Consider the following 144179-nt stretch of genomic DNA (forward strand, 5'->3'; position numbering starts at 1 on the left):
GATGATGCTCCCGTGTTGTATCACCCTCAGGAGGCTGCAGAGTGGGTGGAATCACAGGGTGATTTGAGTCGGTGGGGACCTCGAGGGTCAGATGTAGTTAAGCAAAAATCCTTTGCGTCTGTTGTGGACTTTCTGACAGTGACTGCACGATGTTTTTATTTTTGCGATGTCTGCTCTCTACTTCAGTTTCAGCAAAAGTTACCTGCTTCTCTGTCATAAATACACTGCACCTCTTTGTAGATCTATAATTGAGTTAGGAAGGTTACCATAGCAACCACTGCGATTAATTAAAGTACTTGGGCATGGTAAGTTTGTAGATGCAGAAAACATTTCCATGTATAAATAGTGCAATCTGTTTATGCTCGAAGGATTTGCCCCTTCCCTCTTTTTCTCTTCTAATCTCAGCTGAGAAATTGGGCTTTTTTTTCTTCTTTTGGGGATTGATAAATCATTGTATTATTTCCCATAAACTGTGTAAATAAGTCTTTGCTGTTAACGTCCACTGAAGACCTAATGAATGCTGAGTGAGAAGCAAAGCGTCGTGCTCCCCATGGGAGCGAGTGTTCCCAGGGCTGTGGGGACAGCAGACTGGGCCACCATCCATGTGTATCTTCCCTCACCCTGTGGTACCTCTCTAAGATTCAAAAGAAAGAGAAGGAGGGGGCATTCTAACAAACAAGGGCTGCCAGTGAGTCATCTCTTTGGATCTCTGTGTTTTGGAGGGAGGGGGGCTTTTCCTCCTCCTGACTTTCCTGGAAGCAGTTACTTTTCGTCAGCTGTAAGCATTAGACAGAATGCCATGTGTGCACAGTGGGTTGAGTCCAGCAGGGACTGTGGACATGGTGGAGGTGATGCTTCCAAGGAGAATCACCGGTCAGACATGGAGAGCTGCACGTTCCGTGTGTGATAAGGAAAGGAAATTGGAAGACCAGAAAATACAAGGCGTTTTTTTGGAACTTGTTAAATTGCTTGTTCCTGCACAAGGTTTTTTCTGTATTCTTGCCCCCAGGTGTATCAACAGGAGAGCTGATGATTGGCTTGCTCTGTAGGATGATGTTGTTAATAATTATTAATCCCCCTCCCCCAACAAAATTTGCATATGGTAACTGTTTGTACAGAAGCACTGCTTCTGTTTAATGCAGGATCACATTCTTTACTGTCCAACAGCTTATGCTGGTGTAGACAGCTGGACAGTGTTAGGTGTAAGTCACTGCCTAATGAGAAAAGGGCTTGAGTCTTTTTTATTTTCACTCTGCATTACTGTCAAAGTTTAAAAGGCACCAGGCATCAGGAATTAATTCTCTGCTGCTGTATTTTTTATGTAAAGGAGCATCTGAAATCTGAAGGCAGTAGCACCGATAATGGAAGTAACATAAGCACACGACCTTGTCTGGGCAGATACCCTGCTTTTAGATATTTATTGTGTAGTCCATTTTACAAAGGAGGGAAATTACATACAGCAAGACAAGGCATTTCCCCTGTAACTTGCACTTAGAGCTGAAAATGAAATTTGTGAGTCTTAGTAGTATCCCTCTCAAACCACTGAAATCAGAAAAAACACTGAAATTGTTTTGCTTTCAATTACAATATTGCCCGTCCTGTTTTGTACTCTGAATGACAATCGTTGGCTCTGTTGGACTGAGGAGAAACTTTCCTGGGTACGTTATTTCTGGTCTGGTATGTGTATTCCTTTGCACTAGCAACTGAGAGATATTTTTGAGAACTTGCTTGTACCTTCTTTCTTTGAAGTACTTGGAACCAGTCGACATGAGAGACAAGATGGATGGTAAACAAGATAGAGAAGGAATTGGTCTGTATTTCAGTTACTAAGATGAATCTGTACTATCTGACTGAGATGGAGGAACCCTATAGGTGAAGGATGGTGTAAATGAGAGTCCCACAGAACATTTTAATACAGTAGTTTAAAGAAAATCTGCCTGGTCAATACAACTGCCTTTGTCAACTGTTTGCAAAATCAAAGGAACAAAGGCAGAACTGCTACTGAAAGGTTGAGCTTTGTGCAGTCAGCATTGCAATTATGTTCAAACACCATCAACTTCCATTTTCTCTCTCTGCTCCTGGAATTTTGTTCATCAGAGTCATTATCAAAGCGCTGAGCATAAATAAGCTCCTTAGTAAAATGCTTTCAGAATCTAATGTAACAAATTGTTCAGTATCACACAAACAGATGCTCATTTGCAGGCTGAAAGCTTCCCCAACGAGGATGAGAGGTGGTGATGGCTGCAAATGTAGATGGAAGGGTGTGAGGAACACCAGGCGGAGTGGCAATCACTGGGGAGTCAGGTTGGCCCCACCCAACTGGCACATACAAATTGTGCAGGATGTGCAGAATCAAACCCAGACCCTACAGCAACAGTTAAATGGAAACTCTCGCTGCCTGCAGTCGTTGCCAGCAGAGTTCTCTGAGTTACCAGCAGAGATCATGAGATATCAGCATTCAGTACTTCATGGAAAGGTTGAAACGGACACATGAACATGCAACACATCAGCTATTTCCATTGCATTTCTGCTCGGGGTCTGTTGTGTTGCAAAGAACTGTGTGCAGAACCGAGATGGTGTAATGATGGAATGACAGATCTCTTAAATACGGGGGCACTTTGTGGTTTTACGATGTAGTAAAACCATCTCTAGGCATGATAAGCACAGACTGACAATGGACAGTTTTATCTGTACCTCATTAAAGGGCAAGTGCCATGTTGGACAAGCATAAGAGAAGAAACAATAATCTCCAGGAAGACAAAAGAGCCCCAGAACCAAGAGGAGAATAAGAGAGAGGTGTTAGTTAATGGCAGAGGAATAGATTCAGGCTGGTCTAATATCTAAGAGAGGAATGATTTTTGAGTGTGTTTTGTGTTTCTTCAGATTGTTTGTCACTCTCTTATGCTGGAATCTTTAGGTATGACTTGGATGAAGCTCTTAGGGTTGTCCCTAATAGTGACAATTTCTCATTTTCCTATTAGAAATTCCTGAATTAAACCTGCTGCCATATATGTCATGTGTTCTTAGTGTAATATTTTGCATGCCTGTCCCTGTGCATTTTCATATTTCAAGAGAAGTGCAGATTTCACTTTCTAAGCGCTATTCAATTGCTTCCTATTATTTAGCCATTTTGTCATCTTGTAGTCAAATGCACTGGGGATTTCTAAATGGTGTGTAAAATGAACATCTGTCCATTGGCAGGATTGGCACATCTGGATCCATTAATTTTTCTCTATTTTCCAGCGTTGGAGGTCAGATGTTCATAATGTGGTAACATACAAGAGTTTCTACTGGTGGATTTAATGTCTTGAAAGCAAATAAGTCTTATTTACAGAAGTATTTTAAAGCCCCAAACAAACTGTGAGAGCTTACTTTAAAGGTTTATTTTTCTAATGATCTTTATTTTTTAAAAATCAAGAATCCTGCAGAATTTATCCAAATAGCAGCCCATTTTAAGATTTGTAACAATTTTGGCAACTGGATTCTTTATAATTATTATCTCTACTGGTTCATAGATGGGTTTACTGGGGTTTGCTGTACCAGTCTCCTCTGCTTGTGTATTTCCCCTCTTCGATGTTCTAAGCAGGAGGAGTCACTTTGTTGTGAGCATTAAGACTGGTTTGGAAGTAGAACAGCAAGGTATAAGTTAAGTATATTCAATATGCAAAGCTAGTAGCCTGTAAGGTTAACTTTCTCTTTCTCTTTTTGTCAATTGTGCTGCAGTTGTTATCTTTATTTGGTGTAACAACTGGTAGGTGCCCTGATACCATAAATACAGGGACTTTGAGGAGTTCTCTCAGGGTGGAATTATGCTCATGTAGTAACGAATGATCAATAAACCTTGTTGTGCACCTCTCCTCTCAGTTTCAGTGCTGTGATTTGAGGAGCCTCCCAATACCACAAGAATTAGCACTCCTCACAGCAGACTTTATCATTCTCTGCCATGGTGCTCCCTTATGGAGTTGTTAAGGGGTGGATTGGTCTCTCCTGGTGCACATATGTAAAGAAAATGTCACACAAAGGTCACTCAGCATCAGAGTGCTTCACTAAAATGGATATTGAATTTCAATGGGGTACCTTGTTGAAAAAAAAAAAATTAAGGAAGAAAGGAGAAAAAAAAAGTTCATATTAATTTTCTTGGCATTTGCTGCCTGTTGAGCAGCATTGCCTCAGGCTGGCCCCAGTGTCTGGACTGTGAATAGGAAGACAGGCTCTAGATTGTTTACTGGTTTCACCTAGAAGGAAATTCAAGGACAGGGAAGAAACAGAGATATAGGGGACCCATCTGACACTCTGTAGGACAGTGGATAAAATTTTTGCCCGAATTCCATGGGGAACACACACACGTAGGATCTCTAAAATGCAGGGGAAGTCCTTTGTGTGTTCAGTTCCCGGTGCTACCCCCTTTAGCTGGCTAAATCAATTGTGAATTTTCTTTTATAATTTTCTTTTTCCGATTTAAAGCCAAAAGGATTGATCTAGGACTGATTTGGGGCAGGCTTTAGATTTGGATCCTTCATACCCAAATCAGGAATGCCCGATTTGGCATCTAAAGCCTGGTATTGCTTAGTTTCATGTGTTAGATACTGCACTATTTTGGCTCATTCTTGTCAAAATGCAAACTGATATTTCCAGCTCTGTTATGCCTAGATGCTTTGGGTAGCAGCAATGTGTGATTATCTGCAAGTCCACTGTCAGTCCAACTCCATACTGGAACCAGAGCAAAAATACTTTGCCATTTAGAAGCAGTGTTTCTGGGGGAGGATTTTCACCATATATTGCTAAGAGCCTAGAGGTTGAAACAGAGATTTGGTCCCCTGCAGCTGTTAATCTAGCACTTGACATTTAATGACAAGCTTGGTCGTGTGTCAGAGAAATGAATTTATTACGTCTTTTTGGCAACTTCTCACTCAGCTCTTCTCCATTTCCCCTTTATTCCAGTCTCTCTGCCAGATGTCAGCCTAATGCAGCAATAACAATCCCTGCTGGTGAGACTTGAAGTGATAAACGTTTCTAAGAGCAGAAATAGTGCTTTCCTGTACTGGTGTATAAACAGGACCACTGTTTCTTGTTCTGGATCCTGGAGAGTTCTTTGGCATTTGGAATCGTTAAAGAAGGAGCTCTCCCACCTTCTGCCCCACACCTCAGTCCAACTTTTGGTTGCAAGTGTAATGTAATGGGTATTCTTAGGGTATTTCTTAGCTGTAAGGTGCAGAATTTAGGAAATGAGAGAGCAAGTGCGCAGCCATTAAGATTTTGATGTCTGCAAAAGCATGGAAGCAACAGCCATTTGGAAAAATGAGGAGGCTGTGCATTGCTGACTGTGTTCAGGTTTCAGTTTTTTGTGAACAGCAGGAGGAAGTTTGCTTATCACAAATGTTCAGTTCACACCAGACTTGTGTTATTTCTGCTGGGAAATCTAAGAGGTGAACTGAGCCAGTGTTTCCACGGTGTAGCAACGTGATGAGACTAAACAGCAGAACACTTGCACTGTTGAATATTTAAATGAGTGTCAACTACTTGTTACTTTAGGAAAGGGAAAAAAAAAATCCCTCAACATGTTTTATGTTGCTTTTCCTCATGCCTGTGAAACAAGCTCATCAGTGGGCAACGTACAGCAACCCAGAGCAGAAAGATGATTTGGTCAGAGGGTCTTTGTAGGGTTATTTTGCCTGTTAGTCACCAGCTCAGATCTTGCCCAGTTGCAGATGTGTATAACCTGTCATTGGTGATTCGTGGCTTGTGGTAAATTAATTTGTGGAGAAATGAATCTTAGTGCAGAATCTTGGAACAGATCTGTCCATTTCATTGGTAGTCACTGTAACAAGGCTCTCGGACAGTCAGGAGTTTATCGCCTTTTCTTTAACTTGACCGAAGTCCATCTCCCCCAGGATCAGGAGTTTAGCACATGCCACCTAAGTTACTCCAATTTTCTGCCATTCCTAGTCCTTGACTGTTCTTTCTGGGTTCTCTTAACGTGTAGCCTTCTCAATGACAGAGTAAAAGTGTATTATAGTGTTCTTGTTCTCTTCCATTTAAAATGTAGCCTATGAACTTGAGCTGAAAGTCGTGTCTTTGAGTGAAGCCACTTTCCTATTTAGTAGGAGAGGCAGTGATTTTAATAGCCACTGAATGAATTCATTAAAATAAAAAATTTAAATAAACTTTGCGTGTTTTAAACTTTACACATTTAAAGTCACAAAGGAAAATGCAGCAAGCTTTGAGACTAGAAATGATGACATCTGCTCAACAGTTGCTAGTTGTCTTCATAGGTGGCTTGAGGGGATCCTGCTTGATTTGTCATGGCATCTGTAATATGTTTTACAGTGCCAGAGGTCCTTGCAAATTCAGACCCAAAGCGTGCATGGATGTGCTTAAATGTACTTGCAGGGAGATTTCAGGTTTAAACAATAATCTGCAGCCACCTTAAAGATAAGAGCAGCAATAAGCAGCTGCAATTTGTTACTCTTGCACTGCTGACGAGGTGACTGTGGAATGCTGTGGGCAAAGACAGCAGCGAGCTCACTTCTGCCAGCTGTTCTGGGTCTTGAGGGAATGTGTTGATTCACAGAGTTGACTCAGCTTAAGCCATTTCACAGCTCATATGATTCTTTCGCCAGATCCAGGCACTTAATGGCCATGCTGGGGCTTATGTTCTTGGTGGTGTGCTCGTTCAGTAGCATCGTAGCACTTTCCGAGGCAGGGAAATAACTGAATCTTCACCCACACCAATATCCTTCCACGTGTTCAGCCACCACACAATTTAGAAACTAAGGGAGGAGCTGTGAGCAGCAGCGACATTTGGAGAATGCCAACAGGCAAAGGGGAGGTGCTGGAACATGAGAACACGGGTAAATTAAGATTGAAAGAACATTTTTAACTCATGGATAGTTGACGTTTGTACAAGAGGAGACAGGGCTTGACTTCTCAGGTTCTAGGTGCTGAGTCAGTCACACAGGGTAATGTATGTAGTATATTCATCTAGATATCAAGATCAACCAGCTGGAAGAAAGTAATAATCTGTAACCTCTGCTGTCGACTTGAAGGTTCTTTATATCAGTGCTCTCTTCCTGTTCTCAATCTGTGATCTGTCTACTGCTAGTCCTGGTAGCTCAGCCTGAGTGTGATATTCCTTCTTGAAATTGCTCCAAGTCAGCAAAAAAAGATCTACTCATATTTAGATACCATTGCGAGGGTTATTTCCTTAGCTAAACTTAGCTTTCCTAGTTACAAAACCCTGTAGGTCCTAGAGGTTAAGCTCTAACAATAGAGATTATTTGCTATCCATAGTCTTATTTCAGCAAAGGTACTTAATGCTCAGTATTCTGTCTGAAAAAAGGGTTGCAGGAGAGGGTGACTGTGCACAGCCGTTATGGCATTATAGTTTGCACATGCAATAGACAGAAGTTGTCTTCAAATGATACTTTTCAAGTTTTTGTCATTTCTGTTAAAAATACCCTCTTTAACTTCTGAATATCTGTTTGCTAAAGCTCTACTGCTTTTTTCACCTCTTCCAAAAGGAGGTAGACTGGTATGTAGTTGAGAAGAATAATTGTATATATGTCTGAGGGGGAAGCATACAGGTAGGCATCTGACTTTGAATTTCTCATATTTTTCAGGATTATGCTGTTGATCGTAGAATGAAAGACTTTTCGTTGTGTGTAGGGTACTATTAAATAGTGTGCACACTAATCACTGCAAATATGGTGGTGCGAACACATGGACATTGTTAAAGTTAATGACCCAAGTCACTACCATTTAACATACCTTTTGAAGTTCACTCAGTTGAATTAATTGCAATATGGGAAAATGCTGAGTGCATTGGTTCCAGAGGTCTTGCAGCAGAGTCTTAACTGGGACCGAAATGAGGAAACAGCACCTGCTGAGAACACTGGAATTTTCCAAGGGGTTATCTGATTTTCTTCTTTGTCTTTTGTAGTTTGCAGCTATGCTATGTAATTAAGAGACGCTTCTAAAAATGATGAGACATAAGATACCATGTGGGTTTTTTGCCATAAAGTCAGTGGCTTTTTGGTTTGTGATTTTTTTTTTTTTTTTTCCTAGAGAAGCATACATACTTCCCCCCCTCCAAAATGCGTGCTATTTTATTTGGCTTTGCAAAGAGATGGGACTGGAGAGAAGGATGTTCTGTTGCTAGGTATAGCAGGTACTTCCTGTGTGACCTTTGGCAAATAATTTTAGTATCTTCCTATTTTAGATGCACCGAAGAGGCAAAGGCTACTTTGTCTTTCTTAATCTGAGAAAAAAAATGATGAGTAAAGGCCATGGTGCAGATAACAATGCTAACATATTGTAAAGCTCTCTTTTTTTAAAAAAGAAAATCTTGTCCTAAATTTCTTCCTGTGGTACTCGTTGTTCAGGTTCAGTAATCAGAGGACCAGCTTCCTCTACAGGACTTCTGAAGACTGAAAGTACAACTCAGATGTATCTTCACGGTGCAATCTTTTCCCCTGAGATGAGCCACATACTAAATAATGCCAGGCTGTGCAGTTTATTTATATTCTTTCAGTGAAATCAGAACTTCACCATAATCAGGACTTTCAAGTGTCAATTTGCTTCTCATCATAAAAGCTCAGGACTTCACGGTTCCTCTGGAAATGAAATTTTTATGCATGAATAGTTGAGAGGTGGGAAGTGCCCTTGTTTGCTTATCCACCTGAAAGGAAACTTCTGGTCCAGGCTGAAAAGTTAGAATGTATGATTTAAAACATAAAGGAAGAAAAGAAATGTAGTCTGTTTGCATTCATCTAGATTTCAGAAAGCCAAAGCTGACAGGTTCACTCCAGTATGTAGCTTAACCCTCTCTCCAAACCTGAAGATTTTTATTGATGAAATTAGTACACACGAATCAATATGTTGAATATAGTTTTATTTCTTGCACAAAGTTAAACATGTGTATTGCAAGTAAATTCAGAGTATTATAAAGTCTATGTTCCATCAACATCCTTGGTTAATTGCTGCGAGGGTTTGGTGTGGGGATTTTTGTGGTGTTTTTTTTTTCTTTTTTTCTTTTTTTTCACCATGTTGAACGAAACATTGGAATTATACCTGTAGGGATATGGTGCACTTTAGGTTTTGAATGTTAATGGTCTGTCTGCAGGGAAAATCTGAGTATGAGCAGAAGATAGTATTGTCTCAAGGTCAAGATCATCTATGCTCCCAGGAACTGCAGAGAGCTCAGGAGTTGCTAAAAGCAGCCACTGATAAATAGACCCTTTTCCCTATCCCTAATAAGTGATGTTTTGCACGTCCTTAGTGTGCAAAGCTTTTCCAATGACTGTTGCCCTCACTGTGTCCCATAGCTCAGAGAGAAGTGGGTAAGAGGAGGAAAACAGACAAGAACTAGGACTTAGGAGAGCATCACCTTGGTCCTCTGTTATTAATTGGTGTGTGTGCTCTTATCAAGTCCACATCATATCCTCGATTCCCGTCTCCCTCCGTTTCAGTGGGTACAGGAAAGCTTGTTTTCTCTCCTCTCTGGGTTCAGTGTTGGTTTGGACCCTGAGATTAAATGTGGAGGGTGGCAATTTCCACTGAGACTGAGCATCCTTCCCCCTCACCGTACAGGGAGGCAGAGCTGTTTGTGTGGAGGTTGGTGCAGAATTGTGAGCTTTGGGGGCTGTAGTAATGTAAAATTGTTCTTTGACAGGACCAGTTATGCAGTCTCAAATGAGATATAACTGATCTTTAATGGGGGGGGGGGGGGGGGGAAGGGAGAGGGGGAAGTGACACACAGGCTGGAGAGAGTTAAGATGAAAAAAGACAACTAGAAATGTGATAAGACATTTTAATTTTTCTGCCATAGGATAGATTGGAGTTAGAGCAGAAGCCCAATTACTTGCCCACCATTCTTCATGTGATTTATGAACTTATCTACTTGCTGACAGGGAAGCACCTGTGGTCCAAGTGCAAAGCACCTGGAAGCTCCTTCCCCAAGTCCTTCAGCATCCTGCCTCGAATTGGGTGGTTGATGCTCAACTCTTTTTAAAGGTGAAAGTGGGCAGAAAATTCTCACCCCTGCTGTCTTTAGTTCCTGCAGGTGAGCACACTGGCATGCAAAGCTTCCCAAATGCCTGTCAAGCCATCTGGCATGTCTGTAGTAGATAAGTCCAAGTACAAGGACAGGTCTGCGTTCTTGACAGAATTGCATTAAAGTATGACTTTAAGTAAATAAAAGACATTTAAACTGGTAATGATGTCCTTGTCTCTCTCTAACCCCACTTAAGAATGAAGGATTGCAAGTAATTGGTTATTTGGAGTTAGGGTCTCGATAGCATTTTTATGTAAATCAGCAATTGCCCCTACAATAATGAAATATGATGTCTAGGAACAGAGTAATAGATTAATTTGTAGTTTATGAATCCTTGGATGTGGCACACAAATTACAAATGCAACACTAAATGCCCTTAGTAAAGCTCCTAGTTGTGTTTAGTGGTACGAAATAAAAAGCAGGATCAGCTGATGATCATAAACATCTCCCAATAGATGAGAAATATAACCAAAAGAAGATAAATTTAAGTCACTACATTGCTGAGACTTGTCCTTGAGGTATTCTTAGGATGATAGCAGAGGTTTTCTTGGAAAAGGAAAATGTCTTGGAGAAATAGAGCCGAGATGTTATTAAGTGAAGGAAAGAGGCAGACCTTTGCTGTTGTAGTGCTTTTGATCAGCGAAATGATCTGTTATTTATGTGGAGTCACCTGTATGCATAATGCAGTTGGGAAGACAAGAGCCCTGGGTCTGAGGTGCTTACAGACTTGAGAGCTTCCTATTGGTCTTTCTTTTCCCTTCCTTTTCCTTTTTTTTATGTTTTCTCTCTGTAGTAAATTTACCTCTGGAATTAATTTCACCCATGCTCCCTCGGTCAAGTTGCAGCTGCTTAAAATGCTGAAATACGTGAGCCACCAGATAAGAACAGAAACCTGGATCCGTTAACAGCTGTCAAAGTCAGATGTTAAGGAGGATCTACCTGCACTGCTTGCAGGTTCTAATGGTGTGCCCTTGGCCGAGGCAGAGGCAGAGGTGCTGTTTTCTGGCAGCGTGGTTGACTGGGGTGTCTGGACAACACAGCAGGCAGCAGCTCACGACTCCGCAAATGCCCCGGGTGCCCAGAGGTCTAATGCTTGCTGTTCAGTTCTCCAAACGAAATTTGGACAAGAGGCCTCCGAAGCACTCAACCTGCCTGATTTAATTTGAAGTCCATTAAAGACCTCAGTTTGGTTCTAAACAGAGAATTAACATATTTAAACTCTGTTGATTGCTGTTAATTCCTACAATGATGTATCACTTTGAGCTGGCAGTGGATCTCGTTTCCTTGAGGACTCTGTGTTTAGTAGCCTGTAATATTAACAATTAATGCTCAGATTTCTAGGATGGGTTCACTCTAATTTTAATAAAAGGCCTCGAAGGAAGGGTCAGTGAACTGTAAGAAATCAATCTTTCATAAGCAGTCTTTGGTTCTCGTTGAAATATTTATGAATGATAAAGCTATCTTGACAAGGCAAAGTTCAGCACAGAGGCCACTTGTGACAACACAACAAGGTTTCCTAACAGACAAGGTGTGTAATTAGAGCGAGAACGTTGAGTGAAAGCAGAAGGAAGATGTGTCTGTTTTGTGAGCCTTCGAAGAGGAGTAATCTGATGTGCCTGTGTGTGGCCAAGATGCTGTTCTTGAGTTGAATAGAGGCTTCCCAGAGAACGTAACTATGAGCAAGTGAATAAAAATTACTCATGTAAACTTTTCTCTAGTGTTTCTTAGCTGGATGGATGAGCAGAAAAGCTCTGAAGTAATAAATGCATTTAAGCTAATTTAAGCTTTGCATGAAAGGAGGGATGTATCGTTATTTGTGTATATATATGACATGAGGTGAAATAACTGTCTTGGTTTGTTAAACTTTTGTGATATAAGAAGGTGTTTCCTCTTTTAGAAGAAAGTTGCTGAAGTCACTCATGTTCTGTAGCTGAACTGAGATTAGAAATAATGTATTTTGAGTCCCAGTTCCTGCGAATTTTCTTCATGAGGCTCTTACAGATTTGTCCAGCTGCGTAAATGTGCATAATGAGACAGGCCAACAGTTCTCCCCATTCCAGCCCACAATCACTTAGGCTGTGAAGTGTGACATTAAATGTATTTTTTTCTTGTAAAGAGAAGGAAAAATATGGTTAATAGCTTTAAAATCTCCTCTCAATTTAAAAATCTGTTTTTCATCTGCTGAGTTGCACAGACTAAATGCAGACTGTATAAGGTTCAGCTTAAACATTGGAAAATGTTTGCAAGGCAAGGAAATACGTAAAAGTCAGCTACACTTAACCACTTCCTGGGAAAAGCAATATGATTCTGTAGTGTGATTACTTTACTTGGAGCTTCCTGAAAATCTCTTTTCTTGTTTGACGTTTTACACAGGGTTCTCTTCCTTTTCCTGTGAAATTCTGCTCAATTTAAGCTGAGATGTTAGATTGTCAGAGTAGCCATCTCTGAGCTCCAGAATTTTCACTGCTCGCACTTGCAGCAGGAATTAACAGGTCTGGCTGACATCAGGGTGCCACTCTTGGAGGTCAGGGAAAGAAGGAAAGTTTGAGAAACTGTCTGTGTATGTACCTGGAGTTGCCCCAGTTGTGATCTTGAGTCGTTAACAGCAGAGAGGTGGCCAGAGTGTTTGCGTTGCCTACTGCATCTATTTTGGTGCATTAATTTTTATTTGTGATGGGATTTTACATGTAATTTATGAGTAAAATTCTTGGGAAAGTACTTGCCATTCTGAAAAAAGGCAATCTCATGCCTTCGTCGACTCATGCAGTAGATGGTAGGTTGAAGCAGGAGGGTTTTTCCTCTTTATTAGGCAATTGAGGGAAATGGTGCTATGAAAATACTTCAGATATTACTGTTTCTGTTATGATAAAGGACATCAACAGTGCACCTCAGGCATTTGCGGGTGTTTGTCAGGGAAGACAGAGAGAACTGACAAGAGTGGGTATCATATAAAGGCAAGTTCCAACCCTGTGTTTTGTCTTTAGGTTCACATCTCTTCCACTGGCAGGGCACTGCTTTATCTTTTAACTCCTTTAAGGTGTTGCTACAGCCTTTTGCTTTGTGTTTTCCTGGTTCAATCCTGTCCTTTAGCCATGAGGAAGCCCCTCCTCTACTTTCTCAGCTCCGTTCCCCGACACATCTTCACCTGCTCCGACATTCCGCGCAGCTCGGTTGCTCTCCCTGTTCTCTCCCATCAGCGCTGCACCCAGCTGCATGGATTGTACCTTCCAAGCATTGTGGGAAGTGTGGCTGTGATCCAGGTATAAACTGTAGTACTATTGATCAGAGCAATTGTCTTGGCAACTAAAAAACTTCCCTTAAGTGAGCTTGCTTATTGTGTAGTGTTTTTATTCCAGCCCAAGATCCATCTGTTCATCACGAGTTAATAATAAAAATACAGATTATTTTTACTTTTTTATTTTACCACTGAGTTTATATAAACTAGCATTTCCAAAGCAGCTTTTACATTACAAAAGGGATGTGTGATTGCACTTCGAATTTCTTAAGTTTCCCCCTACCTTTTCTCCTTCCTTCACTCCCTGTTAATAATATGCTCTGGGGGCCGGAATTACCACCTAGTCGTGCTCTCAGGAAGGACCGTTCCAAGCCATGACGTTGCAACGGCTTCCCAAGTTACCACTTGCACACTGGCTGACAACGAAGCACAGTTGTGTTCCACAAATGAGGAATGTGAGGTGAAAACACGTCAGTGTGGAGCACCACCGGAGTGGGACTGAACGGTGCATTTGGAGTGGGGTCACTGCTCGGTAAGACTTCTGCTGGGAAGTCGTTTGGTTGGTATAATGTATATTTTCTGGAGCTAGAAGACAGAAACTGGTTCTGCACTTCCTTCCACTGTAGATTTCAGTTCATGTTAGCAAGGTTTTAAAATCCTTACTAGTAGATGGACTCTCCTGGTTTCCTCTGTGTCTCCAACACCAGCCAGCCAGTGTTTGCAGCTGCTCTGCATCAGTGTAAAACCAAAAAGGTGTTAGGTCTGCAGAACAGAACTCCATATTTAAGCTTTTTTACTTACTTGAGTGACATTATCCACAAAGGCTGTTGAAATCATTGTGTAACAGAGAAGGAGAAAGCTAGCTAAATGGCATTGTAAAACACCATCTACATCACAACAGGAATACATTAATTGGGAGTAAAATTAGCAACCTTCTGCTAACAGAATAATGAATATTTGTAAAGGTTTATTGTACTAAGAAAAGAATAAAGGAAGGAGAAGCCCTAATTGTTTGTTAATTCACAACCTCACCACTATTGTAAGAAAAACTAAATGTGAACAAAACAGTAATCTGCCTTGTATTCTTGGAAACTGGCACAAATGCTGGTTATCCATTGCCATTATTTCAGCAGATCCCATCTTAATTACAATGAGAAACACAGCAAATAAAAGAGCCATTTCAGATTAGACAAAGCTATTGCTTCCTTCCCTAAGCTCCTTACCATTTGTTCTTTCTGGGGCTTTTGTTCTTTTCTGTCCTCTTCCCCTTCACATGAGGGTGAACATGCTGCTGGGCATCTCGGTGCTGAGCAGTGCCTCACACCTGACCTGCCTGCAAGGTTTCTCCAAATCTAATATTTAGTCCAACTCATGCTATCACGTGCTTCATCTTTTTTTTTTTAAATGGTAACATGTAGTTGTAGTGCAGAGTTTATCTATAAAGTATTTATCTCATTTTTTTTAGAAAAGACAAGTGTCTTCCTTTACTGATGAGTTCCAGGCAGTGGGTGTCTCCAAACGTCTGCCCAGGATTCTGTCCTTACTGTAATATGTAACGTAATGACCCAAAGAACAAGGGAATGCCACATCCTGGCAGAAATGCTAACACTGCTTTTGATGATAGCAAAATGATAATTCGGGGTAAATCAGGGATCGCAGTCCCTGGTCCAGCCAGCTGCAGGTCGTGTCGTGCAGTGATGCCACCAGTGACCAAAGAAGCTTCTGGAAGTTCTCTGTCTGTTTTCAGACCAGTGTGCCTGTGTAATGCATTGCCACTGCCATGCCCCAAGGCATGATGCACATGGCCAGAGGCCGAATGCTGCCCACTCCTACCACTGCTGCAACAAGACACTATCTCTCAACACTAAGGAAGAAAGAACCATTGCAGAACATTCCTGATACACCATCTCACCATCAGAAATGGATCACCTGAGTTGTTCTGCCTTTCATTCTGCTCATCTGAAGGAACTGTGTTCCTCACTTAACCAGATAGACGCTGCTATAGTCCTCATACCACTGGGCTGCACGCCAGTACGTTTTTAAAGTGTATTGCTCCTAAGTTGTGTGTTCATCTTACTTGTAACATGATTGATTTCAGTCATCGGGCCAGAAATGCCCTTCCAAATTGTCACTGCTTAAGGGCACTGCTCAGGGAAAATACAGACACAAATCATCCCCCAAAATAAAAAGGTCAACTGGTATTGAATTAGTTCATTTACAGAACTCTGTGGAATTAGCAATGTACTCTTAAATTGCTTCTTGATTGAGGGCTTTTGCCTCATTAATCCTAAACAACCTATGAACACCGTTAAAGTCTAATAGAATAATGAGTGAGTCTGCAGAGACCGTGCACACGCTCTGTCCTACAGAAGGCACCAGGCTGCTTTGTGATACTGAAATACACAACAGCGGCGTGTCCGCGAAGCAGCAAGCTTCTGCTTTCTGCTGGCTTTGGTGAGAACGTGTCCCCTGCTTCTGCCACCATGGAGACTCAGAGGCTCAAGTTGTAAGTTACTTCCAAATACCCACAGCCCAGGTTCTTGCGAGCGTAATGCAGGCAGTTCTAAGGGACAGTCGTGTAGAAATAGGGTGTGTTAGTGCAGACATGGCCATGCACACCCTTGGGACCAGTCTGACCAACACAAGACAAGGTAGATACGTCCACGGATTTCTTCCAAAAGAAAATTAATAGGATGCAATACACCTTCTCCCAGTGACTGTCTCCTCCTGTCACTCAGCAGTAGCTTCTCATCTAGTTTTCTTGTGGCTTCTTGCATTTGCTCCAGTAGATGGATCTTTAGCTATATCATGGTCTTCTGCAATTCACTGAGTGTTATTTTAATATTCTCTTTGTTTCTTATTTTCCTTTCTTTCTTTTAATAATTAAAAAATAAAGCCTGTTTCAGTTCTGCTTCTATTTATCAGAAGTCCATCCTTGCTGATGTCTGTGTGCTGTCTTGTTTGAGCTCTCGCACTGGACAGAGGCGTCTGGGAAAACCTACAGATTTTTCAAGTGTTGGCCAGTTCAGAATAGCTGCCAGCTTAATATCGTGGTATTCTTTGATTTCTCCGTGTTGTGTATTGATATATTCCTCCTCTCCCTTCCCTTCCACTTCCCTTCCTCATCTCTTTCAGACAAGAGAGGTCTGTCTTGGGTGTCAAGATATCACCAGTTCATGCACCTAGCTTTGCACATAGAAACAGCAAATTAAATGTGTGATGTTTTTACTCTAATCCTTGTCTTTCCTCACCCATCTTCGTAGATGCTGTTTGTGCCTCTGACCTAGAGCTGCATGTGTAAATTAGACTGTAAACTCTTCAGCTCTGGGAGCAGGGCTTTTTTTAAACTGCTCTTTAAAATACCTCGGAAATTTTCTGGTGCCATTATGAATAATAATGAGGATAATGAGGTGATTTCCCTTGTTAGTGATAAAAAAAAAAGTCATTAAAGTATTGGGAAGGATGGAGGGAGTTGTTAGCTTCCTCCTGCAACTTATCCTCAGTCAACAGGAGCATTCACTTGGCTTGTCAAGTAGTCAAGGGTGGGCACTGTCCTATTCCACTTGTTTCCCACCTCCCACATTTCTGTGGCATCAGCACAGCTGAGTGGATTGCTTCTCTCTGTCTTCACAGGTAACACCCTCTCCCTTATTTTATTAATGTCAAAAGACATTTTCAGCCCTGCAGGGGACAGACAGCATTACCGTCTGGTCTCATGTTGAGTTATTAATTTAACCAAAAATTTCAATTTCAGATAGCCTGAGGTTAGTCTTCTGCATTGGCAGCCCCTCATCATTCCAGTGCTGTCCCTAGTAATAACCTTTGCCTGCCTCATTACCTTTTTGCATGCATAATAGCACAGTGTACTGAGGGATTAAAATAAGCATGGATAAAACTGGTGCATGGTTGTCTAGGATATTTTATAATGGTTCCCTCACCTGTTCAGCAAAATGACAGTCTGTTCAGCGTGTATCTTATTCTTCAAGTATCGAGGGGAAAATGCACTTTTTAAAGACCAACATCCATTTTTTGTGTACACATCTGTAACCTCTGTAAACTGCATGGCAGTGTTTTAATGAGGCTGCTCTTTGCAAAGATCTTTCTCCAAGTGTATGAGATGGTGGAGAGTATAAAAAGAAAAAAGTAATTAGTGAAGGGCAAAATGCAAGGAACAAAATCATAGCACCTTTTCCCAAGTCAAATTTTAATTGAATTTGTATGCAGCCAAATTAAGTTCTTCTTCCTCATAAGTGTTAAGTACAGAAGTTTCACCACTCTATTACAGCCCCATCGATTAGTTTGATCATAACACATCCTTTAAAGAACAACTGTTGAACTTGAAAAGTTTGTAAATCAAGCCTGAGCTTGATGTACTTTTTCTTCCCTTGAATTTTAATACTATTGGTGATTTCATAAAACCAGGATCTCTGTAGCTTGTTACCTACTCAGTCCCAGTTCCCTGCATCTGGCGCTTCTGTAGATGGCTGTGATGAGCAGAAGATGGTGATGAGTAGTAAATAATTGCTAGACACAGGCAAGCTTCTAAGAAGCAAACCCAAATGTTTCCAGGTAATGAGAGGGAAAGTATATCTGTATATGTATGAAATGGGGATAAAGAAATTGAGGGTCCTACTTGCAGAAGTGTTCATCACCCACAAATGATATGACATTTCTCAGAAGACCTCAGCTTCTAATTAGCACCTTTAAAAAGTCAGATTTTTTCTAAAGATGTGTGCAGCCCAGCAACTCCCATTACTCACAGGAGCGATAATAATTGTTCGTATGTGTGTGTTATGTGTGTCTCATGGGGGAAGACTTGGATGCCGTGCTTCTGGAAGGGATGTAATAGGTACCTCATGGGGTGCTGGGCTGTTTCATGCAGGAGGGAAGAGTGAGTCTGGTTTTAAGGTGTGTTTGTATCTTTCTCGACGTGAGTGGCTTCAGGAGCTGTACATAGCTTTGATGACACGATAGGATAAAATAAAGGGAGTAACAGCAGTCTGGTTGTGACTGCTTTGACGAGAAAAATATTCCCTTCATGGGGAAGGGAACGCTGGGGAAAAAGCAAAAAATATTTGTTGTTTTTACACGGTTTTAAGGGAGTGTGACCACTCTGGATGCATCAACAGGAAAGAGAAAAGAGTGAGCGTTTGCAGTTCGTGAAAGAAGTTTGCTTTGGGGGAAAAGGTGAAGTCAGAGCAGAGCTGGTCGAGAAAGATAAAGCCTGAATGGTCAAGGAAATACAGATGACAGGAGCAGGGAAATAATGGTGTGATTGAGGAGGAAAATGCCATGTTTCTCAAAGCTTCTCTTTCTAGGATGTCTCTGTCCACATTAGGGACATATTGTAGTCTTTTATGTAAAAGATAAGAAAGACAGTGCAAGGAAACTGACTATTCTGAGTGTCGTAGATTTGAGAATTGATTTGATCTTCATATTTCCAGGTCTGTAACTTCAGTATAAAACGGTCCTTCTCTCTATGGGAGTCATGTAGGTTATGTAATGCATGTCCATCTTCATGTGCTGTTATATAGAATAATGATTTTTCCATTTATATTTTATTTAAATGATCATTTTCTTTTTGTATTTTTGCTTCATTACAAGAAGCATGATATAAAATGACATTTTCATTTTTACTTCTTTCAATAATGGTGTCCTTACTTTTCTAGCAACAGACCCCAATCTTTATGCAAATATTACTCAGAAATAGTAACAATAGTGAGGGCAGAAGAAGCAACAGCCCTGAAATACACACAAAGGAGAAATGTGTCTAAATAAAATGGTGTCTTATTAGGTAATAATTTTAAAATGTTATCATCAACTCATTCAACTATCAAAGAAGTGAAAGTGGTTTCCTTAGTTTTAAAGGTTAGTTCTTTAGTATCAGTGGACTGTCAGAGCTGAGCAGCATAGGGTATCTTCTTCCTATCCATAGCAAAGTATTGAGGAGTTTGAACTGGTTTTGCCAGTAGGGTGTTGGATCTCCTTTTCCCTTTGAGAAGAGCAACTGCTTCAGTCCTTCTTGCAAAATACAGCAGAGAAGAGAGCATCGGGTATCTGCTGAGTCCTTCCAAATGACTGAAGCTTTATAAAGTCATATGGCTGGAGTCAGAATCAAACGACAACATGAGGACAAGGTGCTGCGGGTGCAAGAGTCACGGCTGTGGACAGTGTAAACACCAGCTGCTGGATAATAGTGCAGCAGGACTGGGGGGAAAGGGCTGAGCAACACCACACAACACACACAGAGGACTTCGGATGGAGGTGACAAGCGTGGGCAGCAGAGGAAGCTGAAGAGCTGGCAGGAAAGGTAGTAGTGAACAATAATAGATCTAGATGTCTCTGCTTAAGAATTTCTGTGTGTCTGTCGAGTCCTTCAGCTGCTTTTCCACTCTGGCTATGAAACTTGCACTCCAGTCTCGCAACCTCCAGCACTGGTACATGGAAGTCTTTGAGGGAACTGGGTTATTGAGGTGGAAATGAGTGAAAGGAGAAATCCCCTTAAGTATCTTCCTTTTTCTAATTATTTTTGTTTTACCCTAGTGTTGATTTAGGCATCCGCATTGGAAACCTGCCGTAAACCAACAATCAATAGTCAGTACTCAGCACTTTAAAGCAGATGCACATCATGTTTTATCGAAATATTTGGTTTTGCTACATTAATTACATTCAAAACTAGACTAGTTGCAAAGACTTAGTATTCTTACTACTTTAGAGTATGATTCAAGTTCTTGAAATCACCAGAGGGTGCTCGGTGGCACAGGGAACGATGGCTTTAACGCTACCAAAGATACTTACTTTTGCTGTTGTGATGGTAGAGTTGCTCCCAGCCCTGCTGCTTACACAAGTTTGCTGGGAAGTGTTGAATAATCAAATGGATCATTTCTGCTCAATCGTTGTAATTTACTGTCCCACTGAATCCAGATTTTCTGAATGTTAATGAAAAAAAATACCTATCACACCAGCTCATGCCATTCTGTTTTATGACCTTATTAAATCTTACACTTTCTTATCATGCAGTGACAATTACTAGAGTATAGGACAGGACTCCTTCTCTGCATCAACAGTGGCATGTACATTTTCTGTTGTCACCAGTACAGGCTGAATGATTTAGACCAAATGAGAAGCCCTGAGAGATATTTTTACACTCTTGACAGGATTATATAACAAGAGAAAGGCCATTAAGAAATACAAAGGAATAAGCAGAAGGGAGAAGGCAGGTGAAGAATGGGGAAGTAAATCTTTAGATCTGTCACTTCATAATAAAATAACCTTCATGTTAAGATTTAATGAGCTGGTTATCCCACTAAAGAGGAAGGAAAATACTGTCATCCTACATATCCCAGGGACTTTTGGCACAAGACATATCTGCGTTCCAAGGCAGGACTGGAGGGGTGGTGTGTGTGTGTACACATATATACCCAATGTACAGTCTCTCTCCTTATTAGTGTGATGTTTCTGCCTCCAAAATCAACCCAGTACAAAAATGTGTCTGCAGGCAGAACAAAACTTATGTTCTCTCTCCAATGGCACAGTGAGACTAAAAGACTTCAGTAAATGACAATGTTTTATTTTTATACACTCCCAGAAAGCCAGTGTTACTTATTTCTGTGAGAATTTCTTAGCTCTTGCATTGATTTCAGTAGTTACTCTGCAGCTACCCTTCTCATTAATTGTGTAGAAAAATTATCCTTGTAGCAGTCATGATTAAGAACTAAGAGCCCTCATTCACAGCGAAGTGTGCTTTACTACTAGACAATTCAAAACAAAACACTTTTAATATTTCTGATGTAAGGAACCAAACTTTTTAAAGGGCCTGCTTTGAAGCTTATTTTGAACTCTGGATTCATTGGAAGACATTTTTTAAGAGCTAATGATTTATTTATATGTAAAATGGCCATGCTGGTAATGTGTGTTGCCTACTATAATGCATAACTCGCTGCCACACTGTAGAGGCAGTTGTCACGTGTTCCTGTCTTATAAATGCAATCATACAACAGTGTCTTAGCCATGTTGTGTTTTTCAGCCCCCTTAGCCCTCTAAGAAAAGCAGTGCATAGTTTTTACAGTGTGCCTGCCATAGGAGTGTTGGTTAATAATATCTTAATAATTATATTACAGTTACAGATCCAACCCCTGAGGTACTAGCCACTTACAAGAAAGGTTGTCCGTGCTCTAAAGAATTAAAATACTAAGAGAGAATGCAGAGATAATGCTGCTGGTTTTTGCTTTTTTTTCTTTTGGGGGGTACAGGAGTTGGAATTATTGCTGTACCAGTTTAAAGAGAGAAATCTGAGGACCGCAAAATCAGATAACTGATGTCACACACAAAACGTAGCACAGGATTGCACCCAGCTTGTCCTGAGTTCCAGTTGTGAGCGTGTTTGTGTTGGTTTTGCCTTACTCTCAATTTGCAGTAGATTTTACTCCCTTCAGCAAGGTCATCGTGCGTGCCCAGGCTGGCAGTGTAGCACCATTCCTCTGGGGAGTTAAACATTGCACAGTTTGGCACAGTGAAGCATCGTATTCGGTACAGATGTGTCTCAGCACGGCTTCACCAAAGCCAACAGCAGAGGATGCAGCAGTTGCAGGCGCTGGAGATGCGCTGTCTGATCAGCCCGCTGGGTCCCTCCTCTTTGATCCGTGAGATATTGCACCGTGTGCTTTGAAGTGGGGTGGGCAGACCGTAGACAAGGAGTGCTGTTTTCTTTATATTATCAGTCATGGATTTTGAAATCAAGGATAGGAGTCAAACAACAAATCGTAGCAGAGTTCATCCTTCACCATCTTGTACTTTTTCCTTTGAGAATATAATGATCAAACACTCACCAATACACTGCGTATTTTCAGCACAGCTTTTGGTGTCAAAGTGGGACTTGCTGATGTGGTAGTGGTGGGGCTGCATCTTTCATAAAGCCCATCTGGTTTTCTAACACTCGTGGGACGTTCTCCCACACTGCAGAAACACAACAAAGTTTCTTCAGGGCAGGTAGTTTCGATGCCATGTTAAGGGTGAAGTTGATGGCAGCAATTCCTGGCCAGCAGATCTTTTCTGTAGAGGTGGAGCACAGTGACAGCTCTCCTGGGTTTCTGGGAGACTGTTTCTTCCAAGTGCATCATGAAAGTTTTAATTAAAATGGATGAAAGTCTATACTAATATTTCCTTTCCTTTTGAGGGAAGAAACATAACATCACAAAAGCTTCAACCACGGGAAATGCTGGGATGTGGAATTGCTGGGAAATTGCAGTGTCCAGCGTTGGCAACCTCTGCAGGGATTGGGCTTGCTTAGGCTTGGGTTGGGTTGTTGTGGTGTGTTGTTTTTTTTGTTTTTTTAACTTTCTGTAGGACTTTAGGCATTGACCGCTCCTTGAGGTTTGAATTTGCTAGTGGCTGCTGTTATTTAGTAAATAAAGCTGACAGGGGAAAAAAGAGCAAACAAACAAAAACAAAATAAGGGAAAATAGCCTTGAAGCTGTGGTAAATATTGCAAAACTAACTACATAAAATCAAACCAATATCTCACAAGCAGAAGAGGAAAAAAAAATGCAAAAAACCACAAAGCACTTTGCAGAGGACAGATTGGGATTTAATCAGTTTAGTTTAAATTAGTCTGTGGTGTTTGTAACCAGGAGTAGTTCTCTCCAGTGTTGCCTCCTGTCACAACAGAAGGGTTCGAGGATTTGAGTAAGCAACCAAATGGCCTTAAAACAAAACAGAAAATAAACACATGCAGGGAGAAAATCCATTTCTCTCCCTCTCTTTTCTCTATCTACCCATGGAAGCCATCCCTCCTACCACGCAGTCTGCATTAGCTCCATCAGCAGCTGTTGGGAACACACTGTGACAAAATCTTCTGGTCTGTAATCAGGGCCCTGGGGAAATTTGATGTCACTGAACAAGTCTGTGATCCGTTCAAGTGACCAGCCACGACTGCAGCTCTGAAGGCAGCTCACTGCTTCGGTACTCCTCACAGATCCTGTAATTATTCCTTCTGAATTCTGTGAAGATGGAACAGGACTGAAATGAGACGATGGTCTACGTCGGACGTTGAGCTGGAGCACGTTAGCACTCTTAGATGAGCTGTCCTACATGAACTGACCATATGCTTATTTTACTAGATTTTTTTTTTTTTTACAAATGCCTTCAGTCTGTAGGAGGATGTTCAAAGTTACAGGAAATGATGTAATTTTGCAATTACATTAAACTTTAATAATACTACAATAATTTAGTTGCAGATGAATTTTTGGGACTGAATAGCTGCTTGCTTTTTTTCAAGGTCTCGTTTAGTGGTGTCAGTTGTTCAACTGTTGCTGGTGTATTTATGCTTGAAGTAGAAGGAAAGTCTTTTTTAAATGCAGTCCTTCCGAATTGTTTGAAAATGGAATCCATTTTACGGAAGAATTTCTGATATGCTTGACAATAGGTGAGTTTTGGTCCTTCCTTCGTGTTGTGAATATTACCTTAATTTTGTGTGTTTTCAGAATGGCTCTCCTTCCTGCAATGTCTTGCACGCTGGTCATTAGCAGAAACGAGGGCATTAGGCTGGTAAAACAACATTGGTTCGTGACTGGTGCTCTCTGCAGAAGGAAGTGGCATTTACTGGTTTTGCTTTTCTCAGTAGACAAAGGAATGCAGTGAAAGGACAGTAAGGTTAAGCAGTAGTTCTTCATGGAGTGTGAGGACCTGCTTTGTGGGCTTGGAGAAGCAGTTCTTACAAGATAAGGTTTTAGACCAATCCAATAGTTTGTCTAAATCTCACCTGTTGGGTAGTTTCAGAATAAGGAAAAACTTTTTTATTTACAGTGGCTACATAAATTCCTCTCTTCACCCTGGTCTTCCCCGTTTAAACTCGAGCGCTCCGTGGTTTTGCCCAGATGTCCTCAAAGCCCATCTCTGCAGTGCATTATGAAACTCATTCTAAGCTGATAAGACTATTTGATTTCAAAGACCGAAATGACTTAGTAAAGTACTCAGAGCAGATGGGACCCTCACTGTATTAAACAACATTTATCAGTTGTTTGTGTTACAGCTTAGGTCTCCACCTTCTTTCAGTTGTAGGTTTTATCTCCTTCCAGCAGTGTCACCCAGCTTTCACCACCTGCAAAGGCAGATCAGTGCTTTATTGTGCTTGAGACTGAGCTGACAGTCTACCTGTGCTCGAAACAGGTATCTACGAACAGCACATTTTAATCAGCCTGAACTCTTAAAAAAATATGATATGCTTAAGATGAGTGGAATGAGAGTAATTATAATTTTAATTGTGTCAGTAAAGATTATCTCCTGACTGTGGCAGGGGGAAGACACTGAATCTGATAGTGGGTGAGGTAGCAGTTTGAAAGAAAGCAATTAGTCTCAGTATGGTGACAGTAATATTGAGGTTCTTTGCTAATCTCAGAGCTCATCAAGAGGCTGTGGTGGGGCAGGAGTGGGGCAGGGGAGGACTTGCAGTTGCACAGTGTCCCAAGCAGTTATTTGTTGTAATGCAAAGGTGTATTTATTAAAGATTAAGGGCTGTGTCAGGCTCGGTGCTCCCTCTGCTTTGTGCTGTAGCCCTATGCAGACACAATGGGTGACGTGGAGGAGAAGCTGAGCAGACAGAAGCTCCTCCAGGTGCTGTGCAGCTGAGTGCAGAGGTGAACAGAAGCTGTGCTGGAACACCAGTAGCCTCCAGTCACTTTAATCAAGGCTGTAGTTTAAACGGTGCTATAAATAAAGGGTAAAATGAAAAGCGTGTGTGTTTTTCAGAGCTAAGGAAGGGAGCAGTTGTTTAATTTTAGCCACACCTTTTTCTGAATTCTCAGGTGCTCATGCTTGTGGTTTCACTGACAAGTTACAGTCCACGAGCAATGTGGACCAAGAACGGTGAAACCCGCGTTCCGGTGTGTGGGGTTTGATATTCGTGTGTGTCAGAAGACACGTACTGAGGCATTTCATGAAAGGTTTTTATTGACGTGTGCTGCTGATGCCAGTCTGGCTGGCAAGAGGGGAGCAGGGGCCTTTTACAAAGTGATGCTCTGGTTCTCAAATAATCAGCCTTTGTGAAGGGAGGAAAGCAATTTAGTTTGTCCATCAAGAACAAAGGAGCCATATCTTCCTACACCAATTCTGTAATCAGCAAACTCATTTTATTAAGGCAAAATGCCCTTGTATTTTTGTGTACTGCCTCCATCTCTGGTGCACTGGAGTGGGAGTGTAGCATGTACATAACCAGAACGCCACCCTGCTCCTGCGTTTCATGGAGACCATCACTCTGGTTTGAAATAACCTGACAGCAGCCTCTACTTGCAGTGTAATTTCTAAGTGGCTGTTCATTAAATCACACTGCAATGAACTTCTTACAATAACATACGTTATTTCTCTGCAAACATAATTAATCAATGAATAATTTTACAATGACTGTCAAAGGCAGTTAACATGATAGTCCTATTTATTATAAAGAGTGGCCATTACATTATATGGTGTATGATATCTTGGATGATAACAACTTAAATGCATGTAATAAAATGTTTGAAGGACATCTTGATTTATAACTGCTTGTCCTGGCATCCCCTGCTATGTATGTATTAATAATACATTTTATAACATCTCACTTGAAGTGAGTGCCATATCCAGAGTCTTGTTTTGTCAGGCTAATTTGTAGGTGATGCTTAATTGTATGTGCTAATGTGACACCGGGGTGTCGGGACTGTAGAGCAAATCCATCCAGAAAAGGGCCATGTGCTATGTGTGGCAGAAAGATGAAGGTTTTGGCTCACCTTTTAGTGTTTGCTTATGTGAAGATACCATCTGGCCAGGATGGCTATGGTAAGGATCTTAAGGGGGCACGTATCATTTTTCCTGAGACAGTGAAGTAAGGCTGACAGTAGCTAAATTATTAAAAACCACAAAAAACTCCAAACCTAAACCCGCAGTGTTGTACGTGCTTAATCCAAGGGGCCCATCATTCCCAGCGTCTTCTGCCCACACCAGTGGCAGGCAGCTGTCTGTGCCTATGGAGAAGGTGAGCACGGGTGGTTCTTGTATTCACTGGCCACCTTCCTTGTCAGGTTGCAGTGACTGGTGATAGTACTTAGTAATCAGAGGGTTTCTGATTGCAGGACTGAGTGCTCTACTTGCTGGCAGGATATGTCTGTTCTTTTAAGTGGGATCTCAGATCATGAGCTCATCTGTATGGGGAGTTAATCAAGACAATGAGTTCTTATCTGGTGTGTCTCAGCAAAGGGTATTACAAATCAAAAGGTGACATTTACATGGTAAATGGAACAGAACTTACAGTTTCCAGTGATGCAGGATTCAAGGTACAAACACTTGTTCAATGGAGCAATCTGTGTTTTAGAGGGAAGAGTTGTCAGTGTATATACATAGCAGAGGGGTTTCACATCTTCTGTCTTGCAAAAAGCAGAATAATGTATGTTGAGTTTGCAGTGCAAAGGACAGAGACGTCCTAGTCCTGGAGCAGCGCTTGTACGTATGTTCAGACAAATAAATAAGGCATTTTAGTGAAAATACCTTAAATCACATTTTAAGACAGATGGTAATTGGCATTCTTTGGGTGGTAGCTCAGACTAGGGTGAAGGCAGGATGATATTCTTGAATTGTTTCAGTGTTGTCAGTAAAGGGTGAACTTCCCTTCTGGTCCTAGTCCTGTAGGTTTTGCAGGTTTTCTGGCAAAAGGTGCCCAGTACACAGTTTTCCAGCATAACCTCCTATACAAGGCTCACTAGAAAACCAGTGAAGCCTCCCAAAGCACTCAGCTCAGATCATCTTGTTTTATCACAGAAATTAATGTGCCACTCATGCAGTAATCTAAGATGTCAGTAAAAGACTCTTTATTCATAAATAACTGATATGCAGGAATTTACGTCTGTACATTTATCTTCAAAAGGCTCTAGCCATACAATTTTTGCAAACTCTACATAAAACATCCAAACTGTCCATTATTACTTCTTCAGTACAATATAACACAGCTGTTTGGCATTACCAAATATATATATATGTATATATACTTATATATGTACATGTGCTGAAAAAAGAAGCCAGTGCAGCCTTTTCCAAGGAGTCTTTCCCAAGTATTTTACTGTACAACATTCAGAATTTACATTGATAGAACAAGGCACAGAAAGTGTGGTATGAAGCCAAGGCCATGCTTTTTATTTAATGTTCTTCTGTCTCTCTTCCCTACTCCTTCAGCTTCATACTAAGAAAGCATTCAAACCTCTGCTCTTTTTTCAGTTCTAAACACACTGAAACTGGGGGGAGGGAAGAATGCTCGGTCAGATGAGCGAGAACCAACATTTTCAGAACCTATTCATTGCAAAAATAAAGGAGCAGAAGAGAAAACAGGTCTCTCTAGAGGAATACTTGTGGGTTTTTCTCTTAAAAAAAAAAAAAATTATTCATTTTATATTTGATTAGGTTGATGTTTCCCCTCCCCTTTCAATCAAAAGGCTGGTCAAAAGTTTTGGAAGTTGAAAATGCAATGGAAATTTTTCAGTTAGCTCTGGTCATGCATAATACTGTTCTAAGTCTCGCCAGACTGACGAGCATCACATTTGACCTCATCCAAATTACCAACAGGTGTTATACAGGTGCATAAACTGGGATTGGCAGAGTCACAGTGGGCATGAATTTGATTAAGAAGTGGAAGGAGGTAGCTGCATCTCCCAAGTCACAAATTATATGATGTCAATTTGTTGTTCCCAAATATATAGCACAAGTGTATATATATGCCACATCGCCAGTGAGGCGTGTGTGTACTGCTTACTGGTGCATCAGGGAACTTGGTGAGGTTCAGTACTGGTATCTAGTTTTCAGACTGAAAGTTGAAAGAATGCAAAAGTCTACAGCTTCAGGTAAAAATATTCCTCCCTCCCCCTCCAACTTCAGTGCACAAATGGGGGAAAACTGAAGGAATTGCTTAAAAGATATCATCACCGTAAAATTAATAATCCCAATTTTCAATATGGGCAATACCAAGTCTTACATTTTTTAAACTGCAAAAACAAAGCTTCAGTCATTTCTAAGTGAGGATCTGTTAGAAAACATTGTTCTTCTCTGTAGCAAATACACTTGCTGTTAGATCCATGTCTTCCCCTTCCTGCTGTATCAGAAAAACCTTCAACCAGGCTTGGTGCAGAACACCCTTAACTTCAATTTTGTGCTACACGTTTCCTTTTGGGATTAGACAACAAGATTTATATACAGAGACCAGAAAACACAGGGGTTTGACATCATCTTAAATGTGCAGAAGTACATTCTGAACCAAGGTCATCACACCGGGGCAGACAAACTAAGCAGCTGCTGACGACACCACGGCTCTACAGTAGGTGAGTGTCTAATCTCCTTAGATTACAGCACACCACAGCACAGACCAGGGATGGGCCGTCTACTCTCCCCATCCCTTTGCTAAATTTTCACAAGTGACTCCAGCTCTAGGTACCCTGTGACAGCAAGGCAGGGAGGCTGCCCATCAAACCCAGTTCCCCGTAAAGCACAAACCAGTTATTCAATACGACTGAACAGCTTATTTAAAAGCAGCTTTTGCAACAGCTCGAAAATTACAACACACCCCTACCCACCCGAGCCCCAGACAAGAAACACTAGTAGAATCTGTACTATTCACCTCTAATACAAAAAAATATAGTGGCAAATTCCTAGACATTTATTTTATTTTTGGACGGAACAGTGAACATGGATACTGACGGATTTTTCTTTTACTTGCGGCAACGAGCAGAACATCAGTTCTGTTTCCTGCACTGCGGACGCTGTTGCTATCACACGATTCTCTAAGTGATTCTTTGATCTTAGAGTGATTTATTTATTTTTGTCCGTGTTGGAAAGACATTTTTGCTACTATTCATGCTAGTATTGGCAATGAGAAAAGAGCTAGACTGTGCGTTACTAGAAAACTATTCATGATCTTTTGCCAGCATATTGAGTTTTATTTGTTGCTACAGGTAGTGTGTGTTAAACACCTAGTATTTTTAGTTACTGTATTTGCTCAGCAATCCTTTAAGTAATTTTAAGTAGACAGTTTTAACTAGTTTTAACTCATTATATATCCAAGAAAGGATATGTGTGCCATTTCACATGCTTCAGTGGAAAAACCACCAGCCTCTTGTGAAGCAGGAATAGTGTCAAGGGAGTAATTTTACCAAAGCACACACCACAAATGAACAACCCCTAGCAAACACTCTTCAGCAGGTTTGACACGAAAGAGGTTCTTAGTGAATAACATAAACCTTCTCTACCACTGTGTAAAAAGTGGCAGAACTTCCTAGGTATCATTTGAATTAGTAAAAGAAAGGCTGGAAAGACAAATCTTCAGATCATTCAGAGTTGTTAAGGACTTAGAAATAATTTCCTGTTTTCTACTCAGTTAATCATCATCCGAGAACTAATGCAGCCCTTTGCTTATATCAATATTTTATAGGCAGAATCAGACTGAAAAAAAAAATGCAAATCATGAACAGAAGTCCAGACCAGTTCCTCACTTGTTTCAGCTGCACTGTATACAGAAGCTACATTTTTTGTAGTGGAAAAAGTATTATCTGGAACTGATCAGTTACTAAATGTTTTAAAACTCTCGTATAGCACTATCTTTCAAGTGAAGAAAAAAGGGTAGACCTTTAGTATGATGTTAATGCCATGCAGTCCTACAAGATCCCTGTTCTAGTGATTTATGCTGAATAAGCCTCTCTCTTAACCTGCTGAAAGCAAGCTGTGCACAGGCCCATAGAGGAGGAGACCAGCTGTTGCCAGAGATAAAAATAATAACAAAAATAGTTCCCTGTATTTTAAGAGAATTGTGGCGACGTCTTTTCATCTATTACAAAAAGGCCAATAAAATTTTTGTGGGAGTACATCTTGGTTTTATGGGACTTGCACTGGTAAATGAAGTTTGAATTTAAATCTAGAGAGCAAGGTTCCTTTCCTTGTGGCTTAACGGATTTTAATGTAACTAGTAAGACTGCAAAAGCAGTGTTGTAAAAACTGTAAATTAGCTTTATGAGGCTGCAGTCTGGCGGAGCTGTGAAGTGCACCATTTTGGTGACAAAATTGTAAGTCATTTTTAAAACGCAACTATTAGTCTTAAATGACTCACAGCACAGAAATACCTGGGAAAAGCGCTTAGGAAGATGAAAATATACTAGAACAGATTCTTTGGTGATGTAAAATCAAATGGCTATTTCACCATATCAGACTCAGGTGTGTAACATTCCATTTCTCTTTCTGTTACTTTCCAGTTTGTGAAAAGATTGTTAGAATTATTCTTCTAAAGTCATGATTTATAAAATAGAGGAAAGGAATAAATTTTTAATTTCTGGCCTCTAATCCTGCTTCAGACGCTCCTTTACATTTATGTTTTGGATCAATTCATTCATATATATATATATACACACACACACACAGATTTTAAAAAAAAACTTTTTAACATAAATGTTAAAAACGTGCTCCTGGAATTTTAAGATTGCTGATAATGTTCCACATATCTATATAGCATTTGCCTACAAATTCTAAATTACCATTCTGAGAGAATACTGTATTGCAAAAGGTACTTGCAGCAGGCTTGGGGGAGCTGCCACGGGTCAGCTGCTTGCTACTGTGGAAAATAGGAAGCAAACGTTTAGCATCTTTTACTTGTATTGTCTAGCTGTTTGTTGATGTAAGAAAATCCATCATTTATATGGTAGCAGAGGCATTTACCTAAAAAAGGTGTTAATTTCTCCACCTCTAAGACCAAAACTTACATAAAAAGGGAGAACTGGCATAAGCCTCTCTAAGGAAACAGTGCAAAGCGCTATTAATATCACCCCATGATGCTCACACAAACGACAGAAAGAGAGCACCTGAAAACAGGCACGTCTGTACCAGGTGGATCAGGTCATCAACAGATGCAGTGGGGAGGGAAAGGAATAGAAAAAAAATTTAGCCTATTTTTCCACTCCAAAGTCTAACCTAATTCTTACTGTCCAGCTTCTGCCTACTATTATCCATCGTTATCATGGAGAACAAATAATTTCCTTTTTATGATTTTTTTTTAAATGATTTTGATATCTTCTCTGTCACCTCAGCCTTTTTTTTTTGTTTTTAGCTACACAGATTTTCCTCACAGGTTTTATTTTCTGGATGTTCCGGATGTATTAGCTTGAGTAATTTCTATGGTAAAGTCAGTTACTGTATTCTCAGGCATTTTCTTGTGGCTGTATGCTATAGCAGGATCTTAATCCTCTGTGATTGATCCTGAACGTGGGAACAGCAAGAAATTGAGGAAGTGGAGGAACTGAGTGATTGAGCCTGTGTTCCTGCTAAAAAGCAGGTTATTGCTCACTCCCTTTCCAAAAAGATACAGAACTAGAGATTATACAGAGAATAACAGGAAGGATGTTCAAAGAAGCAGAATAAAGCAGAGTTTTCCAGTCTAGACAAAAGAGTGAGCAGAAATGAAATGTGAGAGAATAAAAGAATGCATAAGGTGGGCAAGGTGATTTGTCAGTGTTCCTCAGTACGAGGGGAACCCAGTGCAATTGTTAGGCAGCATGTGTTAAAAGGAAAGCTTGGAAAGGAAGGGCTGTTTCAAAAATGCAAAAGATCATTGTGACAGTTGTTTCTCCTGGATATTGTTCATGAAGGCCAAGTGTTTCAGTGGGTTCAAATCCCCATTCCAATGGGAGAAAGGTAAATAAGTAGCATCATGGCATTTCTAGTCCCCTTAAACAATACAAGAGCAGCAGAACAACAATGGGTTAGAAAAAGTCAGAGTTCTTGATTCACATTTGGAAAAGAAAGACCAGTAACAAAGAAGCTGCTTTGGCAAAAGTGACCAAAAACCGAAACAAAAACTACCAGGAAACAACAAGTGAGCAATGTAAAATTAAAATCTTACCTCAGACCCAAATCTGAACGGTTTCTTTTCTGGCATTTATTCCTTTGGGCACGTTAACTCAGACACTAGACTGGACTGGCTTTTGGAGCTAACCTGGCTGCTGGTGCACAACCCAGATCCCTTTAGATGTACTTTGGCGAGGTCAATCCGGACAGCTGCTGCTCTCCCTCTCCCACTGTACCTACTGAGCATCAGGAGGCAGCTGGGTGTTGCTGTACAGAGAGGCTTTTCAAAGCTACTCAAGTCTTGAAAGTAAACACTGTGCATGTCCTCAGCAAAAGCTTTAAGGTCCGAGCTCCTATAGCAGCTCTTTCTGACCCCACGTGCTCTGTGCAGCTCACATGTATTTGGAAAACAAGAGGAGAAAATACAGAAAATGAAATTCAGAATGACACGGATATGTTACAGCACCTGCAGGGCAGCACTTGGGTCTGTGTTGTGGTGGTGAACCTAAGCTGGCTGGAAAATTAAAACTGCATCTGAGGAGAAGCTGGGAACGAATTAACTGCTGGAGAGTGACTGCTGGTTTCCCAGACAACGACAGCTCACTAAACTCCACTGCTTTTCAGTGGATGCCATTCCCTATTTTTTTTAATTCATGACATTTTGTCCAATGAAGAACAGGTTTCTGAGGAGGAGGACTGGAAGTCACTAGAAATATAATTCAAACACAGATAGAACCATGTGCTCCTGAAAACAGTGACAGCTTGCTGCCAAAGAAGCTGGTATTTTTGTCTCAGTCTTAAATATGCTGCAGCCAGTATGATTTCCCAGTGCCAACAGGAACTCTCATGTCAGGCTGCATGAAATACTAAAGTGCAGAAAATGTTTGAGGAAGTCTTAAGTATTTGTAAGTCTAAGGCTATTCCAGCCTGCCGAGCTGGGAAAGCAATGGAATTTGCAATTTCAGATCAGCGACAACAAGCGAAGTCTTATTCGGGAGTTGTTCATCATACTTTTAAGAACTGGAATCCTGGGTAAAGAAAAAGTTTCAGATTATGATAGATTTGCACACTAAGTACCTACCCTGTGGCCTATCATGCTGCTTTCAGCCAAACTGGGGGGTAAAAAAATCCCTAGAACGCTTGTTTGCAATTTCTTGCATTTCCATAAAGCTCCTAAAGCTCGCTCACAGTGACAGCTCTCTTTTTGGTTCAGTTGAAGTGAGAAATTATCTTTGTATGAAATGGATAAAAAAGGAGGTGAATTCTCTAGTTAGGTTCTGGGTTTGGTGGTAAAGGCAATATGCTTGTAACTAACCCAGGTGTAACGCAGCCAGCTTTATATCCCGTGAAATTTCCAAATTGTACAATGGAATCAAGCCAATTTTTGGCAGTACCACGTGGAGTTTATTGTTTCAATTTGAAACTAAACCAAAATTAAGCTGTGCTGGTTGACTTCACCTTTACTTTTTAGTTTAGCCTCAGAACATGAAGTAATTAAAAAAAAAAAAGTGTAAACTTGCTAAAATAGAGCTGGCAGTTTCCTGCGTTTTATTTGGTTATTTAAATCCACCCCGAAGAAACATTTCTTTGACTAAGTGAAAGTTTGCAGACTGAGAACTTTAGAAAATTTCTCGTGCACACGCTAATTTCACAGAGAAGGGTTTTGTTCTGTTAGTTTGGTAACAGAAGAGGCAGGAAAGCTCTGCAGCAAACGTACACTCATTAAGTGACTGAATTTTTAGAATAAACTGGTTGGAATACACGTGATATCCATTAGTTCGGTATGAGATCTACTGATTCCTCAAACATCTGAGCAGGATAAGGCCAGATTTTCAGTTTTTCTGTAGCACGAAGTGATAACGTGATGCTATCAAAGGACATTTTAAACCCACTCTGTAAGCACGAGCTGCAGGACAACCTGCAAGCTGACGAACCTTTAAACAAGGATTAACCTCCAGTGGCTCTAAAAAATATTCAATATCGTATTTGCTGATTTTCTCTAGGCATTATATTAGCAGTACTGTTTCCTAAATACATTATGTCATAATATTTACCTTCTATGGCTCTGTATCTCCCTCCTTCCTGCCCCAGGGATGACAGACACGTAGTTTTGGTTTTGACATTGAAACATGAATGAGAGAGGACAGGGAGAAGCTTGTGGTTTCCTTATTACTGAGATTATTTTAAATAGGGTTTCTTCTGCTCCTCCAACTGAAAACTGCATTGTGGAAATGAGTGTCCGTTTCCATACCCACAGTGTGCAGAAACCCAGATTTCCTCCCTGCCAGAGAGGTTCTCTAGTGTAAGTCAAAGCTGGCCGTCGGTTCCGGAGTGGAAAAAAGCGACTAAAGTCCGTTCTGTCTGCTGTAGTTGAAGTCAGGCTCCTCAACCTCAGTCTCTGCTACGTCTGAGATTTTGGAGTGTGTCCTTCCTATCTCCTCCAGGGCACAGGCCAGGGAGTCCAGGTCACCGTCGTGTTGATGTTGGGCTTCCCAGAGGTCCAGAATGACGGCGGAGGGGCTGCTTTGTGTAGCAAAATAGGAGAGATTCCTACAAGGAGGGAGAAAAAGGTGAAACAAAAAGGATGAGGAACAGTATCTACTGTAGTTACCGTGGATGTGAAAGTGCACTACAGATGGGGTTAAAAAAACCAAAAAACCTTCAGCAAGACCTAGATGAGATGAGTGGATTTTGCTGATGTAAGTATTCCTCTCCCCCCTTGGGAACATATTTATGGTGTTTGTGACTATCAGAAAATATTTCTGTGAGTGAACTGCCTCCACCAATTTTATTTAGCCAAACAGAAAAAGCAAAATAAGCAGTAAACTAGTTTTTACAGCATCTTTCAGTTTTAATAATCATAATATCGTTACTCCTAACAGCACAGTATTTCTTTCTTAAATATGCCTTTTCTTAAAAAAAAAATCTGTAAAATGTAATTTTAAATAGTAATATCTGTAATTTAGTTTGGAATACAAAATACATAGATACAAGTCAAGACAACAGGCCATGTGTGGGGGTTTTTTTGAGAGAACATGCAACCTCCTAGGTTCTTTAAACCACACCTCTATAGTACACAACACTGCCCAAATCCTTCTACAGCCTTGTACTTTACCAAGATGCCACTCTTGTGAGTGTACAAAGAAAAGGTCCAGTCCAGAACAAAGACTCTGACCTTCGGGGCAAACCCCAGGCAGGACAGGGCACAGGGCTGTGCAGAGGAGAAAGCAGTTCCTCTTCTCAGCAGCCGGTGGGACACAAGAGTGCATGAGCGAGAGTTTATCCTTGAGAGTGAGTATGGCAATTACTATGCACGCATCTCTAACACCAGCAAACAAACAAAAAAAACCCCATAACAGCAGCAAATTATTCTCATTGCATATGTAAATGTTCACCTTTCAAAACTGCCTTCCATTACCTGTTAATGCTGTTTTTTTGTGCTAACATCTGCCAGTCTTTGCCTTTGGCGTTGGGTGTGTCAAACGTTGCACAAATTCGTTGTCGGATAGAGTAGGGGATTTTGAATGCCTTTGGACCCATCTGTGCGGGGAAGTTGCTGTCCTCATGTGCAAAGAAAGTGATGGTTTCTCTCTCGTTCTACGCAGAACACAAAAGCAAAGCAGTTAGGGTCTGTCCTGGGTCTCGTTAGCGCCGTAACGGGGGAACACCACGAGTCTCCTGCTCAGAACTGGGAACCCAGACAGGGTTTCTGCACAGGCTCTTCAGAACGAGAAGAGCTGTGAGCGCAGACAATTCCCTGTTCCTTTTGCTGCCTTGTTACACAGGGACCTACCTGCAGTGAGCCTGTCTGCGTACACCTGCCGGTGTATCCTGTCTGCTTTTGGGGGAAGAAGCAACCCTGAGCCTGAGATCCCAGCCACACCTTGTAGAATTAACCACAGAAAATTAAGTAGCTAAGAGATATTTTTTGAAATTGTGAAGGAACTTCTAGAACATCAGAAGGACTTACGCATAAAAACATTTAAAATAGTGTCGTTTTCCTTCTACAATTTTCTTCTTTTTGTTCGTTTTTGTGTTACAGATGAAGTCTAACAGAGCAGTGTTTGGTAGATGGAATGCTACACAAGCATATGGCTTTCTAAATCCTTAAATATGGACGCACAAATCTCTCATTTGTGATTTTTTAAAAAACACCTATTCCATAAGTACCTCAGTTTTTCCATATTAAAAATCTCTTTGGAATCCAGGTCCTTTTGTAGATCTGGCCCATTCTTTTCCTATGAAATTACAGCAGTTGTGTAATAGAGTCACATTTCCACGCGTTACTCGTTTCAGTGCAGCGTAAATCTGAAGTAACAACGATGCTACAGTCTCTTCAGATAACATTTATGACACATCCCCAAAGCCATCCATGCACAGTAATAGGGGGGCTGTGGATATATTGTGTGGTCTGACTGCTTAAATTAAATATGCAGAACAATAGGAGATTTTTATACCCTGCACATGTAAGATAAGCTGCTGCTACCTGGTTAGTTCAGGGAATTGTAAAGCAATGAGCAATTCGAGTATTCAGTTGTTAGTTATATATTTATTTTACAGTCAAATTATCCTCACTCTTGAGTCACTTTTTGAGATAGGTGTGAGAAAGCCTTGCATACTAGCAACTCCACGTGAAGGCAGAATTGTAACGTGCTCTGGGGACTTGTGGACAGATAGATCCCTTTAAAAAAATAAAAGAGGGGGAAAAAAATGCTGCAGCAACTTTGTATTGAGATATATAGAGAACGACAGAAGTTTTTTATGAAATAACAGTAAAGAAATGGAAAAACGCTTGGCCCCATTCTGAGGATGTTTTCTACAGAATGATGTTTGTGGTTTTCTTATTGAGCTGCTGCATTCTCTGCGCAGTGCATTTAGCAGTGGGCATGCATCTTTCATCTGGAAATATTAAGGTGGATTAATCAACAAAACCACTCAATAATCTCAAAATAGCAGCTGAAGTTTTCACTGCTGTAGGACACATCTCCAGCTTGCTTGGCTACGTGTCTGATCTCCCTCACCTGTGAGCAAAGCTACAGTCTTTGCCGTACATCGTGTGTACCACAACGCTCCGGCAGGGCTTAGCCCGTGGCCTCACGGCATGCAGGCAACCCCTCCCTTTCCAACTGTCAGTGCTCTGCAGGCTACTGAAAACTTTTTGGAAGAAAACTATTACCACCAACTCAGATATAAATTATTTTTAGTGTTGTAGAATCCCTGATTTATGCTGGAAATGGAACCTGTAAGGCTTTATGTACTCGGTTCCGTTTTGAACAGGTCGTAAGAAACCACCCGGAGACAGAAAGCACAAAACTGGAAGGGATCATGTCACAGCAGCGTCACGAAACAAGTTTACCTCGAGGATGGACGTCTGGATCTGCAGGATTTGCTCGTGGCCCTTGACCTGCCGGACGCAGACCTTGCAGGACAGCTGTGTGGTGGCCGGGGTGTAGCGCTCCAGCGCAAAGGCGCAGTGCAGCGGCTTCGCGCCGCTGCGCCACACGCGGGAGAAGGGCACTTCCTGGGGGGGACGTGTCCCACGGGCACGGGAAACAGGAGCCAGAAAGAGAGAGAGAAGTTGCAGAAATCACCAAATAGGAAAAAAAGATCTCCATGATTTTTCTCTGCAGTTGCCTTTTGACTAACATCTCTGCAAACTCGAAGCAGGACAGAACTAATAAGTGATGATTCAGTGGACAAACAGTGAGATGTTTGCTGAAAGCTTGGATTGCATTCCGTGGCATCACGGAATCATCATCATCTCAAATGAAACCTCCGAAAGTTGCACTTCACTTCCTCCTCCTGGGCAGGGATCAGGACCCTAATCTGTGCCTCCTTGCCATCACCTTGCGCTACAGAATCCACAGAAAGGAACTTCCCAGCACTTCCTCTGTGAGCTAACGCAGCACGGAGCATGACGGTGTATTTTCTGGATTTGTTTTCCATCCAAACTGAGGAGCACCCACCTGCCCGGGCAGTGATGTGCAGCCCAGGGCACACCCGTGGTCAGTCTCCGTCTCACTTCTTCGTTTCATCCTGTTACATGCTGTGACTACTCCTCTGCTTCAGCCAGGGACAGTTTATGGGATGGATGCCCTCAGCAAACACTATATAGACAACTGCAGCAATTAATCAGAGATTTCTGGCATCTCTGGTTGCTTTGAGTTCCTAAAAATGTATGGAAATAGACAGGAGAAGTATATAGGGGGCAGCTAACTTCTGTTTTATGGTTACTTTCTAAATACCAAAGTTCTGTTACTGGTATCCCCTCTTTACTTTTTCAGAACATGTTATTTTTTTTTTATTTCCAAACTAACATCAGCTATAAACCCACTACGATGTTCTACATTGCAGCCATGAAGGCATATAAATAGCAAAACCAATAAAACCAAAGATGTTCTCTATTAATTTCAAAACATTGGAAAATACTGTAGAATTGGCAACCTGGAGAATAATGTAAAAGGGAAAAACAGGCTGATATTAATATTGCATTCTATTAAATTTAGCATCCATGTGATTATGGGACAGCATTAAACAGCTTCAATGAGCAATTATTCTAACAAAAGAAAACTAGTTTAAAGTAAAGATTTTTACATTAGTTTTTCTAGAAGAGGATTATGAGTTTTCAGATTACTCTGTCCCTTTTTCACGCACTATTTTTCAATTTTAGAACTGATTTGAATGGCATGCAAAGCTGATCCTTCAAAGAAAATACAATAATTACTATATTCAAATTCAAGCTGGGCCTGCATTCTGCTTGCATTTTTCAGAGCTTTATAAAGGGTTAAAAAACAAGAGACAAGGACACAGAACGTGTTGCCTATAGGCAGCTACAATTGCTTCATTATTTAATACTGCTGTTTATAACGAGTGACCTACCAAGCAGGCACTTGTCAGCAGGAGCTGTTCAAATGAGGCCAACCATGAGCTCCCCGCCCAGGTGCTGTATGGAAGCTCACCTGTGAGCATATAGCTCAGAAAACGCGCATCGCTTCACTCTTGCCTTCCTATAAGCAATTTTTATTGGACTGAGGTTGTGATCTTTGCCACGTCCCTGAAGAAATTATCTTTGCACTGGGAATCTGAGAACGTACAGCTTGAGAGATCTGCCTCATGCTGTACTTCCAAGTACAGTCAAGACTAAACTAAGGAGAATATTGTTGTACTCACAGCTGACATCCTGTTTGCTGCCTCTTAGGAGTGTCCCGGGCTACCTGTAATGATGCACTAAGTGATGACGACAAGCTCTGCCTTTAGATCCTGAGTTGGCAGCAGCAGTGAGATACCAACAGTGATAAAGAAAACATTGGCAAAATATTAGAAGTGGAGCAACTGTAATTAGATTTTTCCAGAGTAATCATCTCCGCATTCATTCAGAGTGGAAGAATCACTCAGCTGAACAGAATTAAATGAAACATAATATAGGGGGGCAAAGCGTGGTGGAAAGATGAGTGTTTAAAGTATTCCAGAAATGCTTTTGGTTTTATCCTCCCTTTATAATTAAGTTTGCAGCAGACAGAGGGAACGTAAATCTCCTCGTAGCGACAGACAGGCACTGGATCCTCCAAGGGACACAAGGCGTTAGGAAAACAGCTGCTTTTAAGCCCCAAAGGTGCCTGTCTGGCTTCTGAACATGCTTGTCACAGCCTCTTCCTGCTCTAACACCCAACCAGTTCCGAAGGGTTCCCCTGGTTCCGTGGGAGCGCGGTGGGAAGGATGCCAAGCACAGGCACTCGGCATCTGCTCCTGCGGGACGGCCAGCACCAACAAACGCAGAGTCAGAGAAATTCTGACTGCCACCTGCCATCAGCTGCCTTTACACGATGATTGATTCATCTCTTCAAGACTTGAAGCAGGAGCTTTACTTATCTGATAAATCATTAACATAAATCTTTCCTTATGGGACTATCTGATAACGGTTTTATTTCATGGACCAAACAGGCAATTATGGAACAGGCTCTTTTCAGTTCTTAACAAGCAGAACAGCCAGCTTGTTTTTAAAGTGTGGGATGTAGGAGAGAAAACAAATAAACACTGGAAGAAACTCCACATGAAAAAATAGATTCTTTTCTATATAAAGAGGCTGGAACGGAATCAGAGCTGTCAGCAGAGCTGGGCCATTCCACGGGGGGAAGCAGAAAGCCAGAGGAAGCTGTGCTGCAGTTTCTGTCGGAAACAGTTGCTCTCTCTCTCAGCTGTCCAAGTCACCCAAACTAGACTCAATTATAAAATGTAAATATAGTTATTTGGCTTCAGTATCAGCACTGCGTCAGACCCTTCTGCCAGCAGAGGTTTTGCCTCTTTTCAACCCAAAGTGGCTGCCGAGAGAGCGGCTGACGTCCCGCTCCGCTCCCACCTGCAGCTCCTGCTTCCTCGGAGCAAGCACGGCCCTTCGGGTTCTGCTGGGGGCTGTGGCTCCCTCATCTGACTTTTTAATTTGTTTCTGTCTTGCAGCAATAAATTTAATAGCTACTTTGGACCGTGGCACTTGCATTAGATTCAGCAAGGCGAGGTCCTTGCAACACGTGAAGATTAATACAGAGGAATTTGCGTCGGCTTCATGTCTTGTTGAACAGCAGCACCCTGCAGTTCGGTTTGGACTGGGAACTCTAGACTGTGACTTGCCAACAGAGAACAAAATACCAGATTTAACATCCCATAAGCAACGCATTTATTCATGGAGGCTGCACACAGCACTAAGGAAAAATGCTGAACCACACACAAACCCCTCAGAGTTCTGAGCCGCTCTCCGAACTCCACAGGCACTCACAACCAGCGAAGGAGGTGATGGCCCAAAGAAATAACAACTTTTCAGAAACTATCAGGCAGGAACTCTCATAATTTTTTTTTTTTACGGCTGAGGAAGGTCCTAGTTTTGATAGACATTTAATAGAGTAGTGGGGCATCCTGATACTGATCGGTTTGTCTTTTAAAAGTCAATTGAGTAAGTAGAATAAACAAAACAAAAGCAAGGTGTTCTTCATATGAAGCTGAAAATGATGCAGTTCCTTTAACTTCTTAAGTTGTAGCATAAATTATCCTTATATTCTTAATGATAGAAGAATTTATCTGGATATAAATCAGCATTTTTAATTTTAAGAGCCTATTGCACTCCTGCTTTGGAGAACAGGCCAATACATTTAAAAATTTATTTTTGCCAAAATACTGAATGATAGATAGCTCTCTGACTGTACCCTTCTGGGAAAAGGGAGATTACATAGTCTAATTAAGCTTTGTATTTTAAAAGACCAGCCCACTCTATGTGCCAGCACATTACTTACAATTTCCAGTAACCAATATACTTAGAAATTCTTCTTTTGTTTTGACTTTTACTTTCCTGTCTTCAACAGCCTCTAATTAATGTGATACAGAAAAAATAATTTGCTCTTCCTTACTTCTAATTCTTAGTATATATGTGCTTTAATTTGAACTGATGACATTTAAGTGCTTACATTTAAATGTCATTTTCAGCCATATACTCATGGTTATATCGAAATTGGAATGACAAAGATATCAAAAACATCTTCCTGAGTGGTACATTTTTAACAAGAATATAGGCCTTCCCTTGGAGGCAACCAAAATGATGGGAAGTACAAACTTGCATTTTTATAAAAATAAAAATTTAAAGCATTCTGTTATATATGAAATCTCTATTTGTCAAAATCATAAGGCAATGCATTTTTGTTGCATACTTAAGAGATTAAAACCACACCTTTCAAAAATAAAAGGGTCTTATTTGAGTTATGCCTATGCCACTGAAAGCTCTTACTTTCTCTGAATTCAAACGTAAACAAGTAAAATTGACAAGTACCTGACATGCAGTAAATGGTTTAATTCTCCAAAGGAAAGGAGGGATATCAAGGACAGATATCTGAAGACTGAAGGTATTCCCTTTGAAATACAAAAGTTTTGGTTCCTCCAGTAATTGTCCTCCTTGGAGTCTTTCATCCGAAACCACTTCCTGCAATGGCAGAGGAAAAAAATAATGTTTTCAGTATTAGAAGCAAATACCAAACGTAATGAAAATTCATCTTTATGAAAGGTGCCAAGTTCACCCACAGCACATCAGGGCGCTTCTCTCGTGGGCCAGCCGATGGGCACTGGCAGTTCCAAGGATGTCTGGGCGTTCCCAGCCCTCTTTCCGTGTGCGTAGCGATGGTGCTACTGGTGACCCTGACTCTCCTCCTTGGCTGCCGCAGCATCAGACCCCACGAAACTTCCAACCAGGAGAAGGGCACAGTACTCAAGAAGGAAGCTTCAAGGGTCAAGGGTACTGCTGCACACTAGTGGCTGTCTTCACATTTTGGGGGTTCGGGTCGAAGCCAGACAGTTCTCTCTTTTATCGAAAGTTACTCATGTTTGATTGTTACTGTTTTATTGCATCCCACAGGGTCACTATGACAGAGAAGTTTAGCAGCAGTTGGTTATCTGAGTGCTCTCCAACGTCAGCGTGAAGAGGGAAGCAAGACTGTGCCAGCCCATTTCCAGGTACAGGCAAACCAGGCTGCTCCGGGTGAGGGCTCTGGTGGGTTTTTGAAATTTAATATACTGAAGGTAAACTGCAGCGTGAATGAACTGCTGGAACACTGCACCCTCATTTCCCTCCTGTGGGCCTCTTTCATAGTTGTGTTGCACAATTTTAGGGAAGTTTTGTTCTGTATATTTAAAAGTTTCAAAGATTCTTGCACGTTTTATCACCCTGTTGCACAACACAACGCATGGAGGGAGGGCAGAACCGATGCGGAGTCGTTAAAGGCATCAGACAGCACAGGTCTGAGGTTTGTACTGATGGGTCTGTCACTCAAAGCTACTTGTGTGTGTTCACAAACACCTGAGAAGGAATTTGGGCCTCTGAATTTCAGGCAGACTCATCCAGGAACGTACTGGCAACCCACGCATTGTGTACGTGTTACAAAGGGTATAATTACAAAGCTATTGTAAGTCTTTAGCAATCCTCTCAGTGACTCTGCTGTTATTAGAAGCACGTAGACATTAGTGTGTGCTTCAGTAAGATTCATGTTTGCATTCTGTATGATAGGAAAAGGAAGCAAAAATTCATCTGTCACAACTGTCTTCATTTCGGTTCCCAAAAGAAAACCATTTTGTTAAAGCTTCTGCATTTACTAAGGCTGCAAAAGCCAGTGAATTTCCTTGTTCTGTCTTGGAATGCCATGTAGAAAAATCGTGCTAATTTTAATCGCCACTTGGGGATTGCTTTGTGGTTTTGTGTTGGGTTTTTTTTTAAAGAGGAAATGCATAATTATAATTTAATTTTTGTTTAAAAAGATGGTGAGGCAATCTCTCTCTTCTTGCTCAAATCGTAAAAAGGAGAGAAAATCCTGAACTAATGACAGTGCAAGGGTAATGAGCGTGATAAATACATCAAGTGATGATGACTTAGATTCCTGCTTGCAGTGGAGTAGCACTCAGCTCCCATGCAGACGGAGCTCTGCGCTGTGTTAACCATGGCTAGTCCAGAACGTGGGCACAGGGCGTTTCCCTCTGCCTGGCAAAATCAAAAGACAGTTTGGCTGTCCTAAAACTCCTGCAGTGTAAATCCAGAAGTGAAACAACAGTGCAGAGACATTAAGGGATTGACTTAAAATAAGTCATGCAGCAGTGGCATAAAAAGAATCCAGTATTCTCATGCGTTTGAGTTCTGCACTATTGCTCTTGCCCAGGGACTGTCTCCAGGACTAAAGGAACATTAGCATTCTACTGAAAAATTACTAAAACCAAATTAAGGAAGTGAAACAATTTACCTGAAACGCACAAGGTGTGTTATCCATACAATATACTCTCAGATTGTAATCCAGAGAATTGCAAGACAGGCAGCCAAAAACCGCTACTTTCAGCTGTCGAACGGCACAGTCAGAGATGGGTTCTCCAATAAGAGCATAAGTTCCAAAGCTGTTTAAGAGAATGTGACAGGCATAAGGATCCAACAGGCAGTAGCAAGAAGTAGTTTCCTCTTCCACAGACATCACTTCCTGCAAAATGAAATTCGGGTTAAAAAAAAAAATAAAAAAATAAAATCAATAGGCCTTGACAATAGGAGTCATGACATTATTTGTTTCTTTTTATTCAACTGGAATGTAAAGTATTTCTGAAAGCCAGTCTGCACACTCTTTACTCATGTTGACCTCAGGGAAGGGGAGAAGGCAGACTACCTACGTGAGTAAATACTCCCAGTTTAGCCCCGAGTCAGCAATAGGATTTATGGCAATATTTTGGGCAGAGTTCAACGTGTACAGCATACAATAATGATGATGATGCGTAAGCAATTTTAGCATCTTTTTTCAAGAGCTCTTGACTTTCTAGCTAATTTTTTTTCCCAATGTCAAGTTAAGAAATTACCTTGAAGATTAAAGTCAATAAGCAAACCTTGAACAACACTTGGTATTTGACTTCCTTTCAGAATATCCATTACAGTTATGTTTACCTTCATCAAAAAACTACCTATCCCACTCTTTTGCCTTTCGTGCTCAGTTCTGCATTGCAGCAGCACTAGATGAGGTACCTGAGCAGCCTACAACCTGGTGTGACACACCTCATTAACTCCAGGGGGTTCGTAACCAACGCTGATGGGGCTGACTGAGCATTGAGTGCAGCTGAAGTAGGAAAGCTGAGCTGAACTTGAAATGGTTTAAACGAGAGCAACAACCAACATCGTGGTTCAGAGGAGGAAAAAGGATGAGTGAGTTATGGCATCCATCAATGTTTTAACTACTGGTTTTTTCCCCTTGCAATGCAACGAACCAAATAGCCGACAACAGTGCAATAAAATCTGATTGACTGTGGATTTGTGTCTAGTTACCAGGTTCTGTGGTTCTAATAACATGTACACTGAACATTTCTGTTTGGGAAATTCAGCACCTTTCTATGCCATGTAGATTTCTGTAATGTTGAGTAACAGCTCAGTTCATGCTTTAGCCATCCCTCCAGGAGCATTATTAGTAGGCTGTCTCCCCAAATGATGCAGAAAGTTTAATATGTGGGAGACTGCTGCCTACCGAGCAGTTTGAGTTGAAGATGGCCAGTGAGCTTAAAAAATGCAGGTGGACAGACACAAATGATCAAATGCCCATGTCGTGAATGCACAAAATTTACCCAGTAAATCAGGATTAGAAAATACACGTTCCACTAAAAAAGCTAAATATTTCATTTGATACACACTAATCCTTCAGAGGATATGAGCACAGGGTGATCACTGACTGCTCATTAAAATGACACGTACGAAGAAACAAGATTTAAAAATCAGGAGGATCCTTCTAGGTTAAAAAAAAAATTAAACTTGAAGTATATGTTTTTAACCAGTTCCATAACTTTATGACCCGATAAATTCTTGCATGGATATAATGATCTGTTCTGTTGGGAGTCTCTTTGGGAGCTATGACAGATCAAAACAATGTTTTTAAAAATAAATAGCTACTGGCTTCATTATTAAGTAATCTGGGAAAATGAATACTTTCTCATGTCACATAGGATATATCATAAAGTTGACCCTTTTTTGCCTATCTTGGTAAAACAGCTGAAAATAGTTTAGCTGCTGCTTAAAAAAAAAAAAAAATTTTTTTTTTTTTAATTATTTAAGATGTCTGTTTCTATCACTTACCTAACATTTGACCCCCACCTGCATGAATAAGAGCAATCATGTTTCCATTGATAGTACAACCTTTCAAGTGGGAGCCAAAGTCTACACTTACCTCCCACTTTCCTTGCTGTGTCCTTTTCTTCAAGTGAATATTCCAGTGCTCTGAATTTACTTCTGCGCAGTGCGGTATGGTCAGGGCGAAGGGGGTGCTGACGGACAAATCCGAGGGGCCACAAGTTACTTCTGGTCCAAGAAGAACATCTGTGCCTTCTGGCTGCAGGCTTGGCGTGGGGGCAAAGACAATAGAGTCTGTCAGGCCCTTTTTAATAAGGAGTGAAAGCTTACTTTAACTGCAAATTTTAAAATATTTTAGTTAAAATCCATGTACCTCACTCATCTGTTACAGAAAAGGGTAAGCAAGCCAGTTATGGTGCTAATTTTCATGTAGAACCAGTAGCTGGAGAGGAAACAAAACTACTATGCCACATCTACTCTCATCATGGGCTGGTCAGTTTAGGATTCTGGTCTTTAAAATACATTTCAATTTGCTAAACCAAATAAAAGACTGAAATTACTCCGTACAAGGAAGCCTTGCTTTATGCACCAGCTGGTAGTATTACCATCTAATTCTGCCTTCAAAGACTGTCATCGACAATATTTTCACAGTAGTGAAGATAAAACAAATTATGGTTTAAAAACACAGTCTCTCAAATTTCTCCAGATTGAGTGTGATCTCCCTGGTTTGAAACCACATTTGTATTCTGCAGAATGAACAAGGCAGGTGACTTAGAGCAGACGCCAGGACAGAACTTCTCTGCTTAAATTTAGAACTCTGCAAAGCAGACACGTGCACGTGGGCTCCATTACAGCCAGCAGAGATCCCATCAGCACAACTGAAGTCTAGGGATTCAGCTAACCTGAACGTAACCACCTGTGTTTGCTTAGATTGACTGCTTGCTAAGTTATAAAGATGAAGTATCCCACAAGAATCTCCTTCTCTTCTCATGCATTAAAACCTAAATCTAACCCTGTCCACATAAATGTGTTTTCCCTACCTCATACAATAAACACCTGTGCAGAATCAGTGACAAAGTGGATGAGACTCACTTCTTAGACTTGCACTTCTTAGCAACTGAAACATCTTGCCCTGGTTTTTTTTTTTTTTAATTATTTTTATTTTCTTTTCACTGTAGTCCTTTATGGAGGTTGTATGATCCCAAGTTTGGGCTTCTAAACGACTGGACATGTCGTTCACTCTTAAAATAAAGCAAATGGTGTTTCCAAGATCAAAATAAGGGGAAGAACCTCAACCAAGATGTACAATAAGCCATGGCAGTCGTCTTACCAGGGTTGGAGACACGTGAGACTGCCTGTTTTGTGGAACTGATAGCAGAATGACTATTCTAAGCAAACAGTTCAAGCAAAACTACTTGCTTCTGCTTATGCCTGTGAATAACAATTTTTTACAACTCCTGCATCGCTGGGAAAACACTGTTTTTGCACAAAATACCATCACACCTACCACTGCTGCCCTTCACAAAAGGTATTTGATTTCCTTAAAAATAAAACCTTCCATCAGCTACCCCAAATTACCTCTTTCCAGCTAATTTAAAAAGTCATCCAGTTACTTACAAATACAAAGAAAAACGTCTCAGAATTATTAGAAACCCTCAAGCCAACTTTTATACCTATTTGTTTCTCAGTAAGTTTTTCAGTCCATGTGATTCCTCCCTGGTGTACCTCGGAACAGGCCGTTGTGTTCTACTTCCTTCACTCTGTTTTGCTGCAGGATGAGGGTAACAGCAGCATATTTCCAGGGTGAGAGTCAAACCAGTTATTTCCCTTGCTTGGTGCATCTCTATCCTATCTCTCTCCCAACATACACGTCCTTTGCCAAGTGGCTGCTGCTGGCAAGTGCATGAAATGCAGGGAGGGTGGGGAGGTGGTGGTGGAATTTTGCTAAAGTTACCTCCAGTACAAAGCTTGACAAGTCATCTTCAATAATGGGAGCAAAATAAAGGTTATTTTGCTTTCAGCACAACACCCTTAGGAGACGTGAATCCAGAGTTTTAGTGAGGATTCTCATCAGAAATAGCTCAATTTTTTTCAAGCGTCAGGAACGAAACGAAACACAAATATACAAGATACAAAAAGAAATAATGTCAATAGTGGTAGGAGAGCCCTGGCAGCAGCCTTGCAAAGTTGATATGAAAGACAACTGGGAGACTGGGATTATAAGTCTACCAAGTGCCCTCCCACCCACCTCATTAAAAAAAAATAATAAAAATTTTAAAAAAACAATGAAAAAGCCAGAGTCACTGAAACGGTGTAGGCTCTGTTACAGTCACGGGCAGATTTCCAGGGCAAACATATGGGAGTTCTGGGAATTATTTAATGCCAAATGAACTGAAATCAGTTAATTAGATGAACTCTCACACTTGTTGCAAGCAGCAAGACTCTTCTGTGTAATAACTGACGTGGTATTAAGTCTCTCACGCAGTTCTGAGCCTTGTATGAGGCCAGGTGGGAAAGGGAAACGTTCCTGAATGCAAGTACTGAATATTCCCATTGTTGCAAGGTAAAACAAACCAGCAACCAGATCTGTCCCCTCAAACCCATCAAAAGCAAAGCTCTAAGTTTTCCAGTAAAATAAAGACAAAAGGTCACTATTGGCGAGGAAAAATTAAAACATGTTTTTTTCTAAAAATACCACACTGGAAAGACAGACCAGGAATTTCATCTCAATATTCCGCCCTCTGCAAAGCACTACTAAAGAGGTTTCTTGCATTTGGAGTTGCATTTTCAGTTTAGAAATTGCTGCTAAAGGGACATTTGTACCTGAGGCCACAGAGCTGAGAAAATTGTACGGGGAGGATCACAGTCCCTCAAGGAGGGCTCTGGTGCCACTGGGAGCCCCGTTTGTGCCAGCTGCCGAAGCAGCTGTGCGTCTGGCAGCCTGGCCTGCAGCAGCAGCAAGAGGTGCTACAAATGCCAGATGTTCTGGTCCCTTTTTGCTGTGCAGAGGCCCCGAGCTGCAGGTGTGATGCTACTGAGGCGTCTGTTCCATCCCAAAGCACTGCTCTGCTAAAATTCCATGTTGGAATATTGCAGAGGTTAACTGGAGAAGCAAGGAAGTGAAGAGGAATCAATACTGAGTGTCTGTGTTTTTCTGGACGCACTGAATTTCAGAGAAGAAGGTAATATTTGCCTTTCAATATTTACTCTCCCAGTGGCTCATCATAAGCATCCGCAACAGAGAACCCAGTGGCATAACAGGCTCCCAAATGAAACGTGATGCCTGGGAAGTGAAGGCTGGCTGATAATGAACACATCTGTGCCTCCAGTCTGGATGGCTCGCTGCACTTCCCTCCTTGGATGGCAAAAATATTGGCTTTCAGACTGCTACAGACACAGAAATACTGTTTTTCCCCCTCCCCTTTGCACTGACACTCATACAAATGCACGTGATGGAAAAACAGCAAAATAGATTCATGCCTTAAAAAAATCAATTTAAAAAAAGAACAGCACGATATTTAAACTGTATACCCATCAAGCCTGCAGTTAACAGCTGAAATGGAGTCTATTGCTGTGGGTTGCTTTTGTGAGATGAGAAAATTTTGCCTTTGGAAAATAAAGGTACATTATTTGTCACATTCATATACCATACTGTGTGTAAATGCCTATGTTTATGAAGCTTTGATTTTTCAAATTATATAATTACAATTTTTTTTTTCACTATAAAGTGACACTGAATTCAGCATAGCTCCATCAGATCCCGTATCATCTCTGTTCCTCTGTGTCTCTTGTGATGTCTATCTCATACCAACCTACCTCAATGTCTAAATGAAGATTAGAATGGAAGTGACAGCTAACCCACTAGCCCTAAGTAGTCTAAACCTGAACAATATGATCCCTGTTCTCCCACACACGTTTTAGATGCATAAGGTGCCTCTTCTGGTGAGTTCAGATCTCTGCAAGAACAACACAGGGCTTGGTATGCATCTATTGATCTGGTTAACTTCTGTATTAAATTAAATTCCACTGGCTACCACATGATGTGGACAAGCTTTCATTCAGAAATTACAATTTGAGCTACTTTGTTTTTAATGGATCTACATCTTCAACTTGTTAAGTAAAGAAAAATCTATCCTCTTTCTCTATTCTGCTATAGTACCCTTCCTCCACATCCAAGCATTGTGCTTGTCCAGATGAACAGTCGTCTGTATTTTAGGGATATCTGCAAGACTTGAATAGCAGTTCTGCAGAGTGGTTGAGTGGTACTTCTCTCTATCATCTTCCATAAAATCAGATACTAATTCTGCACCTGGCATTTCCTCCTACCCCCAGAACATGGAAGGCTGTGGGCAACAAAAGAGAAGGCTCCCTGCACATCCGTGCAATCTGCAGCTGCTAGAAAAGTCTCTTTTTTTCCACCCAGTTCAGAAGGGTGAAAGATACATCAAATCTTGCCTCAACTGTCTGAAGAAAAACACAGTATTTCGATGGAGAAAAATAAATGAATGTTTGCTTTTGTCTCACTTTAGAGTTTCACTTTAAAGAAGAAGGAAGGAAAAACCTCCCTGTGATAATCTTTGGTTTGGTTTGGTTTGCTACCTCTGCTTCTGCCCACAAAAGAGGAAAACAGTAGGCAAAATTTGCTGCTTGTTTTTAATTAACCTATTTTAATTCATTTCTGCAGAACCCTTGCAGATAAAACAGCTGGAGTTCTTTTTTCTTCCTTCCTTTTACATATCTTAATCTTTCATTGAAAATGATCAAAACCCTATGGCAGCAGATGGGGATGGAACATGAAAGTTTTCACAAAGGAGTTCAGATATCAGAGGAGAAAAAAAAGTAGATTTCACTTTAAGTTTTGAAAACCATTTCTAGGCTTTAAAATTTATAGGCAGCTTTGTATCTCCCAGTTCTTAAAGGAAAATTCCCGCAATCAGTTGGCTATAAGTTATTGTAAGTAAATATTTACTGTATTTGCAGTTATTTTCTTCTTTTCACGTCTCCTCAGATATACCCACCAATTTTTCTGTGCTTTTAGCTGAATGTATATTTAGGGTGAGGGAGATAAGAGAAATAACTGCTGTAACAGAACTACAACCAACTCTCCTGTCTCCAGTTGCACAAACGTGCCCTTGATTTTTACTTCTACAAAGTGTCCTTCTCACCAGGACTCCAAATGAGGCTGAATCAGTGATCCAGCCTTCACCTGGCACCAAAGGCTCCTGAAATTATCCTTAAATTAATCAAAGTATACACTACAGATTATTCACTTTGCTCCATTTGGAATGTAAATTGTGAAAGGGTAGTTTGAGAAAGCTAAGAAAGTTATTTAAGAACTTTTTTTTTTTTTTTTTCCCCCAAAAATATTGTCTGGAGTGCCTCACTGCAACTCGTAAGACTGGATGTGAAGGTAGAAGTAATAAATTCTGTCAGTGCACTTACTGAACTGCAATTTGCCAGTCTCTTGCAGAATTGGAAGCAGCAGAAAGACTCGATATCAAAAATAGAATAAATGAATTCAAGAGAAGTATAGGGTAGAAAATGTAACTGCAAAGCCTCCGTGGAACAAAGCCCCATTACAGAATTAACGAGCCCTGTTACAGAATCTGCACAAACCAGCTCCTCAGCGAAGTTAAAGTGTCACTGACACTTTTCACTGGATGAAGACATGGTCTGGTACTGGCAGAGATGCACACAAGATGCAGCAGCTGAATTCTGGCAACATCTCAAAAAGGGGACCAGGTATATGAGCCACAATGACAGTGGCAGCCTTTCCTGAGTGATACTTCCCCAAGAAGCTTAGAGACAGGGTATATTTCCCTGTATTTTACCTGTAAAAGGACACAGATTCCTGGAAAACACAGGCAGGAAATGGGGAAAAAAAAAAAATGATAGAAGAATTTGTTTCGTGTTGTTCAAACTCAAATGTTTCCATGGGGAGAGGAACTGGGAAAAGAATTTACAATAGGTGGAGGTTTGATGCTGAGAGTAGATACAACTAGTCATTAATAACACTAAAAGGTGTAGTAATTTGAGAGGGATCTTAAGTATTGCTTAGTGTCTAGACAGTAACTTGAGATCAAATTCCTGTTTTTCTCTCCCATGCTTCTACTACTGAAATTTCAGACAAGATGTTTAAGACTTAACTTCAAACACATTTTAGATCTTCATGTGCAACTTGAGGCATCCCGGCCCAGTATCAGCACTGTGGGCCACTCCGTATCTCATCTGGCAACTAGACACGTTATTTAGTTAAGGAATAGTTGCACCTTTTACCCCAAGCTCTTCTAGCACGTTTCACCTCAGCTCTTAAGTGCAAACTCTCGTATCTCTCAGGTCTGTTAAATTCACAGAGAACTTGCCAAGAACCAAATGTAACAGTTCTCTAAAGTTTTTGTCTTAGAATAAACTTACCTTAGAAATGAAATAATGCAAACTTTTACCTAATAAAAAAAACCCATCCCAACCAAAAAAAAATTATCTTAGGGAAGAAAAAAAACCAACCGTAGGTCTAAAAATTCATAATATGTTGTACCAACAGCATCTGCAATAATTCCATGTGATTTCACAGAAGCATCACACAAAGATCCCTTCTGCTGTCGTTTATACAGATACAGCACGGTCACACCAGCAACAGGGACAATGGAGTGACTCTGGCACGTTCCCTTCCTTTAGACAGTGTCACCAAGAAATCCATGTAATGAGACAGTGCCACAGACTCCGGATGTCTGTGTCCTTTTTTTATGCACTTCTTACCTGGAGTCCTTTTGAGTGATGGCAAGAGAGATTTCCCATGAACTCTCTTCAGGAATAGCTCCATGTGGTATCAACAAACTGACTCCTACAAAAGAGCAAAGGCAAAACTTACCTTTGGGAAAAGCACTGGATGTAAAGAACAACGCACAAGTGGCCTCTGATTTACAAGCCCTAGGAAGGCCATCACTAGAGCAGAAGAATGCTCCTCTGAAATAGTGGTTCTGACTACAACGTTATCAGATGAAAGGAAAACACATCAGAAATATGATCCACATAGTAATATTTAACTGCCTTGCAGCCTGGAAGTATGTAGACTCATGTGCCTAAAAACTTCCTGCTCCAACAGCGCTCTTAAATAGTTGACTTCCTATTGTTTTGTGTCACTAAATGACACTGGATTCATAGTCTGGGTGTGACTGAAGACTCCTCTTCATCTTTGGGTACAAGCAGAGTCTTTGTCTACTTCACCACTTACACAAAAAGGAACAATTTATGGAAACAAAAGGTACCATCAGCTGTTTCTTCAGGGCTTCCAGGAAGTGGCTTGTAATCCCAGTCACTTTGATCATCTTCATACCCTGACAGGCTGATACAGCAACAGAACAATCTCTTGGAGTTCCCTATTTAATCGTTATTTTCCTTTTTTTTTTTTTTTAATAATAAATATAGTTAAAAGCACATGTGCCTTTGGTAACTTTGAAGTTAGCCTTTGCCAGTTTCTGGAAGCTGGTTAGGGCAAGCCAGTTATGAAATATTTTAATAATTTGTTCACTCTTTCACTCTGATTTGCCAAAATGCCTCTTAGTAGTATCTATCTTGTCATCTACATAGCTCCATGTTCTACAAGACATGGTCATCGCTTTAACTTTTCTTGAAATCTCTTTGCCTCTTTCTAACTCTGAAATCAAATCTGATGATTCTAGGATCACAGAGAACCTCACAATGGAGAGACCACCTAACCAAGTTACTCTGAATTTGCACGGAAACCATCATACCTTTCTGTTCATGCACATAAGAACCAGTGAATCCAAGCGATACGATTTTCCTTTTACCCCACTAGTATAACTTGGAAGTTAACAAGGATGCTTTCCACCGGGTACCAGTTAAACTAAACTGTTGTATAGTGCCCTTCATACAGGAAGACTACATTTTACTTTGCATATGTCACACAACGCAGGAGCTCAGCTAAGTAGTAACATGATTGCACTATAATTTACAATTGGCTAGCAAGTTTGATCTCACATAAATAGGCAGAAGGAAGCACACAGATTGCATGCAGACCAAATATGTATTTAAATAATCTAATTGATGGGACTATCATTATATAAAGTAGCTAAATATATAGTATGAGGGACTTCATCATCATTTATGACTTAACTGACTTAGTGCTTCTGCCTTTGTAATATTAATTTCTGAACATAAAAACAATCTGTAAAGAAATGAATACATTCCCTGTGTTGTGCATGAATGTACACTAAATATTGTATCCCTGAATTATAGACTGTTATCAATCCTCTCTAAATACAGACCACGTTTTATGGTAACCTTTAAAGTACCCATTTTATGAAACGTGAAGGATAAAGCTCTAAGTCATTCAGTTCAACTAGATACTGAGAGATGAGCCTGGACACACTAGTCAAATGAAAGCAAAGTTGAATTTAAAGTGAATAAAGATCACCAGAGTTTGAAAGATTCTCTCTTAGCTGGCAAGGGCGGTAGCTGTTTCTGCTACGTTGGCCGTTTTGAAGAAGAAAGTATCCAAGATAAGGAGTTTTATCCAGCATGATAGGACCGTAGTGATGTAGTGCAACACTGCAGGAATATGATTTTAACATCCTTCATTTGATTCTAATTGGTGCCATATGTTTTCAGCTAATTTAACAAACAATTTTTTAAGTCTGAAGTATCTCTCTCAAAACTCTGAAGTCACAAAACAAACTCTACTTCTTAAACAATACAAATTGAGCATCTCTGCTGCGACGTTTGAGTGCACAGCCCAATCTCGAGATGCCAGTTGACTTTGAAGTGCCCCACTATGAAAATCTGTCAGGCTATTAAGCTAAAAGAAAGAGAAAAGCAGAAAGCCAGGAGTAAATGCTAATGAAAGGCGCTCCAGAGTTTCCATCGAGAGTGGAAGCTGTTCTCCAGAGACGTCTGCTCGTTACGTGCTGCAGACTTCAAGAACAGGATGAGTCTGACAGTGGTAACGCAGTCAGATGTTGCTGCGTGTCGATTCTGCTTTGAATATGACCCCGTTATACGAGATGCTGATCCAGTATCGACCTCCTTCCTGGGGAGCCCTTCTTTTGGATCAGGATCCAAGTAAGCAACAGCTTTGATTAATACGACTTTCATGCTGAAGACATCAAGAGAGGCAGTGATTTATAACAGCTCAAATGGGCATAATGCCTCTTTACTACTCATCCCAAGCTTTGTTCTGATCAGTCATCTCCTGTGTGAGCAACATGTTCTGCTTCCCAAAATTTGCATTAAGGGAGCCCCTACTTTTTCTTTTCTTTCCATTTTTTTTTTTAATTTCTTTATAGAACACACCAGACAAAATAATTTTAATCTAAAATTATTTTATATGCTTTTAATGACAAAGGGTCTACCCACCTGTGTTGGGAATGACTAAACGGCCACCAAGGTGTCCAAAAACGGCAGTTGTCTTCTGCTCACTTCTTGTTGAAATAGAAGACAGGTTCTGAATATACGTAGCCTTATTTCTAGCCTGCATTGTACCAAAGGCTCTGTTATTCCCATGAGGAAAAGTTCCAGAATGTGCCTTTCCATGATACTCAGCCCTCTCTGTCACGCCCAGGGACACCATGAATGAGCTCTGGACTTTGACTTTGATGTCTGACAGCGGGTTGAACAGCGAAGACTCCGTCATCAGCTCCTTGTCCATGGGGTCCTGCAGGCAGATGGGTCCACTGTACGTTCTGCTCACTGTCAAGTCCGGCTGCATGGATGAGTTTAAAAGCAGGGAGTTACCTGGGGGAGTGAAGCGGATCAGGGAGTGAGTTTCTGTATGAAGATGCCAAATCAGGAATCTCTGACCCCTCCACCGTTCCCTTTTGGACTTGCTCTTCCTGCCTGATACTTCGGAGCTCAAAAATCACATAAGGTAACGTTAAAAACCAAAATAAATGATGCAATAGATCTAACAGGTACTTGATCACTATGTTTTCTGCACTTCAGGCAACTCCAGAGTGCATGAATCCAAGAAGGAACTTCCTTTTTGTTGTGGATTCAGGCTTGTGTGTATGCCTTTTTTTTTTTAAAAAAAACATTAAAACCCATCGAATTAGGCAGACCTTTTCCATCAGCTTACACAAAACGATAGCTTCATGCCTGAGGGAAACTGGGTTGAAAAGAAAGTGGAACAAGAGTAAAATAGGGAAAAACACCACAGTTATGCATTTAGGAGCATTTTAGCTCAGAAAACACTCTAAAAAAAGAGAAGGAATGGATAGATTTAGGGCCTGACTCTTTCAGATGGTTTGCTCTTTTCTTGGTTTTATGGGGTTTTTTTGTTGTTGTAGTTTGGTTGGTTGGTTTTTAGTAAATAAAGGTTTTCCAAAGTAACTAATTTTCTGGAAATTATCTGTACTGCATCCTTGAAAATTTGATCACTTTAAGAAACTGCATGTGAGGTTGCTAACATTACAAATACATTTCTCCAAAGAATAAAATTTCAATCCCACTAATCTGTTGTCCGTATGCCAGTTTTGTGCTCTCTTTTCTCAGCAAAGTGAACAGAGAACTGGCCTTTTTTTCAGCCGAATTGTTTAGTTTACAAATGCTCTTATTTAAAAACCCACAGACAGAGAACTCAAAGTAACTGAAACTGAACTAATAGCACCCTGGCATCAGAGAAACTGGCACGCTCGGATATTTTCAGAGCCTCCAGAACTCATGTTTTTGAAATATTAAGTCAAACAAACAATTCCCCAGACTCAAAACAAGACTTTCATGGCAAACTGAACAACAAAGGAAAAAGTTACTATTTTGATAGCCATTGAGAATTACAGGACTCTAATTAAAGGCTTGGATTTTTACATGAATGAGCAAACGTCCTTCAAACATCTTTGTCTACCAAGCCTCTTTTTCCCATTTCTTGCAATTTAAGCTTGGTGAGGAATGGCTTCCAGAAAATAAAGTAACTGTAAAAACAACAGCATCAAAAAAAAAAAAAAAAAACCAAAAAAAACCCAAACTCAAAAACCAAACTCTGCAACATATTTCACTTTCCTGAAGAGAGGAGGGACACGGGGATACTTTCAGACCCCACCAACACCCCCACCACAATAACACAGATCTATGTTGGAACTATGTCAGTTCAGAACTAAAGAAACATCCGATTTTGCAGTAATCATTTGTATTCCTGCCCACCTTTCTCTCCAAAGGATATACTATCCCAGAAGACATTAGAGTGCTGCTTTTAGTAAAAGTAAATATTTCTTCCATATTTTACTGTATTGGTGGCTTTCTGAAGTTGTTTTGTTGTGTTGGTGTGGTTTTTGTGTTTGTTTTTAAATCAGTCCACGTTTACACACATTTATTTCCTTCCCACAGCCCTCAGAATGCAGATGTTTGCAAGCTACAGCAGCTTCTAAAAATCCTTGAAGTCGAGTTTCCCAAATTAACAGTAAAAACTGATCATTTTGACTGGAGTAAAGAAAATAGAAGCTCTGTGACTGAAAAGGAAGGCACTACAGACGTGCTTTCTGGGTTGGTTTTGATTTGGTTAATTTGTTTTGGTTTCTCTGAGCTTTTTCTAAGTCAGAGATGCCAGTGTGGACGCTAGTGACAGTATTTCTGAAGCACTTAGAGTGCGGTCAAGAAAGATTAAGTATGTATTTGTCCAAGTTGCTGTGCCAGATGAGTGGCAGAGGCAGGAAGAGAGAGTTCTATCCACCAGATCCTGTTCCTTGTGCCGCCGTTCCCCTTCCCTGGCTTTCAGCACATCTGCTCACAATAAGCCGCTGTGCCCTCCCACAGCCCGTCACCGAGTGTGAGCTTAGTATCTCTTTGCAGTAGGAGCTCTGGAGAGAAGAGAATGAAATCACACCACTAACCTTGTCTGACTGTTTTAAAATTAAATGTCTGGAAGCCTCCTGTCAGTGCAGATGAATCAATCACATCCACGCCGTACTCACTCTGACTCCGTCTGTACAGGGTAACGCCAACCACCAGCACCGCCACAGCGATGACTGCTGCTCCCAGGCCGGAGTACAAGGCAATGTCACTGGCAGTCTCGATATCTGAAAGGAGAAAGAGTGGGTACCAACACTCATGAGAACGTTCTGACTGGTGCTGGCTGGCCACGAGCAGAGGGCATTGCATGGGGCCACAGCCTGAGCCATAAACGTGGAGCAGGTCCCAGCAGGAGAGTGGAGCACAAAGGAACACTGAAAAGCACGAGCAAGTTTCCTGCTGCATCACTCCATACAGGTGAGCTTACGTTGTTTTAGGGATTGCATCATGGTCTTTACAGGTCTTTTCTAAAACGAGAGTTGGACTTCTAACGGTCAGAAGCAGAGCGCTTACCACGAAATGCCTTCTCTCTGATCAGCACACATTGCTGCCTTGGGCTCCTTGCTGAGGTTTGCCATCATTTCCCATTCCATTTCCCATTCCAGCCCAGTGGAGATCATTAAGGTGTGGTAATACAACCCTTAAAGGGAGGACAGGGCACTACTGCAGCGAGGGAGGGCTGCTTTAGAGATCGGCAGGGTCTCACCTATTGCTGGCCTCAGGGACATGTAAGTTTTAGGTTTGAATTCTGGAGCTAATCCAGGAGGTCATGAATCCTCTGAAAAAAATCTTCGTGAAGATTTCCCCTTCCCCTCTCTTTATTTCCTGTGTAAGCTTTAGTATAAGAAGGCACAGTCCATCCTCTCACAGCTCAGAGATGGGCTGAGGAGAACCCACATATCTTCTTGGATTCCTGCACGCATCTTCAGTCTTTAAAAACAGGTTGGAAACCAAACCTTCTCTGTGATCACACTCATACATTAAGTTTACAACTAAGTTTTATAAGTCTTCAAACTTTTACAGCAGAGAAGAAGAATTCATTGCTTCGAAAGAATGAATCCAAATGAAACCTGCAATATTATGTAATTGAATTATCCAGTCCCGCTATTCTAGATCATCTGGGATTTGGGACCACGTAGCATGAAATTAAATTACTTGGCAAGTACACTTAGTGGGTCCTCAGATAGTTCCCTTAATGCCAGACTCCAGTTTAGAGGAAGAGCTGGTCACGTACTCACCCAGTACATCACCTGTTCTCCTACTACGTGGTGCTTCCACTGCCGAGTGAGAAGCACTCGGTACAGAAAGTGCATTTTTGTGGAACAAATGACAGTGACAAAAAATAACGAGGAAATCCAGACTACGATGTACAGAAACTGGCTAGGAAGTTAAATCCAGCATTTAATAAATAGCCAATTAGTGAAATTACTTAATTAGTATTTGGGAGGAGGCTTCTGTTGGGCATATGTTTTTCTGCAGAAACACAGATAACTATTTCGGCTGAATTTTTAAAAGCAACATGAAACTTCAGACCATTGAGATGAAAGAAATGAGTAGCTATGGGCAGCAAAGAAAAGCTCGTTTTCCTGGCTCACCAGTTCCTTCTGTAAACTAAATGTCTGACAACCAACAACTGGAGCAGCTGAAGTTCCTGGGAAGGCCCAGCAGCTGCCAACGCAACAGCGGGGCACGGCTGTTCCCCAGCGGCGGCGAAACGCCGTAGGGATTGCAGCGGCGGAGAAACCGAGCACGTAAACACTGGGAGGTGTGCTGGGAGTAAGGCAGTGCTGCTGGTTTTTCAGTTGGGCAGTTGAATCGAAAGAAAAATAAACATTTTGGCTCAAACTTCCTTAATAGGAAACATACTTTCCATCTCCATCCTCAAACTGTTCCCAGTCAACCCCAAATACAACATTCCAACATCCCATTCAACCCAAAATAAACGTTCTGAAATCAGTTTTACTGGGATGCTATTTAGCCCAGAAAATACTTCTGAAAAGAATCTGTTGCACTTTCAAACAGCCTCATACTGAAAAAGCTTTCTGTTTTTAACACGTTTAGAACTTGCTGAGAAGGGGGGAAAAAATAATCACAAAGTTTCCATGCGAATATCAGCTTTCAGAAGAAATCCATCTTCCGTGGCATGTCACGACAAGTAATCACAACTGAACGAACTTGAACGTAGCTCTTACCCAGCTTCTCAGAACATTACAATTGCCACACGGTTCTACTAAATAAATTACTAGAGAGAAAGACTTTTTTTTTCTGAAGTATTTTTTCCTCAAGCCTTTTTTCCCCCATTATTTTCCAGGAGATGCCCCCTTGAAAAAAGCTGTAGAGAATTTTAAGCATTTTCAGTTTGAAGTTAGGAATTGCAGAAAGTAAGCTGTTAGCTGACAATGTAAATGTAATTAGAGCACCAATGGGAGATGCCCATGTTCTCTTACTCCACACGAAAGGACAGGGTCACAAAGGAATACTGTGGAAATACCTCAAATCAAACCAAGACCACCTGAATCCCAGTCCAATGCCTTAACCACATACTGGTTTACCTCCATTTTGTTCTCTAGTATCAGGTGCAGAACGTAAAGTACAGAAACTAATTACATTTCTATTTCTTCCAATTTTCTATTCCCAAGCTGTTTTGTTGTTACAGGGAATTAATTAAGAAACTCTATTGTTGACTTAATTTTTGTGGGTAATTAGTACAATGAATAAGCCAAGAGAAGGAATTCTGTGTATCCCCAGTGGTAGAAGAAACCGAACAGCGAGTGGGTTCTTTTCCTTTCCAGAGAACCGTAGTGAGCTGGCAGTTATTTCACCATAAAGCATCTTCAAGTCTTCCTTTTTGATCATTACTTTAAAACAGCAAAAGTGCTGAAAATTTCAATTACCTCTTGATAATAATCTAGGGATAATAAATCACAAAGTCTGAAACATGCAGAAATAACCTATCAGTAAAAAATAACTGCCACCAAAACGGCAACAGGTCACAAATAAAGGAGTTGATCTTTCACCATCAACACCAGAATATAAAACACACCTCAGATTCTCACCTGTGAGCAACTGTAATTTATTACTCTAAATCTGCTCAAACAGTTTAGCTGCTTCTTTTCAATCGATTCGGATGTCAGATAATTTAAGTTTTACACTTCCATAACTGCACAAGACTGTTGCACATGGGTTAAAGATGAGAGCAAGAATACATAATTTTAAAAAATGAGAACAGTTTGACTCAAGTAAAATTTTTCTGGAGAAAACGACTGTGTTTTCATTGAATGCTTTTAAGTATCCCTAGAATTTTAATTTGACACTTTTCTATAAATTATATGATTAAAACTCTTACAGTTATTCTTTCTGTATTTCCTTAATAAAATGGTCCTTGTTCTGGTTCATAGAAGACCTGAGAGTTATTCAGGTGTTGCAATAACTGTTCCATTGAAAGGGAAAAAACCTACCCACAAACCTGAAGTAACTAACACATAGAGTTGAGGGGAAGAGGATATCCTTTTCAGAATTTAGTAGATTTTTAAATAGCTTTATCTTAAGAGAGTAAAGCAAGAGTGACGTGGTATCCCTTTGAATTGTTCCTACGGAACACAAGTGCTTAAGAAAGGGAGTGTTTATTTTTATGCAGGAAGATAGTATTTCTTTAGAAACAAATACTGTTGGGTTTATTTAAAGTAATTTTGATCTCTTCCCCTTTCTATCATTTCTTATGGATAATTCCAGGAGTCTAGAAATTAAAGCAAAAAGCAAAGCATGGCAAATTTGGAGAACAGCATAATTTTCTGCTTTTATTTTTTTCCCAGAGAGAGCAAACCGAAAAACAAACTAAAAAAGAAAACCTTTATAGTCAACCAATTACTATTTAATGAACCGCATCCTCCCGGCCCAGAGGAGGTCGGGACTCTCGTAAAGCACTAGGATTTTTATACATTTCAGTTACAGGATGCATGTTTGTGGTAATTGCAGCCTATATTTCACTCCACTTCCTGACGCTGTTACACAACATTTATTGAAAGCACATTTGATGGTAATGAAGTTTCTATTAACTATGATTAAGTTTCATAAAGCACCTGAAGATAATTTAAGATGTGCAGGAGCAGAAAATGAAACATTTGGTTTAGTACATTAGGAAATGTAATTGATTAAATTATCTCATTTACAAGAAGTGCTTTCCAGGAGCTATGCAGGGCACATATTTCCCCCCATCTACCATTAGAGTTTGCCAGGAGATTTGAAAGATTTTTCCAGCTTCCCGTCCTCTCCCGGTTTTCCACCCCTCTCACTTCTGGTACCCCTTAGCAACCTGAAGTTCCTCTCTTTATGTACCAAGTCTCCAAGAAGAAAGATCAAAAGTCAGAGACTCATGTAAGAGGATATTTAGTAGAGCAGGTTGTTTCTCAATTATCTTCATAATTGACTTTGATTTTGCATCAAGGATGATTCGTGCAGCCTTCAACTAAGTTCCTGTTTCACTCAGCAGCAACGAGCTTTATTATATGTTTCTAACCCTGTAGCTATAAACAAACCTTGAATTCTCCTAGGTATCTTATATGCTAAAATCAATTCCATTCAAGTTACTTTTTTCATAAACCAGAAAATAAAGTGATTTGACTGATGTTCTTTCAAGACACTCTAATTAAATGGGAACTGCGTAGATAAATAAACAAAAACATATCAACTGCCTGAGCTAAGTTATGACACAGACCAGTTTTACGTGACCAGTTAGGAGATGATTCCAGTGAGACAAAGACAAGACAAAATTAAAAAGACTTAAGTGGCCAAGGCAAGCACAGCACATTTTTGAGCTCCCTAAATTTGATTTTATGTATCCTTAGAAATACTGAAGAACTGGAAACGTAAAGCAGAAATATTTTCCTGCAATCTTTCTGCACATTCCAAACGGTTCAGTGGGTGCAGCTGGGTGGCTATCACACACCTCCCGTAACTACACCGTATTAAAAACTGGGAGCTCCTAAAAAGTCCCACACCTTCCACTCACCCAGAGTTGTAGCCCTCTTGGACAATAACTGTGCTCCTCTATAAATACTACTTTTATTGCATCACCTTTTTGCTGCAATTGAGTTACGTTCTTTTGTAACTAGTTTGAAGTTATCTGTGGATAACATGGATTTGGACTGACCAGTTCCTTTAAAAACTCTGGTTTTATCAGATGGAGGAATACTCTGGGACCTGATAACAAACAGGCTTCGTTCAAGTCAGCAAGAAATTTTGCTGTAGATTTTTCTGACATTGCAGTCCACAGCATGTGAGCTCAAAGAAATATAGTTCACCTTCAGATTTCCGAATACTTTCCTGATGATTCCATAAAATTTCAAATAATCTGATGGCCCTATGTCCCTGTATCCTGGAAGAATACTCAGACTTAAAACCTGCATATTTTATAACACGTAATAGAAGAATCTGTCTTCAAAGAAGATATAAACAATTGCATGTGTTACTTCTCAGTACAGGTGGATTCCTGGTTGACGTCCTTCAAAGGTATTAAGCCAAAAATGTGTTTATAAATCTATTTATCAAAATAAAAAGATTTTTTTTGTTGAAAATTAAGCAAAAATGCTCAAAACTGTGTACAGTTTATGAAAGAATAAAGCAATGTCTTAGCTTTAGAACAGATAGTCCTTACTAAAATTGTGGTTTTGATGAAATTGTGTCTTTTTTTATGTAATCTTTCTATTAGTCTCATTCCAAACATGCTGCTTTAAACTAAAATTCCACCGAAATCAATGAAAGAGTGCAGGATAGAAGCCCCCCCAGGCAGAATATAAATGATACCTCGGTGCTCTTTACAGGGTGAAGCACAGAAATTTACCAGTGGGTAAATCAAGGCTGAAGTGAGTCAAACACGATCAGAGCCGGTTGGGAAACCAGATTTGAACCAAGAAAGCCAAACTCCTATATTCATTTCTTTTTTTTCTAATTACAAGTCCTTAGAGATAATTTCAAGATAAGCATTCCTGCAGAAAGGGCTCCCAATCAGAGACAAATTACTACAGAATGGTCACTTTTCTGTTTTCAGTCTAAAACCTGCGATCACAAAGCTGCTGAGAAGTGCCCTCAGCAGATGGGAAGGGCTTTCATGTAACCTTCAGTTTTATTTAGCTCCTGAACAAATAAAACAGAATGGCAGAGAAGATGAGAAAAATCATATTTACAAGAGAAAAAAAATAACTTACTTTGGGATTTTATTTCATGAAGAGGTTTTTTATCTGAGAGAAAGAGAGAGAGAGAGAAAGTTGCACTTAATAAATTTACATGAAGCATATCTATTTCCTGTATCGCTTCTGTCTAGTTCTATAAATGAAACATTTTCTCCTTGTTTGCTGACAATATGAATATTTTATGTTGTCCATATTTTTCCCTTCATCTTTTTTTTTTTTCTTCCCCCCTAAATCTCTTTCAGGATGTTTCTTTGCAGTAATTTCTCGCTTGGTTAATTCAAGTATTTGTTAGCTCTATTGGATGCTTTTATTTAGAATATTATACATCTCAGCAATAAGGAAGTTCAATCCTTTGAAGCAGATCACTTGGCAAAGAAAGTCAGTTAGGGCTTAATTATTTCTTTGTATATTTGATGTGCGGGAAGGTTAGTGATGGACATTTGAAAAAAGTAATTTATAAAATATAAAAACATACAATATATTCACGCTTATGTATCTAAATGTACACCAATAATGCCATCTATATGTGTATATAAAGAACATACAGGCTCAATGTACTACCATACATATGCAAATATACTATAAAATAGGTTTCATACAGGAGTGCATCTCTCAAAATGAGGCTTCTCTGTCTCCCTCATAAGCAGCGAGTTCTCTTTTACAACCCTGAACAAGTGGATACCTTTAGGAAGGAGCCTCACTTACAGCTATTCCAGTACCTTTTGTTGCAAAGTTGTCCGAAGCAAACAACAAAACACAACTCAGGAGTTACCTATTTCTATAAAATTCGACAGAAGCCAGCAGTTCAGCAGAATTCGACTCATCTAACCGACGGAATAAAACGCGGGATATAAATCCTTAAGCAGATAAGACTATATCCGTTTTGTAGGTGCTTTGTGTTGCAAGGAAATTCCCTTTGCCTGATCTGTTCCCTGATTTATCTTTTGGATTTCTTTTTGTATGAAGGATCTGGTACCAGTTACTGGATGTTGGCACAACCACTGTTACTGCAGCGCTGTGACCTACACCGGGCAGCAGCAGTCGTGATGGAAACCACATCAAGGCAGAAGATGTTCAGCTTCACGTTTTGGGATGCGATAACGTAAGCGAATGGATTATGAGCTGCCTTCTATTATTTTTATTATTTGTGAAAATGATTGGTTTAATAATACTTAACCCCAAAGACTCTTGGATTTTGGCTTTGCCAAGAAGCTAGGTGTGGGGTTTTTCTCTTCTTTGGGTTGTTTTTATTTTTGCTAGGAAATGACGTACGTAAACAGCAAATGAATAGTGTCAGACTTGAACTTTGCAATGGAACCAAGCATTTTTGTGCTGCAGATATACACTGCTATCTACAGGAAACCCCATTTGCCATACAAACTGGTGAGACCGCTCGATCCAGAGCCTCTTGGCAATACTCAGTATCATGGCTGGTTGAAGAATGGAAGACAAAATTAGCTGTGATTTATGATGCATTAGTGAAAATATGTTTGTCGTTCATCTGCTTATGGCCTCCTTGTTTCTTGTTTGGGCACTGGGAAAAGAAATCAATAGTTTTTGAAGTTATAAAAAATAACTTTAAAGCAAATAGATAAAAGTAAAACGAAAAGCCTCTACAAAACCTCTCTTCTATTCAGTAAATAAAAAGCTTTCACCTCTGCAAGATAGAGAGAAATTCACCATGGAAGAGTATACTACTGAGAATACTGGAAGGGAATAAACAAAGAAATAACAAATATGCGAGAAACCAGTAAGTTATTAGGACTTCTTGAGTGAAAGTGACCTTTGCACTCAGATTGAGTCAATCTCTGGTTTTCTCCCAACTTGGCATCTTTCCTATGTATCAAAACCAAAATAATTCCACCTTTCTTCTGCATATAAGTTTACATGTATTCAACTGTTAGAAGTCCTAGAAGAAATTCCCTGAAAGAAAAGCGTTACCTGGACTATCTGGATCCATCCAGAAAATCAAAAACCGAAGCAAGAAAAACGATGTTGCTGTGAATGAAATGGTGTCATCTTTGTGTTATTCCCAAACTCTCCTGTCAGGGACCGAATAAAGAACCTGGGAGTAGACCCTGGTTTATCACAGTGTCATTTACTGACGCCAAATTTGAAAATTCATGCTAAGGATGCGTGTATTTTCTGCCAGTTCAGAATCACTCTCCTGGCCTCTTACAGTCTCACCCTTACTTTCATTTAAGTTCCTATTTGTTAACCAAAGAAATTCTTCATTTCTATTTTTGCCTCACAAAAGGAACAAAGTTAACAAGTTGTGCTGGATAAACAACCTCCAAGAGATGAGTTTTCTGTAGCACAGTACTGCATTTCCTTCATAATTCCCCATGGGACGAAAAGCAGAGCAGAAAAGGCACTACTGGAGGATGAACAGAGGAGCAAGATTTTTAAGCAACAAGGTAATTGCATCAATTCCTATTAGCTGAGAAAGCAATTACACTCCTAAAAATAATTTGGCACAAGTATGCACACACCAGCACATACAGCACTCCAAGATGAAAGAAATGAGACACTGAACACCTCGTCTGCCCGAACGCACGTGGGAATTGAGCGCTGGGAACCAGTGCCCGCTCCGGGCAGTGCCCGCCTGAGCAGGAGATGAGCCCGTTTCAAACTGGGAGAACAGGTGGGCGAGGGCTGATCTCAGCTCCAGCCATCACCTCGTACTAACAGCTTTATGGGACCTGGCTCAGCCTCCTCCTCTACTCCTCAACTTGCTCAGTTCCAGTGAAGTACTATTAGAGATGAAGGATAATACTGACAACATACTCAACTCCACATTACACTGGAGTAGATTTTTTTTCCCCACAAAGTACCTGGAGATCAGTTTCCGATCCCAATATTAGGTGAAAAATAGCTGGTGTGTGCAGCAGAGAGAAATCTTCCATTCTATTTGTCTTGGAATTCATTTCAGAGTATTATTGTTAGTTCACAGTTTCCCCAGCTCCCATCCCACCTTCTAAAAGGGCTAGAAATACTTCACCCAGTGAGATTCCTGCATCAAAAATCCAGCAGCAGCGGATTCCCCCTCTACCCCAGATATTCAGCATAAGCTGAGCATTTAATTTTGTTAATTTGAAATGGCATTGCTTTGATGTCAACATACATATGTGTTCCTAGTAGGCTTAGATTTTAAATAGTTTTGATTTTAATCATAAAATTTGGGGTTTATTACTTATGCAACTTAGACTTCGTAACATTTTTTTGATAGTTCATTTCAACATTGAAGTTATATTTTACAGACTTTGTGTCTCACAGCTGACACTAAGTTGATTAAATCTGTACAAAATTTACTCGTATTTTAAAGAATGCTTTTTGTGTCTTGTTGCCCATAACAATCCATTTATTTATTTTAAAGAATGCAAGTTCTTTACACATAGTGTATTAAGAACATTTTAAGTCCCATATGTAGAAAACTGATTTGCTTCCAAAAGAGAAAGCTTTTGCTATTCAGGCAGACACTGTTTACTTCACTTCTGTTTGCATATGGTTCTGCAAAATAGTTACATTGTCTTAAAACTGCGTCTATAAAGTGATTTTAAATGTCATGGCAAAGAAAAATTAAAATTCCTCTGGAAAGGCAATGATGAAATCCTAGGCTAGTTCAATTGATTTCAACTGGTTGGGGCATTTTTCTTTTTTACTGCAGTGCCATTAGTCAGGTAAATTAGTGGCTCATTAATAATAATATTCTTTGCACCAGTGGCTGTACAGACATAAAGCAGAGGGACAGTACCTGACCCAAAGAGCTCAGTTTTATACAAAGCATATGACTAACAACAAAAATAAAAAACTCAGACAATTATTAAAAATTAGTTGCCATGTTGTGACTATTCAGTAGCCCATCCATCAAGCAGTTGGGTGGTGAGGGCTTTCCTTCAGTGCTTGCTGTTGAAGTTCTTAATGGGGCACAGCAACAGAGGAGCTTAAGCAAAGCAAGAGCAGGGAAGCTACACTTTATTGTAACATATTCTAAGGATCATCAGAGAGCCTGTGCCTCCAGGGCTGTCAATATGATATCTTTTATAGGCATTCAATTTAATAACAGAAAAAATAAATACTCTGGCTGCACTGTGTGCGCATCTCTAAATACGACTGTCACGGGATGTCCTTTTTTTGTTTGTCTGTCTTTAAACTTTGTTTTCTGAGAAGGAAAGGGAGCTGGCAACTGGCTCCTTACAGGGTGAAGTTTTTTGCTTTCAGCTGCTGGTGATGTTTCTTTGCAGGACCTTGCAGAAGGCAACCTGCTTTATTTTCCACAGCCAGAACTACAACATTTGTATCTGCTGAAAAAAGCCAACCCCTCCCCTGTCTCCTGCTCCTCTGAGATTAAGTGAACCGTTGGGACCAGCTGGCATCCTGGTCCCTTTCTGTTGAACAAACTTGCACCAAGCTTCCCGCTGAAGCTGCAGGTGTGCAGATGGAGATGCTGACTGCCTTCTGCAGAGTTCAGCACTGGTGACCAGTACTGGGGCTCAAGGCGGCTCGTAAGAGAACACAGTCACTTACAACGCCCAGTAAAGGCGCAGAATGCTGAATGAATGCACCAACACGTACAGAGTTCATCCTTGAGAATTTTAGAAGGCAGCTTTTATAGTTCTTACTATGAAAAACAGTCTTGTTCTAGGCAACACAGAAACATTTAAAAAAAAAAATAATAAAAACCCAAACATTGCACTGGTACCATGTCTGTGAACAGAACTCCAAACACCCAGTTCCTTTTCCTCTACGTGCAGGAACGTGGGTAAAGAGACTTCATTTGACCAGTGAAACCTTTGTTCTTACAAAAAGCATCAGAGGGCTTTATTCCAGAAGAATTCCCAAAAATTCACTCCTGGAATTAGCAGTAAACACCAGAGGTAGTTCTCAAAAGCCAGCTGGAAAGCACAGCCCCAACCTTTCGTGCTTCTGTGACACCTGAGGACTCGCGCCGATATTACAGTGATAATTCACCACGGAACAGGCATTCCAGTGCTGCCCTGGACAGTGTCTGCATGAACTCCTCGGAGAGAGGGGCTGAGAAAAGAGAAATTAACTGCTGGAGAAGCCACCAACAAAAGCCTGTGTGATACAGTGCCTTGTGGGTGACACAGCAGTGCTCAGAGGCACAGTTTGTTCCAGAAACCAACTGTACTACAGGGACTCAAGGAGTTTCACTGATTTCCCCCATGGAATGATGCCGTCACCATCAAGTAAAATGTTTGTGGTGACTCTCAGTGCCCAGTAACCCAGGCCACGTGCTCCTTTCACACTTGCAAGAGAAGCGTAATACAGTATTTGCTCCTCTACCTCGAAAGCAGAAGTGCAGCATGGAAGATGACACACAGGACTGGCACATAACTACACAATATGAAAATATTTTATTCTCGAGGTAGGACAGGCAATCTGTACCACCTTGCAGTGTCATTAAGGCTTTCCTGGGAGGCAGTGACCTGAATAGGGCCACCTTTTATTAATTCTGGTGAAAATCACAGAAGGAGCCAACTAGATGGTAAGTCAAGTCATGACAGTCACCAACAGTGATAAGTGTGCAGACCTCAGCTGCATCTTTTCATGCCCCTTTCAGTGCATCCTTCTGACAAGCCTTCCAGTAGATGTGCTAATTGCACATAAATGGATTCTGGATTTATCAAGCCATCTGCAGAGAAGGGCATTCATTTAACGTATAGGAAGAAGAAAGACCTCAGAAAACATCACGTGATCACCATGTTGGGCCTCAAAAGCTGATGAATTGCGGCACTCAAAAATTCTTACTAGTCATTCTTTTTCAAAGCATGGGGAAGGAAAAAAGTCTAATTTTCATTTATGTCCTTTTAAACACTGAAGCTTTGAAACACTGAAGACTTAAACACAAGGTCTGCCCGGCACCTTGGAGCTGGAGGGCTGATTTTCTTGGCTCCTTGTTTTTTGTTGATAGTAGCAACTACCAAACGCCAGATGCTTTCCAGACATTTATGAAAGGCAAATCCTTTCACAGGGAACTCACCATAAAGTAGATTTGCCTTTATTTAAACTTCTGTGTTAAAGGCAACAAATGGAGTAAACTTTGACCTTAAACAGCTCTTGCACAAGAGTATTTGTGTTGCAATTTACTTGCAAGAAAAGGTAAAGGCCAAATAGTACAACCTGTGAAACATGTTGTAGCAGGTCGTCATAATTACACATTGCAAAAAATCTTTATTTGGGATTTTAGAATCATCTGATAATTAAGAGGTAAAGTATGTGCTACACAAATCCAGTGACTCAGAAACCACATATGCAACTCTCTGAAAACAATCTGTGTTTCCACAGTAATATTTCAGCCAGGAGAGTTCTACTGACATGGTGTGTGGCAGATACGCTGCAGTACCTGGATTACATGGCACATTTTAGGCTGTACCTCCTGAATCCAACTCGGTGCCGACTGTTACTCACCTTGGATGCAAAGCCCTTCGGTGCAATTCTCTGACTCTTGACTCAAGCCCTCGCAGTACCTCCCTCCGTTTCTTGGAGGTGGTGCAATACATTCCCGAACTCTCAGGTGCTCACATTCTGGGCTGCACACAGACCACTCGCTCCACACCTCCCAGTTTCCATCCACTGAATGGGGAGGAAGAAGAAAACAGGCATCATCACTGCATATCAAACTGGGGTAGTTAAGAGGTCCTACCACGAACACTTTTTTTTTTTTCATATCTCTCCTCAGGTCACAGCAAGTAAAAAAAAAAAATTCTAATTCTGATGAGAAATAAGTATAATTTTATCAGATGTGAAGCTGAAATCCAGCATCAGGATGTCCCTCCTCAAGCATGCAATACAGAAGCTTTTAAAACAGCACCAGTACCTAACATTCTGCAAATATAATCGATTAAAACTGCAGGAGAAAACGTTTCCTTTGCCACCGAGCTATTAGCTTCTAATGTTTCAATGCAAAGTCTACCTTAACACAGGCTGATGTAGACAGGCCACACGTTTTCCACCAGAGAACTGATGCTGACATTTACAAAAAGAGCACAACTGGCCTTGTAGGCTGCTGGCTAATGCTCTGAGCAAGACACTGGATCAATATGTTGCTTTGCTGACTGCTTTATAGCCGTCTCTGACCCTGTCCCAAATGAGAAGGGATTCCACAGTTCCCTTTCTTTTTCATGCATAAATGAGACTCAAGAACCATCAGATGAACACAGCGACAAATATAAATAATACTAAATTCTTTAAATCCCAGTTCAGGACATGTTGCATCTAAAAACTCCTAAAAGCTAGAAGAGAGATTTGCCAGAATCCAGAGAAGTTACCCCGTGGCCTCAGGCAAACATCTCTCAAACACACACGTACACACACGCTCCCACTAACTTTCTTTAGCTGCATATGTGACATTCCAGAGTCAGGTAAGGGAGGTTTCAGGTGGACAAATGAGGAAATGTACAGTGTCCAGGGATGTAACGCCGTGCTCCACGTACAGCAGAAACTCCATTTCAAAAAGTTAATATACTTGAAAGCAAACTTTTGCAAGTCAAATAATAATTGAAGTTCTTGTTGTAGGTTCCTGCGTTTCTCTTTCCAGCATTACCAACATCACCTCCCCTTTCGCCGTGCCCCCACCCACTTACATGATTTTCATACCGAGCCAGCTGCTGGGTTTTGATTGCATATTTAGGGAGCGTCAGTGGAAGTTAAACCGCTGGCAAACCTGGCAGATCAGGCCACAGGTGCTTGTGACTCGCTCAGACCCTACACCAGGCTCTGAGCTGTAGTCTAAACAAGGATGCAAGAATTTCCAATTGCCTTTTGACCTCAGTGGGCTTTTCAAAGCACAGCTGTCTACCTGGCATTTCAGACAGAGAGCTCTCCCATAAACGTGACACCCCGAGCTACTCCTTAGTAGGCTGCACATGTCTTACCAGGGCAAAGGGAAGTGCAGGTAATTTTCTGCACTGACATTCCTTCACAAAATGCACCCCCGTTGAGCGGAGCAGGGTTGGTGCAGGTCCGTGACCGCTTCTGCCAGCCCCGGCCACACCGTGCGTTGCAGCTGGACCACTCGGTCCATGACGACCAGCCTCCGTTCACTGCAAAACACAAACGTGCTGAGGGGCATCACGCGACAAATCTCATCAGGCCATTTCCTTCAAAGGCAGAATTTTGGTTTTGCTCTCTACAGGTGAATTCCAAGCTGAAGCAGGAGCATTGCGACCTGCCGGCACGCAACTACACAAAGACCACGGTGTCAAAGAGTGTTTGTTTTGGAGGAGGAGTATGCCAAGAAGTGCAATGGGTGAGGGAGTGTGGCAGGGAGGTAAAAGCAGGCACCTCGACTCTCATGAAATATGCTTTGCTTAAATCATAAACGAGACTTCTTTATTTTAAAAAGGGTGATTTAGGAATGCTGTGCCTCCACCAATAAAATGTCACGCGCAGTAATAAACACGGAGAGCAGCAGAGGATGGTGAACAATGGCTCTGCTCTTTTGTCCTTTGTGTAACACCCAGATTCGCTCGTCACTGCTTGGACGCCGCAGCAGCAGCACAGATCCAAGGCAGGCAGCCCTTCATGGACCTGCCTAGGCATGTGCTCCAGGGTCTCCTGACACAGGCAAGGCTTGTTTATGTCGTTTAGTTTATAATTAGATCTTCTTAGTATCAGGAGCAAGGACAGTTATCATTGACGTGACTTCTGGGAATCCATCACAAACAAACCCCTCCGAATTCTAACCACTAAGGCACAATCTAGGGCACGATCTCAGCCTTGAGGAACAGAACCGAAACTCATCGTAACAGGAAGGAGGTTGGCCATTTAATTTAGAATGAGGTATGTTAAAAGTATGAAATACTCCAGCAATAAGAGCACACACATCTAAGTTTTCCCACGGTTATTGTGTTGTCACTGACCATACACCACCACTGTCGCAGACATGCTCCTCCTCTTGGCGACGATGTTGGCGGCCATGCAGGTGTAGTTCCCGGAGTCGGACAGACGCGCCTGCCGAATGATGAGGTTGTGGTCTGCTCTGGTGTCGATGTTCTCATCCAGGTTGGAATCTATGGGCTCCTCGTTTTTCAGCCATTCCACCTGGAGAGGGACGGAGCAGAGAAGAACGTGAAGTAGGAAAAGAAAGAAGCGGCAAATCAGCAAATTTGTATTTCAAAGATTTCATTAATAAATGTAATTTTGATGTTAATTATAAACATTAAGACAAAAATGAAGCTAGGATAGGATTCCCAAAAACGCAGGCACTCACAAATTCAGAAAATAAACTATTCCTGTTCTGAAGACTCTAGAGCTCATTAACAAAGACCCACCAAATGAAATGCTATGACATCATAAAATAACAAAAAGAAAATGGCAGAGAGCTTGTTCAAAGTTGCAAGGGTATGGATTATAAGGGAAATGTTATTTTTGTTCTACTGGGAGAAAAAGAAAGAAAGATAAGGAAGAAAAGGATAGAAAAAAAGGAGAACGATTAATCACACTTTTGTTTGCATGGTAGGTAGTTAGGAGGGTTTAAAATTTAATCCAAGGAATCAAGAAGTGATGATAAAATCTAGTTCAATATTTTTCATTTACCTCCTGGTTCTCTTCACCATTAGTATTAAAGCTTGAACCTGAAACAATCATCTTAAATAATTGTATCTTACTATTTCCTCTGTAGTTGTTCTTGACTCTACACTGTGTGTTTTATTTTTATTATAACTATTCATTTATTCAATTATTTTCCTATTCAGGAGAGCCCTTGTGGCTTCCCTAAGAGAATGAAAAAACGGGGTAAAGTCTGTAAAATCTATAAAATGAAACAAAGGCCCTTGATGCCTTGGGCTAATGACCTCATCAGTCTGATGTAAAAGAGAGAAACAGACAGAAGGATGAAATCACTTGACATCACACAGTGCAAGAGCTAAATCATAATAACTGATTCCAAATTTACAGAAACATTCCTAAACCGGAGACCATTAGTATTTGTTGGCAAGGTACATAAGTATCATGAAATGCTATGTATAATATATTTCAATATATCTTCTCTAGGTCACGGACCAACATATTTCTGAGTAGACCCAGGAATTATCTGCAAGGCATTTCTCTACTTGAAACATAAAAAAAAAAAAATAGTTAAGGCAACGTAAGCTGCTGGTACAGAACTGAAAAATTAAAAATAGAAGCAGAATCAACAGATTCTATTAAAAGACTGAATAAATGTGAGTTATTTTAATAGCTTTTTCTAGACCTGAAGGAGGTTGACTGTACCCTGAAGTCAAATACCCTTCTCGTCTCAGTTCAGATGAATAACCTCCATTAGGAACTTGTGGAAGGACTTGGAACTTTATGGTAATGAGCTTATGGATTTGCTAGCTACAGGCATTCATTAGCACACTGCTCTGTGCAGATGGTCGGCAATTTGTAGATTTTCCAGTTTATAAACAAATCTGCAAAAGCTGACCATCAAAGCCAATTACATTTCATGCCAGACAGCAGGTTCCCCTTCCAGTAGCATCACTCGTTTAGGTGAGGTGGGGACAGAAGGTGTGTGACTGACACATCCATCGCTTCCGTGTCCCGGCACCGCAGCCGCCAGCGGGGAACTCACCTGTGAAAGAATCTGGGTCTGTGGCAGTTATCCTACATGGTGACTATGAAATTCAATAAAGTGATTATTTTACATATCTGTCAAAAGAGGCATTACCCGAGTATGAAGTACATTACACATTTCCTACCGAAAGCAGTTAAAGGATTTTGGCTCTCAATACTCTCTTCCTCAAACTGCAGTTAACCAAAACCAGTAACGAAGACAGAACGTCACCATCAAAGCTCACATCAAGCACTCAAAGCATAGCTGTTGTCTTCTCCATTCTTATAAACTGCCACAAGGCTGTTTTGGTTTGGTTTTCCTCTCAAATCTTTTTGTAAAAAATTTCTTAATCTCCTTCACAAAAGTTTAAAGAGTTTTGGGACCACATGACTTTTTATGCTACGGTGCACACCAGAACAAGAAGTAAGCGCACTCTTTTTCTTTAAAAATAAAGCTTATCCTAACTCATCCATATTTCTGTCTACAACGTTAAAGCAGCTCGTCAGCCTCTCCTACAGCAACACAACTGCTCTTTGAGTTGCTGAAGGTGGAGGAGTCTCGCTGTGCTTAGTATGTGCAAAGTAAATAATGCATCAGTGTCAGCCTTATTGGTATGTGTACCCACAGAGATACTACGAACGTACATCTTCCAGTTCCATGTGGCAAACTCAGACACTCTGGGGACTTGCAAATATCCATGAGAATATTCATGGAGGCAGAGCTGAGTTAGAAACTGTGGGAAAGCTCTGGCAAAGGTTGTTCTGGTTCCAATAAAACTCTGCCCATTTTATGGGTTTGAGTTGTGGCTTCTATGGAAACAGGTGGTCATGCCCCAGGATCTCAGCTGCTCTTGAGCCTGACGGCAATATCACGGGGAGCATTTTATTTCACTTTCCACAGGCAGTGTCCAGCCTTTACACAGACATCTCCTGCACAATTCAAGGAGAAAAGCTGACTGACTGCAGATGAGGAGATAACATTCTTCTGGCTCAGCATTACTCCTCCTTGGCCAAATCTGAGAGGGAGGCGATACGGCTGTTAAAACTCCTGTAAGACTAAACATTCTTATTTGCAGTAACAGAAATTACTTTTTTGTTTGGCTGGTTTTAATATCAAACTTATTATTTAAACCTTGAAGATTAGAGTAGGTCAGATATCAGTTACAGGCATTAAATGATTTGATGCACTGAGAGTTCTTCATCAGTTGCTCAATCTAATTTAAACGTCCTGAGAGCTGGCTGCCCATGATCAAATTTTCTGTTTTGTCTACCTATCTTGTCTGAGACTATAAAGAGATTTAATATCCAACAGGAACAATACAACTCAGAGTTCTTGTGGGCACACCTGATAATTTTGTAGGTCAGAAGACAAAAGGCCTTAGTACTGCTTTTAGATTATCCTATCCTGCCCTTTAAATACAGCATCTGACTTGCTCATGTGGTCAATAACCAGAGTACATATATATCAAAGATAATATAGTTAGAACATCAGCTTCTCTTGAAGAGAGAATCAATTGCTTTCTTGATGCAAGAGAAACGCTTTGTGATTTTAAGATGGGAAAGGTCAACATCTGACACAGCAGCACAAATGTTTCTTACAGCACAGACAACTTACAGATTTTAAACATTCCCTCTCTGATGGAGAAAGTAACAAACACATCCTTAAGCTTCCTTGAAGCCACTACCACTGTTCATTATGTTCTCAGAGAACAAGCCAATATTTGTATCTTTTGGATAAACTGTTTTGTCAGTCCCAGATTCACTTAACAGTTTAAGCGTAAGCACAGCAGACTAGTGGTTAGCAGAGAATGCAATGAATAAATAGGTATATTGCTGCTCATGAGATTGCAGGTAACTACACTAAACACAGCTCTCCCCTCTGATCTCCTACGCGTCCCTCGTAGCGAGGCTAAGAAAAAAATTACAGTTATATGTGCAAAAGAACTAGGCAATACCATATCTTCCCCTCTAGAACCTGACTTTGCATGAAAAAAAGAAGAAAAAGGCTGAGAACTTCTAAAACTAAGATTAACTAATTTCTCGATGAAAGCTTTACTTAACTGGAGAAGAAAACATGTTTTAAGCTGATTTCTTTTCTACAAAAAAAGTTTCTTTTAATATGAAATGTCTGCTGGAGATTCTCTTCCACATCTCTCTTTCTCCACTGCCCCTGGAGACCATGGCAGGCGAACGCTGGCTCTTGTGAATATTGCCCCCCCTACTCATCAGCTCAGGCCCCTGGCTAGAAAAAGTTATTTCTGCCTTATCATTGATTTAGGTCTCATTTTCCCCAATCTTTACAAGTCTTATTAAAAACAGCTGTTTCAGTGGCGTGAAACTCCTGTTCCTGAAAACCGAGGTGTGTGTAAGCTGGAGAAACCTGCCTTCATGTTCCAGCTGGAACAGAGGAGTGTGGCAGGGCAGGTGCTCCCCTTACAGCGCTGCATCAGGATGACAGCACATCTTTGTTAAGTTTTATTTTGCTTTCTACCCTAAGAAACAAATCAGGAGGAGAAACCTCCATCAGCATAAATCATTGTGAGAGATTAATAAAAAACAAAGGCCAGTTTGCTGGATACAAACCATTCATATCTGCCTTTATGATCACACAGGGATTTTATCAACACAATCAAAACCCACTTGCCATCCTTGCCAGGAGCCTATCGCCAGCGACACACGAGGAGCAGGTCAGCTGTACCTGCTGCATTTTTTTTTAAATTAATCCACTGAGGGAATAGTGTTACCGAATCGTTTAATCACAGTGCTGTCATACTGGTCTGGTAAGCATATTTCTCCTTCATTAGATTGAATATATAATCTCATTACATAAACCTGACACACTAACTCATAAATCAGCCTGGGCTTTTGCTGGCTGCGCTGTGGAAAGCAGCACAGGGATCTTTTTGAAGAGATGCAGCCAGTTGTTGCAAAAGGGATCATCTGAAAACTCAAGTGCTGCATGCTGCTAATGCACGTTTTCTTTCTTATTATTTCACTTCACAGCGTGCAGCTCGTGCATTTGCTACATAAACCTCCTCCAGCAAGGGAAGCCACCAGAGATGATGTTCCCTCATATATACCACAGCTCTTACTCTGAGCTATGTCCAGTTCACAAAGGACTGAGCATTTTTGTTTGTACGCTTCAAAATCACAACCAAAAATTCATACTGCTGACAAATGCGGAGGAAGGGAATAAAGGCCAACATGGAAGGGGGTGAGTCAAAAAGAAATTATAATATGCTTTTGAAATTAGTATAATGGGAAAGGTGACAGCCTGTAAGTGTATCTCAATTTATAATGCTGAAGGTGGGCAAGGAGTTGACTCAGACGTGCTATTTTAGAACATTGTTAAAAAGATAAATTGCTAAATACGCCATTGCTAACGGCACATTGTCTCATTGTTAAAGATACAATCAGATCCCCACATAAGTTTATCTTTATTCCTATTTTATGAGGACTAAGTATCTAACATTAAGTGGAATACTGTTCTTTACCTCCATGCAAAATTACAAATGAATCAGCATTACCAAACGTCAAGGCTATGGGGGCTTACGTGGTGGTTTTCCACAGGTGGTGCAGAGCACACACATGATTTGACTTCAATTATTTTATGGTAAGCAGAAAAAAATTATTTAGTTGGAACTCAAATCCTAGTCCCTTGACTATAAAGCTCAGCAATACAGGTGAGCAGGTGAGACTCATCCAGAGCTTTGGTTTTTCTAAATAACTCAGAATCTGAGGATATCTAGTAATCCACAGACCTTGTTTTAAACGTATGCAACGCACACTGTATGTTTCGCAGTATTGTGAATTAGGATGGATAGAAGGAAACAAACAGCCTAAAAGCTCCAGGGATGGTGTGCACGGTGCCACACCAGGGAGGTTTTATTTGTTTTTCAATGCACAGACATTTGGAAAGTAATTATAAGTGCAGTTGACACTGAAAAAACATTTTTAGATAAGATTATTGGAAATGATGTTTACAGTGTTTTGCTAACATGGCATCCTGATAGGCAGTATCACGTTAGTACCAAATACTTAGAGATAAGAAAATCATCACAGAAAGCTTCCAGTAATTGGAAACAAAGAGTACAAATAAAACAATCTCTTCTCTTGCATTTCTAACTGCTTCTGATTAAACATCACTGCACAGCATTACAAAACCCAGTAGTGTCCCTACTTAGAAGATTCACAACTTTCTGCTTTCTCTTGTAACGCTGTTTGCAATTAAAAAAGGTGCTGATCTACACCCAGAGAGGTAAAACACATTCCCTAAACCTTGCCTCCTGGCAGACTGTTCCTTCTCTCACTCAATCCTCCCTGCAGTTCTTCATGCACCTTCCGTCCATTGCTCCAAACTGTACCATACCTTCCTGACATCTTGAATGATGTTGGCTAGAAAAAACCCAAACCAATTCTAAGAGAAGTTTTCTCTGCAGCTTTGAAGATGTCACATATCCTCCCTGTCTGTTCCTGAATGCAAAAAATAAGGAAGGTCTGAGAAATGCTCTGCCATGCTTCTCTCTCCCGAAGACCCCTGCATCTCTTCCTTCCACAATAGCCTACTCCCTGAGCAAAAGGAACCTGTTTCTGAATCCCAGTTGCCCACGTGACATGGTCAGGGCTTTGTAGAAGTCCGTAAACAAACCAACAATCAGAGCATAATGCAGCCTTCTGCCAAATAGATTTGATCCTTCTGCTCACAAACTTTTGCTTTCAGCATTCAAATTCAGAAGTCTCAGTCCCACTGAAAAGGGAACAAACGCAGCTGCACGTGAAAGTGTCGTCCAAAAGCACAACACGCTCTTCACAGCCTCAGAATACAGCTGTATTATGAAGTTGTAAGTACCAGGAGAAGATGGCCAACATGCTGAAGATCTCACCTTCAGGAATCAGGCAGAAAAAGCAAACAAGAGCTCCAGGCACTAACGCAGCACCAGTAAATAACCACAACAGTCATTCCTCCTGCTGACCAGAACAACAAGCCTGTACTGATAAAGCCTCCAACTACCTTGTTCAGTCAAAATGTGCACTACAGTGAAGTTTCTGAATCCTTGTAGGACTCTTTTACACAATTACCTTCATTATTTACAATTATAAACATAATGGTAAAGTCTTATAACTTATCCTTTCATGTTCAAGCATTCAAAATGAAGAACATTTCTGAAAACAGTTCCAGAAAAATATACGCCACTGCAAAACAGTACATCAAAAAGAAAAGCCCCAAAGCACATGTCTTTATAAAAAGGAATTATCTATTCAGGGGAACTACAAAGTTATCTCACTTCTTTTTTTTCCCCCTCTCATTTTAGCAATCTAATTCAGAAGTGTTTTGCTCCAGCATTTCTATTTCATGACCTCAGTAGCTCCTGGGTGTACTGATTTACTTAGAACAAGTCAAACCTCAGAAGGAAAACAAACATTTTTGCTGCTGGAGGAAAACACAGCACGCAGTTCACTTGCATGAAATCCAGCACATGCTCATTTTGGAGAAAACATCCAAGGATTTTTTCCAATAAATGGTATATATGCAGGGACTGAGATGCTTCCAATAGCTGCAAAATGTACAAAATCAGCAAAACAGGCACCTGGAGATACCACTAAGGAGACAAGAAGAGAGCTGACAAATGCCATTGTTTCAAATAATTGGTACAAGTGAAAAAAGGGTACAGGGAAAAAGAGAAGTGACAGATTTAAAGCACTCAAACAGCACAGGGACAGAATAATGGCGAGAGGAGCACAATCTCAAACTGCATATTAGGATGGCAGAAGGCAACGAATGCAGTGTAAGTGGTCCTCCTCTCCAGTGGCCGGTCTAAATGGGAATGAAAAGGCTTCCAGCTAAAGGAGCAGCTTTCCACTGCAACTCGGTCCAGTTCTGCATACTCATGGTAAAGCACACGAGTTCAAACCATGCTAAAAACCTCTGAGCTTGACTTCCAAGAGAAATCATGGAACATGCTGACCTGGAACTTAACCTTTTCACTACATGATAAGCAGCTATCAGAAGCAGAGCTTCCCCAACACTGGTATGCTGGGTATTCCATCTGGCCAGTAGACGTACCAGTGGTGAGTGACTGGTCCAGTCAAATGCACTACATCTTAGGCACAGGTGTGAAAACTAAATTTAGAGGACAGCTGTATTACAGAATAAGCACAACTGTTGATGTAACACACAGAGTCCAAATAAATAGGTGAGTTTTACACAGATCTACGACTCCCTGAGATGGCTCGCAGTGTATTTTGTGTGTGAGGCTGTGGAGACTGGCAGGTCTGTTATGATGAGCTTGAACAACCACAGTTGAAAACAACATAAAACAGTCAAAGCCTTAAAAGACGTGATGGTACGTGGATGCTCAATAGCCAGCTGCGTGACTCATGCAGCACACCTGGCTGACCTTGTTTGCTCACTGAGGGGGGTTTGAGATGTGCAAACAAGAACAAACATTAGAAAAAAGCATTGCATTAACAACTCCATAACATTTCAGAACTGCCAATGTCTGAAAAAGAGCATCCAAAATATATCCAGTTCGATGTTAAACGGCTTAGCAATAAGATTTTTTAAGCGTGATTGTAACGAAGCAAAAAGAAAAAAAAATAAACTCACCATTAACTAGGTTGCACAACCAGACATCCCAGTTTATGTAACTGGTTGTGTTGCCAAACATGTAGAGCAAACAAAACCCACTAAACTGCCTGTAACATATTTAAAAGACTACCAGTTCTGTGCAAAACCATGTCCTTTTTATTCCTCACTTACACAGAATAACTGTGAAATCTAAGGCTTTTTATTTCAGCATATTGAGCAAGAGCATTAAAGTGGTTTTTACAAGCACCGATAATCACAAGCCTTTTTTGCCTTTGAAACCTGGTCTTTGTTTGAACCTCTACAGAGTGTTACTCCAGGCTCTGTACTCTGTGTGTTACAACTGCTGTTGTAATACTTAATCCATGATCTAGGCTGGGTGAAAAAAAAAGTTCAGGGCATTGAAGATGAAGTACGTTAGGAAAAAAGACAGAAAGATAATACTGAAGCAGACATTTCTCTCAAAGACAACAGGTGATGAAGGGCACGGAATGAAAACGAGATTTGGGTGAAGATGGAAGGGAGGATAAAATAAACTCAATCTCCGTTCTGTTTGTGTGTTGTCTGTGCTCCTATGAGCAGTCACAGGCTTACACAAAAAGGCTTTAATTGAGAGATGTTTTAGAGAATAAAGAGGCCCTGCATATTATTAGATTGTCTTTTCTGAACACAATCAGCCCAGATCATGTTATATATTATCCATAACAGCATAAAGTATGAAAAATGAAAGTGATGATATTTCTGTTAAAAGCAGCTAAAAATCTGAACTGCACAGATAACATTTGTGTCTCTGTATGTGTTTGTGCACAATGGAGAGAAACGGTAGAATTTTAAAATGCAGACCAGATAAAATTGGAGAAGAAATTACTAGAATAATTAAATAAGCAATTACGAGTAAGTCGCCACCTGGTTTCAGCAGAATAGAATCAACGTTCAGAGGTTGTTCTGCTCCGCTCGGAAGGGTATGTCGAGAACTGATAAACCGAGATTCAAGGGAAGGTAATTTGATACTTGTGAAATCTGTAAGGACTTTTCAATACAATTTTACGTTCTAAGTGGGTTCAAAACTGCTCTGTCCACGCACGAAGCCGTTCCGTTTCATTAGCCTCCTAACTGCTGCTTTCATCTGCAGCATTTTTCACCATACGTACAGTGTTGGATAATGTCTAATAAAAAAATATAAATTTCTTCAGATTCTTGGCAGAGTAACAGGAAAAAAAGCAGTAATGATGTACATTCCTGGAAGAAATACCTATTTTCCTCAGCTAAATGAATAATTGGTCCTCAGTCTGCCACTGGTGCTGTAGTTAACAGAACCTTCACTCTGCAAAGAGACTTAGACAATTAAGTCTATGGAAAATCATGATCCGTTCAAGGATTCACAGTGTGGCTTGACTCTGGAAATGTTTCTTCATTCCTATGTGTGTAGTCACTTCCAAAGTGATATCTGTACTTCATAATTCTTTACTACTTTAAGCCAAAACTGATCTTATATACAATTCTACACGGAAAACACTCATAAATTAGATATTTGTGCAATTTTTAACATCTCCAGAAGATGCTGTGGGATATATATGAGCTGTCGTTAAAATGTTGCTTTCTAGAACATTTTTAGATATTTCCCCCTGAACTGTCAGTATTTTAAAGGTATAATTCATAGACAGCAGTACCATAGAGTAGACAGACCAATTCAGCCCAGATTTTAAGATCTTGTATTTGTCAGCTGGCTGTCACCCTCATGACCTGAAGGTTACACAAGCTCTACTGTAAGAGTAGGACCTCGGAAGAACTTATTAATCATGTTATTGCCTTTATATCTTCGAAGTCTGACCTGCTAATGATCATAATACAGCATGGACTATTTCGGGGTGAATGTATCTGTGCAGAGACATTAGTAATTACCATGAAACTTGGATTTGTAACATGATCAGGGTTTTTTTTCCAAAAACAATACTCTTCATTAACAGTTTGGAGTACTGCTTCAGCAGTGGGCTGAAGAGCTCAAGTGTAAGACAACGTTGCCTCTCGCAGCAGGGGGGTGTCTTAGAGACCTTAACAGCATGTGAGCTGCAGAGGCACAGCCAGGGCTTCTGAAGTGCTGAAACCTACTTTTTATGACTAACAGTAAGAGTTAAGAATTTGCATAATTCCTTCACAAAGCAAAAGGAATTTATTTCACTGTTCCAAATGCAATGTCATCTAATTTTATCCTAAGTTAACTATTAAATTTCTTACAGCTTCCCATAACTTCATGATGTTAAAAACGTGAAGGTTGGCTGCAGTGGTTGCTTAAAAGTGAAACCAGTCTATAGGAAGAGCTTACATGTAGATAAATAATCATTGAGACATATTGCACACACCCAAGCTCAGTCTTGAAAGTGAAATGTCTGCGGTGAAAAATTACACGCATTTATTGTAACTAATGTCCCTTAAAAGTAAAGCAAATATTGATATTCCAGACACAAGACCCAAGATCTATAACTAACTGTATAAAATGCAGGCTGTTTGCATTTAGTAATCATACTCTGTTTTCTATAACTAGAAACAAGATTCATTGAAGACTATAACTCACCAGCCTTTTTGCCATAGTGTTTTACTACAATACCATTATCCTGCCATATTACATTTTACTGTATGTGTACAAGTCCCATAAATACACAAGACTATGTAAAACAGGCAGCAATGACTCTCACTACTTTTGGAATACTTGCAGCTTTTGAATTTTATGTGGGTTTCACATTTTGTTGATGTGTTTGCAATGGAATATGCGCTGCCCAGAAGAGAAATGATTTTACATTTCCATTAAAAGCTATAGCAGTAAATAAACCATCAGAACTCGTGCAAATATTCACTGGAACATCTACAGCAGTCCATTAAAACGTCAAAATCTGTGCTAAGCATTTGAAAAAGTAGCACTGGATACAGCACATTTAAAGCTTAAATATATGCATATATTAAATGATAAAGATATTTTAGAGTATTCCATAAGCCTCTGCAGAGCACTCAACACAAGTTTACACTCATCAGTAATAGTTTAGCACAACAGCTGCCCTTCTATTACCAAAAAAAAACCCCAGATCAGACAGTAGATGTAGAAACTGCTGCAAGTTGCTACTAATGCTCAAATATGAGCTATTCAGAGATTTAGTCTCCGGGAGTATTTATTTATAACAAAATGTTTAAAGTCAGCCTCTGCTGAGATTTGCACCTCGTGCATCACAATGGACTTCAGTCCTGTTACCCATCAGGCAGGTCTCGCTGGGAACTGGCTCCTCTGAGCTAACACCATATTCCCACTTTAGTTTCCCAGCCTTGCAGCCTGAACCACACAGATGCTGTTTTGCACCCATAGGGGCCCCAGTGGAAGTCAGCTTTATGGTGAAGGTGAACAAAAGAAAAAGGATCTCAAAGTGTATATGCTTTAGAGAAGAATTATTTAACCTGAGGAGGAGGAGGAAGTATTAAACAATGGAGGAGAGACTGAAAATGCAAATACTCAGCATATACACAGAGCAGCAAGCTCATCAAATGCAGCAAAAAGGAGGATCTATTTTTGATGTCTTCCCCCTGCCTACCCCCAAAAAAGAAGAGCTTCAAGAAACTGAAGAGAACACAGTCTAGAGAAAAACTGTTAAAGAATAAAAGTAAAGGTCACCTGAGAAGATAAGAAAAGAATATATCAGGAAATTCACTTGAGGAGAAGAAACAATTCTATATTATACACTATAAATCGGAGCACTACTTAAAAACCATCAGAATTACACAAACAAAAAGCAAAATCAATCTTTACCACTTGTTGACTGAAGCACATGCTGAAGCTCTGACTTCAGCATATTACAACTTGCATGACCCCAAGATGGACCACACAACTGCCTCTTGGTAAAGCTTTTTCCAGGATTGGTAGGAATGAAGAGAAGATGCCTGGGAGCTCGATAGGCAGGGGTGGGGAAGCAAACAGAACTACTGAACTCCATCAGGCACCGTGCAACATGTTCCCTCTTTTCCCAGACGGGCTGAGCGATGCCTCGTTTGCTCCAGCCAGTCTTCATCTCACATTTTCAAGGCTGAACTGTAGCCATTTGTAAGTCACACACAGGACTTAAGAGCCTGGACTAGAGCTGAATGCAGAGTATATTTTACGCAAGGCCACAGGTTAAGGATATGCTCTAAAAGTCATCTAAAGCCAGTGTAATGCTTTCCTGGTGTGCGACAGAGGAGTGCGCCATGAGCAACTGCTGTGTCTTCCTAGGAAAAATGCAAAGCAATAAAATACACAACAATAAACAAGTGCAAAACACATATACAGAAAATATAGCACAGTGCACTGGGGAAAAAAAAAATACAAACCAAGTGTAAGAGGCATTGTGCCTCAATAACATGAGGCACCGTTAATAGCAGCTGAGGCAGGTCCTACATGGGGCTGGCTGCCCACTAGAGCAAGAACCTCTGGATACATCCCATGTATTTTCAGAGATGAACTGATGGGTGTCTGAGCCCATCACGGCCCCGTGTGCAGCCCTGCACCAGCCCGAGGTGCCACGGGACTGAACTGGTGCGTACGAGCTCAGCGGAGCCGCTGCTCCGCACCCGACCCCGTGCTGTGCAACCGCCGCGATGGCACAGGAGTGTGTGGGTGACGGGAGGCTCCTGGCGAGTCAGACCAGCAGATAATGCAGCTGGAAGAAATGCATCATGTATTGTGTCACTGTCAAATACACAGCTTCTAAAAACGTCTTGTTAATAGAGAGAAGCCATTCTTCCCTTCACAAATTTCTCCAAAATGTTCCCAAAACAAGCTGGATATAACGAGCAAAGGGCTGGAGATGTTGCTCTGACAAACTCAGTCTTCAACTCCACGTTTTCTGAGAGGAGAACTCCCTTTCCTCTCGTTTTCATCATCCCAATGAAAATCAGAAATAGTTTTTCTGATATCCGTGGAGTGAAACCATCTCAGCGACACGAGAGTGGGTACAGAGACCCGAGCCCACGGTGCCCACCTGGCAGCCAAGCAAACATGCCAGCAGACAAGGATCCATCAGAGAGTTTAGCTGATTGCTGTGCTACACAACTGCCTCGCTGCATACACCCCCAGCAAACGAGGCCTCTGTTGCACACAATTAATAAACAGATCTATGGGGAGAATCTGTTGTGGGGACTGGAAGCCAGAACTGCCTCTTCCCGAGGCCAACTCTGCGGCAATCATGAAAGAAATGGCTCTGGTCCCATCAAGCCTGTGCCAGCAGAGACTCTGTTATATTTAAATCAACATTTGCCACAGCAGAGGATTATCAGATGCTCTACTTAAATGCTGGATTTGCTTTTTTATTTTGATGTTTAACTCATAAAAAACTGAATTTATTTGGTTTGGGTGCTGATGCCTGCAAGCACAGCTGCTCACCAGCTCCGTTTTGCTTGCCATGTGAATGCATGAGGAGAGGATTTAAAACCTTTTTCCAGTCTGCCTAGTGTCAAGATTTGGGTTTTCTTACTCTCTTACTGCTGTGGCAATGCACCCAGAACGCCCCAAACCCTCAGCAACCTCCCAAAGCAGAGATGGGTGGAATTTTCTCAAGTTCCTTACTTCCTAGAGGCGAACGGGAAACGGGAAAGCTGCGGAGACAGAAACACAGAGTGGGCTATGGAGCAACTGGAGACAGCTGGTCTGGACCTGTATGTAAATTGAAAGGCAGCACATTCCAGGAGCAGAGCCACGGTGCTCCAAGAGATGGTGCGTGGTACTGCCACATCCAGAGGTGGGTGCCTGTCCTGCCCAAGCGGAATGCGAAATGGTTCCATCGTTTTCTACGGCTGCCTAAACTGTTTGAAAGGGTAAAACAACAGGTGGTACCTCAGGCACTCCGTTTTCTTCACTGCTGCTGCCACGTGAGCTTTTATTAGTAGTAAAATCAGGCACATTCAATACAATTTCATGCACAAGAGCTGGACTGTAGCTCTGTGAAGGCTGTAATCGAATTCTTGGGAGGAGAATGCGGATTTAGAGAGATGCTCCTTTAGATGTCTTTTACTGAAGACCTAGCTGACACCAGCAACTGAGATTTGCTGCTAAATGAGTCAAGACAGTACAGTGCATTTCGGAGCAGCGCTGAGATCAGTGCTTGCCTCAGCAGGATTTGGTGCTCCTGATTGGTGCCCGTGTAACGTTGAAGCTGAACTGGAATACTGCTGGTCTTTATTTGCAGTCCCCTCTGATTGTTGGCTTTCACTAATGTCTTATTCAGCTTAAAGACCATTTGCTAAAACTGAACTGTACGAGCACGCAGAGCACTGACAATGTCACATGAGCTTCCATTATCTGTAAATTAATTCATACAAGCCGAGTTTTAAGCCATATACAGTTTAGATGCATTAAACTATGGATCCAAACCTTTAATCTGTCTTCTCTTAACTTCTTTTATACATACTGTGTGTGGAAATTAATGCATATAAGCAAACTCAATCTGGGTGTTTTCATTGCTACTGGTGATGAGATACGGAAGCCTTACTCATTCTGGAACAGATGGTATAAAGAGAAATTTCTCCCAACAAAACTAAACTTGATCTAAAGGAACTCTCTGTAGAGAACCTCTCTATGAGGTTTGGTCTCGATTGCTGTATGATCTCTATCATCCCTCCTGTCCCACTCCTAAAAATAAATTTTAAAAGGATGAATACTGAGAGGCACCGTTGGTAAAGATGCTGACTGTGATGACAGCTCAGGAATTCTCAGATGTGGACCCCTAATGCTGCTACTTGGTTAAACACTTTTTCCTGCACAACAGAAAAACAGCAAGGGGTTGCCATGGATGGCACATAATGGCATAAACATGCCTGGGAAATGCTGATATATTTAGTAACAAGTACCTCTGCCTACCAAGAACTGCTGAGATCCACTCAGGTTTAAAGAAGGAAACATTAGCAGTGGCTAAGAAAATATTTGAGGAGGGATTAGAATGTGGAAAGGAATAGTGGGAAAGAAAGGTGTTCTCTCCCAGTAATTGTGAGGAAACTATGATGTCAGTCATCACCAAAAAACTGCCTGCTTTCCACTTCTTACGGGACTAATGACGGGATTTTTCAGATTAAGCTGTGGTGTAGTTCAAGAACATTTACTTCTCATGCTTCTATCCCTGATTTAAGGAATCTTCAGCACCTCTAAGCTGCAGAAAAACAATTCCAGAGATGAAGATTTATATTCTTGATAATGGGGCACATAAATAATTGAAGTGAACTTAAATTTCATTCCAGTTGTAAAGTGTCTGCCCCTCATTGAACTGCATTGCATGAGCAGAGGTTGGACTGTATCAGTCATCCATAGGCATTGTCAGAAATAAATGGCTAGATTAACTTGGGACTATGGCACACACAGGAAACACATGTTCTTTGGGAAAATAATGTTCCTGAACTTCTGCACTGGATGGAATCATCAGAATCTTCCCGAGGGATTCAGACAGATATTGGCATGGTAACATGAAAGGGGCTGGAGTCTCCTATCCATTTTGTTTCCAGTTTGCATTTCCAGGTCCATGCAGAGTATGGATTCAAAACACCAAACAAACAAAAACCAACAATGCCACAATTTGCATCTATTTTGCATCTAATGAAACAGAAGACGAGCTTCTTTGTCCGTAGTAATTTCAAGCCTTATGTTTGCGTCTAGAGCTTCATCCAAACTCGAATGAAATAAATTCTTGGATCAGAACTATAGATTTGCTGCCAGCACTGGGTTTTGAAACCTTCTACACTTCTCAGTACCCACGTAACAATTATTGAGCAAGACTTCCTGGCAGTCTCAGTTGTTTCTCATCCACACGCATAACAGGGCAGGTTGCTTTAACTTCAAAATACCAAAAGAGTTTATAACCTCGAGCTTCCTGCCACAGACCAGAGCTGTTACTTATCTGAATCTAGTACCCAGTTTCTAAAGACACTGAATTATTTCCAGTAGACTGTTTACCTTGATGAGCAAAGCATTAGCCTTGCATCCTGAGCCTTTATGTGAAATTTTATTGTCCAAAGCAAATATGACCTGTTAAGATTTACAGGCTTTATTAGCAGCAATAACAATTTTACAATCAACATCAGTAAACCAGGGTTTATTGAGAACTCTACAATTTTTCTCTGTAGAAAGCAATGAAAATGTCAGGTTTTCATTGGATATAATTCCTAACATTCATTAAAGACAGATATCCTGTTTAATTGTTGAGTGTAAAGCATTGTAGTTCAAATAATTCTAAAATTCTCAATAAAATTCAAACAGTGCTGACCAAGAATCACTGTTTTTTCCCCAAATGGCTCAATTCCAATAAAGATAGCATTTTTAGCTGTACAGAAATTGGAAAGCAGTCAAAGGTATACAATCACATCAGCAAACCGTACTTGTTGGGTAGAAGTGCACCTATCATAATTTCTTTTGGTCTTAAAGAAAACATGTTGATTTAATATAGTTTTTCTCTTGTAAACTTTTTGCTCACCTTCAAACTACTCATCTCAGCTTTGCTGTGCAGCACTGGCTGACAACTACCACCACCAGTCTGCTTTTCATAGGTAACAACAGTGTGATGCCACACCAGCTTCCACCATCAGATTTTCTTTTTTTTTTTAATGCCTCCCTAGCAGATTTTTAAGTACAACTCACTTAGAACATCTTCCTCCAAGAATAGCCTGGCTATTATCGTTTGAAGGCATCCCCATTAGTTTCCTGTAAGATTCAACTCTCTTGACAAAAAGCATTTTTAAAGCTAAGCAAAAAAACCCCAAATTATTATTTGAAGTAGATTTTCTCTCTCCAGCAACAATTTATCATGTTTTTAGTGGTTTTTTTCTTTGTTTTATTTTTCAATGAGAAAAGTAATTTCTGAGAAAATAAGTAACAACCTATTTTCAGTTTGTAAGCATAAACCAAAAATTGTATCAAAACTAGGATTTTTGGAGCAAACATTCCTGAATTCTGCTAAACCCCCATACTTCTTTAAAACTCATATAACCAAAAAATACATATTTAAAGCAGTCTGTGAGAGAAGAACACTGTAACCAACACTGGACCTTGAAAACCACAGAGTAGCTAAACCCTTTTTGCTCCTCTCCTCTCCCCATTTCTCAGCAGCCACCAGCAGTGACACTGCACGAAGCCTCACCTCAGCTGCAGGGACTCCCTCGGGTGGCCGACAGTGGAGAACGATCATCCCTTCGATAGGAACCTCCTTCCCTTGTGGGTCTTGCTCAAAGTTTTTCCGTAAATCTGCAGAGTTTAATGCAATAATTGATTATACCTCCAAAAGCCATTCCTCCCCAAGCAATACTATGCAGGCTGCAGAAGTGAGCAACAGAATAATGCTTTGCCCCATTCTTCTCTTCAGCGTGTGCATAAAGCGACGGACAACAGAGCTACTAATTCTTCCCCAGAGGAGAGGCAGAGATCCTGCCATTTTTAGTTGTGTTTCCATTTCTCCACCTTTAAGAAACCGTCTAAAACCAATTTTAGAACCCACAAAGGTTCCAGTGGTGCATTCAGTCCCTTGAGCCGTTGCCTTTGCAGAACAGGAGAATTAAATGCAAGAACAACGTGGTATTGCTAGGGTGCCGTTAGAATCAACTCAACGAATCCAAGACTGGGTGAATAATTCTCCTAATACACACTACTTCAGATACATGCCAGGGTGGTTTATAAAAAGTTCTAAGCTACACATTTTGTTTAGATTGCCTATGCAAGCTGTAGGGAAGGGAAGGGAAGGACTGAGAGCAATTCCATGCATTCCAAACTGGCTGATGAGAAGATTGCTTCGTTTCAGATATCATGGCCAAGCTAATAGTTCAGGATAAGAAACAGGGAATATTGTCTCAGATCACACTGACGTGGCCGCAGAGCAGCCATGGAAAGGTTTCCTTTTCCATACAAAGGAAAGCTGTACGCAGTGACATCGCCCTCACCCCAATACGCCCACGAACGCGCAAAGTTTTGCTGCTGTGAAATGAAAACAGAACGGAAGGAGCGTTACTGACAACACGTGCTTTGAGAGTTAGGATGTTGCCATCAGACATACTCATTTTCTACAAGCAGTGTCTCAAATTCCACAGAGTGGATTTACTGATCTAATTTTCTCCGTTGCTTACACTTCATGAAATACACCCTCTTAAACAGCAGAGGCTCTGAATCAGTTACGCTTTAATATATTTTATAAAGCACATTAAGACTTATTTCAGCAAGCCGGTCACTAGAGAAAGATGCACACAGTGCATGTATTCTCCTTTTTATGATTCTTTGTTAATGTCAATTTTTTTTTCCCCACAGATAACCAATATCTTTTCTAGTACCCTATTTAAAAAGCCATTCATTAACAGTTATGCTGCAGCTGTGCCTACAAATGCCTTTATTAGGATGAAAAATGGAGTAAGATCCATCTTCTCATATGATTCTATGATTCTCATTTTCTCTGCATTCCATACTATCATAAAGAAATACTTACCTGCTTTTTCAGAGAAATATAAAGTGCTGCAATGCTTTGGACTTGACTCACAATTCGGAATCTCTAGGCTTTAAGTGAAAAAAAAAAAAGAAAAGAGGAACGAAAAAGGAGAACTTGACACTACCACACTATGCATCACGGTGACAGGTGCTGTGAAGAGTTCTGGGTTCTGGACCTACACGTTCTCATCTCTAATCCTCTAAAGGCATTTATTCCCTAAGTCAGAACTTCACGCCCCAAATTAAGTGGTTGTTAAGAAGATGATTAACATACTGATTAATAGGATGTTTAATTGTTAATAGGATGATTAACACCACTGATAGGATGACACAGGTCCACCAAAGGGTGAACCCTGGAAACTCATGGAGGGCAGCTGTAGGCATCTGTTGGCAGCTCGTCGTTTTTTCCATCTGCACTACTAACAAATCCCATCATGTCTGCATCCAGGAATTGCTGTTCTTTTCATGAAAAAAAAACATGGATTCAAGTACCAGTAGCACAGCAAACAGCCAGTACAGGAAACAGGAACACAGTTCCGGGGCGAAACATTCCGCCACACTCAGTACATTACATAGAGCAGAATGAAGAGCACTCTCTGGAGTGCCTGTTGGGTTAATGGGATATCTGCAGTTATGGATGGCAGCTGGGGATGTGGTTTACTGAAGAACTGGTACCATAGTGATGGGTTTAGAAGTCCCAACACACAGTTCCACCTGCTTTTGATTTTTACTCATATTGCCATATTATGGGGTTGGGAAATCACAGTGCAGAGAAAAGTCAATAAAAATTCAATTCAGAATAATAGTCCTTTGCAGCTTAGCAATACAGGGGAATTATTAGCTCATTCAGTGTTATGACAGCTAATGCAGTAAAATAAAAAACCGAATTTACACATTTTTACACGTTCAAACTAAATCAGCCAACAACAAAAAAATCTATCATTTATAAAATTAAGGAGTTGCATTTTCTTATTACTTACCTCAAGTGTTTATTTTAAGGTAACCTGTTAAAAGAGTATAATCTTATAGAAAAAGATTTATCAAGAATTACTAGAACACTACCTGATAATGTCACCATTCAGAGTGTCTTGCTTGAACCTCCCCAACCTGTTTCTGCTGCCCCTCATCTCCTCCCAAGAAGCATTTCTCCCACCCCTTTGCAGCTTGTTGCCATCATTTCCTGGTACTGGTCTTTGAAGACCTGAACTAGTGATTTAAAGGAAAAGGGATCACAACAGATCGGGGGAAAGTAACTGCCTGAATTCTCTGCTGGCAGCACGCTGCAAAAGGATGGTTTCAGGTTCCAGTTCTGCTCGAACAACGTAGCAGATCTAATTGCAAGGTAAAACCTGCATGAGGCTTTGAGTATTTCCACAGCATCATAGTAACACTTGTATTTGGGTCCTGGTTTTTTATGTCCCTCTTGCTATGGTGGCATTTATTGCATTTTCCATTTTTTGCATCTTTCAAATAATGATTTGTTGATTGTGAACTACAGCCCACTGTTTCAGATATGAACAACAGAGAGAAACTGAACACTTCCTATCCGGGGACAACGGCTGTCCTCTGCTCCCTACGGTATTAAAGCTGGGATGAGTCTTCTCTGCTAAAAGAGATTAAAACAAATAGCCTCCCTTCCCCCATAACTCTTAATTAATCTACAGCGTTGTGATTTAGACCTTAACGATTGTCAGACTACAAGACCAGAGTTTTTCCCTTTGTTTGAAGTACAAGCAACGATGCCCCCCAAGCAAATAGCGACAGCAACTGCCGTAACCACACGCCCTTCGTCAAAGTCACCACTGGTAACCACTGTCCCTGTTTGGGATGAGGCAGAGATACGTTTTAGCTGAATAATTCACAACTCTGCACAGTGGAATTCCTTCCTGCTCTCATTATGGCAAGCAGGAGGCATAGAGAGTCATTTACCAGTAACTTAACAGCACAGTGTAGCTACGTAGGGTCCAATTTCTTAATACTGGATGTCACACCACGCGACTCTAGAGGTCACACAACTGCCTCCAAAGTCAAAGCATGAGGCCGTGCAGAAGGCCTATGAAAAAGCAGATGTTAGCACCTGGGAACACACATCAGCCTGAAATGCATTCCCATCTGCCTCTAGTAACCTCGGGTCACAACGGGGATGGCGGCGAGCTGGAATAACCCCACCAGCCAGCAGCAGGGGGGTGCTATCAGCCATCTCCTCACACAACAAGGGCTGATCCTCTGCGTGGTGTCCTCCAACACGGGCAGCACGTGCTGAGCTCGTGACTTCTTCATTACTTCTTCACCAGCAATACATGGGCAGGCTTTGAGAAGCTGTCGTCCAATTTTCCAGTCCAAGGATGAAGTGCAAGAATAATACTTTTGCCTTGTTACAAAAACAAAATTTTTCCTAAGCCGTTTTAACTTGTCTGAATGTCAGATTCAACCATCTGATCTAGATTTCAAATCAACTACGTAGTTGAAAAAGTGGAAAACTACTTACCTCGCTTATGAATTATTTTATTATCGTCAGTAGTGGCTCTTATGAATGTCTATAGGAACAGTATTTAAACTTTTTTTTTCCTAAACAATGTATGCTTAGTCCCACAGAGAAATCACAGCATTTCTGTAACGTTCTTAGTTCTCTTCAGGATGTTTGTATCTCTTTTCCTCAGAGAAAGGAAGGAAGATATTTTTTCTTCTACTGATTGGAATTACTCCATTTTTCCTACTTTTATCTCATTCTCCCCACAGCTTATTATACCCGACAACCAATGATATCCTTCAATATTGAAAACCAGATCTAAAATACCATGCTAAAAAAGCTTCTAATGTATTCTTGCAAATTTTTTTTTAATACAAAGTGTAGAAGACAGGCATTGTTAAATGGTTTTTCATATTTTTTAGACCCCTGCGATCAACGTGGAGCAAAAGGGCACTCTTTGGGGGATTTTCAATTTGCATTAACCTTTTTTCTTACCATTGCACTGTTGTGACACTGTGCACATGCAATCCACAATCTCGGTGAGAAACAGACTCGCCGAGTGTAAATGCCAATCAATCAATCCACATTAAAATAAAAGAGCTCTGAAAAGCCATGGCACGCTGTCCGTGATATTCCTACAGTATCTCATAGACAGAGCTTGCAAAGACAGCAGTACCTTACCTTATCCATTTATATTTAACCCTAAAAGAACAGTATGCTTCCATACCTTACAACTCCCAGAAGAGCAGAACATTTACGCTACTCACAAGCTATGCGCACAGATGCCTTCCTACTCTTGGAGGTCCCCAGATGGCTCCACGCAACACACTGGCACCAGTAATCTTCTGGCCCATGAAAATCTTCCACCTGCTGTCTCGTCACGTTGATGAACACCTCGCGAACTTTCAATCCTGAAGGGGAGAGATACAGAAAATGAGCTGATACAGCCTGTTTTACTTGGGCATAAAGCTAAGGTTAGCCAAACCTTTTCTTTTAATTAAACAATTCCATTTTTAATCAAGGCAAGACTTTAATTACTTTGACAATAATATATTGCCGCTAATTAAATTCTAAAAGCTGAGTAGGTCATAATGCATTGAGTTACAAGAACTACCCACCCACTGTGGTCTTTGCGGTAACATAACACCTCCCTCAGAAACCTTCTCTCTTATGCCTTTTTCACCAGGAATGTTTATCTGGAATGTTATAACATAAAATAAAATGCTTCCCATTTAACATCTCATGCCTGTGAAGATCTCTCTGAAGTACCCTGGTAGGCCCCCAATCAAGTCAAACAGCCAGAACTAACGCGTGACGGGAACTGATCAAACGCCCCACAGAATTCCAGCCTTTTCCAGCCACAGCTACCACGGCTCCAGCCAGCAGCCATTTCCCAACACAGGAAAGAAAAAGGAATGTCTTCTACTGCAGGAGAGAAAGCTAAGCTCAAGCCAGGACAGTCTGGACGGAGGAGAAGACAAAGAGAGGGGAATAAACTTCACAGCTTAGAAACGGAGCTGGTCCTCTTTGCCACCCTGTCCTTCTGGGAAGCAAGTGAACCAGCTACAAAGTGAACCAGATGCCATATCTGCAACTCCCTTAGCATGACAGCCTTGAGGAGAGGAAATATAATCCAAATCTGGGTTAAAAGGCATTAGGAATCATTTGCAAGAGCTACTCAGAAAAACATTAATTTGAAAATAGAAAACATCCATGCCTGCTACATTCTTCTTTCTCCTCCTGTGCAGTCCCAAGATACTTATTTCCCCTTCACTGGAAATGAATGAAAACTCAATCTTGAAATATTTCATGCCTGTGAAGTTTATAAAGCAGCAAAAAATTTCTAAACCTGAACTCCATAAAAATTGGCTTCCACTTAATCTCAGGCATCATTAACAGCTGGTATTTCACTGCTGAAAGGCACTGGGAAGTCAGCCCCTTCCTTTGGTAAACAGGAGAGACGGGGCCCGCGGGGGATGCTCGGTGAAGAGGGGCAGGGAAGGTCAGACAAGCTTTAAAAACGATAAAGTAATACACAATTTCTGCTACTTTTCCAGCAACAGGCAAAGGGGATTTTTCCTTCTTTCCATTTCTCCTGTTTGGCTTGCCCTATTTCACAGTGATACCTAAAGTCATGGACAAACCTGCGGCAGCTTCCTAAGTTGTCCCGATAATCATCTCAATAATCATTTCAGTCACTCCAATATTTATTCATTTTGTAATACGCAAACAGAGGTTTAATCGTAGTGTTTATGTGCATTTTGTTTTTTTTTTAAATATGTTGATGCAGTTTTCAGCAAAGCTGTTGACAAAACATCCCTTTATTTCCTGCCACGGTGCAAACAAGCCATCGTGAAGCAGACACAGCACCCGGAGCGCAGCAGTTCCATCAAACTCCTCTCCACGCTGACACACGGACTGCAAAGCGCACGATGGAAATGCACCATCTCAATTTAAGCATCCAAGCTGCTCTGACAGCAACGAATCCACGGATTCGCAGTCATGCAGCCGCTTTGCAGGGTGATTTTTATAGGTTAAAGATAGGAGCAGCTACAGTGAGTTCCACTAGAGAGCATCTGAGTCCTGTGACCTGACACAGGTGGTAACTGGCTGCAGCTCTGCATCCCCCGTGCTGTGACACGGACAGACGGACACTTTCCTTACTCACATACGGCCAGTCGAGCCGTGTGCTGTCCCTGAACCATCTCGGTCAAAGCTACAAAGCATCGAAGCTCCGGAGCCTCCAAATCCCAGCTGATTTTCAGCCTTCGCCAAGGTTGCAACCCATCTACTGAAAGACTTCCTCAACAAGGGCGTAAAAAGATTAAGTCCTTGACAAAGTGACCCTTCTCAGATGCCCCATCTCCAGTCAGGAGTGGCGTGTCCATCATTCCACAGCTGATGTGCAACCCTCTGCTGCCACGTACATCGCACCTGACCGCACGTCTGCGCTGCCCGTGAGCCCCGGGCTGCTCTGAACGTTGCTGTGAAGGTTCAGCCTCTTGCTGTACCTGAGGATCTCCAGCAGTCCTCCCATCCCATGACCAGCTTATTCCCACCAGGACTTCTAAGTATCTTCCCAGGGCAGAGAGCAGCCCCGTCACCAGCCGTTATCCGTGGCCGCGCGGGCAGTGCTGCCGTCCACCCGCCCGGTTCTCCTACACCATCTTCTGAACTCTCTCAGTTTCTGAGCTACTCCAGGAATTTTTGGAAGCAGCAAATAGAAACGAGGACGAGACCTGCATATTATATAGCTCACTAGTGCGCCCATGCCAACAACGACAGAACCTTTACTGACACAAAAAACCCCAAATCATCACACGTTGATGGCAGGAGCCATTTCTAGGCTCACTGGAACTGCAAAATTCCGAGCAGTCGTCAGTGAACACAGGTATTTACAGCTTCAGCTCTATTAGGGTAGAATATTCTCCAGCCCAGCTCCTTCCTTTCATTAACACATTATTTAATTAATCTCAGCCCGTATTTTCTGAAGCCACATTTAATGTGGTTTGAATGGGGCAAACAAACAGCACATGATTTTGAGAACCTGGTGGATCAGCATTTTAAGAACGGGACAGGTAGGAATTCAGCTCCTTTTAAAGGTCTCCCAATTTGCCAATAGACAAAATAAACACATCCAAAGTAGCCGAATCACAGAATTGTTGAGGTTAGAAGGGACCTCTGGAGAACATCTAGTCTTTGGGGAAAGTTATGGGTTTTTTATGGAGAAAGTACACCTATTTTCATTTGTTTTAGAAACAATGACAGAAAGCAAACCTATTGGGAACAGAAGTGTATATTCTTCATTTATCATCACTATATTTCACCAACAAATATACTCGCCTACTCTCTGCATCTCAAGAAATGGCAGAAAAATTGTTCATAGGAAATGACACCAAACAAAAAATCCATGCAAATAAAAACAGTCACGTAATAAACAAGAGTAACATTTTACCTGGGACTTGCATAACTCTAATAAGCACTGCGAGTCCAACCCTTTAAATTATTGTGCAAATTATAACCGTCGTCTTTTGTTATACACTACAGCCCTACAGAATATAAAATTACGACTATGGAACTGATATGCTAATAAGCTTTCTGCACTGTTGGATGGTTTAGCTGCAGATAGACTAATGCTGGCAGCAGATGAATAATTGCTCTCCATGTACTAAACATAACAGAGCTGCACAGAACTTCGGCATTTGTCAGCTTTATTTGTTTAAATGAGAAAAACACTGACAGCAGCTATTGCTGTAATCCTTTTATTTATCAAACAAGAAGACTCTAGTTACTCTTAGCAGGTCTGATTCTCTGGTGAAACCAAAAGCTGAAATATTTGTAAACTAATTCTGACGTGCATGCTGCCATGTTCAGGCAAGAAAAATAAAGCAGAAGGAAATTAATCAAACCGTAATTATTATATTTTTATCACAGTAGCATCTACTGGCTCGGGCTCTCACTTTATGAGGCAGAGCACATAGAGAGGGCAAAGTTCCTGTTCGGCCACATTTATGGAATAAACAGAAAAGGCAGACTATGGATTGCTGTCTCTTTTCTGCAACTCAGGAAATAAGGCAGGAAAAGATGAATAACTTGGTCTGTAACCGACCAATTGACTGTGGCAGCGCAGAGGTGGAACCTGCATCCATTGGGATGGCAGCACGTGTTGGCTTCCCTGCACCCACTGTCTGCACAAGCAGCAGCGAAGCGACAACAGGAGCGACTTCAGTGCAAACTTCCAGCCCACCAGGACCCCTCACATGCCTCCCAACCCCTAACTGTAAGGCTTGCAAAACTACAACAATCCTTCCTCTCCTGCTGCTCCTCCTTTTCAAATTAACAGTGACTCCTGCCTTACTCCAAGATTTATATTTTTGTCCTATGAAAACAAAATGATGTGAAATTGGATTCCATGTTCATCACAATGACCAAATACACCCGTTGTCTACCAACAGCTGTCCCTCCTGTCCTTTTCTACGTACACAATACAGCTGCAGGCAACATCCCTCAGAACAGCGTGCCTCCGTGTGCCACTGCCAAGCCCCTCTTGCCTATGCCTGGCTAAGAGCTTACTGGCAGGAATTTACAGAGATGCTTAGATACATGTCTTGTATCCAGCCTGAAATTCCCTCTTGTTTGGGTTTCTTGTTGCTATTTTTCACCAATTCCTCTCAGAATTTTAACCCCATAACAAATAGTGGAAGGATGGAGGAGGACAGACCCATTTTAACGTAGCATAATCTCCCCTCAGGGAGCACACCAGAATCCCACCCTTTAACCAGAGGCACCATTCTTGGCATGAATTCTAGTGCAGTTTTTCGCAGATGGAGCCCACGCAGTACGCAGAGCATCCTGCATGCCTGGTAGCAGACATGTTTATGGCCCAGATTTGACTCCAGAAACGAGGGCACTGCCAGTACGCACGTTAATTCTAAAAAAAACCCAACAGTCTAGTGTTTACTGAAGGCTAAGGAAGAGTTCCAAAATAATTTATGGATAGGGATACATCATGGCAAGAGAATATCCAAGCTTGTCCTTCAACATGACACTGCATATAGCCTTTACTGCATTTTTTTGTGTCCTGAAGACCATTATGGTAGTTTTTGAAACACACAGACACACTGAGCTGTCTGGACCACGATTGTTATGTTTAGACAACAATCTTCTAGAGTTAGCTCCATCCCTGGGCTAAATTCAAACCTGCAACATTTATATTCCAGATCCCATTTGCTAAGTCTATGCCTCACGTCTCAAACCTCAATGTTACTGGTGTTATTTAAAAAAAAACACCTAATGTTACTTCCTCTTTTTTTTATTCTGTTATTAATCCAAGGCTTAGAAGACATAATTGCAGTATTCACAAGACAGATTTTCATTAACCATATGGAAGAAAAACATTTAGGGACAACATTTCTTCTATATTGATTCAGCAATGCCTTTAAAACTAAAGGTTATGCCTATTAAATTATTTTCGAAAAGGTAACTGTAAAAATTAAAATTCATCCAGATTAGCATTTACAAAAAGCCTTTAGAATGAAATTTCTTCAGAATGTGTCACTTAAAAAGAATGCCAAACACCACTTCAGGAGATGTAACTTCTTTTTAAATGGCACTTTTTCCTCTAAAAGGGAATTTCTTGTATCGATAGAGAGGATGTTATGCATACACTGCTATTTCCAAGACACGGAGTTGCCTAGCAATCTTGGAATTTAAGAAGAGGAGAAAAGCAATAACAAAACAGAATTGTGAAATTACAAGACAGTGCAGCATTAAATTGGTTTGCAATACTTATCAAGATGCTTCTAAATGAGAAAAGATACAGGGTGTGCTGGGAGCAGGATAAAATCTGTTGATCATTTTCAACTTTTTCCCTTCTCATCCTCGTCTTTTAGAAACACACTTTTACACAATGGATTTCTCCTACCTGGCTGTGTTACCTACCCAGTACCTATCACTGCTTGGGGCTGAAGGCAAAATTTCAACCACCATATCAGCATTTTTTTCAGGGTTCATCCTGACAGGAATTTCATAAAAGCATTCGTTTCCCTGTTTCTAGCTCCCACTACAAGTTAGGTCATTGGAATACAGAGAACTACTGTTCCCTCCAGAACTGTTCTTTTCTTTCAGAAATCTCACTGTCCGTGGTTAGGGTTTGGTCAGGCCCTGTGTCTCCACTTGGAAAAGTTGGTTCGTATCCACTTGGATGTTGTCTCCGTGTCACACCTCCTACATCTGCAGTCATTTTAATTCCCTTTGTTTTCCCCATTCATACTACGTCTCTTCTACCAGGACCTGTATTCCCCACCTCTGCCTTTCAGCTCTGTCCTTTTTTTCCCCTCTTCCATCCGCCGCTTCCCCTTTTGCATCCCGTGAAACGGCGTCTCCCAGTTTGGCAAAGCTGCGGCCACGGGATGCATCACAGCAGACACGAGCTGGCTGCACTGACCCGACCCCCGTGTCACGGGAGCCCAGCAGTGAGGGGGCTGGCACCCTGCACCCTCCCTGGGCTCCCTGGCTGTGCCCAGGGCAGAGCACACATCGTCGTGTGCCCGTGGAATTACGGCTCCTTCAGCCCAGTGCAACCCTGCAACTACCTGCTCCGTCCCACGACCCTCCTGCGTGTGTATCTCCGCATGGGATCTGCTCCTTGCTCTATGTTGGGTACCACTGACAGGCTCTGCATTCAGGTACATCTCCTGAAGGACACGTCAGCCTTACCTGTAGCCTCATCCATGCTCTCCTCAGACACGTGCTCGTTTTGATGGACCCATTCACCATTGCACTTGAAGAAAATCTGCATAGCTGGCATAGCCTTACAGCGTAAGACAATGGGGTTGCTTTTTATAATGTAGGCATCATCTGGTTCCTCCATGAAATGAGGCAGTGTTCCAGGAGCAGATGGGATAGACTCTGGAAGGGCTTCACTGTTGTCATTTCCTGAAAGGGAAGGAAAGGAAAAATAGATGTTTTTCATGCTGCTGCACCCTTTGCATCATGTCATTTAATGAAGGACTGGTTTGGATTTTATTAAAAACTAATTTTACTAGAGAAACACCTGTAGAACTCAATAGCTGTCAGGATTGTGCTTTGCAAGGAATTTGACACACACATACACGCACAAAAACAACAAATAATTTAAGTGCAACAGCTGTCAAGAAAATGGACAGAAAAGAAGCATCAGCATCATCAGAAAACTGCATCATCACTATGGCCAATGTTAGAGACGAGGAACTGAGGCACAGAAAGATTAAATGAGTCACCTAAGGTCACGCAGAAAGTCTGTGGAAGAAGTAGAAACTAAACCTTATTCTCTTGAGTGACAGTCCAGTGCCTTACCTACCAAATCTTCCTTCCTTCCACTGAATTTAATTTCCTTTAGACAGTTGCTGCAGATTTAACAGGGATCAGGGTGTTAACCACAGAGAAATATATTGATATGAGCAGCATTAGTGTAGCACTCCAGCAGTGGTATAAGCAAACTATGATTTCATACCTACTTAGAGGAAATTTTCAATATGCTTCTACACTGTTCCCATTCACAGTAGCCCCTTCAAGGTGATATAAAAGTGGAAAAGTGGCTTCTGCAGGGCCAGAAACTGCAAGATAGTGAGCTTTCTCAGCCTGAATCACAGACAGCAGGATCCAAGGGCATTCATTCAGCAATATATAAGCCTACATGCCTTATTCTCTGAATTTCTGTGCTTAGACACGAGCATAGAAGCACTGGAATACAAGCTTGTCCTTCACTACAGCTCTTCTAATTTGAGACAAATCCTAGTTGCTAGTTGCTGCTGTCAAAATTGGGAAATTCCCATTGATTTTTAGCAATGCTGCAATTTATTTCAGCAGTGTGTCAGTTTTTTGAGAAAGTTCAAGAGAATGGCAACAACAGTAAGTCAGAAGGGATCAATTTATGAAGGGAGATTAGAAAGTACGGAATACATTCAGCATAGCCAAACGGTAACGGAGGAGGACACAGCCTCTATGCAGATGAAGGGAACACAGTATCAGAGAAAGAGGAATAGCTGAGGGCTATATACCTCTGATTTAACCAAAAACAATGATGAAAGGGAAGTTATGATAATACAAAGTCTAAAAACCTCCACAGGTCTAATAGATTACAGAATAATGAGAACATATTTTGTCAGTATTTCTATTAAAAATAGGTGTCTCTCACTTAGCACTCAGTATAACCGTGTGTCCAAATATATACTACGTATGTGCTGTGAGATCATTATGATTTTTCAAATGAGTTCAGTGTTTCAAACCACATTCACAATGTACTTTATAAAATACTATCATAATTTTTAGCGTTTTACTACTGAACACTTATGCCAATTTCCATCTTGTCAATCTTCAGTAATACTGTGTCCCTGCAGGCTTTATTAAATCCATGCTTTATAGGAAATAACAAAAAAGTCATTATAAGATTTTGGAGAGGCTTGGAAATCCCATGCTCCCATCAATGCTCTGAGTGCTTCACAAGGCAGCAACACGCTTGTGTTGAGGCAGAAGAGCAGACAATTTTATAAGGATCATTCAGCAAGAGAACTTAGAATGATGCATTGTTATTCCACTAAATTTGCTATTTAGGACGAGACAGAAAGGATGAAATCCCAACCCCACTGAAATCAAGGGCACATTTCTCCTTGCAAGTGGCACCTGGATCTAATGATACAGCTTTACATCCTGGTTAAGTGTTATTGATGAGCACCTGAGAACAACAGATTCTCCACCTCTTCTGGGATTGCCATGCTTTTGTCCAGCTCACCTCACCAGCAGATAAACTGCACGAAGCACAGAATATTTGATGCTATCACCAGCAGCGTGGGTCTGGGCTGGGGAAGTAGCCCACACCTAAAGCAAACATTTAACATACAGAAGCATCTTTTCCACTTCAATATAACTGCCACTACATTCAGTGCCCTTGAAAAATCAAACTAACAAGGATCACGGTACACAAAAGGAGGAATGACTTTCTATATCCTGTCCCCAACAGACTCACAGATAGATATTGCCACATTTTTGCATGCTGTACAAATGTAATTGCTTGAATTCACTGTTGTTCGACATTTTCTAATTCAGCATCTGGCAAGAATTGACTCCACTGAGTACAAGAGGGAAGCAAAGCAGCTCATTACCCTGCCCTCTGCGGGTTAGGCTGGAAAGCAACTCAGTGCCTCCAAGAAAATTCACAAAGGATTTGCATTCCTTGCTTTTTGCTGATGGAGATATTACTTTCTCCATATGGCTACCTAATCAGACAGGGACTGCAATGACACCCATTTAACGTGCTGCGATATCTACAAGTTTTGCATCATAAATATTTAGTGTGATTTATGATACACGAGCCTGACTGACTTCGATTTTTTAACTCAATGCATCTTTCTTTTGTGCATCATCTTTTTTATACCCTAAGTTGTATTCAAATTCATCTGAAAGCCTACTGGAACTTTGTAAGGGTTTTGATTTTAAATTATTAAAGTTTTTCATTTATAACTGTCAGTTTTCAAGATTCAGGCCATTCATAGTTACAGAAAAAAACGCTGTTTTAATGCAACAGTGAATGACAGAAGACCAAACTATCAAGCACAATTCTTGTATTTCTCATTCCTGGAAAATTACCTTTCGGGAAGTGCTTTGTGTTTTATGTTCTGCACATAGTCCAATGGGGACTTTAAATCTTTTTATGACAATAATAGAAACAAAAAAGAAAGGAAAAGGAAAAGAAAAGTTAGGAACAAACACTAAATTCTTCTATGAAATAAATACACTGCTGTTAGTTGTCAGATCACATCAGAAAATCTTGATAGCAAGCAGCAGCCATGAATCCTTCAGTATTCCAAAACTGATTAGGATATAATTTCGATGTTAAAGAAAGATGTTACAGCAACGAAAAAACATGAGTTGTAAACTTGTTGTGTTTGTTGTTTTTTTTTTTTTTCAAATTAAGAATTATTTAAAATAAGTAAGTAGTATTACTTTCTATATTAAAAAAAAAAAAAAAAAAAAGAGTTTGAAGTGTCCCAAACAAGCCAAGTAACTTGCCAGGAATAAATATGAACAATCCCTTTGTAACCATCATCCTCAGATCAGAAGTCAACTACATCCTCTATGCTACCCCATCATGGAAGAGTCCATTATTATCACCACTTTCAGATTATAAGCCCCAGTATAAACGGAAGTATTCCCTGCTTCCTTTCTCTCCCTCTCCTTCTCCCCACCCCTGCAAAAAGTGAACAGCGTTGTCCTACGGCTGGAAGCACAGGTACAAAGACTTGTCATAAGTATTTAAATGTAATCCCTTTTGAATTTTGGTGGTGCAAGAAAAAAGGTCACAGACATGACTATTTTCCCACCTTCGTTTATTCCCTCTCTAACTAAACACTCCTAGGATCAGAGGATCCCTGCTTCCCCTTTCTGCCTGGGGGTTTGTTGAGCCATTCTGATATCAAGGCATTCCCTCTAACTTCCTCATCTTGCTCACAAGTTCCTGCCCTTTTGCTTCCTTTTTCCAAGTCCCCTGAATTGATAAATCTTGGCATCAGCATTTCATTCCTTTATTAGGCTTTTACATATTTTCTGCACTCCAAGCCTTACTCTCCTGCAGTCAATTCAGAAAAAAAAAGCCTTTTCCCAGATGTAAACATCCCAACCACTCCTTTTGGACAGGCTGAAAGGCAGTTAGTGATGACCAAAGTTCTAGACATTCACTTTCTTCCCATTCTATGTATCCAATGCTGCTGATTCCTGCTGATCTTTGAACCACTTGCAGTCATGATTTTCTACAAAACTAAATCATGCCAACTGTCTTCTACACACTCTCATTTCTACAGGAAAGTCAGAAGACGAAAAAAATTCATATTACAGCATACATAACCCAATACGTGGAGTGGGTTTCATAGTGAAATTTGAGTCGTTATTCAGGCAGAAAAGAAACTTAGTGAGAATTGTCTGTGTTTTTTTAATCAGATGACCCTGTCCCATACGCAGCAATGTGGGTTTTCTGGAAGTCACTCAGATATTGGAAATACGAGATTTTGTTGCCCCTGTGAAATCCTTTAATGCCTTTGTTATTTCCTCTAGTACCTGGATTTACTAAAGCCTATAGGGACATGGTATTTAGCAAAGATTGACATTACAGGAACAGGGAGAACGGTCAGTAATAAAACCTGCATGCTGATGAGTTTCACTGCAGAATTTTTCTTTAAGCTCTATCCATGGAAGGGGAATCCGATTACTACTTATTCAGCACTCCTGGTAAATGATACAGAACTGCTTAATTGGTGTGACTGCCACAGAGCATCTCCTGTACAGCCGTTTTCATTTGCCTGCCAAATCTGTACCAATACATGATCCTATCAATATATGATACAGATCTGTGGACAAGTGACACGAACTGATGTTGTGGTTCAGACTGCACAATCTCAGTCAGTGTTTCCACAGTGTTTCCAGCTTTTTCTACTTCAGTGTATTTCCTAAGATATCATTTGTAAACTTAGAGAAATGCTTTAAATTTTTTTAAATGTTTTTAACTGAATTCCTGGTTCCTTCTGGCTACTGTATAGCACAATGCCAGATCTGCTTTTATTAATGAATACATCTGCATGCACCTCTAGACCCTGTGGCCATGCACAGATTTCTATATATTATATGTGTACTACGACCACTATTATGCTGACTCTACATTTGCTGCATATGTTACATGCTGCTTTCAAATAGAAATCATTTGATCTGTGTAACCTAACACAGAATTGCACACAGATGGAAAGCTCCCATGCAAGCTCCTCTTCTCCAAAATATACTTTTCAGCAAATTCAAGAAAACTTCATAAGACTAGTAAAGGCAAAGAACCAAATATTTAATTTTGTTGATTAGGGATTGGAAAAAAATAATCTTTGATATTCTAATCTTCAATTATGTCCTGTGCTGCATGTAGTTACATATAGTATTCTGGGGAAAAAGACAAATGTTGTTCTATATCTATTTGGTGAGCGCACGCGAATGATGCAAAACTATGACACCCAGTGAGAATTTCTTGAAGAGATATGGCACAAGCTAAAAAAACCTTTTTCCTCCTGCTCCTCAATATTTAAGAGGATCACAATCAACGTGGGAATGGTGTACTCAAGAGTCATCTCTGGTTACCAGCAGGGGATGCTGTTGAGGGACTTGCCCGTGAGCTATACGGTAAAATTTTCAAAACTCTTCCAGTAACTTGGGCTTCAAAGTCATTTCTGTTACCAAAGGAACTGCCAAGACTTTATCCTCAATGCCTTTAAATATTCATACCAACATCTCAACTGCTGGTGACTCTCAACATAAGTGTCAAAAATAGTTCCCATTTGTTCCTGGCCCTGGTGAGAGAGGCTGGAGCTGGGAATGAAGGACCCACACTGTTACCAGTTGCCAGTTTTCACTAAAACCAAAAGAATAATGGTTGAGTCCCCATCCCTGGATGTGTTTAAGAATAGGGTGGATGAGCTACTTGAGGATATGGTTTAATGGGGATTAGGGATGGTTGGACTCGATGATCTCTAAGGTCTTTTCCAACCTAGAAATCTATGAATCTATGAATCTATGAATAACAAGATCTCGTATGAATATGCAACAGCAAAACAATGAGCAAGCAAAGCAGTACTGCTTACGTGCAGACACATCCACTGTTACTTTCCAGCAGATTCCCTATGACAACAATTTGCATAAATGATGAATATTTAATTTGGTAAATGAATATATTAAAAGCAGCTTCGGAAAAATGTTTACGGAAAGAAAATGTGCCTAAACACCTGTAAGTGCACTATGAATTCACCGGTAAGAATTACAATATGGGTAAACTTTTTCCTCATTAAAATTTTCCCACAATGCCTGTAAAATTTCCATGTAAGGTTTAATGGATTATTAAAATCTGGATTTAATTCAATCAATAATTGATTGGGGGGGAATCTTTGGTATTATCTTTTACTGTTGGCATGATGTGATTAAGCATGGCTGTTTGTGCTTACATTTGTGTTACCAGGAACTAAGCCTACAGATTTATTTTGGTGCATGAACCATGGTACAAGAAACTGGACAACATCAGGAGCCCTTCGCTCCATCAGCCTACGTGTGAAACGTAGGGAATGAGGAACCCTTCTCCCCCTGACCTCTGTGCCTAACCAGAGGTTATAAGACCTTAAAAGACCTTAAAACCTGGTTAAACCACCTTCAGGCATACAGAACAGGTGTCTGGAACTGAAGCATTGTGCAATATCACATATATTTAGGGTCACGTTTTCTTTCTCCTCTGGGATGTTTGTTCCCTTCTCGTTTCAGTAGGACCCGAAATCCTAATTAGGTTGCCAAGACAACATCCCGTAAGATAATAAAAAAATATCAAAGTGGAAAAAGATAAAGATGTCACTGATGTTTGAACCAAAATGACTTTCTGATATGAAAACAAAACAAAGTCAGTGTAAGTCTGTGGAGACAAGGATACAATAGTAATGCAAAAATGTCAGTGCTAACACAAGTCTACTTTAAAACCATTTACTCTACAGGAAACAGCACAACGCCAGTGGAAATCAATGTGATTTCTGCAAAAGCATCTGTCATCTCCACTCCTCTCCAGTTTGCACACTGGCACAGGGTGGGGCTGAGCAGGTGAGTATCGGGCTGGAAGGGAAATCTTCCCAAGGAAAACCATAGAATTCAAACAAATTTCTCATCCTAACATTTCAGAAAAAGACAATGCACTCAGGGAAACTTCCCATTGCGATGTGACAACTGCCCACCAAGGCTTAACGAACCCAACCCCAAGACCAGTCATACCCAAGACACACAGGAACTGAGAGTGTTCTGTGACTACTGTGACACTAAGGCAGAGACAACTGGTGAATTCTCAAGCAGATGAACTTGCTTTTGAGTAAAAAATACTTTTGGAAGTAGCAGACATCAAAATAATGTATTTTTGCACTGGTTCTCTCTGGTTTTCTATATTCTAACTGTAGTTTTCAAGGTTGTTACTGAATAAGATAATCTAAAAATCAAAGAAATTCAAACCCAGGAGCATCTTCCATGTTTAACTTTGTTTTACTGAAAAAAAAAAAAAGGATAATATCACATAGAAGATTCTGAGCTGATAAAATCATATTACAGCTAAATTATTTCTACTCAATTTCCAGAATGGACTGAACCTCATAGCAAAATTCATGGCTTAAGTGTTAAGTACCCACCAAAAAGGCTTGTGAGGAAAAACTCTCGTTTTGATGATGCTTTTATACCCAGGAGTACGGAAGACGAACTCAAAAAGACTCTGAACAGTTTCAGAGCATTCTGCAAAGCAGAGAGAATTTTAAATGCCTTTGCGACCCAGTAACACAGAATTTTTTGAACTGGATATTCACTTCTATCCTACAAGGAGGGAGCATTCCTCCTGCTTTTAAGTTCCATGTCTGAGGTAGGTGCCACTCACGTTTTTAAGAGACTCTCCCCAAACCTGACCCCTCCCTGGATGCCGCCTCGTGGAGACGTTGAAGAAAAGCTGTGAAGAACGGACCCTTCTGCCCCTCCTGCTGTGCTGTCAGGGTCGGAGGCTCACCAGTGCTTGGAAAACCTGGCTGGGAGAGGGAAAACCCACCTGGCCCAGGAACCACGTCAGGCACTTCCAAGGAGCACTGGGGAGAAATCACGGGCTGCTTAAAAGCATCCTGCACAACCATGACCATTCCTGTATCTCACCCGTTAGCAGACAGGGTCTCCTAAACCTTCAGCACATGTTGAAAGTCACAAGTGCTGTATATACATCGCAGCAAGCCAACTTTTGATATCAATATATTCGTTTCATCAGACCCTCTTGCTTCCTATGGATAGAAAGTACAAACTTCCAGCAGCCGTACCATAATCCTTCTCATCAAATATTTGGGCGACAGGTGGAAAATTGTTCTGCCAGCTGAGGAAGACAAAATCCATTCCTTCTGGCAATTTTCTGCAATGAAGACTCCAAAAAATGAATGTGCAATAAGTTGTGGGAATAAATCTAAAATATTATCACACAAAAGCAGTGTGCTCAGAATCTTCAGCTGCAAACTAACCCTGCTTATCTGAATTTTAAAGAATCTCATTTCTTTCTTCTTCTGTGTGCGTAGGACTAGATATTAAGCTGGATGCTTCTACTTGAAACTATTAGTTATACACTTTTTTTTCTCCATTTTGCTTTGCAACGCACTGTGGATTCTTTGATCATTACTTTTTTTTTTTGCATGCATCAAGGAAGTCTGACAACAAATCTGGGAAGCAAATATTATGAATTTCATTTTACAGAAGGGTAAGCAGGCAGTCTGAAAACGGACTGTGTGAATAAGAACAAGCCACCAAACTAGGAACCAAATTGCACAGAGCTGTGTTCCAGCCCTCAGTAAAACCATGCTAAGCTGCACATGCCATTCCCCTGTTATTTAGAAAGCTTTGGATGACATTGTCTCCAGCTAATTAGCAGGAAAGGAGAGTGAAAGTCATCATGGAAATAAGTTGTCTTAATAGGATTAAAAAAAAAAATCAAGACAACTGTGAAGTATAACATACATACTTTTAGGTGCCTGTTGGTCTATCCACTGTAACAGTCTTTTCCTACGTAACTTACTTTGTGTCTGTGAAGCTGTAAAAAGTTAAATTTTTATGCTGAGTGAAGCTATTTTCCAAATCCTCATTTATTCCATCTTCCTTCCCTTTTAATACCTTAGCTTTAGCTAAGGGCTGTATACTTTCCTTAAAGCTCCTAGTACTCATTAATCTCTGTGCACGTGGCAGAAAGCACAATTTAGTTACATGTATGTGTTTATCTTAAAGGGAATAAGGTTTAGAAACATCACACCTTTATCCACAAATTCTAGCCTTAATTCTTCTCTGACTCTTTGTCAAACAACCCAAGAAAAAAGTACTTCTGCAGCTCTGCACAGGTGTTTAAGTGACTAAGACAGAGCTGATACCAGTCCTACCACTGATCACATCACCTACACAGATGAAGGATGAAAGCTGTCACCTTCCACCATCTCCACCCACCCAACCCTGACCAGAAACTATCAGCTCACTTCATACCGCCACGTCCCAGTGGGATTAGCGAGTGGTCCCAGCAGAGCAACCAAGGAAAGAACAGTACGGGGAGACCAGCTCCCATTCATACAACTGGAGTGGTTCTTTTTGTAAAGAGAAAAAAGAAAATAAAAAAGCCCTTTTCAGTAGCACCACTTTCCTTCTAGAATTTAGTATTTGGCTGACGTTGTTGTGTCCTTTCTTCAGCCGTTTCACAAGAAACGTACAGTTCAATAAAATTCTTAAAAGCAACTTTGCATAAACCACATTGTAAATGGGTTGCAGCAGGGTAGGGCATTTATTTTCACCAATGAGGATTAATACGTTCATAAAACATTAGCGGTCTTTTCTGTGCCAACGGAGATGAACGTGTTATCCTATTGTAATCCCTTATGCATTCCAAATCTATCTATATCTAAATTATATGTATTTATAACAATGATATATTGCATTTATTAAATATTAAGTGGATTACAAACTTGAAGAATCTCTCATGCATTCATAAATTTATTTAACATCTAGATTTTTTTCTTTAAGCAGTATGCGAGGAATATAAATATTCAAATGCAAAAAGATTCTCCAGCATTCTAAATAGATGAACGTGTGTAACAAAAAGTCTTCCAACATGCCATATACAAAAAGTACCAAAGTAGAAGAAAAAAATTACTTTAAAAATGTTGTAATAAAATATGTGGTAACACCAGACTTGTACATGGATGAGGACAATGATTGTGTATTTAGCTAACAGGACTGAAAAGACAACGGCCTCAACAGATTATTGAGTGACTTCAAAACAACCCTAAAATTCTCAGTACTTACCAAATACCTACTATCAGGTGCCAACTGCACAGGGTTTGTCTTAAATGGCAACAGCATCAGTTATACAAATTTTAACAACAATTTCCTGGAAGCACATCATCTGGAGAGACGGGGGAAGCTTTACTGTCTCGCTGCACAGCCACGTATTTCCAGATGGCCTAGTAAGTCCAACCACCAGATGTGTCACCTTTGGGATGAACAAATTGCCTTGAAGATTGAAGCTTTGTTGTTGTCTGGGATACTCGGCCTGCTTAAGGTGACAAGAAGTGAACTCTGAATAAATTAAGCTGTATCATTTCTCTAACTGATGCGCCCTGTGCCTCGAAGGGCTGCCGGCTCTAACGGCTGCCATTAAAAAGTCAAATATTTACTTACAGTTTCTACACTATGGAACAGGTCTTGCAGGCAGCTGGAGAAAGTCACAACTACAATTTAGCACAGAGGCATGGGATAAAGCAGGAGGGAAGGTTTCTCTGAAGTGCTCTGCTTGGATTTTCGGAATATTTAGATGATATCTCCCATTTACATTGAAAGCTGTACACGTATTTCTTTAGTAGACTTGTCTTCAGCACACACAGGCAAATAAACTGTCTTGCTAAAGTCTAGATTTAAGGGTTGGGTTTTTTTTAAACAAAGAACATTTTTAGAACTTTTAAATTAAATTTTCAGTTTAAATATTAAAAAGTAGCTTTGAACTTCAAGTGCCTATGAATCAGAAAGGGAATTAATTAGAACCAAACTAGAGCAAGGGTAAAATGCTCATTCTGATCCCCAACAATGAAGGAAAAATAGTGGATTTTTCCATCTGTGAGAATATTAAGAAAAAAACCCCAATGATTATTTTACTAATGATACTAAGAGTGCAGCAAATAAAATATGTAACTGCTTGGATTCCTTTCAAGGGTAACAAATAATTCACCAACAGAAAGTGAATTATGTTAGGATAAAGTTAATGTGCTTATTAACGTAAAAGTCAAGGGGAAATAATCATAATGTAACTAACTTGCTTTTAAATGTCACCAACCCATTTTTATTAGGACCCAGCAATTTGCAGAATATATTTGAGCCCAAATCTCATCAGATATACACTAACAGCTTTAATCTGCTGCCCTCCTTTTGTGTTCCCACTCCCCAAAGGCTGAAATCAGCTTTGAAATTATGAAGATGGGATTCTTCAGCTGCTAGTACTGCTTGAAAGATCCTCCACCTTGATTGCTCTCCCTTGACTAGCAGGACTGGCACTAGCATTTGGATCAGCTGCACTGTGATATACCAAAGAGAGTAACTTCCTTGGAAAAACTAACCTGAAGTAAGTTAAAAACTCCGATTTGTCCCCAAGTGATGAGTGTAAACTAGGATTTCTCCCAAGTACGATCCAAATTAACGTATCTGCCTGGGCCAAAATACAGTACCTGCTGATGCAAGTGCTTCTAGCTCAGCAACAAAGCAGCAATAAATACAATGAATTCACACCCAGTTCATAGTTGCACCTGTGCTACAACACTTACTCCTAGCTACAGCAGCATTTTATTTACTGAAGGAGCCACCGAGCTCTTCCATCCCACTTAATTCACAAATCAATTGTCATTATTAAGGCTAAAGGCTTTGATATGCCCAACTCCCAATCCAACTGCTGGAGGAGATGCTTACTGCAGAGCTATTCACATTCTGCTTCAAACTGGACCACAGACAAGTTTCTGCTTTGTTTGCAAGTAATAAGGCTACTGCACAACTGCTGATAATGCATTAAAAAAGAGAGGGCAAAAATAACCCACACATATGCCAAACTGCTCTTCTCTTAAAACTAAGTGCAGCATCAAAGCTGTTCTGCAGATAAATGTCAGTTTAATTTCTTTCGTGAATGTTGGAAGGGAAAACACCCCCACCTTTCTTCCTCCACCACCAAACGATAACGCATGAAATTCTTGACACCAGATGTTGCATAACAAAGCACGTCCGCGTTTCTGTTGGCTGCCAGCACGGGAAGCAGAGGCACTAGGTGGTCAATGCTATGCTTGTAAGCCCAGCCTCTCCATGTAAACTCCTCAAATCCCTGTGCTCCAGGTAAGAAAGGTAGTGATGACCAGATATTCCCAAACACTGAGGACACACGACTGCACTGGAGCCAAGAACAGAACGTCGCATACAAAACCTCTGAAACAGAAAGAACAGGGAATCATTTGTCCAAAGACTGACGTTAGCACCAAGTAGGGTTTGTCTTCAGCTACACGGCACCTCAAGACAGAGTCTCTAAATATGTAAATATTAACAGCAAGTCTTATTATTACTAAATTCTGATAAAAATAAAGTTATTTCACAAAAATGTACGGAGATCCTACTTGGGATTTTCAAAGTATTCTAGAATTGGATGTTTTCATATTAGAAGTTTCTTATTAATAAATACTATCGTTTATCTCCCATTCCTTTGAGAAAGAGCATAGAAACCTCCTGGTTTGTGTTGAATCGAAGTTAAAAAGCCAATTTCTTCCCTTGCCCTTAATATTTGATAAAACATGTACTAATACAATGAGAAAAAGCCTCGAAAAAAGGTGAATTGGGTCATGTAAGTCGCTACGAAGCCAGCTCAAACCTATTTAGTCAAAAGGCTCACTCCAGAACTTGTTTGCTTAAGATCAGTTAAGCTGCACCACTGTGGAGGCAATGCCTGGTTTGGCATGAAAACCTCACAAGATCTTGGTTTGATCCCAAGTAACACAAGGCAGCCATCCAAATCCCACATGGATTTTGATTTATATAGGAGTTGTGATAACTATGGATAAGACAACAAAGATCCTGAATGGTATGCAGAGAGTGATGTAAGCATATCGACCTTATTTTGTCCAGAAATGGCACTTATGCCTACATGCCCTGCTTCTATTGCCAGCTAAGCTATTGTTCCCATTTGAAAAGTTGGCATTTTTCATTTATTTTCTTCTCTTGCCTTGCACAGTAACCTTGCTGTGAATCAAACTCAAATATCAGTCACTGTCATAAGGAAATTATAACACGGAAAAAAGTGAGTATGGTGTTTAAATTGTTAATTTCTGAATAGACAATAGCACATTCCAAATACAAAAGGAACTTTCCCTCTCACACATTCCCTTTTTTAGCCATAGCCAGTTACCAAACACACGAGTAACGTGGAATAAAACATGAATCACAGGGCTCCTTCGGGTTTATTTAAAGGTATTGTTTTATAAAAGCATAAAGTAAATTAAAATCAGGACCTTACCTAAGGCAAAAGAGATACAATGACTTTTCTGCCAAGTAAAATACGTAACAAGGGACAGAAATAAGAAGTATTTCTTTCCTAGCATGTGCAAACAGCACGCTCCAGCTCCTCCTTAGCTAACACAGCCTCTTACTGTCCACTGTGTCCAAAGTTATAATTATTCTCACATGCAGTTATCCCATCTTTTGTTAAAATTCCTGTGGTACTCACTAAATAAGCCCATCTGTCACCTTTAATAATTCATCCCAATAATGTAAAAGAGCATTTCTCTTCAGAAGTCATAAAAAATTCCCTAGAACATATTAATAAGCACAGTCTTCAGTGCACAAAGTATGCTTGAGCAAACATTCACCCGTTATTTTTCTACTCATATTGCCACTAAATAACAAAAATGTCCCTAGTACTGACAAATACAACAACTTCCAGAAGAAATGGATTAAAGAGAGCAGAGGACTCCCTAAATTAACTCATCTGCTACTAAAAATTTTATGTTTCACCTAATAAAGTAACGTTCACAGAAGACAGTATTATGCCTATGATGAGATCTGGGTTCCATTAATCTTAATTACTGAGACAATGATATGGAAATGCTCATTTGAAAAAAAACATAAGCTAAGAGAGGAATACAGTTTTGTTTCTTCCAGCCTGAAGTGAGAGAGCAAGCTCTTGAAAGATGTCCTTTAGCCCAACGCTGATAGTTTTTGAGACCACTGCAGTAATGCGTACATCGAAACACAATTTAAGTAGACTCAGCAGCCAGGAGTAAGACATCACAGCGTAATTCTCATCAACTGAGTCTGAAATCCCTAATGATCTAATTAAAATTGGACTAAAGAATGCTGTAGTTGTTGCTGTAGCAAACATCTATAACGCTTTTTCTTACCAAAAAAAAAAAAATGCAGGTATTTCAAATACTATCCAGTTTAAGAAGTATCCAGCATCCCTCAAAACGGGAAAGATCTAATTAGTAGATGTTTTCTACATATGTAGAGAGACTTGAGTCATAGAGGTTTTTTAGATATTTCTGTAAATTCCAATCAAAGCAACAAGTGACATTTACATTTTCAAATATTTTAACATGTGTGTTTGCAGCAACTAAACACAATACAACAAAGGGGAAAAAAAAAAAAAAGCCAGTGCCATGTGCACTATAGCAACCCTTGTGCTTCCACGTCAAAAAATAAGTCTGATCTGGCTATTCATGTTACATTTTATACACTTTTTCAGGTTATCCCTCTGCTTCAAATCTTTTATGAAATAAGACACACGACAACTGCACCAGCTAAATGAAACAGACACAAAGAGAAAAGTGGGACAAGGACGTAGTAAAATCCACGTCATTTACAGTTTATTGGTATAACGGCACTGCAGACTGGTCGGATCTCCATTAACCCATTGCCATGTACTGGTCATTACTCGTCTGCAGCGCTGCTGCCTGTGGCTGCCATGCAGGCACAGCCCGATCCATCCGCATAAATACTGTAATTCAAATTCTGAAACATCAGTTGAGATGAAAACCCCAAAGGACAATCCAGAAACAGAAACACACTCGCATGTTCCTGTGCTCCTTCTCCAATGAAAGAAATTAATTCACCACGTCAGACGTAACAGAGGAGGAAAGATTAGGCAACCCAAGGAAAAAAAAAAAAAAAACCAACAGGAAAATTGCTCTGGAAGGAACATTGGACACAGTTACCATTAATATTTCAAATTAGCACAACAAATTAACTCTGCCAATTGTACTCATGACGCATGCTGCGAGTGAAAAAAAGACAATGTATTCTCAAAATCAGATGGGTTTGCCATATCCACACCTGCTGGAATGACACATTTTTAACAACATCTAGCAGCTTCTTCTTAAGTCCCAAAGGACATGGAACCCAATTAATCTGTGGTCTTTACTCTTATTATTTCCTGTTGACTACGCCAACTTACTCTGGAGTTGAAAGCTTGGATCCATTTACGCATCTTCCTCTGGCTCCTACGCATCATGGAACCTCTTCTCTCAAGAAATACAGTCTTTAAATTCACATGCTTCCTAATAAGTGGTAACCAGTTAGTAGGTTGAAAACTGGAGGCATTAAATGCCAGAATTTTCTGGCATTTAATTCTATTCTATTGCGTTTTCATAGAATAATCTTAAATCAATCTGGGTTGTACTATTATTCTGGTAAAAATATCCCATAGCTTTACTGGCCAGCTTGATTAAGCCAATACATCTGCAATGTCATAGTCTACAGCAGGCAGATGTGCTCTGCAAAGAACATTCTCAACTTCAATACCTTAGTGAATTTCAGAGTATGACTGGGGCTATTTTCCTACCCAATACAGCTTCAAATTTGCAACAGATATTAGTGAAAGATCTGACCTGCATAGAACATGCACTATCTATACACGTATGTAATTAGTACGAAAAAAACTTCAGAAACATCACTTTCATACAGGATTGCAGAATCTTAAATCTTACATGTAATAACAGTGGACACGAAAAAAAAAACCAAAACCCACATGCAGAAAAGAGATTACAGAAAGAAAAGGTGAAAAAGATCCATTTGTGAGAATACAATGTGTTAGCATTGCCCTCTCTTTTAGAATTAATTGCTATCCTAACCTCCATGCAACTAAAATGGAAATAGTAAAATATTCTAGCACACTGTAATATGATACACATAGACCTGTGAGGCATTTCAATTTATTTATGTTACTATGACGCTCATAGTTTTCTGCACTAGAACATGGTATGATTTCTGTAGTGCCCTCCAGTTAATTGTTTGAACAAATAAATATTTTGCAATTCTTCTTCTATTCTTCTTATAATCAAGATAGCTTTTCCTAAACACTGGAAGAATTTAAGTTTAAATATCCTACCTGAAATGAGAGAGTAAAATCTTTTCAGTTTTCTCGAGTGTGCCAATCTAAAGCATCCTTAGAACAGAAAACCTAAAGAGTCACTTCTCAACAGCCATCGTGGTCACGCAACACGGGCGGGAAACACCTGACGGATCCACAGCCAGCTGAGGGGCTGGTAACACAACCCTGGTGCCAACACCTCCCCTCCTCGACTGGAGAGGCTGGTAACACAACCCTGGTGCCAACACCTCCCCTCCTCGACTGGAGAGGCTGGTAACACAACCCTGGTGCCAACACCTCCCCTCCTTGACTCGCACAAACCACGCCGGGGACCACGCGGCCACTCAACCCAAAGCAACAGTCTCTGAGGACAACCCTGGTTTGGAACAGCGAGCAAACTTCCCTGCAAAGAGCTATTCCCGTTCCTCAGTGGGATACCCTTACAATGAATGTGTCCTCCTACGGGCCTTAACAGAAACTGGAACCATTTCACCTTCCTGACTGGCTACAGCAAACTCAAAAACTGAGAAGCTTTGACAGAAACGATCCACCGTCAGCAGAACAGAGCAACCTAAGGCACTCCAGATCACAACTGTGGCAGCTTGGCATCTCCTACCAAAATCAAACGTCTGTGATGACTTGGCACAGAATAATTTCTCATTCAGTGGCTCACCAATTTCTTAAATCATCTTTTTTCCTCCCCTTACGTTTCCCTTTACCAATAATCAGAATCCCGGGGCAGGAACATTCCCGTGGGATTCTGAGCTATAACTAACTCACCTCAGTTTTCCAGTAACTTTTGCTACCTGGCAGCAACTGTCCTAACCAGGAACTTGAACTGCCTGTTTATTCACCTCCTGGTGGGGGAAGAAACAAAAGAACCTCACAACAAAGCAAAAGAGAAAAACAAAAAAAATCCATTTGAAAATACACTCTCTCAAGAACCTCCTACACTAAACGCCCATACAGCTGACAGTTTTGTACAGCACAAAGATTAATAATTTTCAAAACCTGACATTTTCCATCTGAATTGCATGCTACTTCGTGAAAAATCTTTTCTATATCCTGCTCCACGCTGCTTTTCAAGGAGAAGGGCATTTTAGGCTTTGCCTGCTTTTGTCATGTTAAAGACCTAAAAAGTTACAGCTGTTGGCGCTGCAGCAAGTTGTTCGTGCTGCAAACAGGCACTTTTGGGTGAGACTGGCAGCCTGTATCTGAACAGATTATCCATGGATGCACGTTGACTACACTCTCTTGCACTGAAATCTTCACACTGGCACACAAACACCTTCAAGTAATACAACTCATCCGCTCTTTCCTCCTTCCTTCCCTCAGATCAGCTGAAGCACTCGCCAGTGTTACAGCTTACCCTGGCATGAGTTTCATTGTTTTCAACTTTGTCCACCTTTACGTGCTTTCAAGCAATTTTACTGAATGCTGTACTCTCTGATCTTCTGCAGCACGGAATGCTTTACCAAGGAGACTCCGGTCGACTGCTCTTTAATGCAAGCTCTGGAATCTAGACCATTTCCTGATGTTAAAAATTCCTGCATTTTGGCTAAGGAAGCATGAGCCCTCTTAGTTTCAGCATTCAAGAAAGTGCCAGGCCAGCATTCTGAGAGCACACCTCATTTATCCTCCAAGCAAGACTGGAAAAAACTTTGGGGCCAATTTTTAAAGAAATACTTGCTCTTTTTCTTCTTTTTTTTTTTTTTTTTTTGTATTCCATGAAATTAGAACTTCCTCTGCTCAGTTAAAACCCCATATTTCTTTTCAGCATGGGAAAGGAAACACGATGACCCAAACGGTTTTTCTGACAGATGAAAGGCTCTAGGGAAAGAAGCCACAGAACTGTGATTTTCCTTAAGTCTTGGTAAGGACTGTGCTGCTTGCAGAGGACAACGCAGTCCCTTCACATTACAAGCAAAAGTTCAATTTTTCTAAACTATACTTCTTGTTCAACAACACAAGACATCACATTCTTCTTCATGACGTATCCTAAAATTGCTGGTAAGTTTTATGTTGGACAAGCCAAATGACTAAGTCGACAAAGCCCCACTGTGCTGGGTACTCAGGCCGTTACGAGCTGGGCTACCCCAATTTTGGAGGCAGTGTCGTTCTATGGAACGCAACCTACGAGCTGAAGCACTGGACTAAATCAAGAACAGGTCAGAAATACAGACTTTGGTACTGAATGCTGTGTATTTTTATAAGGCCCATGACAGGCACGTACAACCCATAGCTAAAAACCATACCTGATTACAAACAACTTCCTTTTTTTCCCCTAAAAGGGGAGGAGAAGAGGGATGGATGGCCACCTTCGTGCACTCACAACTCAAGAGCTGCTCTCAAAACAAAAAGCAGCAATAACACCTCAGAACACTTCAATTATTTCCCAGCATGTCAAAAATTATGGAGTGTGACATTAAAATCCACCTCCTCCAAACTCCACGCACATGACATCTAGGTTCAATTTCTCACTGTTAAGAGACACGGTGCTTTATTAGCTATAATAAACACCAACTTTCAGTTAGCAGTTTCATGGATAAGATATTATCTTATAATATCCACCCAGTTTCATGGATAAGATGACAGTGACAGCTGTTCCCACTGAAGTCCAGTACAGCTGGGGCTCTGTCATGCCTCACCTGCCCAGCCTTTCCCCAGCAGGTAAAGTGACATCCTGGTGAGGGGCACGATGAAAAACAGGAAGCTGATGCAACGATTTTCCCCTAATTCATCCATTTACTATTTAAAGCAGGAGCCCAGATTTATACCCTTTATATTATATATTTATATATATACAGGACAAAAGATGCTGCATTTCTAAGATAAATATCAGCACAAGGATCTTGAAGGGAGGCTGGGTTAGTTTCCTCATCGTTATGAAGACACTAAGTGTCTAGAACCTTCTTTTCCTGATACTGTGTGAATAGCTAAAAATAAATTCAAACTGATGACAGTGAACCAGCATTAAGCTTCCAATTTAGCACAGAACAGCACTCATATTGCTTTTTTTAAAAAGTCAATGAGATTTGAGCACATGCTTGACTTACAACTTGTGCTTAACATTTGCCAAGTCTAGTTCAGATGAAGAACTGCATTCTATCAGTGACTGATGCATCTGATCTCCCTAAAGCTGCTATCAATTTATGACAGAATATTTAACTCTTCAATGGGATTTTATTTGGATACATGAATGAGATCTCGAGTCAGCACCACCCCATTGTACGCCTCCCCTTAAAACCCTTGGGACCAGCAGCATGACAAAGTTTTCCAAGACAGTGAAGAAAAAAGTGTTTAACTTCTTAAAGTCTGCATACTTGATTTCTACTTAATTTTATCTTCCTTTTAAGTTTCAGTAACATTTGCTTCTTTCTGTATTTTCCCAATGTTGGAAAGCTTCATAAATCTATATGTATAAATAAATATTTTTTTTAATTATTTCAGAAAAAGAAAAAAATACTGAACAGTGGCCTCATGTATGAGGCAAACAGATTAGGTGTCCGTTTCTCGTTCTTGCCAAAAAGAAAGTGAACGTGGGTTTGAGCAAGTACCTTCTTTTTGAGCTTCAGTTTCTGATCTGAGATGGCACTTCTTTCCCTTCATTCTCGGTGCTTTTTGTGTTGCAGTCTCTTCACTGTAAAGCTCTTGTCAGTACAATGATTTGTATTGCTTAACACAGCATACTGTAATTTAATTATGTTTGGGAACTACGGCATATCGAATGAGAAAGTCATTACAGCAGTAAGAAAGGAAATGAGCACCACAGAGAGAACAGAACAAATAATAGATACAAGTGCAAAAAGCACATATTTTGAAAAATAAGGATTCAAGTGGGTATTTTTTTATTGTTTGTGGGTTGTGGGGTTTTTTTTGTATTTTTGGTTTTTTAAAGTTGGGAATCTGCAGCCAGCTTTCTAATTAACACTTCCATTGGTCCTGCTTGTGAACTATGAACACAGATCCAACGGCTGCATCACATCGCTGCCAACATTCCCATGCTACTTCCTCCAACAGTTTTTGCAAGTATCTAATATCCTCAGACATCAATAACAAGAATTCAATCACAGAAGTATTTTGGGCCTCTTCACCAAACCAGTAAGTCCAGTAACACAAAGAACTTGCATTTCAGTAAGACTTGAGAACTTCTCCCGTGAAAGTAAAATCATGCGTACGATACAATTCCAGAACATGGACTGTATTTTCTAATGGAAGTTCAGGACACCACGAGCAAGGTAAGACATGCAGCACCCATTCAGCCCAGGGCTGCACCAGTGAGCTGCACCTCACTGTACACACTGCATAAACCACAAACTGAAAGAGAATTGAAGGGAGATGAATTAAAGTGAATTTCACACAAATCTTAGCAAAAACAAGTGTAGCTTTTGTACATGCTTGACCACTCAGATGAAAACATGTACCACTCCAAACTAAACTGTTTCTTTCAGCCAATTTCAACGTTTGGAGGAAAGAAATAACATCTCTTAGAACCTGCGAGCCTATAATTACCTTCAAATATTTAAGAACTTACATACACGCACACGTGCGCGTTGAACCGGACACCTCGTACCTAGTGAATGATCACAAACTGGTTTTGGGCTGCCCCAAAACCTGTCAGCCCTGTTATTTCCTATTCCCCCCCCTCGAAAAGCACCAAGAAGAAAGTGGAATTATTCAAGAACTATGTTCAAATGCTCTATGAACAATATTCTTCTCACATCTGCAAGATGATAAAAATCACTTGTTACTTCACTGATGTTTGAGTCATCTTCTCCCTACGAAAGCAGCATTATTAACCTCGTCTGTTTATCGCCAGCTCTGTGATTGAAAGCCCTTTTGTTCCAAGACTTGAAGATTTATTTGTCAAGTCTGACAGCTCTGAGATGTAGCCTTGCAGTGAACATCAGTGTCTGAAAAGGAATTTATAAAATCATCAGCCTTTGGAAATAGCCAAAATCATGGCAAAGTGTGATACTGGAAACGAGAACGAGAGCAACTGGAAATCTAGATAAAAATTTGCATTTCCGTAAAAAAACACTCACTAAAAAGATATAAAAGTACTATGGAATGCTGAAGTGCTGGATCTCACATATGTTTAGCGTATGCTTTAGAGATTTCATAGAAGACACACCTATATAAATTCCACCTAGACATTTTTCATTCTAGATCTTGAAAATTCAACAGGTGCAAATGAGACGTAGACATTTAGCGTAAAAGATAAGACAGTGTCTTTGCTCTTGCCAGTGTAGTAAAATCAGTGGTGTCACCTTAGGCTGAATTTAAATACACCAGTTTGGAAAAATATTTTAAGAAAACTCCATAGTATATTGTGAGAAATCTAACCTGTGGGCACAGCCAAGCCTATAACCATTCAACCACATCAAGATCTAATCAAAAGCACATAAACCAACTTGAGCAGATTCACAACACACAAAAGTCGATGCAGACATTCAAAGAAGTGTTACACACAGGGTACTCAACAAATAATATTTACGTAACATTTAGTATTATGTTTCTGTAAATAGCTGTATATTTTATAAGCCCAGAAATTATGGGCCAGATCCCTCTCTGGTATGACGTTGCATAGCTTCATTTAAGTCAAGAACTGAATGCACAAATCTTTTTATTATCCACGGACAGGCTTATAGATTTATTAATGTCTATAATTGGCTTTAGCATTGGACTTGACATTAAATCTGAAATCTGTCAGAATCTCCATTACGAGACACACACAAGCTCGAGTGCAATGCAGCACGGAGAGAAGCTGCCAGGACTCTACGTATCAAGCTGGACTTGGACACCCTCCAATTACACCAAAAGCTGTTTTGTCAATGCAAGAAGAATAAATCAGAGAAGATGTATTTCGCCTTTTCGAAAGCCAAGCAATCAGCTCATCCATCATCTTCCATCAGTGAGAACTTTAGTAAACAGAAGCAGAACGGGAGTCGATAAAAGATGCTTAAATACCACCCGGGCCCTTCCTTGCTGTGCTTTTAATTTGGTAAATAAATGCCTTCCGTGGGGCACGGGCCCTGGAGCCTCCGCCGTGACGCGGATGAAGTGCTCTGTTGGCACGGCATCGCCCAGCGGCTCTCGGGGGCACAGCTCCCCGTAACGGCCTCGAAACGTTCAGCATGGACCTCCCTGCTGCTTCATTTCCAACGTTAAAAGGTGCATGTGGGGGTAAGAAAACTCTGGAGTGAAAAATATCACCCTTTTTATGGGTTTATTTAATCTGTTAGCTGCACAAACAAGAAACGTGTGTCTTACAGGCAAGAAGCAAAAGTGTAATAATAGCCAAGAAAACTGGGAGAATATATTGTTAATTAAATCAAGTTTAGCCCCAAAAGGCACATTCTGTCTCTTTTTTGAGGCTTAATTAAGAATAATATCAAGGGGAAAAAAATCACCATGAAATTACCATGTATGAATTAAGCAGTATGGGCAAGAAAAGGGACTTTCTGTTGCAGGAGTTCATACATGACTGTGAGGATTTTTCATTCTGGTCATCTATTTATCGATCTGTTTTTAAAGCAATGCAGACTAAATGGTGAATATTTAGTAAGTTTTTATCATGCTGATACAAAAATCTAGTACTCTGTCCATAAAATGAAGTAAAAAGGATGCACAAAGACTTGATTTTCCAAAGTGCTCAGCATCTATGCTCATTAGCTTAATTTCAGAAGAACTCAGTACCAACTTTGAAAAAAACACACCAGCAACAACTCATTGTGTCAGGTACATGCAACGTTTGGAACAAATCGGCCAAGACCTGGAGATTAGCTACCAGAAATCTGAATATTTAGCCTGGTAAACGAAACCTTAGTTGCTCTGAATGTGGTTGCTGTGATCAGTCAGACTTTAGTTGACTGAACTGTAAAAATGTTTGTATGTGTTGCTCTTTTGAGATTTTAAAGGTTGTGCTTTCCAAGGACTGATGTTCTTAGCCACCTCAGAGGCACTGGTGCCCAGCACAATGCTGCCCTCCCTCCACTTTCAGAACAACAAACAGTAGTGGTGAGCTCCCTTCAGGGCACACTAGAAGCCACCAGTGACAATACAGTGAGAAGAAGCAGAGAAGCCCAGAAATGAAAATGGTAAAGAGGAAATTCACTTTAACCTCTATATACCAAAACAAGACAGCAACTACAGTCCTTCAAGTAACCTTATTTCTTCGAATAAAGAAAGAATGGTAAAGGAGGAAGAATTTCTTTTTATTTAAACTCACATTCAGTAAGTGTTAGTAAAGGGGAGATGCTGACAAGGGAAATCATCTCCTACTCGACGCATGTGATTGTTTCTAACGTAATGTCACACTTCAGAAGAAACAGAGGCCACCACGTACAGAAGTCAGCACATGGTGATGCTCCATACGCAGCCAATGAGAGATTCTCACAGCGATGGAACACTGTGATGGGCAGTGATGGGCATCCAGTGGGCTTTGAACACCCATTTATTCTGGGATGGGGCTCAGCAAAGCTGCCAGACATACGCTATTTGTAGACTCTCGTTTCCTGCTGTTTAAATGACCTTTGCTATTTTTTACTTATGTTTGCCTCTAATCCATGTCTGGCACAACATTGAATCATCAATCACAACGGCCTGAAGTCTGTGCAAAGGCTGTTTGAACAGCAGAAGGCACCAGGATGCCAGTGAGGCTCTGAAGAGGCTGGATCACTTGAAGGCCACAGGTACAAGGCTCATACTATTGCAACAACAGTTTGCCCAGAGGAGGACAGAATGCAGAATGCACCATTTTAATTTGTCTCTGGCCATGAAGTCAGCCCCTTATCTACACCACTTCTTCCATCAGAAACGTTACAGAGGTGAGGAGTAACCTTTTGTATTTGGTTGCAAAGACTGGGCGTAAGAGTAGATTAAGCCTCTGTTTTCTCCTGGTATTAAACAGCACAACTACAACCTATTCCTAGGGTAGAAACAGTTTTACCTGCAAAATTACATTCTAATTGTCACAGGGTGGAGATGGTAATTCATTGAGAGGCTTAGCATTAGCCAACAGGACTGTACGCCCCAGGAGAGCACAGAACCACCAGCAACGGGCACTCAGCGCTGCACGAGACACGACGCCAAAGAAATGGCCCAAAGGAGGAACCAGCAACACCAAACCAGGGACTCGTCTCAGGGATTTCTGCAGCTGATTAGCATCACCCACCTCAGCGTAAGTGCTCTCCCTGTCCTCCTTCCCATCACACTGCAGCTGCCTCTGGCCCTGCCGAGCGATGAGATGAAAGATTTCATTCTGGAATTGCATAACCAAAATGCAGAAGTGCCTTTGAAAACACACAACTGCTCAGTTTCTTTATATTGCTGACAGATTTCATACATAAATTAGCTGATGTTATGGATGCGTCAAGAATAACTTCTTTTTATTCCCCACATGCTTTCCTATTATGCTTAGTAATGCACTACACAAAACTCATGCATTGTCAGGCACCACAGGGAAAAGTAATAAAAGTATCAGTGGGGAAGTAGCAAAATGAGAAAAAAAAATGTTCAGCAATCTTTAATGAGGTCCTTCTGGTCTCTAGCTGAAGCTTCTAAGAGTGAGGCAGGGAAATTCCATATATTTTTTTTTTTTTTAAATTAAAATGCTCAAATACAAACTTGATCAAACCTCAATTTTTCAAGGTAAAAACATACTATTTCTTTTGTAAGCGATTTTGATGTCGAAGAGTAATCTAATTAACAAATCCCATCCTTCTCATTTTATTACATTTCAGTTTGAAGTTCTGAATTTTAAATTAGTCTTATGCTTGGAATAGAGACAGTCATACTCTTGTTTGCTCCTTCTTCCTGGTTCAAGAACAGAGATTTTCACCTGAGCACAACAACTTTCTAACTGGCAGTGGCATCTTCTACAGAGTGAGAAATGTGCACTTTGAAAACAAAAAGAATAAAAAGGAGGACCATAAGCCCAGCCTCCTGGCTCAGTAAGTTTCTGTATCCTGATGACCTTGCCCACAAAACTACCCAGCAGGCACTTCGTGCTCCTAAGGACAAGTCAAGACAACAGCTGAGGCTATAAAACCTGACACACAAGATCAGGTCAAAAGATGTAAGGTGCACCCCTGTCTCCCGAGTCACTGGAGGTCAGGGACTATGAAGTGCACATCAGTTTGCCGGGGAGTTTCTGTCTGAAAATGCCAATTTGTTGAAGCTGCAAAACTGTTGGGTCAGGAACTGGCTCTTTCCCCTCACCTGTTGAACCTGTTCCAGTTGAACCCATTCCATATTATATGGTTAATAAAATATGAATTGAACAAGAGAAAGAGGCAGCTATTCCAGGTGAGGCAAGCAGGAGATGAATTCAACTTCTCCATACTGCAAGACAACATCCCAGCCCCTGAACTTCTATGTCGCAGTGACCATGTGGCTTTTTGTGCCATTGGCTTGTAACACCATCTCAGACAGAGCCCCCTGGGCACTGCCATGAACCCCTCAAACACCAGGCAGCCCAGTTATCAAGTACACAGAATCCATTGCTTCCTGTTCTAGGACAAGGCAGACACCCCTCCCAAAACACAAACTCGATTCAGCAAAACAGGCTCAGCATCTGCAGATGCAGTTGGATGACAGCTTCTCTCCCCGTACACACAAGGAGCTCTCTCCCTCCCTCAGCACCTCCTCTCCTGATGCTGCCTTGAACCATCCCTCCCCTCCTGCTGTTCCACAGAGCCTTCCTCGTTGCTGTCTGTTCTTCCATCACCTAAACACTTGTTATTCCTCCTCTTCCTTGTCCCCTGGAAAGCAGTCACACTCACAGTACTTTTTCTCTCTTTTTAAAAGCAATATAAATTTTTACTCTTCCTCTGCAGTGATACAAATAGGAAAAGCTAAACACGGGTGCTCTTAGGAGAATTCAGATGGCCTGGCCCAGTTTGTTTCCCAAAAGTTGCATTTTATGGGAACTGTATCATCACTGTGAAATATCACCTCCTGGTGATGGCACAGCAGGTAATAAACTCCCTGCTATTGCCAGGATAACAGTTGGGAGCTGTTAAGGAACAGGGGACAGAGAAAGGATGGGAGTGCAGGAGAGAAAAAGCACACGAATCGCTTCATATTCATCAGTACCAAACGGAGGCACACAAAGGCGTTTTTCAAACTTCATAGATACTTCTGACAACCTACGATGCCTCTGGAATTAAATACCCACGATGCTGTGAAACTGGTGCCAGCAGCAGGTGGGTCTGTGATGGCACCGTTGTCCCTGCAGGCAGCGAGACGGGTCAGCACCCCCCATGCACGCAGGGTGGTGCCGCACCAAAACCCCGAGATCGCTTCCGAACGGAGCGACGCGGCCGCCGAGCGTGAGCTCCAGCAGAAACACCAGAAGGGAAAAGAAATGGGATGCAATAAAGAGGAGGGGAGACAGCAGGACAGCTTGCTCGAGCCTCCTCCTCCTCACATGCTCCTCTTCGCAGTGCCAGGTACCACAGAACCTACGGAGTCCCTGCCCAAAGCTGCTTCTTTCAGGATGTGCTGAAACAGCCATCAGAAACAGCCTGGCCTTATTTTCTACAGCATCAAGAGCCCCCAAGGGCAACGAGTCAGAATTTTATTATACCAGGATTAGGAGAAAAGGCCAATACAATGCTCATCTTGGGTATCTACATCTGAATCTATCATCTAGAGTAATATTTTTCCCAGAGTCCTCATGCTTGATTAAAATTTTGAAACCTGACATTATTGCTAGATGAAAAACTGAATTCTCTCCCCTGCATACAAGAGAAAAGGAAACAACTAATTTGAAATTATGCTTTATTCTCTTGCATGTAAAACTGTTCCAGGTTTTCAAGTGGCTTCTGATAGTAGCTTATTTATTCAAGAGAATCTCTCACCATTGTATACTGGTTTCCTTTCCCAGACAAGAATAGGGATTAGGTATTCTGCTTGCAGCACACAAAAATTTGTTCTAATTGGTTTTGCCATCTTTCTTCCTTATTACTCTCCTTTTCTAAATATCAGCATTGTAAATATTTTCCTACATGTCTAACTCTTCTTTGATTTCATGGGCAACACCCGCCAGAAGGACAGAACGGGCAGGATAAGTGGGACTAACTAGCCCCTTCTGCTGCAATCTGTCATCGTGGACCTGCTGAAGCCCTGACTTCAGACATTGAGTTGGGAAGCATCTTTTGCAGAGCTGACATACTTCCACTTCTGCTAATTCCACTGTGAGATGGTAAAGCTTTGCAGAAGCACAGAACAGACAGTTTAAGTCTTCTAGCAGGATCCAGAGTTCATCTATCAATGCTTTCAGTGCTCCGTTGACAATTGCAAAATATGACCTGTCTGGAAATTACACTCTACTTGGCTTAAGCACATTATCAGGTGTATCAGACTACAGATTTATTTGTATCTCAGCATGCTTTTCCTCATTTTATGTTGCCGTATTATTTACAACTGGGTAAGTGTTATGTCTTTATTTTAAAAGACATGGCACTATTAACTGGAGAATATCCAAGGTCACCAGCTAAGCTCAAGAATTAGAAGGCCAAATTCCGTTCTTGAAAGCTCTCAGTCAGCTGCATCCACAAATCACTTTCTGTTCAGTACCAGCTTTATGTCCACCTTACATCAGAAAAAACACTGAGAGGCACCAAACCAGCTCCATGTGTTACCAACAACACTCCCTCATGTATTATCACAGTTACTGTGAACTTATTTAAATTGCACTTTGTCTACAGTTGAAGAAAAATTAGCATTTTCCTATGTGTTTAAAAAGAACCCTGTACTTTGAAGTCTCTCTCTCACTCAGCATTTCATCCAGCCTCAAAAAAATCACCAAAGCCTTTGCAGTTTCTTAGAAATGGAAAGCATTGATCTCCTACTACTAAAAGTTTATTCACATAAAAAATTCGTGCAGTTCTCAGCATTTATCTTCAGCCTGCTATTCATGGGAATAAAGTATCTGCAAACAGTAAATTCCCAGATAGTTCACATTTCACAATGAGGGTAAACAGTGGCCTTGTGAACAAAACTCAGGACACTTCCAGATTTCATTTACTTTTTCTAATCCAGGACACGGCAAGCAATTATACAATTTATTCCACAATTAAATACAAACCCACCCCGCCTGCTTATATTTGAGCTGTGAAAATGGGTCCCATGAATTGTAAAGAGTAGAGAAGAATTGAAAATTAGCTCATAACACTTAACATATTTGAAGGTTTGGAAAATACTGAATTAGAGGTGCCGTGTGTGTCTGTGTGTGTCCCATTTACTACACTCAACTTCCAAGGGAGAAAATGAGCCATGAAGTTTAGCCTAGCACTGGAAGTTGCTAGAATTATAATTACATGAAACAAAAATCCTACTTGCTCTCAAAGGAACATATGATTCAGCCACATTTATGTGTATGGGAAAAACACTGAATGGTGGTGTTCTATTTCCAGAAAATACTCCTATTGGTATTGGTGCCTTGAGTGCAGACGGGAATTTTTGTTTAGCCCAGTAGCTCCCAGTTGCTCCACCTCAACCTATGGAGACCCTGTAGCAGCACACACCAATTACAGCCTTTTCCTTCCATTTTAACTATCGACTCTGCCCCAGACAAAGCTGTGCTCACATCTGTATTTTTGGAATGAGGTCATCTGACCATTAGGTTCCACACAGACCTATAAAGGCCACTGAATAATGACTGGGTTACCAGTTTACACCCCCAAAGAAAACAATCACATTTTGGGAAAGCCAAACAATTCCCTGAATGGTTTTGACTAATGACACTGTAATTTACTGTAACCTCCAAGTTTACCATTTTATTCCGTCTGTGTTTCCAAATTACACTGGAATTGTGTTGTTTGCACTTTTAATCTTATAAAAAACTCTCTGGCAGCCATACATATTCCATGGGGGAGGATTCCTAATTTATGTAAAGTATTACAGAAAATGATCTATATGACAGTTTGGTATAAAATGCTAAATGCAAGTCATTACTCACTGAAGATAATTTGAGAGCATTGTGTCAGGGGAGACATTAGATTACAGAAGATAGGAAGTAGGAATAGGTATTCACATATTTATTCATATTTGCATAATCAACTGAAGGAGATGGTGGATGTTCTCTTGGGCCCAACTAGCACACAATGAACTGAACAACAGTTTGGAAACTTTCTATTATTTTTCACTCTATCAACACAATACTTCGATACTTTTATTTTTTTTCGGTCTTGCAAAGAGAGATATAGTTCTTATCCCAGAAATAAGTGCACTCCTAGATTCTACTGTTGCTTGCAACTAGCAAAAGATCTGGTATAAGCTGGCTAATGCCTACGGAGATGTACGTAGTGCAAGGTCATTTTGGCAGCCAGCACGATTGAACAGCTTCCTTCTTTCTTTATTGGTTCATTTCTGGAATCACAGGATTTACCTCTTATTCTCTGCCATGGGGAATGTGCGCCCCACATCACCCTCCTTCCAAGCAATCAAAGCCAGGGTAGCAATACAATAAAACTAACCAGTATTTATTTACACATGGCCATCCAGGACATTCACAGCTGCTTCTGTGCTGTCACACACGATGCAGGGACTCCGGCTAAAATGGTGAGTGAGCACATCTGAACAGGAGACCTCTACCAGCTGGATACTTCGTTGTCTTCCCCTGCAAGTAGGAGCTATTTTATACTTCAGAACATGATAATCGAAATTACAATTGTCCCACTGAAAACTATTCCTTTTTTTCCTTTTTTCCCAGACTAACATACCATATAAAATTCATACATATATGTATACATAAAATGCAATTACAAACCACTTATATTCACCAGCTGCACAGCTGGATTTACACTAGTGAACATCAGCATTTAATCTAGACAGTAGTTAAAGAGATATCTGGAAATGGCATCCACACATCAGCAGCTTTGGAGCAATTTCTCCCAAATTAACAACCTGTCAGAGCTTCATGACCACACAAAAGCTATTCTCTCCAGTTCTGTTTACCAGCCAAAGAGAACTACACGGCTCCAGTCCCTCCACTCTCCTAATTCTCCTTATGCTTACTTCAGCTTCCATAGCCTGAAGGTTTTATCTTCCCGTGGCGTTTGTGTACTCACAACTCTTTTGTTTTAATGATTCTATCTCCTGTTGTGCCCTCTGTTGCAGCATACTGTGGATACAACTCTTTTTCAAATGTCATCTAGAAAAAGAGGGTTGGGAGAGCTCATGGTGCTTTATCTTTCTTGGTTCCTTCTGTTTCTGATTATCCCAGGCACGCACTAACACTATCTCAGACAGATAAGCAGCTCAGAACTTCCAGTGCTCTAAAAAGCAAGTTCAGGCGAAGTTGCAAGGCTCTTACTGTGGCACGTTACTGCTCCCTGCACCCCCATTTTTCTGCTGAAATTTAGGACTACGCTGGTCAACATGTAATTGGGGTAGGGAGGGGTCTAAAGGAGTCGTGTACACCCCTCTTTTTAAGGCAGCAGCACCCCTCTGCAATGCATTAAGAGAAATCAAGAAGGGAGAACGAAATCCTCCGTGCCATCGCGATCACCGTTTGCGACACGGACGTTCCCAGAGATGTAATTTCTTACGTTTGATAGGACAGTGTCTGCCTGGCACAAAGGGATGCTCCTTCCACCAACATGCCTCTTCCTGGGCACTCCCAAAAGTGAAGCTCACTAACAGCATAAATAAAAGCTACAGAAAAACACTGACGAGCTGCAAAGCCGCTGCGATGCAGTGGGATGGGTTCGGCAGCCTAATTGGCAGTTAAGTGTTATCATAACGCTACTTAGGCTTCAACTTACACCTTCATGAAATCATTTTAATGCAGCATCTAATTAAGATTATTTATTTATAAGTACATACCATAATCCTTTGGAATGCTCTGTAAAAACACCTCAAAAGCACGTGTACCACGACACAACATGGGAGCGCAGAACTAGAGCTTTTTGAAGGTGTAATGTGCTTCTCTTGTTTAAGTCCCTGAGCCACTTCAAACGTTGCCTTGCAACAAACAGAACAAATTCAAGGACAGAGATGTTGGCTTTCACTCAAAATTAACCCTTTGCTTTTGCATTTTGTTAATGGGCACATAATTCTCTGTATGACTGAGCTAGCTGCTGAAATTAGTCAATGAAACACATAAAAGCCCCACATAAATCTACATGGAAAGCAGAATTTTACCTATGAATAACCACAGCATTACTCCACAAGACATCACAAAACTTTTTTAAATCCAATTTACTTTAATTCAGATAATTTTGACCTTCTAGGAATTTATAGAAGTACTCAACTGATATAAGGCAGTGCAAAGAAATGTACCAAGTTGAGAGATTGTGAGTAGAATCTGCTTTTAGCTCCTGATTTTAAGACCTGTTTGCTGACTTTTTCCATATTGTCAGTACACATAGGTGGGGAAAGAATATGGGAGAGTCATTAAAGACTATTTTTCCCAGTATATCACAACTACAGTAAACATCTGTACCCCAGCAGCAGGCTGTTCACACGCACACAGTGCATCACTATCACAAGTTTCGTGTCTCAACATTTCTCAGGCATCGACTGTAGCATGGGAGGCAACACGCTGAGATGAACAATCATCAGCACATTGAGAGACTACTTGAAAAAACACTCTTGACTGAATGGCACTTCCTTAAAAAAGAAAAAAAAAAAAACCAAGCAGCAAACAAACAAAAAAGCCAAGCTCATGCTACCTGAAGTGCACACCGTACTTCCTTTCTGGAGCTACACAGTGTGGCTTGAATCACAGATTGCACAGAAATTATTTTCAGACCTCTAACATCTACATAGCTTCCCTGTCATTCTTGTCCTTTTCCAAACTCGGATTTATGTGCTGCTTTTTCCATCTCTTACCAGTCTTTTGTATTAAAAAATAAAATTAAAAAAGCAAAAAGAATTGCTACTTTGAATATCATAGAGCTCCTTAAGGAATCTATGCCTACTTGCACTGTTCCAAGGTGAACATTCCTACCATGCTTCTGAGAACTAGATGCAACTTCTTGACTTTGGTTTTACGTGGCACAGCCACTGTGCACACACCAGCAGGACTGCAGACAGCCTCAGCTGGGATGACGTTCTCAGCTTTGACAAGTCCAGCCACCAGATGGGAGATTAATCGTTCAAATCCAGTTTTGAGTGTCTGGCTTTTGGACACAGTACCAGCTGCTTAAGTTTTTAGGATTTCACCATGACAAAATCTGCACACCAAATAGTTACAGAACAAGCAATAACTCTATTATTTTAGAAATGAAAAACATAGGCAGATCTGACCTAACTTCTCCAGCATCAGTAGTGTAAGAGCATTGTTTTGTACAAGTGTTTTGGAAGAAAACTAGCACTTCCAATCTTATGTCTGCCAGGTGACAGCTCTAGGAATGTCTTACCCAGACTTTTCCTGCAGCAGATGAAGTACATACACGACGGTCCCACTATTTAAGTCCCTCATAGACATTTTTCACTGGCCTTTGGTCCCAGTGAACTCACGAGACATAGTGCAATCATTTTCAAATAGTGATGTAGACATTATGGGTTAGATAAGATACACAACCCCAAAAAATAGCATTGCTAAACCCATTTCAGACACATGGAACTCAGGGAGATGGGAAACATCGGCCGCTGTCCCAAGCGCAGCGTGGTTACCACGGCTGGTCGGGACTGCAGGCCCAGGACTGGGCTTTAACGGTTTCACTTTGACTTGTAATTCTATTTGTAGCTTCTTTACTGTCCCAGGCGAATAGCTCCCTAACTGTGTCTCCTCTTTCTGCTTCTTTCCTCTTCAATGCCTTGGCAAGCTGATGAGCAAGTCTTTTTTCGAGTTTGCGAAGAATTAACACCATTTCAGGCTTCTGGGAAAATTTTCAGAGAAATTTTTGAAGTGGTTTATGTTTTCAAATTGGAAAACAAGTGAAACACTTCAACTTGTTTTCCCTTTTTGTAAATAAACTGCCTAGAAAAGTCAGCTTAGGAGAAGTTTTGCTAATTAAAGAGTTAAACCTTACTTTCCTGCACTGATATATTTAGTATTCCTTGGAAAGTCAACAGAAGAGAATGCAAGTTACATCATGCCTGCTTCCACCCAGAGCCACTAGTATTTTAACTGTTTCCAAAATATCAACAGAAAAACAAAAAGTATTATTTTATTTCACAAGAACTCAGATTCTTTTACTATTTCACTACAACACACGTAAAGGCACCGTCACTGCAGAGTAGAGCAATCGATGTCTTACACTCGTTTCATGTAGTCATCCTCGTGGTGTACGACAAAGAACGCATGACTGCTGATGGTCGCTGGTATGGCACTAGTTCAGAAAATAATTTCCATTAATCTGAAGTGATTAAAGTTCATTTGTGTCTGTCTGCCACACACCACAGAACAACGTATAAGGCGCCTTCAAATAAACCTGCGCTCAATTCACTTTGTTGTAACGGTGCTGCAAGCATTCAGGTATTTCCACGCAGTGTTTTCCCAAGTAACTGAAATTTAATAGATAAAAATTCCCTTGGGATGAACATGGAATAGTACACACTTAAGTCTGCCATGGTTAGAAATGCAGATACACAGACAGGACAATCTTCTTGCCTAGCAATGACCAGACACGAGCAGACACTGTACTGAGCACGACAAATCATAGAACGTGGGCACAGTCAGCGTTCCAAAAGAATGCCAACAGCCACACATCCACCTAGGCAGTAAGTCTAGCCAAGTACAAGACAACATACCGTGTTTTCAAGAAATAACATTTTAAAAAACCTTTTAAAAAAGAACAAAACCCAAGGTTATGACAAACTTCCTGTTTTGCTGATTTTCTCATTAAAAACCCTACACAAAAGCTCTTAAACGATAAAAAGATGAGCCTGATGCTTCAGCGTTTTTCTCCTTAAGAAGGCACTTGACTCCTGGTAGTGCTAAAGCCTGACAATGAAGGATTGACAAGGACAGAAAAGAACATCTCCCTCCCTCCTTGATCTCTCCATGAAGATTTATCTTGTCATATCACAGAAAGGCTGGATGATCTCCATCGGTCCAGTCACCACTCACCAGCTTAGCCAGAACAACCTCCGATTATGCTGGAAACTCTGAAAACCACTGAAACTGGGAACCACCACTTCCATTTGTGTGGTCTGGGAGCAGCTTTGTCTTTTACTACGCCCAGCACTACCATGGGCCAGTTATCACTCTGGTCCTATTTTAAGCCATTATTTACCTAAAACCATCACATTATCTGGCCTTAATGACAGCAAAAATATTACAGGAATATTTAAAAAACCCTCAATTTGCACCCGCCCCCAAAACCCCAAACCAACCCCTCTTTGATCCCCCCACCAAAAACCCCACATCCCATCAACTCAAAGCAGCCCTTCAAAAAAACTTTCTTCCTCATCGCCCAGCGTGGCAATACCTCGTAACATTTTTCACATTTAGGTTTATCCGCAATTGATAAGGTTGAACACCCCATATTTCACTTGTAAGCATGAATGAGAACCAACACAAGGTCATCTCCACCGAGGTCCCCATCCATTCTTGTTAGCTTAAACAACAGCAATCCCACACCTGCATACTCATGACTTCTTACTTAAAATATTAAATTAAGATTTAATACTTCTTGCCAGCGAAGATGCATATACCGGACTAAAGCGACAATGGACGCAGTCCTGCCTCCTCTGCAAGGTCAGGTCACACGGGAAAAACTCCTCTTTCAGGGAAGGAACTTGCACAGCCAGTCCTTGGCTGCCCTTCAGAGAACAGAAGGAGGATTATTTGCAGGAATACATTTACGTGTTCATACACCAATCCATGTTAAGGGTGATATTAAACACAGAGCCCTCGGTTAGGGTCTGTTTGTGCTCATCAAAGCCTTCACAAATACTAAACATTTAAAAATAACCTGCCAGTTAGGGGAAAGAAGAAAGCAGATGGGGTAAAGATGAGTTGAAGACACAAGTCTTTCACTCCAAGTGTTAATGCAACACGTATTAGACACATTCAGCTTGTCTTTGGTAAATGCGATGCATGTTGTATCTCACCCAAGTTTTGTGTTTCTGCTCACGAGAACATTGAGATAAGACTTCACAGGGAGACCTGACAATATAAAAAACCTTACTGTTTCATGAGATGTCCAAACAAGGTTCAAAAGGCATTTACTGTGCTTTTCATGCCAACAGAGCAGACAACTGATAGACACGTGCCAACAATGCAGACTCTTTCCAATGGAAAGAGGTTGAGTTTTCTTAAAAAGGAAGATTTCAGTCGAATATGAGGAAAAATGTTCTTGGCAGTGAGATCTGAGGACGTGGAAGTTCCTCTAGGGAAAAGTGGTGGAAACATCACCAGAGACATTTGTAACTAGTCTAGGTGCATTGGGAAGTGTTTTATAGGGAGCAGTTCTGTGCTGACAGCCAGCATAACCAAGGGCAACCACAGGTGGGGCCTGAAACTACTGCTTTCCTGCTAAAAATTATGTGTATGTACACACACGATTTCATGTCTTGAGGAAGGATCATCTAAGGCAGACAGGAAGTGATGTAAGCTTTGTGAAACTCACATCATTCATATTCATTAATATAATTAGAATACTGAACTTGCTACTCAAAAACCATTCAGTTATGAAAGGTCAGCAATGAAAGTGAATATGCAGGTGACATCATTACTACATTAAGAGCAGAGATACAATAAAAAAGGTTTTGTGTCCACTCTTGCATCTGTATCATTTCCTAATACAAAAAAAAAAACCCACAGCACTATAACTTTTTCAAATGTTTTACTATTAGAGTCTAAAATGACATATCCCCAAAATGTGCTTTTTCAGCCCCAACATGGTTTAAAAATGAATTTTGAATCTGATAGCATTCTATTTCTTCATAAAAGATAGCAGAAGAAATCCTTATAATTTTAAAGATAAAATATTCAATTGAAGATAATGCTATTGCATCAGCTCTAGATAACTATTCACAGAAGTTAAAGATTCAGTGCTGTAAACCTCTTTATGAGACTTTAGTACTTAGAAATGAAATTGTAAATGGGGAAGCGTAGATTGCTTTGATTTAGAAAATTGTTGCCATTAAACAGTTTACAAAGAGCCTAGTGTTTCAGCATCATTATCCCCAATGTGTCAAAGTAAGCGGTTTCACAATATTTAAAGCACTCCCAACTTCCTCATAAATATCATTTATATTCCGGGGCTGCTAGTCAGTGTATCACAAAATATCATTTACCTTCCTCTGAGCTACACAGCGTGATTACCTGAACAGATACACCCTCACCTGACGTAACTAATGAGAAAACACAGGGCCAAGGCTGTTTAAAAGGTTTAATAACTCAGATAGTATTGAGTGTTGTACCGCAGTTTATGTTTCAAAAGTACAGAAAAATATCTCAATGTATATGAACTGAAAAAATGTTCAAGTCCTTTGGTCACTGTGCTTACAACTACCTTCCACCTGTGTCCATACGAGTGTTACACACCCCTCAAGGAATGCTCAATACATGTTGCATACTTCCTGCCTTTCTAGAGTTCCTGCCAAGATTTGCTGCTCAGGAACTAAACTGACTCTTCCTTTACTTAATTCCATCACAGCTGAGCACGGTTTGCTTTCCAACATAGAATGGTTTGGGTTGGAAGGGACCACGATACCAAAAGATGCTTTTGGTTTCTGTGCATCAAACCACTGCAACTTCATCTGCCTGGATAGGCTCACATCTTGGAATTGAAGATTTGGATTTATCCTTCAACTTTCCCATCATCCACTTCCAATTTTATTTTTTATTCTTTGGGCAGCTGACGTTCAGGTGATCACATTATGTGATCAACAGACGCAGCGACAGATCATCGAAATGGCAAGTTACAGCACAGGATGCACAACGAATACAAGGTTAAACTCCTGAGAACTGGGATAGGAGAGGGGGGCAAGAGCATCCCATCAACAACCAGCCAGTGTCAGCTGCACCTGCACACATCAGCCCACTGGCAAGGAGGAAGCTGAAATCCCTGTTACAAGACATCAGTGACTGTCTGTAGTAGGTCTGTAGTACAAAATTGTCACTTTACACCAGTGGCTTGATGATCCAGGAGAGAGTAAGAGAGAGAAGGAGGGAGGAAGACTACAGTTCTATTCCAATTAAAAAGCTTTATTTGGAGCACACAGGTTACCAGATCTAAGCCAATGAACCAGATTTCACAAATCCCCGTGTGCATGGAACTTCCCAGGGCAATTTGTTCTCTGCCTCTAGACCGGATAACTGGCCTGGAAGCAGACACAGACAGAAAAGGGCTATCTGTCAGCCCCAGACACCTTCAAGTAGACTCTCATCTTCTCAATATAAGCAAATGAATACTACAAGAAGCAAACCAGATGGTTTAAGTAAACTATTATTGCTAAGGAAATGGCTGCTTGCTGAGAAAACCTTGACACAGGTAAGACAAATTCCTCCAGCACGTATTAAGGAATCCAAATGCATCAAATAAGGATAGATGATCTGCTATCTAAGTTGTTTTACAGGCCATTTCTCCTGAGCTACATTGCTGACCTGATAATTCACTTGCAAACAGTGACAAAGGCAAAAGAAAAGCATCATTGCAGACAGCATAGAACAGGAATGCAGAAAGGCATAATAATATAAATACAAACGTCAGAGACATTTTCCAGAAAAAAAAAAATCACAACTAGAGATTGCTTCACTGAGAAAGCACAAAACCGGCCGCTTCGTTACCCACCAACATGTTAAAGAAACTAATGATGTGAAATGAGCAAAATTCACAGCTCAAGTTGCTGCACTCTGGTGGTTCTCTCTAAGACAAAGTAACAACAAAGCAACGGCAAAGCGCTGGCATCACAAGGCGAGACCAAGGGGGCTTGTCTTACTCAGAAAGGAAATTTTGCATCACTTATGAAACTTATTCCATTGTGCTCGCTTTACCAGGACTGAAAAGCATCAGTCAGCTGCAGGCTGACACGTACGAACTTTGTTAATTTTATTATTTTATTTATTTAAAGTTAAAATTTTGGAGTCAAGTGGTTCACAACACGTCATCAATAGTTATTAAATCCCAGCACGATACAGAAGTCGATTTCTCCATGTTGTTTTGGGGAATAAATTCAATTGTTTTGCTCTAAAATTTACGCCCATGTGTTTTCATCTAAGTCTAAGGAGACAAGTGAGCCTCAGGAGTGTGTCACACGCGGAACAGCACACGGCGGATCAGAGGAGAGCGTTGGAGTTTTGTGCTGAACGTGGTTCTGGAAGTGGCCACCTCTGCTCTAGTGAAGCAGCACTGCTCCATCTTCATACCACGGGTTCTTCCCCTCTCACCTCCCTCAAAAGGCAACGTCTCCCTTTCAATCCTCCAAGAGCTGACCTCGGCACTGTACAACCGTCGTGTTTCATGGAACGACATTTCAAAGCAGCACAGCCTCCTTGTGCAAAAGCACTCAAACACAACGAGAAGTGCTTGTACCAACAGTCCACCCCCGCGGTTACACGTACAGCAGCAGACTGCCGAGCACCAAAACCATCTCACTCTAAAGCAACACCCACGTCACAAACACACAGACACCGGGTCTGCATGGAAGTGAAAGGAGATAGGATAGAAACACAGATATTCTTTTAGTTTCCAGCATTCATGAATTCTTTCCCCACACTCTCTCCTTACTGAGACGAAAAATCTCATGGCTCCTCCTTCCTTTCCATTTCCTTGCTGCTACTCTGCTTGATTTTGCCAGGAGCAAAACCAACCTGGTGAGTAGCTCCAGCACAGACATTTATCCCATTTTATTTCTTTGCAAAAGACATCCAAAAGAAATACAGCCATTTTATTTGTTTGAGTGGGGAAACGCATGTTTCTGCACAGATGTGCATCTTCTGTCATTTGGCAGAGCTGTGGCAATTCAAGTCCTACGATTCTGCAGAGAAACTCCATTGCTACGACATCCCAAGGCAGTTTGGATTTACAATTAAGTTGCTACAACACAGAGGTTTGTTTCACTGCAGCACTGATGCAAATCGCTGTGCACTGCTCAGTTTGGGGGCAGAATTCTTCCTGTTCCTGCCCATCTGCTTACCCTGTTTTTCCACCTTATCATACCTGCCACTTCCAGCCTCATGGGGCTTACACAGGAATTCTTCTCCTATTTCTCTACATAGCAACAGCTTCGGAATAGCTTGGTTTGGACCTAGTGCTATAAAGGAAAAAATTATATGGCAGTTTTACGAAATCAATTAAGATTGTTAGATTTATCCATTAACAGCACAGAAACCCTGATCTCTGCTCAGTGGTAGCACAGAGCACCCCACCTTTCTAGTCTCTGAACATTTCTTTGTACGACAGCATCACAGTCTACCAGACAGAAAGCATGGGGCTCCAACTCCAGAGAGCTCCCTGCGCTCCCATAATGGCACTGGTTTATTTTGTTACCTTAAGCAAATTGCGCCCTTTCACTGTGCTTCAGGTTCCCCACTTTATAGGGGGTCAAATTCTCCTGATAAAAACCTGCTGCATAAAACCAACACATCACACAAGTGACGCACGTGCAAGTCATGAACTTGTCACCAGTCACTGTGGCTGCAGCACAAGCTTCCCCCATGGAGCCCTCATCCAGCAGCAGCATCCTCGGCATCTCAGCCTCCCTGTGGAGAACTCACCATTGTCTGAAAATCCAGTCGTTAAGAGAGCACTTCAGAAGGTCAACATCTCCAGATTCTAATCAAACTCTGAAAACGTTTTATTACTTTATAGAGGCTGGACTGAAAAGAAAAGCAATCGGCATCGACATTGACCTTTCACAAGCACACTAAACTTCACTCAGGCCTCTTAGGACAACCTTAGACCCAATCTATTTTTGCACAATTTCTCTTGAAAAGCAACACATTAGCAACACGCATAAGCAAAGTGAAGAACACACCAGTGACCATGTTGCAAATATACTATTCCTACCAAAAAACCCACAAACTGGCTTCATCCCAGTATGTTTTCTGCGATTCTCTATTTATTCATCCCACCTATGCCACATCCTCAGAGCTCGTACTGTGCCTGTGGAACACACAAAGAGGATGCTTCATCTGAAGCCACACTAGATTAGAAACACAAACCATCAATGAGATACGTTTTTATCAGCAAATTCTTTCACACAGACTCTGTAATTTTTTCCTGTTTGATCCTTTAATACTAAAGATGCTTTGTGCTTCAAAGATGTTAAGTCAAGGACTTTGTTTCCAGGCTTCTAACAAACCTTTACTGCCAGAGTGCTACATCACAGTGCATTTCATATAGCAGAATGAAATCTCAATGCTTCAAGAGGGCTGTTACTTTTTTTAATATCACCATCAGTTAATAAAGCTCTAAAAATCTAAACTTGGATTAACAATGATTGACTTTTGAAATGTTACTGATGAAATCGCTGTTTCATGCCACTTATTCTTGCAAACACTATTTAGATTTAAATTACAAGCTTTTAACTGTAATTCGCTGTAAATAAATAACAATTTAAGAGACCAACAAGTACTCTAATTGTTTTTAATTTCTACATGCCAAATATCTTCTCAGAATAAAGAGAAGAAAACAGAGAGAGATGGAGAGGTAAATTTTCAAGAACAGACGTTACCAGGTCAGGTTTTCACTATTCTGATACTGTCCAGATTCAATTTCATCATTTAATCTTGAATTAATTGCTTCATACTACAGACAAAATGAAAGGCACATACATGCACTCAATTCCTAAATACTCCGCCCGTCTTTTAGTCATCTTTAAGGACAATAATTATTTTTATATTGAGTTGTGTTTATCCTCCTCTTTCCAGCTCATGATATAACGTTATTTTGAATAGGAAAATTGAGAAACAACAACAAAAAAGGGACTTCAGGGAAAGAGTGGCTGCAGGACAGAGGGGACAGCGGCACTTTCCAGGGACAGCACAACAAATACGAGCTACTGCTCCCCCCAGGGTAAATGCTTTACTGTGTGACACTATGCTGCACTTCATCATTTTTGAACACACTTATCACTTCATCCCCATTTCGTATAACACACTGAAAAAAACCTAGAGAGCTCAAGCATCAGCACATTGAACAGGGCTCTCATGGTTCATATCAAGTTCAATTTCATGGGCTTTTGTATTAGAGCCCCCAGCACTACCACTATACGCTAATCAAAAACCTAAAACGATGCTCTCTCCTAGGTGTATTTCAAATCTTCAAAACACAGCTTAGAAACCTGGACATGTAATTTATTTGCATCTTCCTCTACACAACATGCAGAGCTTGAAAACAATTTCAGATGAGATCTTAATGGAATTACAGCACTTTAGTTACTGTTGAAGCAATAAATGCAGTAATCCTGCTCAGCATCTCTACGTCCAGTAGCTGCTGTGCAAACACCCGGCTGTCGTTCGCATACAACCTGCTTTAGAAGCCTCAAGGCTCCTTCTGAACAATTTAAGTAGAGTTCTCAAAGTTCTGTGCTACATTTAGATGGTTTCAGTTGTGTATATCCACTATGGGTTGCAAGTGCATTTTCTTTTCTCCTTATAACACCTAAATCAGTGATTTAACTCTGAAAAAGGACCAGCTTTTGGTATGAGGAGTTTTCACCTGAGCACCTATACTTAAAAATAGCTCTGGAGCTCTTATGCTCTTACTCAAGAGAGCACATCAGTTTTTGAAACAGGATTCACGATGGCCATTTGTGCAAGTGAGGCCCAGAATCAGATTTTAAATGCCTTTCTAAACGGAACCGATATAATGACAGAGCATAGGTAAGGAAAGATTTTATTTCCCCTGATGATAAATAACTGCTAGCACAGAATTTCTAACCTGCCATCCTAACAATCACCTGGACAGCATCGTTGGGCAGGGAGAGTTCTATTTACAGATGTTTTATGCACACATCATGCTATCAATAATGGAAGATTTTATAGCACATTTGTACATAAATCAAGATTCTATTCGTAACTCTCAAATACACAGCCCACCCTTAGCTACTATGATGTAAAACAGATAAATATTCTATGAAAAGATGATTGCCATAAATTGCCAAATTTCCAGCTTTCTAAACACTTTTCTGCCATAGCTCTCCCGAGAAGCTGACCATATGGATTCTCCAGGTCAGCTTCCAAGAGTTTAAAACAATGTCACATGCGTCTGCAAGAGCTTGCAGAAATGCAGTCATCATCATCACCATCCATAAAACATTTTAACTGAACAGTAATTTAAACAAAACCTTTGGCAATAAGCAGCTTTACACCCAACTCACTGAAATAGTGCTTTTAAAGCCAGATTTATCGCTGAGTTGAGTAATGGCACATGCCAGGAAAATTTACCTATTTTAGATTAATCAAGTCACAGAACAGAAAAGCTTCTTGGCTAAGGTCACTGTTAAAAATCTATAAATGCAGATCCAAACCTCCTGCATTTCAGTCCAGTGTTTTAATCAAATGATAACTGCTCCTTCTACGTCTATAATCCAAAACTATACTGTAAAGTAGCTTTTTTGCAAAGATTATTTTTAAGGATTATCTGAAAATGCTACTTGCATGCCATTAAAAAGAAGAGGGGGGGAGGGGAAAGCCATAAAAGAGAGAAAACAAAACCCAACTTTTTGAGCAAAGTGAAAAATTAACCATTTCCATGGTTGCTGCCATTTTTGTGTCTCAGAGCACTTTAAAGTAGCAGTGTTTCAGTATCAGTGGTAGGTCCAGATACACACAGCTAGTTAAAACAGTAGAGAATTGCCATTTAGACAAAGCTGGTTGGCAGTTATGAGTATCTTCCTCTCAAAGTAAGGTCACGTATTGTAAAGAACAGCCCCTTAACTTCAACCTGATGCTCCATCTAATACTTCTATCCTAATAACAGCAAACTCTTCATTCAAACTACCAGTTCCACACCCCTCCTCGTTAGGGTGCAGCAGCACCCTTGACACTACTTCCACCAGGTCACCCTTCA

The 144179-nt window shown here is 40.7% G+C and overlaps 1 protein-coding gene across 1 annotated transcript; it reads right to left on the reverse strand.

Annotated features, from left to right (window-relative positions):
* Nucleotides 1–34462: 34462 nt before the first annotated feature.
* On the reverse strand, nucleotides 34463–101259 carry UNC5D (unc-5 netrin receptor D). The gene is made up of 16 exons (XM_009989083.2): nucleotides 101004–101259; nucleotides 94553–94696; nucleotides 89988–90091; nucleotides 72596–72776; nucleotides 71609–71776; nucleotides 70143–70307; nucleotides 63726–63758; nucleotides 57564–57749; nucleotides 55099–55476; nucleotides 52483–52567; nucleotides 45824–45992; nucleotides 43880–44107; nucleotides 41929–42078; nucleotides 37474–37638; nucleotides 35536–35714; nucleotides 34463–34667 (listed from the first exon to the last, which is right to left on the reverse strand). The coding sequence occupies exons 1-16, from the start codon at nucleotides 101257–101259 to the stop codon at nucleotides 34463–34465; spliced, it is 2796 nt and encodes a 931-aa protein (XP_009987385.2).
* Between the last annotated feature and the right edge of the window lie 42920 nt (nucleotides 101260–144179).

This window comes from Tauraco erythrolophus, chromosome 29 (assembly GCF_009769465.1).
Source record: "Tauraco erythrolophus isolate bTauEry1 chromosome 29, bTauEry1.pri, whole genome shotgun sequence".
NCBI lineage: Eukaryota > Metazoa > Chordata > Aves > Musophagiformes > Musophagidae > Tauraco > Tauraco erythrolophus.

Excerpts from the sequence above, each read along its gene's own strand:
- UNC5D (XM_009989083.2), bottom strand. The coding sequence starts at position 101,259 with ATGAAAAACATCTATTTTTCCTTTCCTTCCCTTTCAGGAAATGACAAC. Across the intron at positions 63,759-70,142 it reads CGAAGGGCTTTGCATCCAAG|ATAAAAAACCTCTTCATGAA; the intron begins GTGAGTAACAGT and ends TCTTTCTCTCAG. Across the intron at positions 42,079-43,879 it reads ACACACCTTGTGCGTTTCAG|GAAGTGGTTTCGGATGAAAG; the intron begins GTAAATTGTTTC and ends CTGCCATTGCAG.